Source organism: Nomascus leucogenys, chromosome 13 (assembly GCF_006542625.1).
Source record: "Nomascus leucogenys isolate Asia chromosome 13, Asia_NLE_v1, whole genome shotgun sequence".
Lineage (NCBI taxonomy): Eukaryota > Metazoa > Chordata > Mammalia > Primates > Hylobatidae > Nomascus > Nomascus leucogenys.
In genome coordinates, this window is record NC_044393.1 from 14,873,342 (window position 1) to 14,989,517 (window position 116,176).

Consider the following 116,176-nt stretch of genomic DNA (forward strand, 5'->3'; position numbering starts at 1 on the left):
AAAACAAAAAATTAATCCTTCAGTAAACTGAATAAGCTCTGCAATCTAGGAAACACTGTTGTATCAGTGCCAATTTCCTGGTTTTGATTTTGTCCTACAGTTATGTGGGATGTCACCATTGATGAAGGATTCGAGAGACCCTATGCACTATTTTTGCAACTTGCCACTCATCTACAAATACTTCAAAATAAAGTGGTTGCAAATTTAAAAGTCCTTTACTCTCTCAACTGCACCAGTATAACTTTTTTGTGTTACAAAAATTTTATGGCCAGGCACAGTGGCTCACGCCTGTAATCCCAGAACTTTGGGAGGCCAAGATGGGAAAATCGATTGCTTGAACCTGAACCTAGGAATTCAAGACCAGCCTGGACAACAAAGTGAGACCCCTATCTCTACAAAATAAAAAATAAAAACAAAATAGTTCAAAAAACCAAGAATACTTATTTAGCAAACCAGCCTTTTGGTAAGTCAACCTAGAGCCCAGCCCTGGCCGTAACACCCTTCTGCCCACCCTGGGTCCCTATCCTTTTCACCTGTCCCAGTGGCTGCACAGGCACAGATGTCCTTCCCCAACAGACCCACAGGTATGCACGCCTTCTGGATCGGGGTGGGCTGCTTGAAGCCCATGGCTGTAATGGCCTGAGGAAAAAAGAACTGGGTCAGACAGGGTTGAGTGGGGGAAGTCTCAGCACAACACAAACAGGGCAGCGGGGGGAGTGCTATTCACAGTAGGGCTGCCAGGGAAGGTCTCACTGAGCAAGGGATACTGAGTTGAACCCTGAAGGAAGCTAGAGAGCACCCCAAAAGATTTCTGGAAGAGTCTTCCAGGCAGAGGGAACAGCAAGTGCAAGGGCCCTGAGGAAGAGGAGGCCTAACCTATTTGAGGGCCAGCAAGGAGGCCAGTGTGGCCAGAGCAGAATGAGTGCCAGGAGGTGTCATAAGAGAGGGCCAGAAGGGGCAGAGCCTTGTAGGTCAATATAAGGACCCGGGCTTTTAAGATGAGTGAGACTGGGAAGTTCTGAAGGACTTAGAGAAGAAGACGAGGGACATGATGGAACTCATTGCTTAAGAGAGTTCTCGGCCAGGCGTGGTGGCTCACGCCTGTAATTCCAGCACTTTGGGAGGCTGAGGCGGGTGGATCACAAGGTCAGGAGATCGAGACCATCCTGGCTAACGCAGTGAAACCCCATCTCTACTAAAAATACAAAAAATTAGCAGGGCGTGGCAGCGTGTGCCTGTAGTCCCAGCTGCTGGGGAGGCTGAGGCAGGAGAATGGCGTAAACCCGGGAGGTGGAGCTTGCAGTGAGCCGAGATTGTGCCACTGCACTCCAGCCTGGGTGACAGAGCGAGACTCCGTCTCAAAAAAAAAAAGAGAGAGAGAGAGTTCTCTGGCAACTGTGTGGACAAGAGTTGAGGGAAGCAAAGAGAGAAGCAGAAAGTCCAGTTAGGGGTGGCTGCAATAATCCCATGGTTGCCAAAATTAGCCACTACTGGCCAGGCACAGCGGCTCAAATCCCAGCACTCTGGGAGGTTGAGGCAAGAGGATTGCTTGATGCCAGGAATTTGAGACCAGCCTGGACAACATAGCAAGACCATGCTTCTACAAAGAAAATTTTTGACAAGAAGCTGCTACCTTCAGAAGAGGGCGGGAAAGGTTCATGTCCTGAAACGAGAGGTTTTCATCGTACTGAGATGCATCTTCAAAAAATCCTCCTGCTTCCTACACCAGAAAACCAAAAGAGAGATGAGAATTCAACAAAAAGGGCCAAGAAACCCAAATGACCTTAAACTCCCTTCGGTTTGCCAACGAGCTGCATACTGTCTTGCAGCCCCAAGCTCACCTGTCCTTTCTTCTTCTTCTTCTTCTGATCCTTTACTTTGAGTGTATCTATGGAGAAAAACTTAGCTGATGACCATGGCTCAGACTTACAAAGCACTTACATCCTGCTGGACACTGTCCGAAGTGCCAGTGCCACACATTAGCTTCTGAGGGGTGACCATCATCAACCTCGTTTCACAGATGAGGACACTTTGTGGCAGCATGGTGAAGTAACTTGCCTAAGGTCAGAGAGAAAGCTAACCCAGTGACTCTGGTCCAGAGACCAGGCTCTCGACCACTACACTGTATTATGATGCTTTAGCACACATTTCTGTAAGAAATACTTATTGAGGGCGGAAGTGGCTCACGCCTAAAATCCCAGCACTTTAGGAGGCCAAGGCGGGTGGATCACCTGAGATCAGGAGTTTGGGACCAGCCTGACCAATATGGTGAAACCTCATCTCTACTAAAAATACAAAAATTAGCCAGGTGTGTTGGCGTGTGCCTGTAGTCCCAGCTCCTTGGGAGGCTCAGACAGGAGAGTTGCTTGCACCCAGGAGGCAGAGGTTGCAGTGAGCCAAAATTGTACCACTGCACTCCAGCCTGGGTGACAGTGAGACTCCATCTCCAAAAAAAGAAATACTTATTGAGCACCTACTATGTGGCTGGACCCATCTGAGTATGTCACCCCAAATGAGTTTGTATCACAGTGGCATCCGGCAGCCGCATGGGGCTAGATGGGAAAAGAGTAAACTACCTACGAAGTACAACAACCCAAACAAAATCCCAAGAGAAAAGAAAACCTAAAAGAAAGGATTCAGTGGGCACAGTGGCTCACGCCTGTAATCCCAGCACTTTTAGAGGTCGAGGCGGGAGGACTGCTTGAGCCTAGAAATTTGAGACTAGCATGAGCAACGAAGCAAGACCCCGTCCCTACAACAAAAAAAATTAGCCAGGCGCAGGGACATGCACCTGTAGGCCCAGCTACTTAGGAAGCTAAGGCAGGAGGATCACTTAAGCCAGTGAGTTCAAGCCTTCCAGTGAGGTATGATTGCACTACTGCATTCCAGCCTGTGGATGGAGTGAGACCACATCTCTTTTGTTTTGTTTTTTGAGACAGGGTCTCATTCTGTGGCCCAGGCTTAAGTACAGTGGGACAATCTCAGCTCACTGCAACCTCTGCCTCCCAGTTTCCAGTGATTCTCGTACCTCAGCCACCTGAGTGGCTGGAATTACAGGTGCATGCCACACCAAGCTAATTTTTGTATTTTCAGTAGAGATGGGGTTTTACCATGTTGCCCAGGCTGGTCTCAAACTCCTGGCTTCAAGCGATAGACCCACCTCAGCCTCCCAAAGTACTGGGATTACAGGCATGAGCCACCGTGCCCAGCCAACATCTCTTAAAAAAAAAAAGTTCAATGTAGTAGGCAGAATATCTTAAAGATAAACTGTGCAGAAAAGTGGAGGAAACCCTACAAAGTAAAGGAGGATGTCTTCTGATCTCCTGTCCCCGTTACTGACACCTCTGCTGTAACGTCTACCTGCTTTGGTGAGGATGTTCTCATCAGCTGATGAGTAGTCAGTCTCTGAGGCTTCATCTTCTGAGCCTTCCTCATCATGCTCTTGAAGGTCTTCCTGCTCCTTTGGTTCAGAGCCTTCCTTTGCTTCTTTCTCCTTCTCCAACTTCCCAGACTTGGCTTCTTTATCCTGGGAAAAAAATTAAAGCGAGGGTGATGAGAAACTTCTAGAAATCCAGAACCTAAGTAGAGTGATAGGAAGCTCTCTGGCCTTAACGGACGGCTGTGGGGATTCTCAGTACAGATTCACAGCAAACACACAGAAGAGCGTGCCTGCCCCAGCCATGCCCCCCTCTGTAAGGGCTTCCAGAGAGATGGTGGGGTTGCGGTGAGAATAAAGTGTGGGGCATAACAACGAGAAATAGCCACTTTTCTTCTCACCTCTGTTTTCCTTTTCTTTCGAACTTTCTCAATCTTCTCATCTAATGTAGTGGCTGCCCTCTGCAGATAAAAATAAAGAGGTGAAAAAGAAATTTTCATTGAAACATTGAATAAGAGAACAAACTCTTCATAATTAACTTGAAAAAGAAAAAATTTTGGCCCTCTCTGAAAATATATATACATATTATACACATAAAAATTTTAGGCCAGGCACGGTGGTTCACGCCTATAATCCCAGCACTTTGGGAGGCCGAGGCGGGCGCATCACCTGAAGTCAGGAGTTCGAGACCAGCCTCAACATGGAGAAACCCTGTCTCTACTAAAAAAATACAAAATTAGCCAGGTGTGGTGGTGCATGCCTGTAATCCCAGCTACTCGGGAGGCTGAGGCAGGAGAACTGCTTGAACCTGGGAGGCGGAGGTTGCAGTGGGCCGAGATCGTGCCATTGCACTCCAGCCTGGGCAACAAGAGCAAAACTCCGTCTCAAAAAATAAAAAAATTTTTAAATCCTCTCCAGACGATCTTGAAAAGGCAATGCTAGTAAGGCTAAGCGCAGTGGCTCACACCTGTAATCCCAGCACTTTGGGAGGCCGAGGCAGGCGGATCACCTGAAGTCAAGAGTTCGAGACCAGCCTGACCAACATGGAGAAACCCCATCTCTACTAAAAATACAAAATTGCCAGGCATGGTGGCACATGCCTATAATCCCAGCTACTCAGGAGGCTGAGGCAGGAGAATCACTTGAACCCAGGAGGCAGAGGTTGCAGTGAGCCGAGATCGTACCATTGCACTCCAGCCTGGGTGACAGAGTGAGACTCTGTCTCAAAAGCAAAAAAAAAAAAAAAAAAAAACTACAAAAAATTAGCTGGGCATGGTGGTGGGCAACTGTAATCCCAGCGACTTGGGAGGCTAAGGTATAAGAATCACTTAAACCCAGGAGGCAGAGGTTGCAGTGAGCCGAGATGGCGCCATTACACTCCAGCCTGAGCAACGGAGAGAGACTCTGTCTCAAAAAAAAAAGAAAAGGCGGCCAGGCGCGGTGGCTCACGCTTGTAATCCCAGCACTTTGGGAGGCCGAGGCGGGCGGATCACGAGGTCAGGAGATCGAGACCACGGTGAAACCCCGTCTCTACTAAAAATACAAAAAATTAGCCGGGCGTGGTGGCGGGCGCCTGTAGTCCCAGCTACTCGGAGAGGCTGAGGCAGGAGAATGGCGTGAACCCAGGAGGCGGAGCTTGCAGTGAGCCGAGATCGCGCCACTGCACTCCAGCCTGGGTGACAGAGCGAGACTCCGTCTCAAAAAAAAAAAAAAAAAAAAAAAAAAAAAAAAAAAAAAGAAAAGGCAATGCTGGTTTACTTCAATCAGGATAAGGACCAGTGAAGCCTGGATTAAACTGTTCTGGACAGGCAATATTTCTCTTTGAAGCACATGAAATGGAAAATAACTCTGATGCATCTTCTAGTTTAACCAGATTCACAGAAAGTCATGGGATCTTGGCAAACAAGCAGATGACAATGACATCTGTGGTAGCTTTGGCTGTGCTGTGTGGGAACCAGGGACACTGCACAGTGACACCACAGGAGACCACCTGGCAAGTGCTCATACTTTGTTTGGTATTAAAGACAAGTCTTCCCCAGCAAGCAGACTCAGAAAAAAAAAAAAAGACACTGAGTCATTTGTGATCCCTGTGCCCATCTCATCAAAAGTATACCAGATATTTTCTTTTGAGCCAGTTATTTTCAAAGGAGTTCTAGTATCTGCTGAATGTAAACAGTTGGTCAGGCAGGTCAGGGCTAGGCCCTGAAACTCACAGTCCAATCTTAACAGCTCGAAGTCTGGAGCTGTCCATCACTGTCAGTCTCACCTTCTTCTCATTTTTTTTTTTTTTTTTTGGAGACAGAGTCTCACTCTGTCGCCCAGGCTGGAGTGCATGCAGTGGCACGATCTCAGCTCACTGCAACCTCCACCTTCCGGGTTCAAGTGATTCTCCTGCTTCGGCCTCCCCAGTAGGTGGGACCACAGGTACGTGCCACCACAATCGGCTAAGTTTTTGTATTTTTAGTAGAGATGGGGTTTCATCTTGTTGGCCAGGCTGGTTTCGAACTCCTGACCTCAAGTGATCCGCCTGCCTCGGCCTCCCCAAGTGCTGGGATTACAGGCGTGAGCCACTGCGCCCAGCCCCCTCACCTTCTTCTTGAGTTGGCTCATGACATCAGCCAGGGCCCAGCTGCCATCATACGTCCCCTCCTTCTCAGTGAAAACGAAGTCAGGGTTGAAATCAGCACTGCGATTCTTCCGCAAGGCTTTTTGTCGTCTGCCCAGCACAATGGGCCCCTGGGAAGAGTAAGAGACAGAGTGACTTTGGGGGTGAGATAAAGAATGATAGAAAGCAAGAAGGGGCCAGGCAGAGTGGCTCACACCTGTAATCCCAGCACTTTAGGAGGCCAAGACATGCGGACGAGGTCAGGAGTTCAAGACCAGCCTGACCAACATGATGAAATGCAGTCTGTACTAAAAACACAAAAAAGACGGGCGTGGTGGCTCACACCTGTAATCCCAGCACTTTGGGAGGCCAAGGTGGGCGGATCACGAGGTCAGGAGTTCAAGACCAGCCTGGCCAATATAGTGAAACCCCATCTCTACTAAAAATACAAAAATTAGTCGGGTGTGGTGGCACGCGCCTATAGTCCCAGCTACTTGAGAGGCTGAGGCAGAAGAATTGCTTGAACATGGGAGGCGGAGGGTGCAGTGAACCAAGACCACATCATTGCACTCCTGCCTGGGCAACAGAGTGAAACTCCATCTCAAAAAAAAAAAAAGAAATACAAGGCCGGGCGTGGTGGCTCACGCTTGTAATCCCAGCACTTTGGGAGGCCGAGGCGGGCGGATCACGAGGTCAGGAGATCGAGACCACGGTCGGTGAAACCCCGTCTCTACTAAAAATACAAAAAAATTAGCCGGGCGTGGTGGCGGGCGCCTGTAGTCCCAGCTACTCGGAGAGGCTGAGGCAGGAGAATGGCGTGAACCCGGGAGGCGGAGCTTGCAGTGAGCCGAGATTGCGCCACTGCACTCCAGCCTGGGAGACAGAGTGAGACTCCGTCTCAAAAAAAAAAAAAAAAAAAGAAATACAAAATAATTAGCTGGGTGTGGTAGCGCATGCCTGTAATCCCAGCTACTCAGGAGGCTGAGGCAGGAGAATTGCTTGAACCCAGGAGGCAGAGGTTGTGGTGAGCCGAGATTGCGCCACTGCACCCCAGGCTGGGTGACAGGGCGAGACACGGACTCAAGAAAAAAAAATAGAAAAGAATAAGGAAATGAGGGTCACACCTCTCTCAGCAACTGATAGATCAAGCAGACCAAAAATGAGTAAGTCTGTAGAAAATTTGAACAGCACAATTAAAAAGCTTCATCCCAATGAATGTATACAGAACACTGCATTTCTCATTACAGAATGCATACGGAATCAAAAAAAGTGAAATCCATAGAAACAGAGAGTAGAATGGCGGTTGCCAACGGCTGGAGTGTGGTGGAAATGGAGAGATGTTGGTCACACGGTATACACTCTTCAGTTTTGCAATGTACAAGTTCTGGGGATCCAATGTACAGCATGGTGACTACAGTTAATAACAATGTATTGGGCTGGGCAGGGTGGCTCACGCCTGTTATCCCAGCACCTTAGGAGGCGGACACGGGTGGATCAGCTGAGGTCAGGAGTTTGAGGCCAGCTTAGCCAACATGGTGAAACCCCGTCTCTACTAAAAATACAAAAAATTAGCCGGAAGTGGTGGCGCATGCCTGTAGTCCCAGCTACTAGGGAGGCTGAGGCAGGAGGATTGCCTGAACCCGGGAGTTGGAGGCTGCAGTGAGCCGAGATCACGACACTGCACTCCACCCTGGGCGACCCAGCAAGACTCTGTCTCAAAAAAAAATGAAGTGAATGAGACTGGAGTGTTGGTCATGAAGGAGAGCTGTGAGATGAAAGTCAAGATGGGAAGGACAAGATCGTGAGGACCTTGAAAGCCAAGCGAAAGCAGGCTGGAGAGGTTTTTTTGTTTTGTTTTTAGCAATTTGAATCATTTCTTGAAAAACAAACACAGACAAACACTAAACACTGAGTTGGTGCCCGGAGCGGTCCGCAGGGTTGGAGGCCAGCCCCGCATCATGGGTGTGACCGGGCACTGTGTGCCTGTGCAGGGGCCTGGCTCCTCCGGGACTGGCCCATGACCTCCCACGGAGCGGGCTGAGCCAAGGCCTGTCAGAGATGGGGCCGCAGCCAGCAGGCCTGGGCGGCCGCCCGCGCCCACAGGGGACATCGGGGAAATGGGGGCAGTGTGCGGGACCCAGACGCTGCCTGAGGAGTCTTTGCAGGGTGGACAGGCCCGGGGGTCTCTACCAGCAGGCTGGAGAGTTTTAAGCAAGGGAGGTCTCTAACGTGACTGTATCACAAAGAGATCCCTCTGCTGCTAAGCGAAGAATACACTGGAAGTGCTTAAGATAAAGAGATGAAGATGAAGTATGTTTGGACTGCAGGTGTGCTGGTGCGCAGGCATGAGACAGCAGTAGCCGGAGCTAGGGTGGGTACTGTGTGAATGGAGAGAGGCGGGAGAAGCTTAAGAGAGATTCATGAGCTAGCTTGCAGAGCACTGGCGGCAGTGAGGAAGAAAAAACTGTTAAGAATAACTAAGGTTTCTGGCTTGAGAAGGGAACAGGATGAGAGTGAACACAAGTTCAGCTTTGGAGGAGTTGAATTTGTACAGGCCATGGGACATCTGAATAAACCTATCAAGCGGACGGATGAGAGTGCAGAGGGGACAACATCTGGGCTGAATGTTTGAAGGGCAAGCATCCTTTTCAGAACACCAATCCCTCTTTAATTGCCATACTGCTTAATGTCTGCAAGCCCCCACACCACCATGCGCTTCAGGAGAGTGGCACTCACCTTGTTCACTGCTACGTCCCCAACGCTTAACACTAAGTCTAGCACATGTAAGTATTCAATAAACACTGGCTCGGTGAACATATGAAAGTACAGCTAACCATGGCTCCTTGAGCAGGAACCAGGACTGACTTCACCTCTTACAAGGTGTAAGAGAGAGACCTGCTGTCTCTTACACAGGGCGTGGTTAAATATCAGTTCAGTGAATGGATACTGAGTTCAGCAAGGAGACAGGGAACGACACGGCCAAAGAAGCAGGCGGACGTAGAGAAAACCTAGTGGCGGGGAAACTGAGGAAGATCTTGGGGTCCCGGTGAGATCCTTTTCGGGAAACTTCCGGGGCTGGCAGGGGATGATGAGGATTCGGGGACAGGGACCTGAGGAATCGCAAGGAAAGGAAGCAGGCAAGGAAATGAAGCAGCCAAGGAAACCCAAAGACCAGAACCGTGCTAATACCTCCTCTTCTTCGTCCCCGGAGTCAGACTCAGGCTCCACTGGCACCTCGTCATCCTCGCCTATGGTCCCGATTAAGCCGAGGTCCGCTAGCATGTTGTCGCAGAAGCCACTTCCGGAAGCGAGCACAGCGTGCGGTCCGGCCCTTAACTTTTCGCAACCTCCTCGTCGTCTTTGCGCAAGTACCGTGCGTCACTTCCGTTCCAGAGCCCCTTCCTCTCTCCCTGTTCGACCTCTTAAGAGTGCGCATGCGGCAATGTGGGGCGGGGTTTCGTGTGACGACATCAAGGGGCGGGGCCTTTGGTAAGCAAATTCCATTGTCTCCGGCCTCAAAACGGTGGGAGTATTTGAGGAGGGTGCAAGGGTGAGAGAGTCTAAAGAGTTGCATTTATAAACTCTAGATGTGTATATTTATATACAAAAAAGCTGTGGGAGAAAATACAATAAGCAGTTAGCTGTGATTGTTTTGTTTCTGGGTGGTAAAATTCTAAGTAATTTTTTGTCTTTTGTTTTGTTTTGTTTTGTTTTTGAGGCAGGGTTTGGCTCTGTCGCCCAGGCTGGAGCGCAGTGGAGATCATGGCTCACTGCAACCCCGACTTACCGGGCTCAAGCGATCCTCCCGCCTCAGCCTTCTGAGTAACTGGAGGTACAGGCGCCACCACCACGCCCGGCGGAGTTTTACCATGTTGCCCAGGCTGGTGTCGAACTCCTGGGCTCAAGCAATCCCCCTGCCTCGGCCTCTCAAACTGCTGGGATTACAGGTGTGAGCCACTGCGCCCAGCCCCGAAACTTTTTAATTAAAATTAATGTTTATTGTAGGGGAAAAAAATCTCAGAAGAAAATAAAAATCAAGACCAGGCAAGGTGGCTCACACCTTTAGTCACAGCACTTTGGGAGGCCAAGTGGGTGCACCGCTTGTGCTCAGGAGTTCCAGACAACCCTGGGAAACATGGCAAGACCGTATCTCATATATATATATATGGTTTTTGTTTTTTGTTTTTTAATTTAAAACGTTTTGGCTGGGCGTGGTAGCTTACGCCTGTAATCCCAACACTTTGGGAGGCCCAGGCGGGCGGATCACGAGGTCAGGAGATCGAGACCATATTGGCCAATAGGGTGAAACCCCGTCTCTACTAAAAATACAAAAACTAGCTGGGCGTGGTGGCACGTAATCCCAGCTACTTGGGAGGCTGAGGCAGGAGAATCGCTTTAACCAGGGAGTTGGAAGTTGCCGTGAGCCAAGATCGTGCCACTGCACTCCAGCCTGGCAACACAGAGAGCATGGTTGGGCATGGTGGCACACGCCTGTAGTCCCAGCATCTCAGGAGGCTGAAGCAGGAGCATCCCCTGAGCCCAGGTCAAGGCTGCAGTGACCTATGATCGCGCCACTGCCCTCCAACCTGGGTGACAGAGCGAGACCCTTTATTTCAAAAAATAAAGAATGGCCTGGGCGCGGTGGCTCACGCCTGTAATCCCAGCACTTTGGGAGGCCGAGGCGAGTGGATCACAAGGTCAGGAGATCGAGACCATCCTGGCCAATATGGTGAAACCCCGTCTCTACTAAAAATACAAAAAATTAGCTGGGCGTGGTGGCGGGCGCCTGTAGTCCCAGCTGCTGGGGAGGCTGAGGCAGGAGAATGGCTGGAACCCGGGAGGCAGAGCTTGCAGTGAGCCGAGATTGCGCCACTGCACTCCAGCCTGGGCGACAGAGGGAGACTCCGTCTCAAAAAAAAAAAAAAATATTGCCAGCTGGGTGTGGTGACTCTCGCCTGTAATCCCAGCACTTTGGGAGGCCGAGGCAGGTGGATCACCTGAGGTCAGGAGTTTAAGACCAGCCTGACCAACATGGTGAAACTCCGTCTGAACTAAAAATATAAAAAATTAGCCGGGCATGGTGGTGTGTGCCTGTAATCCCAGCTACTCGGGAGGCTGAGGCAGGAGAATCGCTTGAACCCAGGAGGCGGAAGTTGCGGTGAGCTGAGATCACACCATTGCACTCCAACCTGGGCAACAAGAGCGAATGAAACTCCGTCTCAAAAATATATATATTTTATTTTATTTTATTTTTTTTATTTTTTTTGAGACAGAGTCTCACTCTGTCGCCCAGGTGAGAGTGCAGTGGCGCGATCTCGGCTCACTGCAGCCTCCACCTCCTGGGTTCAAGCGACTCTCCTGCCTCGGCCTCCCGAGTAGCTGGGATTACAGGCATGAGCCACTGTGCCTGGCCTAAAACAAACAAACAAAAAAAATACATATATATATTTTAAAAGGAAAAAAAAAAAGGATAGGCTTTGGAGGCACACAGCCTTGATTCAAATCCTGCTTCTGCTCCTTACTGTGTGGCCTTGGGTAACTTCCTAGTTATATATAAAGTAAGGACACTGTTAGGAAGGATATACAACAGCTAAAGAAAAACTCTGGATACAAAGGATGCAAAATGGTATTGGGGAACACAAGTTTTTGTTCTTGGTTCTTTGTGTAGTTTCATCTAATAGTTTTCAAATTAATCAGCTGTGCCCGTTATACGGTACTGTCAGCTTCAAACTAACCCTTCTATACCTGGCTCATGTACCTGGGATGGGACTCTGGGAACCATGTTTGTACTTTGCCATCAAGTTCCTTGTTAGGATCTGCCAGCAGGGGGCGCGTGTGAGAGAACAGAGCGCTGGAGGAGGAAGCGGGAACTTGGTCTTGTTCTATTTCGCATTCCTGTGTCACTCCAGCAGCACTTCTCCCTGGAAGCAGCAATTCATTCCATTTGGCAGCGCGGGGCGGGGGCGGGGGGGGTGGGGTTGTTTGTTTTTCTTTTTAACACTCACAGAACCAGCTTTTCTGTACCCAGCCAGAGAACCAGCAACAGCTGAGCAGCGCCTCATTCACCAAGGTTTGGGTCCCAGCCTCATGGGAACCTCTGGGCTCAGAGACGTCAGCACTATCTCTTTGGAGATCTGAGCTCCTTCCACATAGGGTCCTTTCTCTAAACTACTTAGTTTTATTTTATTTTAATTTTTTGAGACAGAGTCTCACTCTGTTGCCCAGGCTGGAGCACAGTGGTGCAATCCCCGCTGACTGCAACCTCTGCCTCCTGGGTTCAAGTGATTCTCCTGCTTCAGTCTCCCAAGTAGCTGAGACTACAGGCGCCCACCACTACGCCCGGCTAATTTTTGTATTTTTAGTGGAAATGTGGTTTTGCCATGTTGGCCAGGCTGGTCTTGAACTCCTGACCTCAGGTGATCCTCCTGTCTCAGCCTCTCAAACTGCTGGGATTACAGGTGTGAGCCACCGCACCTGGCCCTATTATGCAAGACATATTATATAAGACATATTATGCAAGACGTATTATAATATGTCTGCAGATTATTTTACATTCTCCCTTCAAGAGGTGGAACTTAAGCCCAGGCACGTTGCCTCATGCTTGTAATCTCAGCATTTTTGGAGACCAAGGAGGGAGAATCGCTTCAGCCCAGCAGTTCGAGACAAGCCTGGGAAACATGGTGAAATCCATCTCTACAAGAAATACAAAAAAATTAGCTGAGGCCGGGTGCGGTGGCTCACGCCTGTAATCCCAGCACTTTGGAAGGCCGAGGCGAATGGATCACCTGAGGTCAGGAGTTTGAGACCAGGCTGGCCAACATGGTGAAACCCCATCTCTACTAAAAATACAAAAATTAGCTGGATGTGGTGGTGCATGCCTGTAATCCCAGCTACTTGGGAGGCTGAGACAGGAGAATCTCTTGAACCTGGGAGGCGAGGCGGAGGTTGCAGTGAGCCGAGATCGCGCCACTGCACTCCAGCCTGGGTGACAGAGTGAGACTCCGTCTCAAAAAAAAAAAAAAAATTAGCTGAGCTTGGTGGCATGCACCTGTGGTCCCAGCTACTTAGGAGGCTGATGTGTAAAGATCACTTGAGCCCAGGAGGTCGAGGCTTCAGTGATCCATAACCATGTCCCTGCACTCCAGCCTGGGCAACTGAGCAAGACACTGTCTCAAAATAAAAAATAAAATAAAATAGGTAGAGATTAATTCTCTTCTTGAATGTATGCTGTACTTAGTGACTTGCTTCTAAAGAATATGGCGGAGTTTGAATTCTGCAGGTAGATCATAAAAAAACTGGCTTTTACCTTGCTCTCTTTCTTGAATCACCTGCTCTGGGAGAAGTTAACTGCCTTGTCTTTTTTTTTTTTTTTTTTTTGAGACGGAGTTTTACTCTGTCGCCCAGGCTGGAGTGCAGTGGCACAATCTCGTCTCACTGCAAGGTCCGCCTCCCGGGTTCACACCATTCTCCTGCCTCAGCCTCCCAAGTAGCTGGGACTACAGGCACCCACCACCGTGCCCGGCTAATTTTTTGTATTTTTAGTAGAGACGGGGTTTCACTGTGTAAGCCAGGATGGTCTCCATCTCCCGACCTCATGATCCGCCTGCCTTGGCCTCCCAAAGTGCTGGGATTACAGGCGTGAGCCACCACACCTGGCCCAGCTGCCTTGTCTTAAGGACACTCAAACAACATATGAGAGGCCTATGTAATGAGGAATTGGGGCCCCCTGCTGACAGCCAGTAGGAAACTGAGGCCTCTGCTAACAGCCTCGTGAGGAAGCCACCTTAAAAGGGAATCCCTCAGCCCCAGTCACACCTTCAGATGACTGCAGCCGCTGCTGCCATCTTAGCCACAACCTCATGAGAGACCCTGAATAGAATCCTTCATGCAGCTCCACTATTTCTGAATTCCTCACCCACAGAAACAGATAAGTATTTGTTTTATCTTAAAATGTTTATTTTACTGGGTGTGGTGGCTCATGCCTATAATCCCAACACTTTGGAAGGCCAAAGTGGGTGGATAGCTTGAGCCAAGGGGTGCTAGAACAGCCTAGGCAAGATGGGAAAACCCCATCTCTACACAAAATAAATAAATAAATTAGCCAGGTGTGGTGGTATCCGCCTATGGTCCCAGCTACTTCAGAGGCTGAAGTGTGAGGATCACTTGAGCCCAGGAGGTCAAGGCTGCAGTGAGCTATGGTAGCACCACTGCATTCCAACATGAGTGACAGAGTGAGACCCTGTCTCAAAATCATGATAATAGTAATAAAATGTTTATTTGAAGCCACTAAGCTTCACATAATTTGTTATGTAGAAATAAACAGGGCGAATTCACTTGATTAACAATTCTTCACACTTAAAAGGCATTGTTGACCTTGTGCAGTGGCTCACACCTGTCATCCCAGCACTGTGGGAGGCCAAGGCAGGAGGATCACTTGAGCCCACGAGTTTGAGACCAGCCTAGGCAACATAGTGAGATCCCATCTCCACAAAAAAATAAAAATAAAAAAAATTAGCAGGCCAGTAGCGGTGGCTCATGTCTGTAATCCTAGCACTTTGGGAGGTTGAGGCGGGTGGATCACGAGGTCAGATGTTCGAGATGAGCCTGACCAACGTGGTGAAACCCTGTCTCTACTAAAAATACAAAAATTAGCCGGCCGTGGTGGCATGCCCCTGTAATCCCAGCTACTCAGGAGGCTGAGGCAGGAGAATCACTTGAACCTGGGAGGTGGAGGTTGCAGTGAGCCGAGATCGTGCCACCGCACTCCTGGGGGACAGAGCAAGATTCCATCTCAAAAAAAAAAATAGTAGCCAGATGTGGTGGTGCATGCCTGTAGTCCCAGCTACTTGGGAGGCTAAGGCAGGAGGGCCACTTGAGCTTAAGCAGTCGAGGCTGCTGTGAGCCATGATTGCACCACTGTACTCCAGAATGGGCGAAAGAGTGAGACCCTGTCTCAAAAAATAATAAATAAATGAAGTAAAAATGAAAAGGCATTATCACTCCAATCTGAGGAGAGTAACACAATGTGAACAAAAGACATAATATTTCTTCTGGGTCTTTGTAGTCAGTTAAAAAAAAGACACAATAAAAAGATGTATTGGCCGGGTGCGGTGGCTCACACCTGTAATCTCAGCACTTTGGGAGGCCGAGGCAGGTGGATCACTTGAGGTCAGGAGTTCAAGACCAGCCTGGCCAAAATGGTGAAACCCTGTCTCTACTAAAAATACAAAAATTAGCCGGGCATGCTTGGCGCATGCCTGTAATCCCAGCTACTAGGGGGGCTGAGGCAGGAGGATCGCTTGAACCTGGGAGGCGGAGATTGCAGTGAGCTGAGATCACACCACTGAACTCCAGCCTGGGCAACACAGCAAGACTCCATCTTAAAAAAAAAAAAAGAGCTAAGACAATTTCTAAAGAAAGACATCTGCTCTCAAGAGGGTTTTGTGCAATGTTACCAAGAGAATAAAACTTCTCTGGAAGTGCCACTTCCTTAGCAATCCTATCATGGCTTTCTTCACCTATAGGTGAGATCTTGTCCCTCCCAAAATTGCCATGATGACCTGTTTGTATTTGTCATGGCATAAGACACGTTTTGCATTGACTGATGTGTACTTGACTCAATGCTGGTGCCACTGGCCTGTGTTCCAGAAACACTGTGCATCTCCCTGCACCACCCATGGTGCCCCGTGAGTTGCAACCTTATTACCTCTTTATTTGATTGGGCCAAATCCTGGCTGCCTTCACACCCTAATTCCCCAGAATGATTTGCAATGGATAAGATGTAGGCAGATGTGAAGATCTTGAAAGCCTTGCCCAAGAATGAGCAAGTCTTCTGAGATCTTTGGAGGTCAAAGATGTTGGGAGCTTCAGAGATCTGCTTCACCTTCCTATGAAATCCATCTCAACTTTCACCACCAGCCTACTTCCCTGCCACGTCCATGTCATTCTTTTTATCTCCCCCCCAAACCCAAGTCTAAAAGGAACAGACTGGGAAAAAGGAAAAAAAAAAAATTTCTTATTTTTCTCTTTGGGGGTTTCACATCAGTCCCAGAACATTAGCTATGCTCAGGAGAAAGAAGTTTTCTCCCCTCAATTCTTTTTTTTTTATTTTGAGAGTTTTATATTTTTTTTAATTAATTACTTATTTTTTGCGATAAGCCTCACTTTGTCACCCAGGCTGGAGTGCAGTGGCATGATCTCGGCTCACTGCAACCTCCACCTCCTGGGTCCAAGCGACTCTTGTGCCTCAGCCTCCTGAGTAGCTGGGATTACAGGCACCCACCACCATGCCCAGCTAATTTTTTTGTATTTTTAGTAGAGATGGGGTTACACCATGTTAGCCAGGTTGGTCTCGAGCTTCTGACCTCAAGGGATCCGCCTGCCTTGGCCTCCCAAAATGCTAGGATTACAGGCATGAGCCACCGCACCCAACCTTGAGGGATTTTTTTAAGAGATAAGGGTCTCGCCATGTTGCCCACACTGGACTGGAACTCCTGGGCTCAAGTGATCCTCCAGCGTCAGCCTCTTGCATAGCTGGAAATATAAGTGTGGGCCACTGCACCCAGCTATGCCCCCCAATTCAAAGCAAAGAGTTTTCTTCTTCTTCTTTTTCTTTTTTTTTTTTTTTTTTGAGACATAGTCTTGCTATATCACCCAGGCTGGAGTACAGTGGTGCGACCTTGGCTCACTGCAACCTCTGCCTCCCGGGTTCAAATGATTCTCCTGCCTCAGCCTCCCAAGTACCTGGGATTATAGGCATGTGCCACCACACCCAGCTAATTTTTGTAGTTTTAGAAGAAACTGGGGTCTCACCATTTTGGCCAGTCTGGTCTCGAACTCCTGGCCTCAATCAATCCACCCGCCTCAGCCTCCCAAAGTGCTGGAATTACAGGCATCAGCCACTGTGCCCAGCAAAGCAGGGAGTTTTCTACTGATTTTATTCTCAGAGAGTCAAGGTGGATGTTACTCAGTAATCAATGTTGAGCAATATTCTACTATTGAGTAGTGGCGCGCCAACTGAAGATGAGTTTATTAACATAATATTTTCCTTAATTCCACAAATATTATTGAGATCCTACTTTGTTCCAAGCTCTGTTATGGACACTGTAGATATCACCGTCTCATTTCTCCCCAACACTCAAGAGACAATCACTCTCATGAATGTAAAGTGTAAGTTTCCTGTGGGTGCTGTTATATCCCGATTTTACAGGTGAAGAAATTGAGGCTCTGGGAAATTAAGGAAATTGCCCAAGGTCAGAAGGTTGGTAGGTCTCAGAACCAGGTGATACATACAGGTGATAAGAATAAAAGACAGGTCAACAAGAGGGGCCTGAGGCATGCGGTCAGGGAAGCCCTCTCTGAGACGGTGACCACGTCCCAAAGCTGAGACTCAAAAGCAGAGAAAGAGGCACCGGATGAAGATTTCTAGGAAAAAAAACAGCAAGTGCAAAAGCCCCAAAGTGGGAACAGACTTAGATGGAGTGGCTGTCACTCTCATTTCCATCTTGGGCCAGGAGGATGAGGATGGTGGATCAGAGAGCTGGAAGGAGCCTGCGCTTTTAAGGTCTTTAGGGAGCACAGCCATGTAAGCCTTGGACTAGCAACCTCAGACTTCCTCAGCCTTCATTTATGTGAGATCAAATTGTCTGCTATGTTGTTGAAACCACTGTTGTTTTGTTTTGTTGTCACATGCAACTGAATCTAATCCTAATTGATCCCATGTTCCTTCTGTTATGGACTAAATGTTTGCGTCCCCCACAAATTCATGTGTTGAAATTCTAACCCCAACAGATGCATTAGGAGGTGGGAGCTTTGGGAAGTAATTAGGTCATGAGGCTGAACTTGATTAGCAATGTGGAGTCAGAGGAAAAGCAAGAGAGCTAAATTCATGCCTGATGCTTCACAAGCATGATCTCATTTAATCCTCATGACTCTATGAGCTATTCCCATTGGACAGATGAGGAACCCAAGCCCAGAAAATGAGTAGCTTACCTTCTATACAGTAAGGGGGGGTGGCAGGCATTTGACTCTAGGTCTGTTTGAGACCTAGACATTATCTCCTAGACATGGACCAAAATCTTCTTCTTGTTAGTGTTGGTTTTTTTTTTTTTTTTTTTTTTTTTTTTTTTTTTGAGACAGAATCTCATTCCGTCACCCAGGCTGGAGTGCAATGGCACAATCTCAGCTCGCTACAATTTCTGTCTCCCGGGTTCAAGCGGTTCTCCTGCCCCAGCCTCCCAAGTAGCTGGGACTACAGGCACACGCCACCATGCCTGGCTAATTTTTGTACATTTAGTAGTGATGGGTTTTCGCCCTGTTGGCTAGGCTGGTCTTGAACTCCTGACCTCAGGTGATCCACCCGCCTTGGCCTCCCAAAGTGCTGGGATTACAGGCATGAGCCACCATGCCCAGTCCTTCTTTTTGTTTTGTTTTGTTTTGTGATAGAGTCTAGCTCTGTCGCCCAGGCTGGAATGCAGTGGCACGATCTCAGCTCACTGCAACCTCTGCCTCCTGGGTTCAAGCTATTCCCCTGCCTCAGCCTCCCAAGAAACTGGGATTACAGGTGTGCATCACCATGCCCAGCTAATTTTTTGTACTTTTATTAGAAACAGCATTTCACCATGTTGGCGAGGCTGGTCTTGAACTCCTGACCTCAGGTGACCCACCCGCCTCGGCCTCCCAAAGTGCTGGGATTACAGGCATGAGCCACCCACCCGGCTATGACCCCAAATCTTCTGATTCAAGCATAGAGTGATTATCACTTGGACATTATCTGTGTTCCGGTGGGCAAGCCTTGATCTTTTCGTGGTTTTCAGTTTTCCATCTCCATTTTACTTGATTGCTTATACCTCACCTTTTGAAAACAGAGTTTGAAAGAGACAGTAGTGATAATTTTTATCTACTTTATATGGCTGTTGGGAGGACTAAATAGGGTGGCGTTGGTGAGGTTGGATTTATTTTCTCCAGCCCATTTGCCTGCTTCCTGAAACTGAATTGTGACTCATCTTAACCATCTTTAAAATTTTCCAATGGGAATTAATTAATTGGATAAGTAAGCATGTTTTAAAATGCAAGAGTGTTCTTTTCAGCATTGATTATAATCGCCCCATATTAAAAGCAAATAGGCCAGGCGCAGTGGCTCACGCCTGTAATCCCAGCACTTTGGGAGCCTGAGGCAGGTGGATCACGAGGTCAGGAGTTTGAGACTAGCCTGACCAACATGGTGAAACCCCATCTCTACTAAAAATACAAAAATTAGCCGGGTGTGGTGGTCCACACCTGTAATCCCAGCTACTCAGGAGGCTGAGACAGGAGAATTGTTTGAATCCAGGAGGCGGAGGTTGCAGTGAGCCAAGATTGTGCCACAGCACTCCAGCCTGGGTGACAGAGAGAGACTCTGTCTAAAAAAAAAAAAAAAAAAAAAATGAGAAATGAGCCTGGGCAACATAGTGAGACCCCCATCTCTACAAAAAATACAAAATTACAAAAATTAGCCAAACATGGTAGTGTGCGCCTGTAATCCCAGCTACTCAGGAGTCTGAGGCAGGAGGATTGCCTGAGCCCAGGAGGTGGAGGCTGCAGTGAACAAGGATCATGCCACTGCACTCTAGCCTGGATGACAGAGCGAGACCCTGTCTCAAAAATAAAGAAATAAATAAAATTAAATTAAAAAGTTTGAGAAATGGCTATTGTTAAGCAACAAATGGTCGCTCCCACATCGGGTAACACATATTACCTGATATTACAACAGTAAAAATTCCAGTAGGCCGGGCGCAGTGGCTCAAGCCTTTAATCCCAGCACTTTGGGAGGTCAAGGTGGGCGGATCACCTGAGGTCAGGAGTTCGAGACCAGCCTGACCAACATGGAGAAACCCCATCTCTACTAAAAATACAAAAAATTAGCTGGACATGGTGGCACATGCCTGTAATCCCAGCTACTCGGGAGGCTGAGGCAGGAGAATTGCTTGAACTTGGGAGGTGGAGGTTGTGGTGAGCTGAGATGACGCCATTGCACTCCAGCCTGGGCAACAATTGCAAAACTCTGCCTCAAAAAAAAAAAAAAAATTCCAATAGCTTCCGTTTTTAAGGGGAATATCCAGAAAATATAAACAACTTTAACAACTCAACAACTACAAACCAAACAACTCAATGAAAAAACAGAGAAAGGACTTGAATAAGCCTTTATCCAAAAGATGGTAACTATGTGTGGTGATGAGTATGTTAATTTGATTGTGGCAACCATTTCCCAATGAATACATATATTCAATCATGACATTGTATACCTTGAATTATGCAAAATTTGTTAATTATACCTCAATAAAGCTAGAAAAATAAACAAAATTTCTCCAAAGAAGATATACAAGTGGCCAAAAAGCACATGAAAAGGTGCTCACCTGGGCATGGTGGCTCACGCCTGTAATCCCAGAACTTTGCAAGGCCAAGGAAGGGGCATCACTTGAGCTCAGGAGTTGGAGACCAGCCTGGGCAACATGGCAAAACCCTGTCTCTACAAAAAATACAAAATTAGCCAGGCATGGTGGTTTGCACCTGTAGTCCCAGCTACTCAGGAGGCTGAGATGGGAGCATCACTTGAGTCTGGGGAGGTTGAAGCTACACTGAGCCATGACTGTGCCACTGCACTCCAGCCTGGATGACAGAGTAAGACCCTGTCTCAAAACAAAACAAAAAAACCAACTGTTCATGAAGATATGAACATTTGGAACCCTTTACATTGCCAGTGGGGATGTAAAATGGTTAGCTGGTGCGGAAAACAGTTTGGTAGTTCTTCAAAAAAGTGAACATAGAATTAGCATATGACAGCCAGGTACTGTGGCACATGCCATAGTCCCAGCTACTCAGGAGGCTGAGGCAGAGTGGGAGCAGTGGCACACACCTATAATCTCAGCACTTTGGGAGGCTGAGGCAGGCGGATCACTTGAGGCCAGGAGTTCAAGATCAGCCTGGCCAATATGGTGAAACCCCATCTCTACTAAAAATACAAAAATTAATGGGGCATGGTGTCATGTGCCTCTAATCCCAGCTACTCAGGAGGCTGAGACAGGAGAATCACTTGAACCCGAGAGGTGGAGGGTGCAGTGAGCCTAGATCGCACCATTGCACTCCAGCCTGGGCAACAGAACTAGACTACGTTTCCAAAAAAGAAAAGAAAAAAAGGAGGCTGAGGCAGGAGGATCACTTGAGGAGAGGAGCTCAAGACTGCATTGTGCTATGATTATGCCTATGAATAGCCACTACACTCCAGCCTGGGTAACACAGAGAGACCCTGTCTCTATTTAAAAAAAAAAAAAAAAAAAAAGAATTACTATGTGAACCAGCAATTCAACTCCTAAGTATATACCCAAAAGAAGTGAAAACAAGGACTCAAACAAATCCTTGTACATGAGTGTTCACAGCAGCACTATTCACAATAGACAAAAGGTAGAAACAACTCAAATGTCCATTAATACATGAATGGATAAACAATTTGTGGTATATCCATATAATGGCATATTATTCAGTTGTAAAAATGAATGAAATGAGATACATGCTACATTGTGGATGAACCTCAAAAACATTATGCTAAGTAGAAGAAGCCAGACACCAAAGGTTACATATTATTTTATTCCATTCATATTGATTATCTAGAATAGGTAAATCCTATTTAGGTAAACAGGAAGCAGATTGGTAGTTGCCAGAAATGTGGGGGATTAGGGAATTGGGGGATGGGGACTAACTGCTTAATGAATGCCAGGTTTCCTTTTGGAGTGATTAAAATGTTTTGGAACTACATAGAGATTATGGTTGCATAACATTGTGAATGTACTAAATGTCACTGAATTGTTCACTGTGAAATGGCTAATTTTATATTATGTGAATTCACTTCAATATATAATTTCTAAAAAGAAAAAATTAAGAGTTGCAGTATGGGGGATGATAGAAAAGTCATTTTTACCATTTATGAAGACACAAGCACAAGTTTTTCAACCAAGAAAAGCCAGACATGATTACATAAGCCTGCTCTCCCTGTTAACAGTAATTCAAACAATATGCAAAGTGTAAGTGCCAAGTCCTTTTTCTGCTATGTAAATAAAGTCTGTGTTAGGAAAACAGCTGTGTGCTTTTTGACAGCTCTAGAGTTTGAAAACCTAGTGATGTAGAATTTTCCCCTGCCACTACCAGAAACAAGGAGGAGGAGAAGGAAAAAAAGGAGAGAGAGAAGAGGAGGAAGAAAAAAGTTGGTTTCTCATCCACATGTAAAGTAGCTAAGAAACACTTTTGCCCCCTGGAATGAGAAAGAACTCCATTCCTGAAGGACAATGATTTCTAACCTAGCATTGTATACCCAGCTAAATTATCCATGAAGTGTGAGAATGGAAAGACATTTCCAGATATGTAGTGTCCACCCCTTTGACAGGAAGTGAGTGGAGCATGAGGCAGAAAACTATGCAAAAGGAACTTATGGAATTCAGGAAACAGGAGATCCAGCCCAGGAAAAAGGTTAAAGCAAGACACAGTGCCACAGCTGTCCAACTGGTCTGGAAAGGAACCCATGCCAATCAGAGATAAGTATACAGAAAACTAAGCATAGCCAATTTATTTATTTTTTTGATTATTATTATTATTATTATTTGAGACAGAGTATCACCCTATCACCCAGGCTGGAGTGCAATGGCGCTATCTTGGCTCACTGCAACCTCTGCCTCCCGGGTTCAAGGGATTCTCCTGCCTCAGCCTCCTGAGTAGCTAGGACTACAGGTGCCTGCCACCATGCCTGGCTAATTTTTTTGTATTTTTAGTAGAGACAGGGTTTCACCATGTTAGCCAGGATGGTCTCGATCTCCTGACCTGATCCGCCTGCCTCGGCCTCCCAAAGTGCTGGGATTACAGGCATGAGCCACTGCGCCCGGTCGATCCTGTCTTTTTTTTATTCATTTATTTAGAGAAAGTGTCTTACTCTGTCACCCATGCTGGAGTGCAGTGGCACAATCTCGGCTCACTGCAACCTCTGCCTCCCAGGTTCAAGTGATTCTCCTACCTCAGCCTGCCGAGAAGCTGGGATCACAGGCACATACTGCCACGCCCAGCTAATTTTTGTATTTTTAGAAGAGACGAGTTTCACCACGTTGGCCAGGCTGGTGTCGAACTCCTTGGCTCAGGTGATTTGCCTGCCTCGGCCTCCCAAAGTGCTGGGATTACAGGTGTGAGCCACCACGCCAGGCCCCTGTCTCTATCTAAAAAGAAAAAAAAAAAAAGCCATGGGACTTACCCTAGATTTCATTCAAGGTACGGGGAAGAACTGGCCTTGATCCGCCTGCCTCGGCCTCCCGAAGTGCTGGGATTACAGGCATGAGCCACCACACCTGGCCAATTATCATTATATATATATTTTTGGGACAGAGTTTTGCTCTTGTTGCCCAGGCTGTAGTGCAATGGTATGATCTCAGCTCACTGCAGCCTCCGCCTCTCGGGTTCAAGTGATTCTCCTGCCTCAGCCTTCAAGTAGCTGAGATTACAGGCATCCACCACCCTGCCCAGCTAAATTTTGTGCTTTTAGTAGTGACAGGGTTTCACCATGTTGGTCAGGCTGGTCTTGAACTCCTGACCTCATGTGATCCACCGGACTTGGCCTCACAAAGTGTGAGATTACAGGTGGGAGGCACCATGCCTGGCCTTCCTGTTTTTTTTAACTGTAGAGATGTGGTTTCACTATGTTGTCCAGCCAATTTATTGATCAGGTGGTGGGACTCATGCATAGGGTGTAGACAGAAAACAAGTTTTTTTTTTTTTTTTTTTTTTTTTTTTTTTTTTTGATAGAACAGTGTTCATTATGCCTTTGGCCATGTTCAGTTGTCGTGTCCGGGCGCAGTGGCTCATGCCTGTAATCCCAGCACTTTGGGAGGCCGAGGCAGGCGGATCAGGAGATCAGGAGATCGAGACCATCCTGACTAACACATTGAAACCCCATCTGTATTAAAAAACACAAAAAAATGGCCGGGCGCAGTGGCTCACGTCTGTAATCCCAGCACTTTGGGAGGCCGAGGAGGGCAGATCACAAGGTCAGGAGATCGAGACCATCCTGGCTAACACGGTGAAACCCCGTCTCTACTAAAAAAATACAAAAAAATTAGCTGGGCATGGTGGCGGGTGCCTGTAGTCCCAGCTACTCGGGAGGCTGAGGCAGCAGAATGGCGTGAACCCGGGAGGCGGAGCTTGCAGTGAGCCGAGATCACGCCACTGTACTCCAATCTGGGCGACAGAGTGAGACTCTGTCTCAAAAAAAAAAAGAGACAAGATCTCACTATGTTGCCCAGGTTGGTTTTGAACTCCTAGCCTCAAGCAATCCTCCTGCCTCGGCCTCCCAAAGCCATTGCTTTCTTAGTGACTCTCAGGCAATACAATTTTCCTGTGCCAGGCCTGGTGGCTCACACCTGTAATCCCAGCACTTTGAGAGGCCAAGGCAGGCAGATCACTTGAGGTCAGGAATTCAAGACCATCCTGGCCAACAGGGTGAAACCCCATCTCTACTAAAAATACAAGAAAAAAAAAAATAGGCCACGTGCAGTGGCTCACACCTGTAATCCTAGCACTTTGGGTCACCGAGGCAGGTAGATCACGAAGTCAAGAGATCGAGACCATCCTGGACAATATGGTGAAACCCCGTCTCTACTAAAAACACAAAAATTAGCTGGGCTTGGTGGCACATGCCTGTAGTCCCAGATACTTGGAAGGCTGAGGCAGGAGAATCGCTTGAACCCAGGAAGCGGAGGCTGCAGTGATCTGAGATGGTGCCACTGCACTCCAGCCTGGAGACAGAATGAGACTCCATCTCAAAACAAACAAACAAACAAACCAAAAATTAGCTGGGTGTGGTGGTGTGCACCTGTAATCCCAGCTACTCAGGAGGCTGAGGTGGGAGAATCACTTGAACCCGGGAGGCAGCAGTTACAGTGAGCCGAGATCATGCCATCGCACTCCAGCCTGGGTGACAGAGCGAGACTGTCTCGCTTATTTTATCTCAAAATAAATAAAATAAAATTATCTTGTTCACTTACAACCCCCAAACAGTCTTGGTTCAGTAATTTAAAAGCCCATTTGGAGCCGGGCGTGGTGGCTCATGCCTATAATCGCAGCACTTTGGGAGGCCGATACGGGTGGATCACGAGGTCAGGCGTTTGAGACCAGCCTGGCCAATATAGTGAAACCCTGTCTCTACTAAAAATACAAAAAATTACCCAGGTGTGGTGGTGGGCGCCTGTAATGCCAGCTACTCGGGTGGGTGAGGCAGGAGAATTGCTTGAATCTGGGAGGCAGAGGTTGCAGTGAGCTGAGATCACACCACTGCTCTCCAACTCAGGCAACGGTGCGAGACTCCATCTCAAAAACCAACCAAACAAAAAAATTCAAAATTCATTTAAATTTAATTAAATTCTTTTCTTCCACTTCAGCCTGCTTGGACTGGCCACATGAAGACAGAAAAAGAGGCCTGCCTGGAGGACTTTATTTCTTCCACCCAAGCCTTCCACTAACCCTGTTCCACTCACAAGTCGGCCCCTGGCTCCTCCAGGACAGAAGGGGCAGTGGAGGCGAGAGAAAAGTGGCATGGTGGACACTCTGACTTGGCAGGTGCTTATAAGGGACTATTCCAGGGAACTTTTGACTTCTTTTTTTTTTTTTTTTTTTTCCAGGGTCTCACTCGGTCGCCTAGGCTGGAATGCAGGGGTGTAATCATAGCACGCTGCAGCCTCAAATTCTTGGGCTCAAGTGGTCCTCCCACCTCAGCCTCCTAAGTAGCTGGGACTACAGGTACATGCACCACCGTGCCTAGCTAATTTTTAAAAAATTATTTTTTTGGCCAGGCACGGTGGCTCACACCTGTAATCCCAGCACTTTGGTAGGCCAAGGCGGGTGGATCACAAGGTCAGAAAATCAAGACTATCCTGGCCAACATGGTGAAACCCCATCTCTATTAAAAATACAAAATTAGCTGGGTGTGGTGGCACACACCTGTAATCCCAGCTACTCGGGAGGCTGAGGCAGGAGAATCGCTTGAACCCGGGAGGTGAAGATTTCAGTGAGCTGAGATCATGCCACTGCACTCCAGCCTGGCAACAGAGCCAGACTCTGTCTCAAAAAAAAAAAAAAAAAAAAAAAAAAAAAAAAAAAAATATATATATATATATATATATATATATATATTATTTCATTTAAAATATTTACTATTTTTTAAAAAATAGAGGCAGGGTCTTGCTATGTTGACCAGGCATGGTGGCTCATGCCTATCATCTCAGTACTTTGGGCAGATCACTTGAGCCCAGGAGGTCAAGGCTACAGTAAACCATGACCACGCCAGTGCACTCCACCTGGGTGACAGAGCGAGACCCTGTCTCAAAAAAAAAACGGAAGATGGCTGGGCGCTGTGGCCCAGGATCGCACCACTGCACTCCAGCCTGGGCGACAGAGCAAGACTCCGCCTGAAAAAAAAAAAAAAAAAACAGAAGGAAGATGCCAAGAGGAAGAGTTGAGTGGACATTGTTTTTCATGATAAGTTTCTTAAAATTATTTGATTCTCTAAACTATGGACACACATTACTTTGATTAAGAAAATTAATTTTGGCCAGGTGCGGTGGCTCACGCCTGTAATCCCAGCACTTTGGGAGGCCGAGGCGGGTGGGTCACTTGAGGTCAGGAGTTCCAGACCAGCCTAGCCAATATGGTGAAACCCCGTACTTACAAAAAATACAAAAAAAAAAAAAAAAAAAAAAATCAGCTCTGCATGGTGGCGAGCACCTGTAGTCCCAGCTACTTGGGAGGCTGAGGTACAGGAATCACTTGAACCCAGGAGGTGGAGATTACAGTGAGCCGAGATTGTGCCACTGCACTCCAGCCTGGGTGACAGAGTTAGACTCCGTCTCAAAAAAAAAAAAAAAAAAGAATAAAGAAAGGAAAATTAGCAGGGCACGGTAGCTCACGCCTGTAATCCCAGCACTTTGGGAGGCCGAGGTGGGCAGATCACCTGAGGTCAGGAGTTCGAGACCAGCCCGACCAACATGGAGAAACCACATCTCTACTAAAAATACAAAATTAGCTGGGTGTGGTGGTACATGCCTGTATTCCCAGCTACTCGGGAGGCTGACGCAGCAGAATCGCTTGAACCCGTGAAGCGGAGCTTGTGATGAGCCAAGATTGTGCGCCATTGCACTCCAGCCTGGGCAACAAGAGCAAAACTCCGTCTCAAAAAAAAAAAAAGAAAATTAATTTTGGCTGGGCACGGTGGCTCACGCCTGTAATCCCAGCACTTTGGGAGGCCGAGGTGGGTGGATCACGAGGTCAGGACATCCAGACCATCTTGGCCAACAGGGTGAAACCCCATCTCTACTAAAAATACAAAAATTAGCTGGGCCTGGTGGCACGTGCCTGTAATCCTTGCTACTCAGAAGCCTGAGGCAGGAGAATCACTTGAACCCGGAAGGCGGAGGTTGCAGTTCATTGAGTCAAGTTGGCGTCACTGCACTCCAGTCTGGCGACAGAGCTAGACTCCATCTCAAAAAAAAGAAAATTAATTTTTAAAACTGTCATAAAGCAGGCTGGGCATGGTGGCTCATGCCTGTAATCCCAGCACTTTGGGAGGCTGAGGCAGGCAGATCACGAGGTCAGAAGTTTGAGACCAGCCTGACCAACATGGTGAAACCCCGTCTCTACTAAAAATGCAAAAATAAGCTGAGCATGGAGGCGCGTGCCTGTAATCCCAGCTACTCGGGAGGATGGGGCAGGAGAATCTCTTGAACCCGGGAGGCGGAGGTTGCAGTGAGCCGAGATTGTGCCACTGCCTCCAGCCTGGGCCACAGGGCAAGACTCCGTCTCAAAAAAAAAAAAAAAAACTGTCATAAAGCATAGAAATTATCTAGAGACCAGGCAATATGTGGATATAACAGGAGCACTTGTGTGCTTAATGAGAAGTAACTTGCACAAGGCCACCAAAAGCTATTTTGCGTGACCAAAACGCTCTCCATCATTATGAGGAGAATGACTCCCTTTAGCCTTCTGCCTCCAGTATAATATGAAAATACGTTTTAAATTTATACAGCAAGGGATTTGCTTTTCTCATTGGGTTACTTGGTATTAAATTTGAGAAATAACCAGGTCAGCTAAGCCAACAGGGGCTATCTTGTTGACCTAAAATGAACTCATGATCACTGCTTCTCTCCTCAATTACCCTTGAGCCCATAATATTTCTGTACAAAATCTTGTGAATTTCTTTTATGACAGTGGGTGGAGAAAAAGACCAGGAGTGGGCCAGGCACAGTGGCTCACGCCTGTAAACCCAACACTTTGGGAGGCTGAGGCAGGTGGATCACCTGAGGTCAGGAGTTCGAGACCAGCCAGGCCAAAATGGCGAAACCCTGTCTCTACTAAAAATATAAAAAATTAGCCAGGCATGGTGGCGGGCGCCTGTAATCCCAGCTACTTGGGAGGCTGAGGCAGGAGAATGGCTTAAACCTGGGAGGCAGAGGTTGCAGTGAGCTGAAATTGCACCACTGCACTCCAGCCTGGGCGACAGAGTGAGACTCCATCTCAAAAAAAAAAATATATATATATATATATATATATATATAAAATGTAAAATCCACCAATTGCATGAGGAGATATACAAGAATGTTGACAGTAGCATTGTTTACTATAGCAACAAAGGACACCAACCTAAGTGACACTCAGAACAAGCCTGGGTAAATATAAAATAATATATCCATTTGTTGGAATACTGTACAGCACTGAAAATGAAAAAGTAGAACTATGCATGTAAATATAGGTGAACCATTCAAAATGTAATGTTGAAGGGAAAAACGCAAGTCATAGAAGAATTCAAATAACATGATGCCATTTACATAAAATTTTAAAGTACACAGTAAAAAATACAAAAAACAGGGTGTGGTGGTGCGGGCCTGTGGCCCCAGCTACTCGGGAGGCTGAGGTGGGAGGATCGCTTGAGCCTGGGATTGGGAGGTTTCAGTGAGCAGAGATCATGCCACCGCACTCCAGCTTGGGTGACAGAGTGACAGAGTGAGACTCTAAAAAAAAAAAAAAAAAGTAAATACACAAAACAATATTGTTTTAGAAAACCTTCATTTGCAGTACTGTGTAAGTATAAAAAAAGTGTAAATATTATAGAAATAATAAACACCAATTATTAAATGAATGGGTAAATATACCTTTTAAAACTACTACCCCCTGGCCAGGCGAGGTGGCCCTTGCCTGTTATCCCAGCACTTGGGAGGCCAAGGCGGCGGATCAGGAGGTCAGGATTTCGAGACCAGTCTGGCCAACATGGTGAAACCCCGTCTCTACGAAAAATGCAAAAATTAGCCAGGCGTGGTGGTGCATGCCTGTAATCCCAGCTACTCAGGAAGCTGAAGCAGGGGATTTGCTTGAACCAGGGAGGTGGAGGTTGCAGTGAGCCGAGATTGTGCCACTGCATTCCATCCTGGGCAACAGAGCGAGACTCCACAAATAAAAATATAAAGCATTTTATTTGTGAATAATTATTGCATATGTAATTATATATGCATATTTAAAAGAATACTAAAAGGTATTTCAATGAAAGGGCTCTTTCTTCTCTTATCCCCAAGCTTTCCTCTCAAATCGTCACCTTAAAATCCAGAGAAGATATGTTCATTACAAAGCATATATGTATATTCTGGACCTGTCACAAATATTCTGGCTTTTTTAATTGATCATCCTGGTTAGAAACTTATCAATTTTATTGATTTTCCCTCCTCAAAGAGATCGCTTTTGGTTTCACAGATTTTCTCTATTATTCTTGGTTCGCTGCAACCTCTGCCTTCCAGGGTCAAGCGATCTTCCTGCCTCAGCCTCCCTAGTAGCTGGGACTAAAGGCATGCACCACCATGCCTGGGTAAGTTTTGTATTTTTGGTAGAGATGGGTTTTCACCGTGTTGGCCAGGTTGGTCTCCAACTTCTGACCTCAGGTGATCTGCCTGCCTCGGGCTCCTAAAGTATTGGGATTACAGGTGTGAGCCACCATGCCCACCCCTCATTGATATGTACTCTTGTCTTTTATTATTTATTTTCTTACACTTACTTTGGGTTTAATCTGATCTTATTCTAATTTCTTTTTCCTTTTTTCTTTTTTTGAGACAGAGCATCCTTCTGTCATCCAGGCTGGAGTGCAGTGGCATGATCTCAGCTCACTGCAATCTCCACCTCCTGGGTTCAAGCGATTCTCATGCCTCAGCCTCCCAAGTAGCTGGGGCTACAGGCACGTGTACCACCTTGCTGGCTAATTTTTGTATTTTTAGTAGAGACAGGGTTTCACCATGTTGGCCAGGCTGGTCTCAAACTCCTGGCCTCAAGCGATCCACCCACCTCAGCCTCCCAAAAGTGCTGGGACTACAGGCGTTGAGCCACAGAGTCTGGCCTCCTTTTTCTCCTTCTTCTTCTTTTTTTTTTTTTTGTTGAGGCGGGGTTTCCCTATGTTGTTGAGGCTGGTCTTGAACTACTGAGCTGAGCTAAAGCGATCCTCCTGCCTCAGCCTCCCAAAGTGCTAGAAATACAGGCGTAAGCCACTACTTTCAGCCTATTTTATTTATTTATTTATTTATTTACTTTTTATTTTTTGAGATGGAATCTTGCTCTGTCACCTAGGCTGGAGTGCTGTGGTGCGATCTTGGCTTACTGCAACCTCCACCTCCCTGGTTCAAGCAAGTCTCCTGCCTCAGCCTCCCCAGTAGCTGGGATTACAGGTGTGCACCACCAAGCCCGGCTAATTTTTATGTTTTTTTTTAGTAGAGACCGAGTTTTACCATGTTGGCCAGGCTGGTCTCGAACTCCTGACCTCAAGAGATCCGCCTGCCTTGCCCTCCCAAAGTGCTGGGATTACAGGCATGAGCCACTGCGCCCAGCCCCATTATATTTTTATGTCTTCTAATTGTTGCTCTTAGATTCTGATATATCCCTAGTAGTGCAGGCTACCTCAAATAAGCTTGGGAATTACTTATTTAGGCCAGCAAGTAGTTCTCAACCTTGTTCTCCTGTGCTACACATACCACAGGTGACCCTGACATACACCAATCAACCCTACAGGTGTTCCCTGTTTCTTAGGGACTTTCGCAGAAATAAGCAAGGGTGTAATTTTTCAGCAGTCTATGGAAATTTATCATGTACCTATTGTGTCCCTGGCACTGTGTTAGGGGCCAGGGACCATCATGACTACTAAGACAGGCTGAGTCTCTGCTGTCATGGAAGTTGATCACTTAGTTCTAGCCTAATAGATATACTCAACAGATAATTGAAAAATCATAAGGGTGCAAAGTTCTACTAAGAGGCTATGAGAGTGGAACAGAGATAATTCATCAAAGGTTAACATTCACATTTTGTAATCTCAGCACCTTGGGAGGCCGAGGCGGGTGGATCACCTGAGGTCAGGAGTTCAAGACCAGCCTGGCCAACATCGTAAAACCCCGTCTGTACTAAAAACACAAAAATTACAGGGCATGGTGGCACGCACCTGTAGTCTCAGCTACTCAGGAGGCTGAGGCAGGAGAATTGCTTGAGCCCGGGAGGTGGAGGTTGCAGTGAGCCGAGATCACGCCACTGCACTCTAGCCTGGGTGACTGAGCGAGACTCTGTCTCAAAAAAAAAAAATTGAAAATAAAAATCAATGTCTCACAGGGCTTTTATGAGCTTTGCACCAGAGAGCCGAGATCACACCATTGCACTTCAGCTTGGGCAACAGAGTGAGACTCTGTCTCAAAAAAAAAAAAAAAACCAAAGTCAACGTCTCACAGGGCTTTTATGAGTTTTGCATGTTCCCATTCCTTAGTACAAATGCATATAATTTATCTTGTGAGAAGGAACACACAGAATTTATCGTAACATACTTAATGCTCACAGTTTCTTGTGAACCAAGAACACACAGCTTCCATCTTTTTCTCAAGATAAAGAAAAATAATTCCTTAATTACTTAGCAAGAGTCAAGAGGTCTTCAGGACCTTGGAAGAGAACTTGACTGATAGTTTCTAGGTACAAACAGAAGAAAACAAATCTAGGTGACCTACTCCTGGTCAGGTACGGTGGCCCACACCTGGAATAATCCCCCCAGTACTTTGGAAGATTGAGGCAAGAGGATTGCCTGAGCCTATAAGTTTGAGACCAGCCTGGTCAACTTAGTAACTTAGTAAGACCCTGGGCAACTTAGTAAAATCCTGTCTCTGTAAAAAATTAAAAAATTAACTGGGAGTGGTGGCGCATGCCTGTGGTCCCAGCTACTCAGGAGGCTGAGGTAGGAGGATTTCTTGAGCTCAGGAGGTTGAGGCTGCAGTTAGCTGTGCTCATGCCACTGCACTCTAGGTGACAGAGCGAGACTCTGTCTCAAGAAAAAAAAAAAGATGTGGAAGGAGGGAAGAGGGAAGAAAATTGAGACTGGAAGTCATAGACCCACCACTTTTGTCCCTATGGGGGCAAAATCACCTTTGACGAGATTGTCTGATTGTGCGCAGCTTTGGGTTTAGGGAGACCTCTCTGCATCTGCTCCTTTACCCAAGGAGGTATGGGATCCACACTGCTTGGAAGTTAGAAAGAAAAGAAAGATCACTTTTAGCAGAGGGCTGGACAATATCTGAATGTTGCTTACTACTGTCTTGGATGGGCACTAAAGGAACGGTGAAAGTCCTTTGACTATTTTTGGTGTTCTGAAATTCAGTGTCATTGCACTTCACAAGAAGCAATGTAAGGAGGCCTTGTCTAGAGAAAAGTGTCCTCCCAGGCTTGGCTAAGGCTCTAAAGCCTCGTTTGGAGGGGCCCCTTCAGACACAGCAGCTCATATTTTGAATTTATATTCCCTTGGCAAGAGAGATTGAGCAATTGTTAAATTGAGAGATATTTAAGAGAGAGAATTATTTTTAAATAGTGGGGAGGCAGTCCCAGAGTGAGCAGGAGAGAGAAGCTCTGTGCACCTGCAGTTCCTTCGCTCATTCTCAGTTTCCTGGACTTCTCACAACGCGAGCATAATTTTCGCTGAGTGTGATCTCAGAAGTTCAAGATTCTTTTTTTTTTTTTTTCTGTTGCCCAGGTTGGAGTGCAATGGCGTGATCTCGGCTCACTGCAACCTCCGTCTCCCGGGTCAAGAGATTCTCCTGCCTCAGCCTCCCAAGTAGTTGTGATTACAGGCGCCCACCACTGCACGCGGCTAGTAGAGACGGGGTTTCACCATGTTAGTCAGGCTGGTCTCCAACTCCTGACCTCAGGTGATCCGCCCACCTCGGCCTCCCAAAGTGCTGGGATTACAAGCGTGAGCCACCACGCCTGGCCAAGATTCTTTACTGGCCACCCTCCCTCCAACCTCTCATACCATACGACTGCTAAAAACCACTTAGTTTATCTAGATCTGGGTGAAAGAAATAGTAATCTGGCACTTCTCTTTTTTTTTTTTTTTGAGACCAGTATCGCTCTGTCGCCAAAGCTGGAGGACAGTGGCGCGATCTCGGCTCACTGCAATCTCCGCCTCCCGGGTTCAAGAGATTCTCCTGCCTCAGCCTCCCGAGTAGCTGTTTAACTACAGGCGCCCGCCACCACGCCCGGCTAATTTTTTGTATTTTCAGTAGAGACGGGGTTTCACCGTGGTAGCCAGGATGGTCTCGATCTCTTGACCTAGTGATCTCCCCCGCCTTGGCCTCCCAAAGTGCTGGGATTACAGGCGTGAGCCACCGCGCCCGGGCCATTGTCTTTTATCTCACTATAAAATTTTCTAATTTTATTTACTGTGTATTTTATTCACACAAGAATGTAAGCTCCACGAGGGCAGTGATTTTTGTCTGTTCTCCACAACATTCTTAGCTCTTGGAGCAATGCCTTGCATACGGCAAGCATTTAATGAACATTTACAGATGGAGGAAGAAACAACTGCAGGAAGGAGAGAAAGGAGGGCCAGAGGCAGGACAAGAGGAAGGAGCGAGAGAAGGAAGGAAAAAAGGAAGTGGAGGAGGAAAGAAGGTAGGCTGGGTTCTCCCAGACCCGCTTCGAGTCCAGCAGGCAGCGCGAAACTCCCACCAGAACTACAACTCCCGGCAGGCCCCGGGGCCCAGGGCGGGCCGCGGCGGCCCAGGCGGGACAGGGCGCCCCCCCCGGCTGGGCTCCCGGCGTGCCTTGCGAGCGCAGGCTCCACCGCAGCGCCAGCCGGAACTTGTGGTTCGGAGCGTGGGTGGGGGTGGGGCCGGGGCCGGGGCCGGGCCTGGAGGCGGGCGGGGGCCGGGGGCGGGCGCCTGCCCCTCCCCCGTCACTTCCTGCCGGGCTGCGGGCGCCGGAGCGGCTCTTCAGCGTTTGCGCCGGCGGCCGCCGCGTCTCTCTCGGCTCACGCTTCCTTTGACCGCCCCCACCCCCCCCCCCGGCCCGGCGGCGCCCGCCTCCTCCACTGCCACTCCGCCTCTTCCCTCCCTTCGTCCCTTCTTCCTCTCCCTTTTTCCTTCCTCCTTCCCCTCCTCGCCGCCACCGCCCAGGACCGCCGGCCGGGGGACGAGCTCAGGGCAGCAGCCAGGTGAGGCGGCCTGGCCGGGCCGGGCCTGGCGGGGCCCTCGCGGGCGCCGCCGCGATGGGGAGGTGGGCGGCGGGTGGGGCCTAGGCCTCGGCAGGCCCGCGCGCCCCTCCGCCTTCCCCCGGGCCTCTCTCTAGCCCGCGGGGCCTTCCCGGAGGAGGCGGGTCCTCTTGCGTCCCCCCGCCTCGGGGCGCCCTGAGGCCTGGCCCCGGGCGCCCCCATCCCCCTCTCCAGCCCTCGCCGGTGCCACAAACAGGTGCCGCGGCCGCCTTTCCTCGTCCCGCATGGCGCGCGCGGGGATGCCGAAGTTATTCCCGTGGCTGGGGCGCGGGGTGGGGAGTCCCCGCTTCAGGTCCCCGAGGGCTGGAGCCTCTCAGTGTCGCCGGCCCAGGTCTGTAGTTTAGTGGTTAAGAGCACGGCCCAGGTGTCCAAAACGGGTGCCAAAACCGGCTCTGCCCCATTAGGCAAGACACTTAAAAACTCTTTGTGTCTTGGTTGGAAAAGGGGCTGCTGATACCATCCCTGCCTCTTAAGGCTGTTAGGGTTCAATGAAATGGGGCGTGTAAAGCGCTTATCAGAGTGCCAGACCCACAGCGTGTCCCAATAAGCCGTCTGCATAATTTATTAGCGTGATATGAAGGTATAATTTAATGGGCAGAGTGGATAGAAGTTGACCTACCTATCCGTTTGTGTTTCTTAGAGGCTGCAGTGTTCCGCGTGCCCCTGTCCAGAGCCAGGGCATTGTTTTGAGTTGTTAACATCTGAAAGGGGCGTACGCTTAATTGGGACACTGTAGTTGACAGTCTGTAAACGATGGATGCTGTTTCTTTCCATCTCCGCTTAGGTAACTGTAGGATATTCACCATCTCCCGCAGGATGAGCAACCTGTCCATTTCCCCCCGCCCCGCCATCATCCAGCTTCTTCTTGTCATTCCATTTCTGGGAAAGTTACTGGCAGAAGCTTCCCTTGAGTTGAGCAAACCTATCTGGAGCACTTGCTGTGTGTCAGGCTCTGAAGGGGGGTGTACGGAGGTGGAAAAAATTGTCTGTTTTGTCTTGCTCTACACCTCGATAAGTTTTTTTTTTCACGGAAGCTTTGCTTATATTCCTCACTCCCTGTTGGCTGACTTTTCTTTTAAGTCCTTGCCCCGCCTCCGTGTTGCAGTATTGCTTGTGTGGAAGTTTTCTTCTGTTCCGCGAAGATACGTGCTTCAGTCTGTTCTGCCACTGTTCTTCGGCTGTGTGGAAGTTTTTAAGGTCACACTTCTCTTCTGCTTGTAGCTTTCATTGTTAAGAGCGTGGTGGAGTTAAATCAGGTTCCCGGTTGATTTTGGCCTTTCAGGAATCCGTGCTTACCAAATGTAAATTACATTGCTACTTGTTGAGGTAAAAACTAAAAATACAGTTGGAGTGTAGAGGGAGCAGTTTCGGTTATCCTGGTGACAGGTGGGATTTTTAGAACAGCAACTTTATTAAAACATACTGGGTTTTTAAAAATTCTGTTCTTAGTTTTATAGGTGTACTCTAAGGAAATGCAACTTATGGGTGTTAAATTTTATATGAGTAAGGAGTGTGTATTTACTTGAGTGATCCTCCTGTATCTTAGGATTGTTTTGGGCATTAAATTTCCTTAGTGAACTGAAACTATTTTGATTTATACCCATCTCTTAACACACATGCGGCAAAGTGGTCTCCTTGTTTTTGACATTTTCCTAGAATTTTCTGACAGTCTTAACCATTGTTTCTAATTTAAAATGTTTCTCTGAGTTTTTTTTTTTTGAGACAGTCTCACGCTGTCGCCCAGGCTGGAGTGCAGTGGCGCGATTTCGGCTCGTTTCAACCTCTGCCACCCAGGTTCAAGCGATTCTCCTGTCTCAGCCTCCCGAGTAGCTGGGATTACAGACGCCCGCCACCGCGCCGTGTTAATTTTTGTAGTTTTCATACAGACGGGGTTTTGCCATGTTGGCCAGACTGATCTCGAACTCCTAACCTCGTGATCCACCCGTCTAGGCCTCCATAAGCAGGTTAGGCGTGGTGGCTCATGCCTGTAATCCCAGCACTTTTGAGAGGCCGAGGTGGGTGGATCACGAGGTCAGGAGGTGGAGACTATCTCTTGAGCCGGGTGTGGTGGCGGGCGCCTGCAGTCCCAGCTACTCCTGAGGCTGAGGCAGGAGAATCGCTTGAACCCGGGAGGTGGAGGTTCCCTGGGCGACAGAGAGAGACTGTCTCCAAAAAAAAAAAACAAAAACAAAACACATAAGCAAACAACTATCCGAGCGGTATAAAGCATGTCTAATACTGCCATATCACAATGGCATATTGCAATAGGGAAATGGTATTTTAAATACCATTTAAAAAAACTTTTTATTCTGGAAAACATGCAAAACTCGAATAGTATGGAGAACCCCATGTGTTAGTCACTCACTTAGCTTTGACAATTATTAACTCATAGCCAAGGTCGGTTTTGTTTCATGTTGTATCCCCCCACACAAACTAGATTATTTTGAAACAAATCTTAAACATTGTGTCACAACATTAGCGATTTTGACTTTTACCAGATTGCCCCAGATTAATGTCACAAAATTTACTTTTAGTAGAATAATAGTTCTCATTTTTGTTTGTTGGGCTTCCCTTCTCTGTTTATACGTGATTTCTGTACAGCAGAAAAGAAGAAGAAAATTAACTCTTGATCCAATGCCTTCAGCTCCTCAAAATCAAAATACAACCTTGCTGCTTTGTTGTGTACAAAAGCAAAAATTCTTGAGCTGTTAATGACTGTAATTGAAAAGCAAACAAATACAGATATCCCTAATCCTGTTTTGGCAGAGACCTGCCTTTTAACCCACTTTAATAGAGATAACTTTGTGTCACAGTTAAACTACAGTTAATAATTCATAATTAAAACTTAAGTTTCTTTACAGTAGTTGTGTAAAGATACTGCTGTTACCTTAGGTTAAGAATTAAGCAAAAGATAGTCTTCTATCATAGAATTGTTTTCCAAAAAGCCCCCATCTGCTCTATTTCCAAATAACAAATTTAGCAAATATGAATGAAACCTTAATTTTTGTGAATAGTATGAAATCACAGCATAAGTGTTCACGTTTTTCGTTCTTGTGTCTAAAAGATCTCTCTTACAATGGAAGTTGACAGGAATATTATAAATATTATAAATGTTTGTCATTGTTGCATAACTTTCAAATTTCTAGTCGTGAATAGTTTTCAGCTTTTGGGTCTGTTATTTGAGTTTTGTAGGTTTACTTTTGAGCTTGATCAGGTACAGTGGAAATGTTACATGTTATGACATGTTATGTTTTAGTTATGACTACCTGGAAGATGGGGAAAGATACACCTCTTAAAATTGATTTAGGAAAGAAACACCCATTTAGTATCTGGGAAAGGACACAACACATTTTTAAAAATGTGTAGTGCTTCCCATTAAGCTTAACGTAAAACTTTTAAGCACTCAGAATTGTTACTGTAAATATAGTTTCTTCAGAATAAGTTGCTCTCTTTTATGTTTCAGCCAGAAAGCCCATGTATATACAGATTACAGCAGTTGTTTCAAGATAATGTTGATGAGAAAAAAAACTGTCTGTGGAGTTTGCACCTTCTCCCTATCCCTGCATGGGTTTTCTCTGGGTACTCTTGATTTCCTCCCACATCCCAAAGCTGTGCACGTGAGGTCCACTGGCATGTGGAGCAGTGTGTGTATGTGTGAGTGCTTTCTGCAGTGGATGTCCTATCCAGGGCTGGTTCCGGCCTTGCACCCTGAGCTGCTGAGATAGGCTCCAGCCACCCCAACCCTGAACTGGAATAAGTGGTAAAATTTTTTTTTTTTTTTTGAGTTGGAGTTTCGCTCTTGTTGCCCAGGCTGCAGTGTAATGGTGCAATCTCGGTTTACTGCAACCCCACGCCTGTAATCCCAGCACTTTTGGAGGCCGAGGCGGGCTGATCATGTGAGGTCAGGAGTTGGAGACCAGCCTGGCCAGCATGGCGAAACCCCATCTCTACTAAAAATAAAAAAAATTAGCCAGGCTTGGTGGCAGGCACCTATAATCCCAGCTACTCGGGAGGCTGAGGCAGGAGAGTCACTTGAACCCGGGAAGCGGAGGTTGCAGTGAGCGGTTATCGTGCCATTGCACTCCAGCCTGGGCAGCAAGAGCGAAAGTACTTCTCAAAAAAAAAAAAAAAAAAAAAAGGCATGTATACTTCACATTTAATTTCAGTGTTTAATATTAGAAGTGTTTGGTCTTTATTTAGAAGTTTGGTGATATTTTTCTGATGAGAAATAAGCCCTAGAACCTAACTCTTGTTTGTATCAATTAGCGTGTGTTAGTCGAAGTCTCAGTTTCCGAGAACCTATCCCTTACATTAAGAGAGGATTTACTGTGTTTTAAGTTTAGAAATGGCCATGACTCATGGAACTCTCCTCCACACCCATTCTAAAGTCCAGATCATTAATATCATTCTGGGTGTTATCAAAATGGATGCTGCTTCATCCATTCTCTCTCCCCAATACCACAAGGTAGTCTCAGTTTGTGGGGCAACTTTCTTTTTTTTTTTTTTTTTTTTTTGAGACAGTCTCGCTGTCGCCCAGGCTGGAGTGCAGTGGCGCGATCTTGGCTCGCTGCAGGCTCCACCCCCCGGGGTTCAAGCCATTCTCCTGCCTCAACCTCCTGAGTAGCTGGGACTACAGGCGCCCGCCACCTTGCCCGGCCAATTTTTTTTATTTTTAGTAGAGACGGTATTTCACCGTGTTAGCCAGGACGGTCTCGATCTCCTGACCTCATGATCCGCCTGCCTCGGCCTCCCAAAGTGCTGGGATTACAGGCGTGAGCCACCGCGCCCGGCCCTGTGGGGCAACTTTCTTTGAGCCTTTTTACTGGATTGAGTAAGAGTGTAATTCAGTATAAAGATGAAATTTTCATGAAAAAGGTATCTCTTTGTGGGATTCCACAAGCCAATTCAGAGTTTATTGCCCAGGATGGTCTTGAACTCCTGAGCTCAAGTGATCCTCCCACCTCAGCCTCCTTAGTAGCTGGGATTATAGGCAGAGGCCTTGTTTTCATGAGCCTCTAAATTGGATCATCTTATTTGATGTCATACCTAGTGACGCAGAATTGTTCAATTTGAGGAAACATAAATTCCTCCCCTCTCAAATAAGAGCTTTGGAGTTGCTTTTCTCTCAGAATGGGATTTTAGAGCTTTCAAAAATGTTTAGAGAATTTTATGACCGATTTGTTTCACACTAGACCTATAACAGGTTATTTTACATTGACTTTTGGTGATGGAGACATTTGTAGTTGAAATGCTTCTCGTGTAATTTTCTACATGAGCTTTTCTTTAAATAAAACTTCACCAGAGTCAAGGCTGTATATCATTTGTGCTGTTCCAAAAAATATAAATTGCCAGTTATCGGTTGAACTATGAGAGGACATGTTAGTTGCTATGGTTATTTACCCCCATCATTTTATTATGAAAAATTTCAAACATATAACAAAGTTTATGAAGTTTTATTGTACATCTCTTTAGATACCGTCTACTTTCTATTTTTGCCGCCCTGTTTCATGGTGCTGAATACCATCTGCTTTTTTTTTGTTTGAGACGGAGTCTGGTTCTGTTGCCCAGGCTGGAGTGCAGTGGTGCGATCTCGGCTCACTGCAAGCTCCACCTCCTGGGTTCATGCCATTCTCCTGCCTCAGCCTCCTGAGTAGCTGGGACTACAGGTGCCCGCCACCACGCCCGGCTAATTTTTTTGTGTTTTTAGTAGAGATGGGGTTTCACCGTGTTAGCTAGGATGGTCTCGATCTCCTGACCTTGTGATCCACCCGCCTTGGCCTCCCGAAGTGCTGGGATTACAGGCGTGAGCCACTGCACCCGGCATACCGTCTGCTCTTTATCATGAACATTTTACCATACAGTATTATGAAGCTTGAATAATGTTGGCCAAATCCATTGTTCTCACCTGCTAAGGAGATAATAGGATTATAAATATATAGCTATGTTGATCTTATCAAATGCCACTGGATGGATGGGCTTGGATATCTGTCTTGTTGACAGCTTAATGCTCTGAACTAGAAAACCTTACTGCAGAGAAAAGTAATATTTTTAAAGTGGTAAAATGGGAATTACTGCAAATAGCTTAATTTATTTTTTAAGTGTTTACATTCCCATACTAGTGAATAAGGTTAATGTAACAGTGATTTATGTCACCAGATAAATGGAAGTAGAGAAAAATCTCTGCAGGCTGTTAATTGCTGTATATTTTCTGGGATTACATGTGTTTATTTGTTAAAGAAGTAGATTCAGGGAGCTCCCTCAAAGCATAGTTACTGGAAGCAAAAGTGGAAAAATCTATTTGAGAAAGTGTTTGCTTTCGATTAAAAATTAGTCTTCTAAATATCAAATCTGTAACCCATCTGGCATCTGTTTAATCTGGAATCTAATTTGGAAAAGAAGTGTGATGACAATGTGGGTTTATAACAGTAATGGAAGCAAAACTGGCCATTTTATTATGATAGAAATTGTGTGTCATGTCTCCCAGACAATAAAGGCTAAGAAAATCTATTTAAGTACATTGGGGTCTTTTCCCCTGAATGAAAATGATTGCTGAGGGTTAAACCTTCATTAGATTGCCTCCGCTTTTTTTTTTTTTTGGAGACAGTCTTGCTCTGTTGCTCAGGCTGGAGTGCAGTGGTGTGATCTCGGCTCACTGCAACCTCCACCTCCTGGGTTCAAGCAGTTCTCCTGCCTTAGCCTCCTGAGGAGCTGAGACTGCAAGTGAGCACCACCACGCCCAGCTAATTTTTTGTATTTTTAGTAGAGATGGGATTTTGCCATGTTGCCTAGGCTGGTCCCGAACTCCTGAGCTCAGGCAATCCGCCCGCCTCAGCTTCGCAAAGTGCCAGGATTACAGGCTTGAGCCACTGTGCCCGGCCTTGCCCCTGTGCTTGATGTAGCTACAGAACTGGTTGCTCAGTGAGTGGGTTGGTTTTAGTCAGCATATTCTCTGATCCCATTTAACATTTTTTACAAGTGGAGTGTCGCTGTAAGTTTTATAGTTGTTTATGTGTAAGGACAGGTTTAGTGAATTTGCTGGATAATAATATTTGCTGCTATTGAGCTCTTACCATGTGCCAGGTTAGAATTACAGGGTGAAAGTTATTTTATGCAGAAAAGGAATTAAAAGGTCAGGTTGAATTTACCTAATAATATAAAAGTTGCAGTTCATTTAGCTCTTTCCTTGAACCAAAGAAAAGGGTTTCTTAGACCCTTTATGTTGTATTTCTAATACTCACAAACATCTTTGCAGTGTAAAGGTCATAATAATTGCTGAGGATACTGACGCGCTTCTGAGAGGCCAGATAACTGGCTCAGAGTCCTGAGGCACCAAGTATTCTAGAGCATAGGCTGGTCTGGCTCCAAAGTCAGTGCTCTTTCCACTGAACCATGCTTTGTCTCTAAATTATGCTTAGGTGCTTTTTGTTTAGGATAATTGATTCTGCTTGTTACTGGGGGCCCTCCCCTGACTCTCCCCACCACAGCAGCTAGGATGAATTTTACTCATTAGAACCTTAGATCAATTTGAAAGAAAGTCTGGTTAAGTAATAGTCTTTTAAATGGACCCTTGAAATAGCTTTTCAGTTTACTTTTATTTGTTATGTCAAATTAAGCTAAAACTTAAAGCAGATCCACAGGTTTGTGTGTGAGGAGGGGCTGTCTTATTAACCCTTGTGTTAAAGGAGGCCAGCTACTAAATTACTACTATAATGTGTCATCAAGTTTATTAAAAATTGCCGGCACGGTGGCCCACGCCTGTAATTCCATCACTTTGGGAGGCCAAGGCAGGCGCATCACCTGAGGTTAGGAGTTCGAGACCAGCCTGGCCAACGTGGTGAAAAGCTGTCTCTACTAAAAATACAAAAATTAGCTGGGTGTAGTGGTGCGTGCCTGTAATCCCAGCTACTCGGGAGGCTGAGGCAGGAGAATGGCTTGAACCCAGGAGGCGGAGGTTGCAGTGTCCTGACATCGTGCCACTGCACTCCCGCCTGGGCAACAGAGCAAGACTCTGTATCCAGAAAAAAAAAAAAAAGAACTATAGTCCAGGTTGTTGCTAAAAAAAATTCATTTCTTCTGAATTCTAACATTCTGCTTTAGTGGAAATGAGTTAACTAAGCTTCCAATTAACTTTATAAGATAGGTGCTGGTTGTCCTCTTTGCTTCCTAGCCCTTTCTAACATCCCTTTTGTGGCTGATACTGTTGGGAGTATTTAATGCAGCTTCCTGTTTGGAATTGAACTGCTTCCTGAGCAATTTTGTTTTACTTTTCTTTGAAATGGTGATCTGAATCAGAAGCTTCTTTGGTATTCCACCTGAGCAGTAGTCTTCTCTTATGGCTAGTCTTGAAAGGCTGGATCAATGAAATTAAATCTGCCTTTGGATTTGAGCTTTTAGTGAGATGGTGTCTGAAGTTCCATTTTGTGTTTAACCTCAACTGAGGCTACCCTGTAGTCTGTAATGACATAGCATGTCTCACTAATCACTAATAGATGTTGGAAATATCCCTTGGGATGAAGTGAGCAGGTAATGCTGCTTACGTTGTTACTGTATTAGCTCCCTTCAGAGATGAGCTTTAGGATCTAACTCGATCTTGTCTGATTCTCTCCTATCTTTGCTGTTTTGAAGTCCATGCCTTCTATAGATTACAATTAACTGAGGCATGAATTTTCTACCCTTGCAGATTCCACCCCGGCACAAATAGGGCCATTGTCTGCTGAAGCCATTGTGATTTTATGCAGAATGCTGGGCAGTCCTTTCCTGTGTCAGAAAGAACAATTTATATGTAATGATAAGTCTTAATTATGCTTGGAAGCTTATTTTCCTTGTTGCACAATTGAACCAACCTGCTCATGAAAGCTCCATGACCCTTTACCTAGATGACAGTCAAATATAGTTAGGCAAATAAGTTTCCTTTTGGTTTGTCATTGAGTAAACCTTTGCAACCTGTAATGTTTAGCAAGTGACTACTTCTATATAGTAATTTTCCTTTTAGTTGAGAATTTATTCAAGCACCAAACATAAAAAAGAATAAAAGTGAAATAAGCTTTCTTTTGCATGAGGGACTTTCTATAATTTGCTACTTTTTATCTTCTTTTTTTTTTTTTTTTGAGACGGAGTCTCGCTCTGTCGCCCAGGCTGGAGTGCAGTGGCGCAATCTCGGCTCACTGCAAGCTCCGCCTCCCGGGTTCACGCCATTCTCCTGCCTCAGCCTCTCCGAGTAGCTGGGACTACAGGCGCCCGCCACCACGCCCGGCTAATTTTTTGTATTTTTAGTAGAGACGGGGTTTCACCGTGGTCTCGATCTCCTGACCTCGTGATCCGCCTGCCTCGGCCTCCCAAAGTTCTGGGATTACAAGCGTGAGCCACCGTGCCTGGCTATCTTCTTTTTTTTTTTGAGATGGAGTTTCGCTCTTGTCGCTCAGGCTGGAGTGCAGTGGCGTGATCTCAGCTCACTGCCACCTCTGCCTCCCAGGTTCAGGTGATTCTCCTGCCTCAACCTCCTGAGTAGCTGGGATTATAGGTGCGCACCACCACGCCCGGCTAATTTTTGTATTTTTAGTAGAGATAGGGTTTCACCATGTTGGCCAGGCTGATTTTGAACTCCTGACCTTGTGATCCACCCGCCTCAGCCTCTAAAAGTGCTGGGATTACAGGCATGAGTCACCACACCCGGCCGGCATGTCATAGTTTACAAGCATTTCGCCTACATTACTAGTTAATCCACTCAATCATATGATTACTGTTTTATTAATCATATGAAATTGTGGTAGGCTGAGTGCGGTGGCTCATGCCTGTAGTCCCAGCACTTTGGGAGGCCAACAGGTGGATCACTTGAGGTCAGGAGTTCAAGACTAGCTTGGCCAACATGGCGAAACTGTCTCTACTAAAAATACAAAAATCAGCCAGGTGTGGTGGTGGGTGCCTGTAATCCCAGCTTTGTAGGAGGCTGGGGCAGGAGAATTGCTTGAATCCAGGAGGTGGAGGTTGCAGTGAGTGGAGATTGTGCCACTGCACTTCAGCCTGGGTGACAGAGCGAGACTCTGTCTAAAAAAAAAAAAAAAAAAAAAAACTGTGGTGGTATACCATTTTTTTTTTCATCACCCCAGACTAGAGTGCTGTGGTACGATCATAGCTCACTGTAGCCTCAGTCTCATGGGCTCAAGCAATTCTCCCACATCAGCCTCCCAAGTAGTTGAGACTACAAGCACATGCCACCACACCTGGCTAATTTTTAAATTGTTGTAGAGATGGGGGTCTCTCTGTGTTGCCCAGGCTGGTCTGGAAATTCTGGCCTCAAGTGATCCTTCTGCCTCAGCTTCCCAAAGTGCTGGGATTACAGGCATAACCCCATTTTACATATTAAAAGAGTGCGGCCTACAGAGGTAACTTGCTTAGGGTTGTTCTGCTGTATGGCAGAGTTGCAACCCAAACTCAGATCCCCACTTGAGAGTTTTTTTTACATCATACCCAACAGCTGGTTTGCCCTAATCCTAAATCAGTGTACAATAAAAGGGTCTTTTACATATTTTGTTGTTGTTGTTTGTTTGATTTTGAGACAGGGTCTCACTCTGTCATCTAGGCTGGAGTGCACTGGCACAATCACCCTTCATTGCAGCCTCCACCTCCTGGGTTCAAGCAGTCCTCCCACCTCAGCCTCCCAGGTAGCTGGGACCAAGGTGCGTGTGCCACCACATCTGGCTACTTTTTTTTTTCTTTTTTTTGAGACAGAGTCTCGCTCTGTTGCCAGGCTGGAGTGCAGTGGCGTGGTCTCGGCTCACAGCAACCTGCGCCTCCTGGGTTCAAGCGATTCTCCTGCCTCAGCCTCCCAAGTAGCTGGGATTACAGGCACGCACCACCACACCCGGCTAATTTTTGTATTTTTAGTAGAGATGGGGTTTCACCATGTTGGCCAGGCTTGTCTTGAATTCCTGACCTCCTGATCCACCCGTCTTGGCCTGCCAAAGTGCTGGGATTATAGGCGTGAGCCCCCGCGCCCAGCCACATGTGGCTACTTTTTTTTTTTTTGAGACAGAGTCTTGCTCTGTCCCCCAGGCTGGAGTGCAGTGGCGGGATCTCGGCTCACTGCAAGCTCCGCCTCCCGGGTTCACGCCATTCTCCTGCCTCAGCCTCCCGAGTAGCTGGGACTACAGGCGCCCGCCAACATGCCCGGCTAATTTTTTGTATTTTTAGTAGAGACGGGGTTTCACCATGTTAGCCAGGATGGTCTCGATCTCCTGACCTCGTGATCCGCCCGCCTTGGCCTCCCAAAGTGCTGGGATTGCAGGCTTGAGCCACTGTGCCCGGCTACATGTGGCCACCTTTTAAAAATTTTTTGTAGGGACAGAGTCTCAGTATGTTGCCCAGCCTGGTCTCAAACTCCTGGGCTCTGTCCTCCCACCTTAGCCTACCAAAGTGTTGGGATTATAGGCATGGGCTGCCATACCCAGCCATCTTTTACATTTTTATGTGTCTTTTTCAGTTATGAGGTGCTGTGTATTTTTTTTTTTTTTTCTTTGAGACAGTCTTACTCTGTCGCCTGGGCTGGAGTGCAGTGGCGTAATCTCGGCTCACTGCAAGCTCTGCCTCCCAGATTCAGGCAATTCTCCTGCCTCAGCCTCCCGAGTAGCTGGGACTACAGGCGCCCACCACCACGCCTGGCTAATTTTTTGTATTTTTTTTTTTTTTTTTTTTGAGACGGAGTCTCTCTGTGTCGCCCAGGCTGGAGTGCAGTGGCTCAATCTCGGCTCACTGCAAGCTCCGCCTCCCAGGTTCACACCATTCTCCTGCCTCAGCCTCTCCGAGTAGCTGGGACTACAGGCACCCACCACCACGCCCGGCTAATTTTTTTTGTATTTTTAGTACAGACGGGGTTTCACAAACGTGGTCTCGATCTCCTGACCTCGTGATCCGCCCGCCTCGGCCTCCCAAAGTGCTGGGATTACAAGCGTGAGCCACCGTGCCCTGCCAATTTTTTGTATTTTTTAGTAGAGACGTGGTTTCACTGTGTTAGCCAGGATGGTCTCAATCTGACCTCGTGATCTGCCTGCCTCGGCCTCCCAAAGTGCTAGGATTACAGGTGTAAGCCACCACGCCCGGCCTGTGCTGTGTGTTGTAAATAAGTTGTTACTACTAAAGGGCTACTGTGAGTTATTTATTTAAAAATTTGTATTGGGTTTACAAATGTGAATTCCATGACAACAGTGACTGTATCTTATTGTGCATACCTTTTCCCAGTGCCTAGAATAGTGCCTGCAAATAGGTGTTGAATAATTATTTGTTGAATGAATAAAGTAGTGAATTTAATTCACGCTCTTGCATTCTAGTTTGCTTTTTTTTCCCTTTGAGACGGAGTCTTGCTCTGTCGCCCAGGCTGGAGTGCAGTGGCGTGATCTCGGCTCACTGCAACCTCCACCTCCCAGGTTCAAGCGATTTTCCCACCCCAGCCTCCCGAGAAGCTGAGATTACAGGCGCGTACCACCATGCCTAATTTTTTTTTTTTTGAGATGGAGTCTTGCTCTGTCACCCAGGCTGGAGTGCAGTGGCGTGATCTCGACTCATTGCAAGCTCTGCCTCCCGGGTTCACGCCATTCTCCTGCCTCGGCCTCTGGAGTAGCTGGGACTACAGGTGCCCGCCACCATGCCCGGCTATTTTTTTTTAAATTTTTTTATTTTTAGTAGAGACGGTGTTTCACCGTGTTAGCCAGGAATGGCTTTGATCTCCTGACCTTGTGATCCACTCGCCTCGGCCTCCCAAAGTTCTGGGGTTACAGGCGTGAGCCACCATGCCCGGCCATGCCTGGCTAATTTTTTTATTTTTATTTTATTTTATTTTTGAGGCAGAGTCTTGCTCTGTTACCCAGGCTGGAGTGCAGTGACCCAATCTCAATTCACTGCAACCTCTGCCTCCCGGGTTCAAATGATTGTTCAGCCTCAGCCTCCCAAGTGGCTGGAATTACAGGCATGCGCCACCATGCCAGACTAATTTTTTTTATTTTTAGTAGAGACTGTTTCACCATGCTAGCCAGGCTGGTCTTGAACTCCTGACCTCAGGTGATCCACCTGCCTTGGCCTCCCAAAGTGTTGGGATTACAGGCGTGAGTCACCGCTCTGGCCTAATTTTTGTATTTTTAGTAGAGATGGGATTTCACCATGTTGGCCAGCCTAGCCTCGAACTCCTGACTTCAGGTGATTGGCCCTTCTTGGCCTCCCAAAGTGCTGGGATTACAGGCGTGAGCACCGTGCCTGGCTTAGTATGCATTCTTGACTGGGGAAAATTGCAGTGGTAAGTGTGCACTGTATAGATATATTGATAATGATCATGATGGCTTTGGATTATCTTTTGAAATTGGAGGATTTCAAAAAATAGATTTGCATATGGAAATGTGAATTTTTGTTGGTTTTTTGAGATGGAGTCTCGCTTCATTGCTTAGGCTGGAGTGCAGTGGTGCGCTCAGGGCTCACTGCAGCCTCAACCTTCTGGTCTCAAGCAGTCCTCCCATCTCAGCCTTCCAAGTAGCTGAGACTACAGGTGCATGTCATCATGCCTAGCTAATTTTAAAATTTTTTGTAGAGATGGAGTCTCCCTCTGTTTCCTAGGCTGGCCTTGAACTCCTAGGCTCAAGCAGTTCTGTCTTGGCCTCCCAAAGTGTTGGGATTACAGGCATGAGCCACCGCACCTGGCCAAAATGTGAATGTTTGTATGAATCTCAGCTATCACTGTGTAAAAGTATTTGAGATCCAAATGACTGCTGTATTTCTCCTCTCTCTCTCTCCTTTGCTAAGTTGATGATGGTTATTTTTTAGCATCGTCTTTATGTCTGACTCTAACAGCTCCTTTTTCCGTTCTTATATTTAGCTTTTTGTGTGTGTGTTTTAATTTTTTTTGTTTTTGTTTTTGAGACAGAGTCTCACTGTCGTCCAGGCTGGAGTGCAGTGGCATGATCTCGGCTCACTGCAAGCTCCGCCTCCTGGATTCATGCCAGTCTCCTGCCTCAGCCTCCCAAGTAGCTGAGACTACAGGCGCCCGCCACCATGCCCTGCTAATTATTTTGTATTTGTAGTAGAGACGGGGTTTCACCGTGTTAGCCAAGATGGTCTCGATCTCCTGACTTCGTGATTTGCCAGCCTCGGCCTCCCGAAGTGCTGGGATTATAGGCATGAGTCACTGCGCCTGGCCCTTACATTTTTAATTTTATTTTAATAGAGACAGGGTCTTGCCATGTTGCCCAGGCTAGTCTCAAACACCTGAGCTCAAGCGATCCACCTACCTCGGCCTCCCAAAGTGCTGGGGTTACAAGCATGAGCCATCACACCAGGCCTTTATTTTTTACTTCTGCTTTGGGCTAGAAAACTAGACACCTTGGGCCGGGCGTGGTGGCTCACGCCTGTAATCCCAGTACTCTGGGAGGCTGAGGTGGGCAGATCACGAGGTCAGGAGATCGAGACCAGCCTGGCTAACACAGTGAGACCCCGTCTCTACTAAAAATACAAAAAATTAGCCAGGCATGGTGGCACGCACCTGTAATCCCAGCTACTTGGGAGGCTGAGGCGGGAGAATCGCTTGAACCCGGGAGGCGGAGGTTGCAGTGAGCGGAGATCACGCCATTGCACTCCAGTCTGGGAACAGAGCGAGACCCCCTCTCAAAAAAAAAAAAATAGACACCCTGCTTCTCAGAATAGGGGATAGGGGATTTGGAAACAAAACAAAAACTAGGCACCCAAACTTACAATAATTGTTCAACATAGAAAAGCTTGGCTTGGGTGAGGCCCCTATTGGTAAAAGGCATGGGCTATGTTAGAAGGTCTTAGGTATTTGGGCTGCTCAGAGGCCTTTTTCAGTTCCCATTCATGCCAGTCTTTGAATAGCTGAGATATTAGAACAACTGGGCTCTAGACTGGAAAGTTGTTAGTATAATATACTATCTACGAAAAGAACCTGAGCTGTTAAAATACCAGAAAATAAACCAGAGCTCATGATTTATTTCTGGAATCAGTTAGACAGTGAACGGCAATTTTTTATTGCCTGTTAAGCCATAGTAGCAGTGAGAAACTGAAACAAGCAAAAACACTTAGTGTTGTAAGAATGTATAAAAGCATCTCAAGGTAAGAAATTCTGTGTTACTACTGACGACTACCATTTAAGTTGAGGGATCTCTAGATAAATCAGACCGCAGAATTTGAGAATTAAACTCAAATTCTGTCATGTAAAGTTAACTTCTAAAAATGATTATGATTTGGACTTATTAGAGATAATGTCCTTTTTTCATATTCTGCAATTTAATATGCTACTATTTATGTACCCAGTGCCTTTTGGTAAAATTTTCCATGAAATTGTATTTGGGTCACCAAGCATATGCCAACGACATTTATGAATAAAGTGGTAGGTATAAAGGGAAAGAAAACACAGGTTTGAAAAGCAGTCTTACGTGATTGGACAATATGTAATGTACATTTCCTTTTAAAAAGCATTATGAGGCTGGGTGTGGTGGCTCATGCCTGTAATCCTAGCACTTTGGGAGGCTGAGGTGGGTGGATCACCAGAGGTCAGGTGTTTGAGACCAGCCTGGCCAACTTGGCAAAACCCCGCTGTTTCTACCAAAAAAATAAAAATAAAAAAAATTAACCAGGCGTGGTAGCAGGCACTTGTAACCCCAGCTACTCAGGAGTCTGAGGCAGGAGAATTGCTTGAACCCAGGAGGCGGAGGTTGCAGGGAGCCAATGTCACGCTGCTGCACTCCATCCTGGGGGACAGAGTGAGACTCTATCTCAAAAAAAAAAATGGACTAAACAAAGCCTAAACATTATGAGATATTCACATTACTCTTATCAGGAAATAATTGGGACTGGAAAAGGAAAGTTCTGCTGTCTCTTATAAATGTGTCTCTGCAAAATATTCTTCACCCAGCTTCCAGGCAATCATGTCTTTTTTTTTTTTTTTTTTTTTCAAAAGAGTCTCACTCTGTGGCCCAGGCTGGAGTGCAGTGGTGCGATCTTGGCTCGCTGCAACCTCTGCCTCCCGCATTCAAGCCATTTTTGTGCCGCAGCCTCCCAAGTAGCTGGGATTACAGGCCTGCGCCACCATGCCTGGCTAATTTTTGTATTATTTATTTATTTTCTTTGAGACGGAGTCTCGCTCTTTTGCCAGGCTGGAGTGCAGTGCCGCGATCCTGTGTCACTGCAACCTTCGCCTCCCAGGTTCAAGCGATTCTCCTGCTCCAGCCTGCCAAGTAGCTGGGACCACAGGTATGCCATCACGCCCAGCTAATTTTTGTATTTGTAGTAGAGATGGGTTTTCCCCATGTTGGCCAGGATGGTCTCAATCTCTTGACCTCGTAATCTCCCACCTCGGCCTCCCAAAGTGCTGGGATTACAGGCATGAGCCACCATGCCCAGCCTAGTTTTTGTATTTTTAGTAGAGACGGGGTTTCATCATGTTGGCCAGGCTGGTCTCGAACTCCTGGTCTCAGGTGATCCACCCGCCTCGGCTTCCCAAAGTGTTGGGATTACAGGCCATGAGCCACCACGTCTGGCCGCTTGTGTCTTTTGAAGACTGTACTGCATGCTGCCTCAAACCATGACATCATGCCTTCAGTCTTCCCTACTTGTAAATTATAGGTTTCCCCAAAACTTGAGCAGTATGTCTTCAGTTTCAGAAAAAAGGCCTACCCTACTAAATTATTATTTTTTATTTTCCAGAGTTTATTAACCACTTAACCTCTCAGAACTGAACAAAAACAACATTGTTCCTGGAACGCCCTCTTTTTAAAAAAGGTACATATAATTTGGCTTTATAATTTCTGGCCTGTTGATAATCAGTGGTACTTTTGAATTCTTTAATGAGTTGTGTGGAGAATGATTTTTACTTCTGGCTGTAATATTAGAGAAACAAAATAAATTTTATGCAGTTTGAATTTCATCTTTACTCTTGATTTAATTAGAAAGTAAGTACAGGAAAAGTTATTGGCAAGAATGCAAAGCCTGTGTTCTTTAAATATAGAGACATGAGAATTGATGACTGAAGCTGTCATTAAGCATGACTGGCTCAATAAGCTTCTTGGTCATAGTATCTTTTGTAGTTTGCTTTTTTTTAAAAAACCCTTTGATTTCTCAGATTGTTTATGTTAAACATGATTTTCAAACTCGTAGAACGAATTTAGCATTGTTTTCTATTGTAAGATAGGGTTATGAATCAAGCTTCGTTGACCACTAGCAGCTTGTGAACATTCAGATAAAAAAGGAGTTTTCTAAGAGTGTTCAAGATTTTCTGGTCTTTTGTCAGGGCAATGCAAAATACGCTATGTGGGTTAACACTGCTTCCTGCTTTTAACACTTTCCCTCTAAAAGCTGAAAGCACATTGCTGTACCATATCTCTGAGGTAGTAATTAGTAGACAAGTTAACCTACTTTCTTTGAGAATGAGGAAATGGAAGCATAAGGAAATTATCGAAGTTGTACAAAGCTCAGTGAATGGTTTTAAACTCACCACACTGGATTTGTATAATGCTTTTCTTTTCTTTCTTTCTTTCTTTTTCTGAAACGGAGTTTCGCTCTTGTTGCCCAGGCTGGAGTGCAGTGGCGCCATGTTGGCTTACCTCGGCCTCCCGGGTTCAAGCAGTTCTCCTGCCTCAGCCTCCCAAGTAGCTGGGATTACAGGCATGTGCCACCACACCTGGCTAATTTTGTATTTTTAGTAGAGACGGGGTTTCACCGTGTTGGTCAGGCTGGTCTCAAACTCCTGACGTGAGGTGATCCACCCACCTTGGCCTCCCAAAGTGTTGGGATTACAGGCGTGAGCCACTGTGCGTCGCCGTCTCAAGATTCCTTCAGTGTTTTGGCTCTGTGATTGCTACAAGTGAGGCTTTGTCAAATATCCTATTATAAAGTGTTTTGGGGAAATTGAGGCACAGGGGAGTGGGTTGCCAAGAGCTGGAAGTGGAATTGAAAGCTACAACTCAGAAGTTTGATCTGATTTAACATTATTGGTTGCTACTTAGCAGCAAGGGTGGTTTCTTAGAAACTGAGTCTTGGCACTGGTCTGTTTTGCATGAAGATGGTGGTAAATGCAGTCGTGTTTCTATGTAGATGGCACATGGTTACAGATTACAGTTTCCCTTTTCTGAAAGGAAAAGCCCGTTAACCATTATGTTGAACCAAGCCCCTTCATAGTCAAGAAAATGTCACACAGTACTACTTTTAAAAGTCTCCAGCAGATCATGAACAAGTATTCATTTTTATTGCGTTAAAAGTTTTCTATGTTTGTATAAGTTTAGATTAAAAACTGTTTACAAATATATGTGCTTGAATTTTATTTTTGAGAATGTCTCCTAGAGAAGGAGAGATGGAAGCTTGATAAAGTTTTAAAACTAGAAAAGAAAATAAGGCTTATAGTTTTTTAGGCTATAGAGGTAAATTGTTTTTCACTTTAGCATGGTGTGATCGGTTTTCTAGGATGAAAATTAATAATGAAAATCTCTTTTAGGAAGTGTTTCTTTAAGCAGACCATCTGACCTCCCAGCTGTTATATTTGTGTGGAAAGAAAGTCCTCCATTGCCCATGGCATTGGGCCAAGTGTGAGACAGGGACCACATTCAGTCTCACTTGTATTGCAAGTGCAAAGATCCTAAACAGCCTGGGTTGTTTCCAGGCATTATTTTTGGTTAATTTTATTGTCTTCCAAGTGAGTGTGCCTCCTCAGGGCTAATCTCCTCTGTCTTTGTCTTGAGCATCAGGTACATAGTGATTTGTTTCTTTTTTTTTTTTTTTTAAGTAGTTTGGTCATATTTCTTTTAAAAAACCTTTTATTATTGGGTGATTTAGTATAGGCCTGCTATTGAACATTATTTGCTTGACATTGACTTTAAAGAGGTCATTTTGGAAATGATCGTATAGGACGATAGTGATTGACATGCTTCTGTACTAGTGTCTGCCCTGCCTGCAGGTATTTGGATAATGTTTGGAGTCAATGAATTACTATTTTTGGGGGCTGGGAGGGAGAAGTAATGGTGGAGAGTGAGTTTACTTTCAGAAAACATTCAACCATACTGCAACAAGAAAGATGTGTCAGAAAAGAATCTTAGAAATAACTGGTATAAGGAATGATGTGGATATTTTAGGTGTATTTAAAGGCTGTTGAAAAGGACTTTATATTGTAGAAAAAGTGGTTTATTCCTTGATGTTTTTTAATTGACCAAGTTTCTGTGAGAGTGGAGCCTCTCAACAAACTAAAGAGAACAGAAGAATAGATTTACACGTGATTGCTTAAAGATGTTGTCTTGTGTCTTTGAGGAAGAGTTTAACACACAGATCCTTTCCAGCATTTAAGAATGTGCAATCTGCCATTTATGGGTTCACATGTAATAGATGCTTAATAAGTTTTTGTAGACTATTGAGTGAATATATTTTAGAATTGCTGTTGCTTTATAACAGCAAGACACTGGAGTGCTCCTTTGTATCTGTATATCCATGTTACATCAGATTTACCAAAGGACTTGCAAGGGGAGACGTTTAGTGAAATGTTTGTGATGATCTGAAAAGGAGGCTTCTCCAGAATTGGGATGACTTCTTTCCTTCTGTTTTTATTTTTCAGACACATCTTGTTTGGAAATATCACTTATTATGAAGGAGAATGATATGTTGATTAAACAAAAGTATAGCTACTGCATTATAAGTTGTGTTAATCCAGTTTAAAAATTGATTACTAAAAATGTTTTTCTGGCTGGGCACGGTGGCTCACGTCTATAATCCCAGCACTTTGTTGAGGCCAAGGCAGGCGGATCACTTGAGGCCAAGAGTTAAAGACCAGTCTGACCAACATGGTGAAACCCTGTTTCTACTAAAAACACAAAATAATTAGCCAGGTGTGGTGGTGCACACCTGTAGTTGCTGCTACTCGGGAGGGTGACACAGGAGAATCACTTGAACCTGGGAGGCAGAGGTTATGGTGAGCCAAGATCGTGCCACTGCACTCCAGCCTGGGCGACAGAGTGAGACTGTCTCCAGAAAAAAATGTTTTTCCATAATTGCTTAAGTATTTCATAGTGCAAAGATTTAACAATCTGTAAGTTGAAAGTGGATAAGACTAACCGTGTATTAGCAGTAGCACAAGATAATTAAAAAAAGTCTAAGCACGATTGCAGATAGTTCTGTAAACTATTTCTAGAAGGGTCTGCCTTCTTGTATATTAAATCACTCGGACTGTGCTCAGTATGATCTAGGTAGGTTCACTGCTGAGTGCCGAATACACATTTTGTCACCACTTTTTAGTACATCATATATAATTAAAAAAAAACTTTCGTAGCGCTCATGTGCCCAGATTCTCCTTCACCACAACCCATAAAAACTATTTGGCACTTGTAAAATGGTAACTGCCAGCCAAGGCAAGATTCTGTTTTTATGAGAAGATTTTTGTGTTACCAAGCCAATCTTAAGAACCAGGCGGACATGGAATTAAGGAATCTTTTAAAAGAAACCCCTATAACTCTATCATTTTGCACCTTTTATTATGGTGCTTGTGTATGCTATGTAAAATTAGGGCTTGAGACTAAGATGAGTATGTTTTGTTGATCTGGTGTCTAAAGCCCTTCAAATAGGGAAAGAACCAGGAGATGAGAGGTCCTCATCTGTGTGGGAGGCAGAAAGGCAGGAAAATGGCAGCATGACACAATTCACAGTAAGAGGTGTTTTCCAGCACCAGCGAGATCCGAAGAATCTTTGCGTTTCAAACTTATCAACCTAATTTTACTGTATATAAAATAGTATTTGTCTCTAAGAAGACTCTTAACAAAGCATTTTGATCTCTCGAGTCCTTAATTTACCTGGTAGAAAACAATCCTTAAAGACAGGTTTAAAGGAAAAGACTTACTTGCATTTAAAGACTTAGTCTTCAGGACAGTACTGTCGAGCAACAGGTTCAGAATTTACACAGAAGTTGTATTTCCAAAGTTCCACAGTTCCTTGAAGGCTGCTATGAACTATATCTATATCAGTAATGAAAAACTTAATTTGTTCTTTGAGTTATGTGGGCAAATGATATATTTTCCCCCATTCATCACTGTGATGTCTGTCCTGGCCTCTCTTTGGGAGAGGAGCATCTGTTTGGGTATAAAATATTAGCATCAGGCAGGGGCGGTGGCTCATGCCTGTAATCCTAGCACTTTGGGAGGCCGAGGTGGGAGGATCACTTGAGGTCAGGAGTTCAAGATCAGCCCGGCCAACATGGCGAAACACTGTCTCTACTAAAAATACAAAATTAGCTTAGTGTGGTGGTACATGCCTGTAATCCTAACTACTCGGGAGACTGAGGCAGGAAAATTGCTTGAACCCAGAAGGCAGAGTTTGCAGTGAGCGGAGATCATACCCCTGCACTCCACCCTTGAGACTCTGTCTCAAAAAAAAAAAAAAAAAAAAAAAAAAATCAGCATCTATTTTTTAGGGCCTTTTGAGATAGAAAGGGGATTTTCTTTTCCTAAGAATATAAGCTACTCGTTACATTAGTAAAATTGTATTTTGTGGGTTAGTGTATGTGTGCTTGGGACAGTATCCCTGGCTCCTCTATCCACTAAATATCAGTAGGTTCCCCATTCTGCACACTGGTTGTGACAACCAAAAAATGTCTCCAGACATTGGCAGATGTCTCCTGGGGGAACAAAATTGCCCCCTCTTGAGAATCACTGCCTTAGATGCTGTGTTCAGCCTTAAATAAGACACATAAAATTTTAAATTAGCAGGTGACTAATAATTTGTGAGTATTGTTTGTTGCATTTTCATATTTATCATATAGGAAATTTAAATTTACCTAGTCTTATTTGGAGAGTTTAACTTTTTTTTTTTTTTGGTTTGTTTTGAACTACATGTTGCAACCAACTGTTTAGACATAACTCGTTTAGGTGAATTTAAGGGTAACATTTTTGAGGCAGTCTTAATTTAAAAAGCCTGTTCCTTTCTCAGCTTCTAGAAAATTTACATATTTATGACTGACTTGAGCCAAGTGCGGTGCCTCACACTTGTAATCCCAGGACTTTGGGAGGCCAAGGTGGGCAGATCACCTGAGGTCAGGAGTTTGAGACCAGCCTGGCCAACCTGGCGAAACGCTGTCTCTACTAAAAATACAAAAACTAGCCAGGCATGGTGGCTTATGCCTGTAATCCTAGCTACTTGGGAGACTGAGGCAGGAGAATTGCTTGAACCCAGGAGGCAGAGGTTACAGTGAGCTAAGTTTGTACCACTGCACTCCAGCCTGGGCGACAGAGCTCTGTCTTGGGGTAAAAAAAAAATTAAAAATTTATGACTGACTTGAAATCCTGGCAGTCAGCCTGCTTTAGAGAACATTAACCAGAAATCCCTTGGTCCACACCCTTTCTAAATTTAGGCATTCATTCAGAGTCTCAAACTCTAAGAGCCACTTAGGACACAGTTGGGTTGCTCTTCCTGGGATGGGAGTAGATTCTGGAGCAGATACTTTACTCCTAGCTCATTTTTTGACCTTGAGACCTGTGGTTGGTGTTGTGAAATCGTACATACACTACAAGTGACTTTTTTGTTGTAAAAAGTGCTCTCAAGATAGTTTACAAAAAGCAGGAAAAGGAGAAGGAGTGAGTGAGTAAATGAAGAGAGGGGAAGAGAGGAGGAAAAAAGTGTTTCTGTTTTAGCAGCTGACGGAAAAAAAACCCAATGAAACGAGGTCATAGCTGACTTCTGAATGGTTCTGGACTTGTTTCTTGACACTGGTGACTTGTCTTCTAAGACCATTATGTAGATCTTCAATGGAACTCCTCTGTTATTTTGTTCTGATTCTGAAAGTAAAAAGGAACAACTGCACTCTTGGGGAATTTTGTTGAATAAGGTAATACTTATGCCTCTGCTATCCAGAGTCACATTTCGGCTGAGTTTCTTTTGAGTTTTGCAGTCCTTTTTGCTCTCAGTAAGAGAGAATGTGTTAGGACTCGTCAAGTAGCTTAATTGCTCTGGTCATTCATCTCTTTCTTGAGGACCAGCTTTAAAAATCATTTTAATACTTAAAAAAAATTTAACTGTTTGTTTATAATAGAACTTCTAATTAGTTGGTTTGCTGGTTTTTGCATTGGTTGGCTATTTCCTGAGAGACCTGTCATTTCTGTTCTTTGTTGCCACTGGTTATTTTTAAGTACTTTGACTTATTACATTTTCAGCTTTTAAAGGATGGCCATGAAAATGAGCACAACTGTCCATATTTTTGTCTCACAAAGAAATTTAATGTATTTAGAAGTAATGCCTTCATTATTCTCTTAATTTACAATATGAAGTAAACAAGCTCCAGTGCTCCCCACTCCACCATCACACCAGTAAAATTGCCAGTCTAAAATCCGTTCCTGTCTTCTTCATCTCCACTTTTGCTTTTAATAGTATAAATTCTCTGGTATGGTCTTTGTTACTCACATCACTTCTCAGGATCTGTGAGCCTGGGTAGGGGTGTGATAGTTTTCTTGTTTGGGGTCTGTAATTCAATGAGACCTTAAACAAGCCTTTTAGGAAAACAATACATCTCTCATCACCATAGGGAAAAAGAAATAGCAGAAGTATCCTACCTTCCTTCCTTCCGTCAACTTAAAGCCCTAAGGTTGTCAGTCTGAGCCTTGGTCCTTAAGAGGAAGCAGTCTTCACGTTCACCTGTTCCTGGTATTATAAACCTAGTTTGCTTTGTTTCTTGTAATTTTGAGACCAGTAAGAAACCTTACTATGCCCCAATTACTATAGAAACCTCTCCATACTTTTAAATTTGCATTTTTGAATGTAAGCTATAGTTTGCAATTCTTAATATTCACCAATAAATATTATACCCTACTTATTCTCTTTGTATAGTAAATATGCAGAGCACACGGGTATTGTAAATCATTTAAAAAACACTGTGGGAAAGTCACAAGGCCAAGAAACTTACTGTATACCAAGGAGAAACATATTTTGAATAAATCAACATAGCTACATGCTAAATGGGGCTATTTTCATAACTCAGTAGGTGACACCATTTTGACTGAATATTGGCAATTACATATCTCCTCTATAATTTACCTTTTTATTTTCTTTCCCTTACAACTTTTAGGTAGAACTTTAGACTTCATAGCACTGAATTAACCTGCACTGAAAGCTGTTTACCTGCATTTGTTCACTTTTGTTGAAAGTGACCATGTCTCAAGTTCAAGTGCAAGTTCAGAACCCATCTGCTGCTCTCTCAGGGAGCCAAATACTGAACAAGAACCAGTCTCTTCTCTCACAGCCTTTGATGAGTATTCCTTCTACTACTAGCTCTCTGCCCTCTGAAAATGCAGGTAGACCCATTCAAAACTCTGCTTTACCCTCTGCATCTATTACATCCACCAGTGCAGCTGCAGGTAAGCATATGAATCCAAGTGTCTTCTATTTCAAATGTTTTCTTACCCTGTTTTCTGATCTGATAGGTTGCAGATTTAGGGAGCTCTCACATTTACCTTCAAAAAGCAAAAGAAAGTATCACCACCCACACTTCTTTATCCCAGATATAGAACACTAGTTGTGTAGGGGGTTGACAGGGGCCTCAGTTGACAGACCATTGTAAGTTGTGAGAAAGAGAATTGAAAGCTGAAAACTACTCGCACTATAAAGCCTCATCTGTTAAAGAGTGGTGGCTGGCAGAAAGAATTGAGCAGTAAATACCACCTTGGATATTCATCGTTGTATGGGATAATTCTGCATTTAAAATTATTTCCCAGAACAAGCCAAGTGCCTTGGCTCACGCCTGTAATCCCAGCACTTCGGGAGGTTGAGGCAGGTGGATCGGCAGAGGTCAGGAGTTCGAGACCAGCCTGGCCAACATGGTGAAACCCTGCCTCTACAAAAAATACACAAACTAGCTGGGCTTGGTGATGCACGCCCATAACAGCTACTCAGGAGACTGAGGCAGGAGAATTGCTTGAACCTGGGAGGTGGAGGTTGCAGTGAGCTGAGACTGTGCCGCTTCACTCCAGCCTGGGCAACAGAGGGAGACTCTGTCTCAAAAAAAGAAAAAATAGGCTGGGCGCAGTGGCTCACGCCTGTAATCCCAGCACTTTGGGAGGCCAAGACAGGCAGATCACGAGGTCATGAGTTCGAGACCAGCCTGGCCAATATGGTGAGACTCTGTCTCTACTAAAAATACAAAAAATAGCCGAGCATGGTGGTGCACGCCTGTAGTCCCAGCTATTCGGGAGGCTGATGCAGAAGAATCGCTTGAACCCAGGAGGCAGAGGTTGTAGTGAGCCGAGATCATGGCATTGCACTCCAGCCTGGGCAACAGGGCAAGACTCCGTCTCAAAAATAAATAAAAAATAAATAAATTTCCCACAACTGACGAAGAGCTCTTATATCTGCATAAGCCTTCTTTTTGAATGTCCGTAAGATTTTATCCCAAGCAAGGGGGCAGCCAGATTTACTAGAAAGCAAAAAAGTACATTGACATTTATTTTTATTTTTGTTTTGAACAAGTAAGTTTAAGTCTGGAAGGTTCCAGAAGTAGTTTAGAAATCATGAGGATCAATTAGAAATGGAATAAAGAAGCAGAGTTTTTTTCTCTTCTTTCTTTTCTCTCATTTGTTTCACAGGGTCTCTACTCTATTGCCTAGGCTGGAGTACAGTAGTGTGATTATGGTTCACTGCAGCATCAGCCTCCTGGGCTCAAGTGGATCCTCCTGCCTCAGCCTCCTGAATAGCTGGATTATAGGTGTGAGCTACAATGCCCAAATTTATTTTCTTGTTCAAATTTTCTGTGTCATGGCCAGGCATGGTGGTTCACACCTGTAATCCCAGTACTTTGGGAGGCCGAGTAGGGAGATTGCTTGAGCCCAGGAGTTGGAGACCAGCCTGGGCAACATGGTAAATCCCATCTATACAAAAAAAATACAAAAATTGGCTGAGCTGTGGTTCCAGCTACTCCAGAGGCTGAGGCAGGAGGGTAACTTGAGTCCAGGAGGTCGAGGCTGCCATGAGCTGTAATTATACCACTGTATTCCATCCAGCCTAGGAGACAGAGCGAGACCCCGTTTCAAAAAAAAAAAAAAAAAGTTTCCTTCTTGGCTGGCCAGGGTGGTTCATACCTGTAATTTCAGTGTTTTGGGATGCCTATTTATTTATTTATGAGACAGAGTCTCACTTTGTTGCTTAGGCTTGAGTGCAATGGCGTGATCTCGGCTCACTGCAACCTCTGGCTCCTGGGTTCAAGCGATTCTCCTGCCTCAGCCTCCCGAGTAGCTGGGATTACAGGTGCCTGCCACTACACTCGGCTGTTATGTATTTTTAGTAGAGATGGGGTTTCACTGTGTTGCCTAGGCTCGTCTCCAATTCCTGACCTCAAGTGATCAGCTTGCCTTGGCCTCCCAAATTGCTGGAATTACAGGTGTGAGTCATTGTGCCAGGCTGGGAGGCCAATTTAAAAATTAGCTGGGCTTGATGGTGTGCACCTGTAGTCCCAGCTACTTGGGAGACTGAGGCAGGAGGATTGCTTGAGCCCAGAAGTTTGAGGCTGCAGTGAACTGTGATCGTGCTATCTTACTGCAGCCTGGGCAACAGACTGAGACTGACTCAAAACAAAAAGTATAGAAGCGTTCAAATCTGATTATTAGGAAAATGAACTAAAGGTACTTTGCCAGACACAGTGGCTCATGCCCATAATCCCAGCACTTGGGAGGCCAGGGCAGGTGGATCACCTGAGGTCTGGAGTTTGAGACCAGCCTGGCCAACATGGTGAAACCCTGTCTCTATTAAAAATACAAAAATTAGCCAGGTGTAGCAGTGTGTGCCTATATTCCCAGCTACTTGGGAGGGTGAGGCAGGAAAATCGCTTCAACCTGGGAGGCAGAGGCTGCAGCGAGCCGAGATCATGTCACTGCACTCCAGTCTGGGCAACAGAGCGAGATTCCATCTCAAAAAAAAAAAAAAAAAAAAAAGATTTAAAACACTTGAAAAATAGCTAAAAATATTATAGACAAGAAACTAAGGCTAAAGAAAGAAAACCTAAAACCAGTATTCTTATGAATAGGAGACAGGGTCTGACTAAAAAAAAAAAAAGGGAGTGGGAATAATAAATAAAAACAGTATTCTGCTTCCCAACACCCTCCCTGCAACATGGCAAGACCAGTGAAATAAATGTGTCAGTGTCGATATATATATATATATTTTTTGAGATGGAGTCTCGCCATGTTGGCAGGCTAGAGTGTGGTGGCACGATCTTGGCTCACTGCAACTTCCTCCTCCCGGGTTCAAGCGATTCTCCTGCCTCAGCCTCCCGAGTAGCTGGGACTATAGGCACACGCCACCATGCCCGGCTAATTTTTGTATTTTTAGTAGAGACGGGGTTTCACCATGTTGGCCAGGATGGTCTCGATCTCTTGACCTCGTGATCTGCCTGCCTTGGCCTCCCAAAGTGCTGGGATTACAGGCGTGAGCCACCACACCCAGCCTAGTGTGGGTATTTCTATACCAAAGTCACCTTGTAACAAAGTCTTTTCATCCCCTTCCTTGTGCCTGTTTCCTTTCAATTTCCTCCTTTGTCTTCTCATTTCCTTTAGTTTATAAATCTGTTCTTTTTTTTTTTTTTGAGATGGAGTCTCACTCCGTCGCCCAGGCTGGAGTGCAGTGGCACAATCTCGGCTCACTGTAAGCTCCGCCTCCCGGGTTCATGCCATTCTCCTGCCTCAGTCTCCCGAGTAGCTGGGACTACAGGCGCCCACCACCACACCCGGCTAATTTTTTTGGTATTTTTAGTAGAGATGGGGTTTCACCTTGTTAGTCAGGATGGTTTCGATCTTCTGACCTCGTGATCCTCCTGCCTCGGCCTCCCAAAGTGCTGGGATTACAGGCGTGAGCCACTATGGCCTATAAATCTGTTCTTAGAGTGTTTGCTTCTCCCACTCAGCTGCGTGGCATCTTCCATGCCACCCCCACAATTCCTTGGACTGGTTCATCAGATAGCATTCTTGATTTTTCATAGTGCTAGAGGGATGTTGTTTTCCCCATATTTGCCATGTGAGACTCTCTTAAAAGGAAAAGGCACAGACTGTTTCCGTCCTCTGGGATTTATTGCTTTTTCTTCTAATGAATTCTGGTGTCTAAATCCCATTGACTTTGTAAAACTCCTGCCCACCAACATCATTTTATTTTACTTATATAATTATTAGAAATAGATAAGGTCTGAGGATGGCAGCCTTTGGAGAAAAGACTAGAGGATGCCCAGGAATGAGACTGTATGGAAGATGACAACTGTTGTTTGAGAGATGGTAGTGGCATGTTGAGTTTAGCGAAATAATGGGCAGGGTACAGCTGGCAGCTGTTTCAGTAACTAGTGTCTCTGCTCAGAAGACCTTGTATTCCAGTTGGTTTTAATAGTAGTGCTTCATCTGATTTTAAATCTTGCCCGCCTGCCATGGGTTAGTTACTCCCCTGACTTCACGCTCTTTTGAAGACACACCCTCTCCTAGATTACCTGGCTTCAACTGGTTCAGAAAAGACCCCAGTTGCGTCTTCTCTGGGAGTGTACTCCTGGAATGATTTGCAGTTTTGTATCATGGCTGCCTACATTTGTAGGCCTTCCATTTGTTTTTCCTCTATTTTCATATCCCTAGGAGAATAGTAGTCTTATATACTGCTAGTTGACTTCAGTGGTCTTAATGTTATTTTTCACTTCTTCTCATGTGGCGAACCCCATAGAGAAAAATCCCAGTTGTGTCTTGTGAATGAGTTAGTTTGTTTCAGCAAGATCCAGCTTGAGTATAAGCTTTTGTGTGAGCAAGGTCCAGCTCACTGTAAGGTAAATATTGTCCATACTACCTGTGCATTTATAACCTACCTGGAATGTTTTCTATTTTTTTCTACTCTTGAAAGTGGTGCTGTGATTCAAAATACATATTTTCAAACTGATGAGGTTGTCTTAAACAAAAACTATACTTAGACAAGATTATAGATTTTTGAAGTTGCTTCTTTTTTCATCCTTGCCAATGGGTCAAAGAAAATATATGCTGCTTTTTGGAATATTTGGGTTTTAGTTTTTTTAGAGTCTTTCTTTGCCGCCTAGGCTGGAGTGAGTGCTGCTATCATGTCTCACTGCAGCCTCGACCTCCCAGGCTTAAACAATCCTCCCACCTTGGCCTCCTGAGTAGCTGGGACCTCAGATGCATGCCACCACGCCCAGCTAGTTTTTTTTTTAATTCTTTGTGGAGATGAAGTCTCACTATGTTGCCCAGGCTTGTTTTGAGTTGCTGGGCTCAAACAATCTGCCTGCCTTGGCCTCCCAAAATGCTGGGATTACAGGTGTTAGCCACCCCGCCTGGCCATATTTTGCTTTTAAAACTCCAAATAGTGTATGGTTGTTTGGGATTCTGAACAGAGACAATTCTCAAGCACCTGTGATTGATTGCCCGTAAGTTTTCCAGCTCTGGGCTGCCTCTTGTCTATAGCTTACTTCTGGCTCCTCTCCAGCTTGTTTGCACAAGGACCTTAGGGGCAGGGAGAAGAGGTGATGGGAAAACAGTCTTTTCACTTGTTAGCAATCCGGGCAAAAGGTTTGAAGATGCAATTGCCTGCCTAATTTTGCATTTTAGTAGAGACGGGGTTTCACCATGTAGCCTCAAAGTGAATATTTTATATTGTCTCTGGTTTCAGTTATCCTTGTCATTCCCCTTATCTTAGAGAATGAAAGTCTGACTATAATTTTAAAATTTGCTAATCATTATTCAAGAATTCAGTCTTTTTAGAACGTGGAAGAAAGGAAAAAAATAATTCAGTCTTTGAAACTTGTTTGTTATCTGTATTAACAGCACATTCTGGAACTTAATTCTTGCATATCTGGAGTTACCTCTTTTCCCAACCATCTAAGGACATGGAGATATGGAGTTGTCTTTTGCAGCTGTAGTGTAAGATGATACAGTATGAGAGATAAGGAATCGACGCTGTCTGTTTCTGATCCTAACCTTGCAGCAAAGATAATATAATTAAGGATGAGTTATTTATCTCATTATGCCTCATTTTCCTTTGCATGCAAACCTCAAGCCTTGAATAAATCGAGTGTTTCTTTTCATTTGACTGAAAGTAACATCAGGCACAAACATGAATAGTCACCGTAGCATAACACGGTTCAGTTGCCTTTGAAGTCACACACATCCTGGGTTTGAATCTCAGCATGTTACTAGCTGTGTGATCTTGTGCAAGTTACTACTTTTTTGTTGTTGTTTCCTCATCTGTAAAACAGGGATAATACCCACCAAATAGGTTTATTGTGAGAATTAAATGAGAGCATATATGTTAACGTGTGGAGCACAATGCCTGGTACCTAGTAAATGCTTGAGAAATGGCAGCTGTAATTCTGGCTACTTGGGTAGCTGAGGCAGGATTAAGCATTTAATTAAGCATTTAAGAAAAACAATATTTCCCACTCACACAAAACTAGCTTAAAAATGTTGTTTTAAAGCATAATTCTATTTGAAATGTGTCTTTATAGACACATTTAGGCAATTAGGGCCTGGGAGCTGTGGCTCATGCCTGTATTCACAGCACTTTGGAAGGCCAAGGCCGACAGATCACCTGAGGTCAGGAGTTTTAGACCAGACTGGCCAACATGGTGAAACCCCGTATCAACCAAGAAATACAAAAATTAGCTGGATGTGGTGATGCACACCTGTAGTCCCAGCTACTCAGGAGGCTGAGGCAGGAGAATCACCTGAACCTGGGAGGCGGGGGCTGTAATGAGCTGAGATGGCACCACTGCATTCCAGCCTGGGTGACAGAGTGAGACCCTTTATCAAAAAATAATTAATTAAAATAAAAATAGAAGTCAGTCATTTTTCTATAACTGTTGTATTTCCTCTACAGGATTTTTTTTGCAGACCTTAACTTTGGGATTCCCTTTATTAACTTTTTATTATATTTTGGCTAATGCACTTTCTCACTTGAACTTTTAATAATTTAGGTAGTTTGGCTGTGTGTTCGTCTCTAACCGTGTATTTTCTTTTTACCCGCAAGTTGTTCAAAGAGGAGAAGTTGTTCTCTCTTGGGTGATTTAGATTATTTGAAAAATCAAGAGATGTGGTGTACTTTTAGTTCTATCAAAACCAAGATTCTAACCTTGCTACCAACAGAATGCAGCAGAGTGGCAGGTAGCGCCGGATGGGGAAAGTCCTAGAGAAAGGCAAGACAGTTATGAGAATAACTTTGTGTGTCTTTTTTTTTTTTTAGCATTTTCCCCTTCAGCATTTATCCATGAGACAATCACCAAGATGACCCAGGGATTGTACTGCATTGCAGGCTTCTGCCATTTGACTTTCCTGCCTGCCAGGGTTTTGAGTTCATACTGTTGTTTGTACTTAAATGAGTAGCCCGGTGGACTGCAGAACATATAATAAAGGAGACCCCTGATATCCTGATGTGTGAAGTGTCAAGGGGGGTAAAGGATTCTTTTATTTATTTATTTATTTATTTTTGAGATGGAGTCTCGTTCTGTGGCCCAGGCTGGAGTGCAGTGGCGCGATCTGCTGGGATTACAGGCATGAGCCACTGTGCTCGGCTTTTTTAAATTTTGAGATGGGGTCTCTGTTGCCCATACTGGAGTGCAGTGGTGCAATCTTGGCTCACTGCAACCTCTGCCTCCTGGGTTCAAGTGATTCTCCTGCCTCAGCTACCCAAGTAGCCAGAATTACAGGCACATGCCACCACGCCTGGCTAATTTTTGCATTTTTAGTAGAGATGGGGTTTCACCATGTAGGCCAGGCTGGTCTCGAACTCATGACCTCAAGTGATCTGCCTGCCTTGGCCTCCCAAAGTGCTAGGATTACAGGCATGAGCCACTGCACCTGGCCAATAAAGGATTCTTTGTTTTTTTCCTTTAGTGGAAGCTGTGCACTGAGGGAATCCTAAGAGTAAGACCTACAAGAAAAATCAGCTATGAAGGCAAGTTGCCTCACCCCCTACGGCACCAAATTTAAATGACCCTAGACATACTGAAATCCAGGTTTCTCTTGTAAGTTATTTGTAAGTGAGATAAAGTGATATTCAGTGATAACATCAGAAAAGTAAAAGCTTCAGTTAATTTTTTTTTGAGATGGAGTCTCTGTCATCACCCAGGCTGGAGTGCCGTAGCGTGTTCTTGGCTCACTGCAACCTCCACCTCCCAGGTTCAAGTGATTCTCTTGCCTCAGCCTCCTGAGTAGCTGGGATTACAGACACGTGCTACCACGCCTGGCTAATTTTTGTATTTTTAGTAGAGGCAGGGTCTTGAACTCCTGACCTCAGGTGATCTGCCCGCCTCGGCCTCCCAAAGTGCTGGGATTACAGTTGTGAGCCACCACACCCGGCTGCTTCAATTGATCTGTTAAATTCTGAAGTAGTGAATCTCAAATCTTTGGGGTGCATCAGAATAACTTTGGGAACTTAATAAAAATACAAACGCTCATGCCTTAAATCCTATCAGTTTGGAAGGCTGAGGTGAGAGGATCACTGGAGCCCAGGAGTTTAAGACCAGCCTAGGCAACATAGTGAGACCCTGCCTCTGCAAAAATTAAAAAATTAGCCAGGTATGGGCCGGGCGCGGTGGCTCACGCTTGTAATCCCAGCACTTTGAGAGTCTGAGAGGGGCAGATCACAAGGTCAAGAGACCGAGACCATCCTGGCCAACATGGTGAAGCCCCATCCCTACTAAAAGTTCAAAAATTAGCTGGGCGTGGTGGCGCATGCCTGTAGTCCCAGCTACTCAGGAGGCTGAGGCAGGAGAATCGCTTGAACCTGGGAGGCCTCAGAGGTTGCAGTGAGCTGAGATCATGCCACTACACTCCAGCCTGGCAACAGAGCAAGACTGTCTCAAAAAAAAAAAAAAAAAAATTAGCCAAGTATGGTGGTGTGTGCCTGTAGTCCCAGCTACTCAGGAGGTTGAGGTGGGAGGATTGTTTCAACCCAGGAGGCTGCAGTGAGCTATGATTGTGCCACTTGAGCTCCAGCCTGGACAGCAGAGCAAGACCCCATCTCAAAAACTGAGAAAAAGGGTGGTTATGTGGTTATGTTTTCAAACAAGAGCCCACAAATACATTGCAGCATCAAACCAAACATTGTCTTAATTTGTGTGAAGTACTACTGTGTGTTTAAATCAAGTTTGAAAAATATCTTTCGTGAGAAGTAATTGGAAGAGAATTTTGAGGCTGGACATGGTGGGTCATGCCTGTAATCCCAGCACTTTGGGAGACTGAGGCAGGTGGATCACTTGAGGTCAGGAGTTTGAGACCAGCCTGGCCAACATGGTGAAACCCTGTTTCTACTAAAAGTACAAAAATTAGCCAGGCATGGTGGCAGGTGCCTGTAATCCCAGCTACTCGGGAGACTGAGGCAGGAGAATTTCTTGAACCCAGGAGGTGAGGTTGCATTGAGCCAAGTTCACACTACTGCACTCTAACCTGGGGAGAGAGTGAGACTGTGTCTCTAAAAAAAAAAAAAAAAAAAAAAGGAATTTCAGTGCATACACACAATCTCTTTTTTTTTTGTTGTTTATAAAAAACAAAAAAGGATAAGAAGGGGATTACAGGATGAATTATCAAGATAAGACCAGGCTTCTTAAACCATGATCATAGAAAGTGTTCAAAGTTCAAGTGACATATTACAGTCAATGTCAGGTTTCATGAATTTGAGAGCTCACACTTTCCATTTCTAGGAATTTACAGTACTGCTGACTTGGAGATCAGCACTGGGGAGCTGAGTGAACTGGTATTAAAAAGGTCAAACACACAGCTGCTGCTAAAGCTTTGGAGGGTACAAAATTTCCTAAGCCCATAGTCTGCCCTTTTGGTAGCAAAGGAAGGAATCCAGGTCTTATGCATGGGCCAAACAGGTACCTTTCAAAAGTGTGTCTGGAGGTACCATTTAGTATGTATATGAATGGTTTCTTAACAAACTTGTTGATTTTGAAAGCACAGATTCTACACTACCAGTGACAAATGCTTATTTTTTGGGACTCCTTAACCTCATTGTAAAGCAGTGGTTTCCAATCTATGATGCTTCAACACCTGACAATCTGGAAAGGCGGTCATAGGAAGGATGGCGGGTGACCAGATAATTTCAAAGATTTCCGAAAAGTTTAATGAAAATATATTTTTGATAAGAGTGTATAGATTAGCAAGAATATAAGTTTTATTTAGAGTCACATCAAGTCATTGTGGTAATATTGATTGTAATTTTGTTGGTCAGAAGTGCTTATTGTCAGTTGTATGTCTCTTAGTTATTAAAAAGAATGAGAAAAATGTAAATATTACTTAAATACAAGCCAGCAGGTAGTATCTCCTCAGACAAGGAACCCATTCAGGGAGCATACTAATCAAGAAGGCGTGGCTGGTGAAGGGTTGGGGATCCGTGACCTGGAGGCTGTGTCATTAATGGCTGTTTTAGCAGAGACCCCCTCACATTCATGAAGTCATCCCAGGTCCTCGTATGTAGGAAGCAATCTGGAAAGTTACCAGTCACATCTTTCTTGTTACTTTTGATTTCTTTGCAGTGTACTTTCTTCATGTTTATTCTCTACTGCAGACAAATTCTGTGGATCAGAGCTGCTCTTAAAATGATTCAGACTGTACTTAAAATGCAATTATATGAATTTTGTAAAAAATATAATTCTAATGCAAGGAAGAGAGAGATCTGTAATTCATGTGGCCCTCTGTGCAAACCCCAAAGATATTCTTATAGATTTGATTTATACATTAAATTTAGTTGAACCAATTATAGTACAGAATCAGGTCTTTTTTATTTCTTCCTATATACATCCTAAAGAGGCATTTTAAAGTGGATTTTTATGTGCATTTAGATTTTGCCATTTCTAGTGTTCTGTTTTTGATATGAAAGTGTTGTTTTTAAATATGATTGTGCACTGACACTAATCTTTCCAGGCTGGTTTTCTTTTTTTTATGGTTTTTAAAGGTTTATGGATTGGATGAACTGAAAGGAAAAAAAATTGGAAAATGAGTAGCATGTATTTTCTGAAGTTGATAATTTTGAGATAACTTGCTGTGTATGAAAATGGAACTCATTTTCGTAGCAAGTATTACCACAGGTCAAATTCATTAGAAACGTCAAGAATGGAAATATCTGAATATTTTGTGGGCCTTGTGTGACTTCTGCAAAGACAATTGGGTTGCTGCCTCCTCACTGATTTTTCACCTTTAAGTTGCACATCATGTTGTGTTGTAGCTCTTTGAGTGTGCTTTGTGTTGTTTGAACTCCTCTGGGGCAGGAATTGTGTTTCTTCTTTTTATTTAGACAGAGTTTTGCTCTTGTTGCCTCATCTGGAGTGCAGTGACGCAATCTCGACTCACTGCAACCTCCGCTTCCTGGGTTCAGGCAATTCTCCTGCCTCAGCCTCCTGGGTAGCTGGGATTACAGGCATGCGCCACCATGCCTGGCTAATTTTTTGTATTTTTAGTAGAAACGGGGTTTCACCATGTTAGCCAGGCTGGTCTCGAACTCCTGACCTCAGGTGATCCACCCGCCTCGGCCTTCCAAAGTGCTGGGATTACAGGCGTGAGCCACCCTCACTGCAAGGTCTGCCTCCCGGGTTCACGCCATTCTTCTGCCTCAGCCTCCTGAGTAGCAGTAGCTAGGACTACAGGCACCCGCCACCACGCCTGGCTAATTTTTTGTATTTTTTAGTAGAGATAGGGTTTCACCATATTAGCCAGGATGGTCTTGATACCCTGACCTCGTGATCCGCCTGCCTCGGCCTCCCAAAGTGCTGGGATTACAGGCGTGAGCCACCACACCCGGCCAGGAATTGTGTTTCTTAAGTTTAGCACAGTGCTTTGCATCCAGTTAGTAATGTAATAAATGCATTGTTCAATACTGTGTACAGACATACTTCTGAGTGCAAGCCAATAATCCTGTAAATCAGTACAACCAAGGTTATATTAAGTATTCTCAAACAGTAAAACAATTTGGACATTTACATGGGATTTTTTAATCGTGAAATTTGATGTGTTTTGGAACTTATTTCTGACAGCTGTACCATATAGCTTTCACTGATAATATCTTGGGTTAAATTGTGGCTCCTCTGGTAGCCTTCAGAGTAGATTTTGTGCTGTCGACTGTGTATAAATATCAAGAAATCACAGCATATTCTTGGATTTCCTTGTCTGATGCCTAGCAGTGGGCCACCCAGGTCCTTTTATGTGAAGTATGATGAATCCAATTAGCAGAAAGCATGCTATTACATTTTATTTTAGTGAATATCATTCTCATATCAGAAAAAAACAGTTCTTTGTCGATTCTTTCTTGCAGAAAGCATAACCCCTACTGTAGAACTAAATGCACTGTGCATGAAACTTGGAAAAAAACCAATGTATAAGCCTGTTGACCCTTACTCTCGGATGCAGTCCACCTATAACTACAACATGAGAGGAGGTGCTTATCCCCCGAGGTATGTGTGAGGTTTTTTTTTTTTTTTTTTGTAAAATACAGGAGAAAATGTGTCTGATCTTTTACATAAACTAGTACCTCTAGATTGTGGAGGGAGTAATGATTTGGTTTGGGCCTGCCAAGTGTTGAAGTTTGTCTTAATTGCTCTTGTGCCTTTGTGCCCCTCCCCTGCCTTTTCTTTTTTTCTTTTTTCTCTTCTTTTTTTGAGACAGAGTCTTGCTCTGTCACCCAGGCTGGAGTGCAGTGGCGCAATCTCGGCTCACTGTATCCTCTGCCTCCTGGGTTCAAGTGATTCTCCCTGTCTCAGCCTCCTGAGTAGCTGGGATTACAGGCGCCTGCCACCACGCCTGGCTGATTTTTTTTTGTATTTTTTAGTAGAGGCAGGGTTTTGCCGTGTTGGCCGGGGTGGTCTTGAACTCCAGACCTCAGATGATCTGCCCACCTTGGCCTCCCAAAGTGCTGGGATTATAGGCGTGAGCCACCGCACCTGGCCGCCCCTCTTTTTTTTTTTTTAATTCATTGAGACGGGCTCAATATGTTGCCCAGACTGGTCTTGAACTCCTGGACTCAAGGAGTCCTCCTGCCTCGGCCTCCCACAGTGGTAGGATTAAAGGCGTGAGCCACCACCCGGCCCTTTGTGCTTTTTTTTTTTTTTTTGAGATGGAGTCTTGCTCTGTCGCCCAGGCTGGAGTGCAGTGGCACGATCTCTGCTCACTGCAAGCTCCGCCTCCCGGGTTCATGCTATTCTCCTGCCTCAGTGACCCAAGTAGCTGGGACTACAGGCGTCTGCCACCACGCCCGGCTAATTTTTTGTATTTTTGGTAGAGACGGGGTTTCACCGTGTTAGCCAGGATGGTCTCGATTTCCTGATCTCATGATCTGCCCGCCTCTGCCTCCCAAAGTGCAGGGATTACGGGCGTGAGCCACCGCGCCCCGCCCTTTTGTGCTGCTTTAACTACTGCTCTTGGGTAGGGCCTGAGCGTATTTCTTGCTGGCAGTGTGGCTTGTGCCCTCAAGCCGCCTGGCTAAAGATAACCCTTGTAACTGCTTTGTGTAACTGAATCATATTTAAACGTGATTCCCATAGCATCATGATTCCTGTAAGATAAAGATTCCCAGCATTTGTAGATTACCTGAATATTGGGTACTTTTTGACTTTTGAACTTGTGCGCTTTGTAAATAGCTTTGGTGCAGTAAAGTATTAATTGAAACCTGAAAATGCCGTGGATTAAAAATCTTCTGCTGGCGGTAATAAGACATTAGTGGAGGCCAGGTGCGGTGGCTCATGCCTGTAATCCCAGCTCTTTGGGAGGCCGAGGTGGGTGGATCACGAGGTCAGGAGTTTGAGACCAGCCTGGCCAACATGGTGAAACCCTGTCTCTACTGAAAATATGAAAATTAGCTGGGCATGGTGGCAGGGGCCTGTAATCCCAGCTACTTGGGAGGCTGAGGCAGGAGAATCGCTTGAACCCAGGAGGCGGAGGTTGCAGTGAGCCGAGATCATGCCACTGCACTCCAGCCTGGGCAATGAGAGAAACTCCGTCTCAAAAAAAAAAGACATTAGTGGATAGATGATGAGCAAAATGGAATTCTTCATTTCCCTGCTCTCTGTTGGGGGATAAAGTCATTTTAAAAATATAAGCTATGAAATGGTTAAGAAACTGGGTTCTGCTAGGGAAATGGATAAGAAACTCGGTTCTGCTAGGTAGGCTACAGCTTGTTGGGATTTCTTGAAATGAGGGCCCTTTCTAAAAGACTTGTGCATTAAAATTCCCAGCCTCCTATTGGAGACATGCAAATTTAAAGCTAAGGTTTGGGAAGGCAGAGCAAGCCAAGTTTTTGTCTCAGCCAAAGCCTAATTCATTTTAGATTTTGTCAGTGCAGGTTAGCATGGTAAACTCATAATTTATAAGCCATTGTATTTTGCGAGATGTAAGTTTGGATTGCTAAACACTCTTTGCTTATACTGTGTAGCAATTCTAATCCAGTTTAAGCTTTTATGAAATCCCTGGATATATTGATGAAGAGTGATTAGCATCAAACACTAATGTGAGTAGGATCGTGATGAAGGAAATACTTGCATTTGCCGGAGAGTGTATAGGTGACTTATCAACTTGAGACTGTAATTTGCCTAACCTCCTTTTATTTCTAGGTACTTTTACCCATTTCCAGTTCCACCTTTACTTTATCAAGTGGAACTTTCTGTGGGAGGACAGCAATTTAATGGGAAAGGAAAGACAAGACAGGCTGCGAAACACGATGCTGCTGCCAAAGCGTTGAGGATCCTGCAGAATGAGCCCCCACCGGAGAGGCTGGAGGTGAGGAGTGGAGCCCAGGCTCCCTGACGCTTCGACAGGGTAGGAGGGTAGTGGGGAGATGTCACTGCACGTTATCTTTTCGAAGAAGGCACATTGACAGCTGTCCATAATTTTTATTTGAATGCCTCCAAGATTTTATGCTCTGTAGATTTCTTGCTTTTTACTCCTTTTTTCCTTTTAAAATTTCTTAACAAGAAAGTCAGTTGCCTTCTTTTTCAGTCTGTGGCATAGTTTTGAGTGACATGATATGGTGTGAACACGTTAGAAAGTTTGTGATTCAATTGAGTTGTGAAGAACATGTATGGATGAAATCTTCAGTGCTCAAGATTATGCTTGCCAGAATCTACTGTGATATATGGGTACCAGGTTAGAGAATTTTCTGAAGCTGTTTTTGACCAGCCACTCTTGATTATATAGAAGCGCCTGTTACCTCTTGCCTCATAACAAACCATCATAGAATTTAGTGATGGTTTAAACATCTCCAGGCATTTATTTTGCTCATGAGTCTGCGATTGAGGCTGGGCTTGGCAAGGGTGTAGCTTGTCTTCGTTCCACACAGCTTTGGTTGAGGTGGATCTGCAGGGGGCTGGAGGATCTGCTTTTAAGATGGCTCACTCATGTGGCTGGTAAGTTGGTGCTTGCTGTCAGCTAGGAGCTCAGCTGGGGTTCTGGCCCTAGGACCTCAGTTCATCCCTGGATGACCTATGGAAGGATTGCTTATACTTCCTCATGTTATGGTGGCTGGTTGCCAAGAGCGTAAGCATCCTAGAAGATGGGAAATGGAAGCAGCTGCCAGTTTCTTAAGGCTTAGGCTCAGAAATCACAGCATCGTGTCTGCCATATTCTACAGGTCAAGCAGGCATGGAGCCCAGATTCAAAGGAAGGAGATAGAGAATGTCACTTAGAAAAAAAAATTGAGGTGGCTGGGCACAGTAGCTCACGCCTGTAATCTCAGCACTTTGGGAGGCCAAGGCAGGCGGATCATGAGGTCAGGAGATCGAGACCATCCTGGCTAAGATGGTGAAACCCCGTCTCTACTAAAAATACAAAAAATTTGCCAGGCGTGGTGGTGGGCGCCTGTAGTCCCAGCTATTCGAGAGGCCGAGGCAGGAGAATGGCATGAACCCAGAGGCGGAGCTTGCAGTGAGCCGAGATTGTGCCACTGCCCTCCAGCCTCGGACAGAGCAAGACTGTCTCAAAAAAAAAAAAAAAAGGTAAAAATTATATAACCTAAATTGACTAGTGTAAGTGTACAGTTCAGTGGATTTTAGTACATTCACAATATGGAGAATCTCATTTCCAGATGATGAAAGGATTGTCAAAGAATTAGGGGCCATGTTTTAAAACCACCATGATAGGAAAAGGATTTTAACGTTTTTGTGACTAAATAGCAATATAATTCTTAGGGAATCAGTAACTCCATGCCATTGAGGAGTGAAAACATTAGTGAATATCTTTGACCAGAATCTTATCACAGGTAGAGTCACAAAGTCCAGAAGAAGCCCAGTGAATTGAAAACATTGAGATTTCATAATTCTGTTTAATCACAGCAGGAAATGCCACCTGAAAATATCTCTGGGTAGCATTTGACTTTTCCTCACCAGGAAACATGTTCACAGAGAACAAGAGGATCCTGCACGGAATAGTGGGCTAAGTATGTGATGAGAGGTGCAGACCCGAGCGGACCTTGGGCAGGGTGCCTGCTGAGTCTGTTGTATCCAGCTGCCACCCAGGGTGACCCAACTCGGGCTTCGTGGCTGGCCGCACAGGAGCGATTTGTTTTTCTTTTGTTACACTGCGTTTCCATTTTCCGCTATAATCACCTATTCTAACAGATGATCTGTTTCCAGGGCTCACTAAGGACCAAATCAAAGAAAATGAGGCTGTAGCTAAAAGAGGAGGATTTAATGAAGTTAAAGGGATGAGCTTTTCAGTGGTGAGATTTGTTAAAACACCAAAAAGGTAGTGTAATTTGAGTTATTTTGGAGGCTTTTCAGCTTTTTACTTGACTGGTGCTAATCTAACTGGAGTCAGATGGAATAGGTATTTCTGGTCCTTCCAGCCAATAGTTGATAAACAATTGCTGGACACTGCTATATGGCTTTTCTGCATCACAATCACTTGAGAAGTTAAACAAAAAAAAGAAATTCTAGGCCCAGCCCTGGGATTCTAATGCAGTAGGTCTAGGGTAAGACCCAGGAAACTGGGTTTTGCTTTTGTTGTTCTTGCTGGTGTGTGTGTGTGTGTGTGTGTGTGTGTGTGTGTGTGTGTGTGTGTGTGTTTTGAGACAGTCTCTCCCTGTCACCCAGGCTGGAGTGTAGTGGCAGGATCTTGGCTCGCTGCAACCTCCACCTCCTGGGTTCAAGCAATTCTTGTGCTTCAGCTTCCTGAGTAGCTGGGACTACAGGTGCTCACCACCACGCCCAGCTAATTTTTGTATTTTTAGTAGAGCTGGGGTTTCACTGTACTGCCCAGGCTGGTCTCAAACTCCTGAGCTCAGGTGAGCTCAGGTGATCTGACCACGTTGGCCTTCCAAAGTGCTGGGATTACGGGCATGAGCCACCATACCTGGCCATGTTGTTGTTAGTGAGCTCTTGGAGTGATTCTGAGGTATGGTCAAGGTTGGGGAACCACAGATCTAAGTGCTGTCAGCACTTCCCCAGCAGTTCCTCCCCTTGAGTACTCCATGAGAGTGATCACAGTATTGCTACAAAGGACTAAGTGCCTGTTGGTGTTTCTGAGTCTCCCACCTTCACTCACTAGAGCAGCATTGGTTGGCACAGTCCTGAGGGCAGCGGCTGTTGTAGACATGTTCTCCTGGGCTGAATTTTCACTGGGTCCTGTGAAATCTCTGAGGAGCTTTGCTGAGAGTGGTGTTTAAATCTACTTGTGCCCTTTGGCATTTCTCGTCTGTGCCCCTTTTCTAGCTCTGTAGAGTTTGAAGTAGAGACTGTGCCTTTCAGAAATGGCTTAAAGACTGGCCTTAGCCAGTGAAGTGAAGAGTCATTAATTCAGAAAAGACTTATTTGAAGTACTGGATGAATATCCCTTACCCTAAATGCTTGCAACTAGAAGTGTTTTGGATTTCAGAGCTTTTTTTGATTTTGGAATATTTCCATTATACGTAATGAGATATCTTGGGAATGAGACCCAAGTCTAAACATGAAATTTATTTGCGTTTCATATACATGTTATACACAAAGCCTGAATGTAATTTTATTTTTTTCTTGGGGGTATTGAATAAACTGTTTTGAGTGTGACACGTTGCATGAGGTCATGTATGGAATTTCCACTTGTGGCATTGTGTTGGTGTTCAAAAAGTTTGATTTTTGGAGCATTTTAGATTTTGGATTTTTTAATTAGGAATGCTCAGCCTGCAATAAGTGAAACACTTGTCCTCTTTCGTAAATGTGCTGCCGTTGATTTTACCAGGCCCTCTTATAGCAGGCAGTAGGGGAATAAAGAGAGACAATTTTAAAAGATAACTTTTTTTTTTCTTAAAAATAGTGCATATGGACTATAAAAAATTTTAAATTCAAAAACAAGGAACAATGAATGATTTATAAATTTACCACTTGATAATCACTGTAACCATTTGGTGTATATTCACTGACAAGCACATATACAAGTAAATACAGGTGCCTATCTATTTCATAAAAATGGCATGATAGTGTACAGTAACCACCTTTTTTCACTGATGTGTATATCTTGAATATGTTATGTCATTTACTTAAAATTCCTTGGAGGACCCAAATTCAGCACACACCTAAGCACTTTTTAATGTTGCTTTAATGTTCCACTATGTGAATGCACTGCTTTATTTTCCAAGAGGGACTTGATTATTTAGGTTGTTTGCAGTTTTCCTTCTTATAAAATGGGTTGGGAAGAACATCGTTGCAGTAAAGTCTTTGTCCACAGTCCTAGAAGTGGAATTGCTGGACCAGCGGGTATGTACCGTGGTACATATGGCCAAGTTCTCCACAGAAAGAGGGTGCCATTTTACAACCTGCTGACTGGCCGTAAGCAGCCCGTCTGTCCACAGCCTGCCAGCATTGGAAATGATCATTTTAAACAAATTGTCAGTTTACCTGTGGCAAATTTGTGGAGCATGTGATTGTGTGGTAGATCAATGCATCTTCTCTAGAAGATACGCAGTAAAGCCAGCACTTGCTGTCTACAGGGCAGGTATAGTCTGGGCCCTCCATGCCAAGTGCTGTGCTAGAACCTGAGTTGAAAACAGTCAGCGCCATCCCTTTTCCTGTGAACTTAGTCAAATGGAGCTGCCAGACATTAACATTAATATCAGCAAAAAGTGCAGTTAGTGCAAGGATGGAAAAATGACAAGAATTAGAAGAACGTAAAGTATCTCATTTAGGTTGGAATAATGGTGGTGAGTTCAGAGCAGTCTTTTCAGAGGAAGAGACATTTCGGCTGATACTAAAGATCAGCAAAGAGCAGGGACAGTGTATGCCCAGAGAGGGAGTGGCAGTTGCAAAGGCCCCAAGTTAAGAAAGTGCATGGGTTATTTGTTTATTTAATCTAAGGTTTGTGCTAATGAAGTATGAGTTTTACTCAGTGTCTGAGCTATTAGGAGCAGTATGGTCATAGCTGCAGTATCTGTAATAGAGAAAAATGGGGTCTAGCTTAAATGTCCGTTACTAGGGAAGTGGTTAAAAACATGGCTACGTTTATCCCGAGTACCAGAGTGAGGTATGTCGTATACACAGGCATGAAAAGGGATGAAGATGCAGAGCTGTTACTGTGCATACAGTGTGATCCTGTTGGTGTTTTGGTGTATATGTGTTTTTGTTTGTTTCTTTCCTTTTTTTTTTTTTTTTGGAGATAGGGTCTCACTCTGTTGTCCAGGCTGCAGTGTGGAGGCCCTCCATGCAGGCTCACTGCAGCCTTGACCTCCCTGGGCTTAGGTGATCCTCCCATCTCAGCCTCCTGAGTAGCTGGAACTATAGATTCATGCCACTACACCCTGTTAATTTTTGTATTTTTTGTAGAGATGGGGTTTCACCATGTTGCCCTGGCTGGTCTTAAACTCCTAGGCTTAAATGATCTGCCCATCTTGGCCTCCCAAAATACTGGGATTACAGGCATGAGCCACCGTAAACAGCCTGAAGTTTTTAAAATACTTTTTTATACTTTTGTAAAAATGAATAAATGCAGCTCTTTCTGGTTTTGAGTCTTTATCTTCACTTGGGATAGGTACATACTTAATTAGGAGTAAAGTTAAAATTAGAGACCCATTTGTTTATTTATTTATTTTCTTGAGATGGGGTCTCACTCTGTCACTTGGGCTGGAGTGCAGTGGTGTGATTTTGGCTCACTGCAACCTCCGCCTCCTGGATTCAAGCAATCTTTCCACCTCAGCCTCCCAAGTAGCTAGGACCACAGGTGCATGCCACCACACCTGTCTAATTTTTGTATTTTTGGTAGAGACGAGGTTTCACCATGTTTCCCAGGCTGGTGTCGAACTCCTGAGCTCAAGTGACCACCCACCTGCCTCGGCCTCCCAAAATGCTGGGATTACTGGCATGAGCCATAGCGCCTGGCCTAAAATTGGAGACTTTAACCCTTCTTGTTTCCTCAGTGTTCATTGGACCTAGTTTTCTTTTTATTCTTTTTTTTTTTTTTTTTTTTTTCTAGCAGAGACAGGTCTCACTATTGTTGCCCAGGCTGGAGTGCAGTGGCTATACACAGACGTGATCATAGTACCCTGTGGCCTTGAAGTCCTGGCTTCACGTGATCCTTTTGCTTCTTGATTATCTGGGACTGCAGGCATGCTTGTGCCTGGCTCAGGTTTTCTTTCCTTTTCTTTCTTTTTTTTTTTTTTTAAGACGGAGTCTCGCTCTGTTGCCAGGCTGGAGTGCAGTGGTGCGATCTCGGCTCACTGCAACCTCTGACTCCCTGATTCAAGCTATTCTCCTGCCATAGCCTCCCAAGTAGCTGGGATTACAGGCATGTGCCACCACGCCCAGCTAATTTTGTGTTTTTAGTAGAGACGGGGTTTTGCCATGTTGGCCAGGATGGTCTCGATCTCCTGACCTTGTGATTCACCTGCCTCGGCCTCCTGAAGTGCTGGGATTACAGACGTGAGCTACCACGCTTGGCCTCTTTTTTTTTTTTTTGAGACAGAGTCTCGCTCTGTTGCTCAGGCTGGAGTGCAGTGGTGTAATCTTGGCTCACTGCAACCTCCGCCTCCCAGCTTCAAGCAATTCTGCCTCAGCCTCCCAAGTAGCTGGTACTACAGGTGTGCGCCACTACCCCCGGCTAATTTTTGTATTTTTAGTAGAGACAGGGTTTCACCATGTTGGCCAGGCTGGTCTTGAACTCCTGACCTCGTGATCCGCCCGCCTCAGCCTCCCAAAGTGCTGGGATTACAGGCGTAAGCCACCGCTCCCAGCCAGGTTTTCATTTTTTAAGCTGCTTTTACAAGCTCTTTAAGGAATGATATTGCATGAGTTGTATTCTTTTTTAGAGGTATTACAAAGAATTGAAAGTATACTTATTTTTTAAAATAGTGCAAAACTCATTCTGTCTTACAGTTATCATAGGGGCCTTTTGGATCTTTTTATAAATCTTTACATGATGGGATCTTAGGGATCTTAATTTTCCCGTGTTTTGAACGTTTTGCTATTTGTTATTCCACATAATTATTTCAATACTATTCATCATCTACTCCCAAATATGCCAGATGAGATGAAAATCATAAGAATTATAAAGCCTCTGGGGTGGATATACAATAGTGAAATAATTGTCATGATGACACCATCTTTTATTGTTCCTATGGCCTTGCCTAGGCTATTGCATTGTCTTCCAAGAGGTTAAAAAAAGAAGACTAGAGACACTATCTTTTGAGTCTCCTTTTTGCTTTCATTGAACCCAGGTGAGAATCCAGAATTTTTCTATTTTTCATCTGTAATGTCAAGGAGAAGAGAATTGACAGAGGAAGACATTTCTGATGATTAACAAATCAGAAGATGAACACAAAAAGACAGATAGATGGCAGCACTCCAGACTGTAATGATGATGGTGAGATTATCTAAGCAAAATCGCAGACTGTGAGTCTTCAGATGCTAGCATAGATGAATTTCCCCAAACTCAAGAATCAGCTAGTGATTATTTATCTGATGTATGGAAAGGAAATGTGGTATATTCTTATCTAGTCATTCAACAGAAAGGACTTCATCATGCAACATTTTTCGACAAGAACCTGCCCCATCCTGTTTGCATTTAAAAAAAAAAAGTACGTGTGACAACATTATTTTATCTTTTATGTTTGGCCACCAACATTTATTTCTTACCACTTATTGTCAACAAAATAACTGGACAAATGCGCAAGGAGGTGTGTGTCCAAAGGTGATTGGAAGAAAATAGATATAAAAATGACAAAAATCACTGGATTGATCCTTCTGTTGGTGTTTATAAATCCAAAAATGAAAGCATTTTGCACTTAATGGAGCAAAGAAATGGCCGCTTTCTCTTCAACAGAATTACGAGTCTTTCAAAAGTAGTGTGTTTGACAGTGCCCGTACATGAAGAATCTGAAGTCCTGATAAGTTAGAACCTGTTGCAGATGGACTTGGAATCTGACATCGCTACAGGTGGGCTGTGCCCCAGCTGCAGGTGCATCAGGTGATGAGCAGTTAGTTGCATATAGAGGACCTTGCATTTTTTCAGGTATATATGCCTTCCAAATTAGAAACATTGGGATAAGAAGCTGGGCTTGCTGTGTTTAAGTTCTTATTAAAATGTCTAATAAAATGACTTTTGTCATCCTTTTATTTGGTAAATTATTTGTAAAATGACTTTAGATATAGAAAAATAAAAGAGTCTGTTGGAGCCAGATAATAAATGGTGATGGCTAATTTTCCTAGCACACTGTGAGGGTTAAGTGTGGTTCAGAGCATTTCTTTCTTTTCTGTTGTTTTGTTTTGTTTTGAAATAGGATCTTCCTCTCTCACCCTAGCTGGAGTGCAGTGGCTCACTGCAGCCTTGACCTCTTGGCCTCAAGTGATCTTCCCATCTCAGCCTCCCTTGTAGCTGGGACTACAGGCATGCGCCACCACACCTGGCGAGTTTTTGTATTTTTTGTAGAGATGCGGGTTTTGCCATGTTGCCCAGGCTGGTTTTGAACTGGGCTCAAGTGATCCGCCCACTGTGGCCTCTCAAAGTGCAGAGATTATAGGGATGAGCTATCACACCTGGCCTCTTTCTTAATGTTGCCTAGATTTTACTGCTAAACTATACACTATGGAATCAGTGTTAACAGTAATTCCTACGTTGTGAAGATAAGACTAAGTGCCCACTAAAGCGTCGTCATTTTACTGGGAATGGTTTTTGTGGATTAGTTTTGAACCATTTGCTGCCTCCCTACTTGGAACATTTTGTCAGTCTGGATAATAGGAAATTTTTAATGAGCCAGGCATGGTGGCTCACTCCTATAATTCCAGCACTTTGGGAGGCTGAGGTGGGAGGATCACTTGAGCCCAGGAGTTTGAGACCATCCTGGACAAGATGGAGAGACCGCATCTCTACCAAAAATATTTGAAAAAAAAAAAACAAAAAAACAAACAAAAAAAAACAATGGTGGCATGTACCTGTAGTCTCAGCTAATGAGGAGGCTGAGGCAGGAGAATTGCTTGAGCCTGGGAGATCAAGGCCGCAGTGAGCTCTGATTATGCCATTGCACTGCAGCTGGAGGGGCAGAGCTGAGGCCCTGTCTCAAAAAAAAAAAAAAATTATGTAAAAGAGCAATATAATTTCATTTTCAAAATTTTTTTTGCATTTTTATTTTACTAGTTGCTTTGTTCCTAATGATACTCCTCTGGAAGCAATGGCTTAGAACAGTGAATCGCAACTCCAGTCACCTGGGGACTTATTTAAAAAATAAACAAATACTATAAATAAAACTGCTATCCAGGCCATGCCCTCAAAAATTTGAGTTCAATTGTCTGGAGCGGGCTCCAGAATCTGAACTTGTGAAGCTCCCGAGTGATTGTAGTGCTGCTTTGGTTGAGAACCACTGGCTTAGGGTGTAGAACAGAGCAGTAGACCCATTGTTTTCTATCAGTCTTATGTGGAACCTTGATACATGTGTATAAAATAGAAAAGGAGCATTTTGTTAGTATAAATTGTTGTTAAAAAAATTTTTTTTTTGGCTGGGCATGGTGGCTCATGCGTGTAATTCCAGCACTTTGGGAGGCCTAGGTGGGTGGATCACCTGAGGTCAGGAGTTCGAGACCAGCCTGGCCAACATGATGAAACCCCATCTCTACTAAAAATACAAAAAATTAGCCAAGCATGGTGGCTTGTGCCTGTAGTCCCAGCTGCTTGGGAGGCTGAGATGGGAGAATCACTGGAACCCAGGAGGTGGAGGTTGCAGTGAGCCGAGATTGCACCACTGCACTCCCGTCTGGGCAACAGAGCGAGACTTCGTCTCAAAAACAAAATAAAAAATAAATATTTGTTGTTGTTGTTGTTGTTGAGATGAGGTCTTATTATGTTGCCCAGGCTGGTCTCAGACTCCTGGGCTCAAGTGACCCTCCCACCTTGGCCTCCCAAAGCGCTGGGATTATAGTTATTAGTATAAATGTGTAAGTTTGGATTTATAATAATGATAAAGGCAATTTCTGCGAATGAGGTATATGAGTTTTCAAAACACAAAATTATATTCATTTAAAAACATGGCTGGTAAAGATACGGTCCCCTTTAGGATAGTGATTAACTGCCCTGGGAATGATAGTGAGATGGACTTCATTGCCCCTTTTTTTTGAGACAGAGTCTCACCTGGCTACTTTCTGTATTTTTAGTAGAGACGGGGTTTTGTCATATTGGCCAGGCTGGTCTCAAACTCCTGACCTCAAGTGATCCACCTGCCTTGGCCTTCTGGAGTGCTGGGATTACAGGCATGAGCCACCTTGCCCGGCCCGTTGCCTTGTTTTTTAAGAGGTGGAGTCTTGCTCTGCCACCCAGGCTGGAGTGCAGTGGCAGGATCATAGCTCACTGCAGCCTTAAACTCCTGGGCAATCAATCAAGTGATCTTTTTGCCTCAGCCACCCCAGTAGCTGGGACTATAGGCACACTCCACTGCACCTGGGTAAGTTTTAAATTTTTCTGTAGAGATTAAGGTCTCACTTTGTTGCCTAGGCTGATCTTGAACTCCTGGCTTCAAACCATCCATCGCAGCCTCCAGAAGTGTTGGGACTACAGGCGTGAGCCACTGTGTGTGGCTCATTGTTTTTCTTAAAACAGAAAAAAACAGTCCGATGTCAGTAGTACTTAACTGTTGACGTTGGATAAATCCAGGAAATTGCCTGTTATGTTATTATCTGTACTTTTCTGTATGTTTGAAATAGGTTGTAAATAAAAAGGTAAACCTAATTGGGCTGATAGAATGAACAAAACATTGAAAATTGGGGCATGTACGTGGCATTCAAAGTCTTATGACAGTCTGAGCACCTAGTTTATTTCCAAATTGTGTTCTGGCTGCACATAAAGAGAGCATTCTCATTGGCACAGTTCTTAGCATGTGGACCTTTTTTTTTTTTTTTTTTTTTTTTTTAAACAGATCATCTATTAAAAACTCTGGATGCTCTTCAGGGAAACAGCTGTCAAGATTTATTCTGTTGTGCACAGAAATGAGTTAATCTGGGGTTAGCAAAAGTTACTGTGTTGATGATTTCTAGTATCTTAATCTTTGGTGTGAAACATTTTTGTTGCTGCTTTTTAAAAAATTCAGGCAAAATATACATCTAAAATTATTAAACATTTTTAAGTGCACCGGTGGCATTAAAATACATTCTTGGTTTTGCACAACTATTACTACCACTCATTTTCAGAACCTTTCCATCATTCCAAATAGAAATTCTGGACTCATTCAAGAGTTACTCCTCACTCCCTTGCTTGCAGCCCCGGGTAACCTCTACTTTACTTTCTGTTTCTATGCATTTGCCTAGTCTAGGCACTTCATAAAAATGGATATTTGTTTTTTTATGTCTCACTTATGTTACTTACTGTAATGTTTTCAAGGTTCATCTCTGTTATAGCATGTTTCAGAATTTCATTTCTTTTTTAATGGTGAATGTTTTATGGTATGAATAGTGAATATTTGTTTTTCCAGTCATTTGTTGGTGGACATTTGGGTTGTTTTTACCTTTTGGCTATTGTGAATGCTGCTATGAACCCTGGTGTATAAAAATGTGTTCAAGTTGCTACTTTCAGGTCTTTTGAATGTATATCTAGAAGAAGTGGAATTCCTGGATCATATAATAATTATATGTTTAATTTTTTGAGGAACTACCAAACTGTTTTCCGTAGCAACTGTACCATTTTACATTTTCTATTAAATTAACTTACTTTTTTTTTTTTTTTTGAGACGGAGTCTCACTGGACTGGAATGCAGTGGTGTGATCTTGGCTCACTGCAACCTCCGCCTCCGGGGTTCAAGCGATTCTCCTGCCTCAGCCTACTGTAGCTGGGACTACAGGTGCACGTCACCACGCTCAGTTAATTTTTGTATTTTTAGTAGAGATGGGGTTTCACCGTGTTGGCCAGGCTGGTCTCGAACTCCTGACCTCAGGTGATCTGCCTGTCTCGGCCTCCCAAAGTGCTGGGATTATAGGTGTGAGCCACCGCACGCCCTGCCCATTTTCTATTTTATTTTTAATAAAATCCAAATCTGGTACAAACATTTTACATTTTCATAAGTGACTGGAAGCTTCTCATTTCTCCATATCCAAAAACTTGTTATTTCCATTTCTTTTGATAGCAGCCATCCTTATGGGTGTGAGTGGTATCTTACTGTGGTTTTTTTTTTTTTTTTTTTTTTTTTTTTTTTTTTTTTTTTTTTTGAAACAGAGTTTCACTCTTGTTGCCCAAGCTGGAGTGCAATGGCATAATCTCAGCTCACTGCAATCTCTGCCTCCTGGGTTCAAGCGATTCTCCTGCCTTAGCCTCCCAAGTAGCTGGGATTACAGGCGTCTGCTACCACACCCGGCTAGTTTTTTGTATTTTTAGTAGAGATGGTGTTTCACATGTTGGCCAGGCTGGTCTCGAACCTCTGACCTCAGGTGATCCACCTGCTTCAGCCTCCCAAAGTGCTGCAATTACGGGCATGAGCCACTGTGCCCAGCCAGCTATTTATATTTCTTTAGAGAAATGCCTATGTAAGTCCTTTGCCCATTTTCTAATTGGGTTGTTTTATTGTTGAGTTGTAGTTCTTTATATATTCTGGATATTAATCCCTTATGAGATAAATGATTTGCAAATCCCATTCTGTGGGTTTTCTTCACTCTCTTGATAGTGTCCTTTGATGCATGAATATTTTAAATTTTGATGAAGTCTAATATTAATTAGTGGTTTTCATGTCATATGTAAGAAATCATCACCAAATAGTGTCATGACACTTTTCCCCTATGTTTTCATCTAGGAGCTTTACTGTTTTAGTTCTTATGTTTAAGTATTTGATCCATTTTGAGTTTTTAGTGGTGTGGGGTAAAGGTCCTGCCTTATTATGTTGCATGTGGATATCTAGTTTTCCTAGCACCATTTGTTGAACAAGCTTACAGTATTATTATTTTTTTAAGTTTAATATCTATTTAACTATTAGATTGGTAATTACTTTTGCACCAACCTGTAAATTTCAAGCCAAATCTCTGTAGAACCCCAGCCTTTAAAGCACTTGCTTGCAAATTGCCAGTTTTAAGGATTCACTCATGAAAAAGTAGACCCTTTTTCTGCTTAGGATTTAAACAAAAATACAAGTGTGGACTGGGTATGGTGGCTCACACCTATAAATACCAACACTTTGGGAGGTTGAGGTGGGAGGGTTGCTTGAGCCCAGTTCAAGAGCCCAGTTCAAGACTAGCCTGGACAACATAGCAAGACCCCATCTTTACAAAACATTAAAAAAAAAGAGCTGGGAGTGGTGCCTATGCCAGTAGTCCCAGCTACTCAGGAGGGTGAGATGGGAATATTGCTTGAGGTCAGGAGTTTGAAGCTGCAGTGAGCTATGTTTGTACCACCATACTTCAGACTGGGCAACAGAGTGAGACCCTGTCTCAAAAAAAAAAAAAAAAAGTATGTGTAGGTTAACAAACCACCACAAGTGCTATGAAAATAGTTTTGACTAAGGTGAGATACACTGAAACCAGATTGGAAAGAAAAGATTATGGAAGGATAGAAGGAATTACAAAAAGCGTCTGGAATAAATTTGTTTGTCCAGGATTATACCCTTGGTTATGTATATATTTTTTTAATCTAGAGTTTGTTTTATTTTAATTATAGCTTTTTTTTGGTGGGTGTGACACAGTCTCACACTGTCATTGAGGCTAGAATGCAGTGGCGTGATCATAGCTCACCTCAGCCTCAACACCCTAGGCTCAGGTGATCCTCCCTCCTCAGCCTCCCGAGTAGCTGGGACCACAGGTGTGCGACACCACACCTGCTAATATTTGTATTTTTTTATAAAGATGGGGGTTTGCCATGTTGCCCAGGCTGGTCTCGAACTGGGCATAAGCAATCCGCCCACCTTGTCCTTAAAAAGTTTTGGGATCACAGGCACTAGCCACCATGCCCAGCCCATTACAGCTTTTAATATTCAGTGGCCAGACGCGGTGGCTCATGTCTGTAATCCCAGCACTTCAGGAGGCCAAGGTGGGCGGATCACCTGAAGTCAGGAGTTCGAGAATAGCCTGGCCAAGATGGTGAAACCCCATCTCTGCTAAAAATACAAAAAAAAAAAAAATTAGCCAGGTGTGGTGGTGGGTGCCTGTAATCCCACCTACTTGGGAGGCTGAGGCAGGAGAATCGCTTGAACCCAGGAGGCGGAGGTTGCAGTGATCCAAGATCACGCCATTGCACTCCAGCCTGGGCGACACAAGAGCAAAACTCCATCTCAAAAAAAAAAAAAAAAAAAAAGTTGAGTGTAGGCGGAATATACCTGATAAACATAAGGAAATGCACAACAGATAAAATCTTGGATAGTCCTATACGTTGCCTATTTAGCAGTTTCAGCCATGGGTTCCTGTTCAGATAGTTCTAATCTTAGAAGCAGGACTTTATAAATTCTTTGACAAAATAAGCAATAATGTGAAAAAAAAAACAGCTGTTTTGCCATGTTTTGGGGGACTAAAGAGGAACTAGATAAGCTTTGAGCTTATCTAGTTCCTCTTATTATCACTACAGCACAGTATAAAATCCATGTTATCAGCATGCAGAAGATCCTTGCTCCTCTTTAATCTCATCCCTGATTGGAAGACTCTTAAGTGAACCTTGTTCCAAAGATGGAATCTCTGCCTTTGTTGAGGAGACTTTATTAGTTTGCGCCTTGTGTTTTTTTGCCAACAGCAGTTGAGTATGAGATACATGGCAGTTTTGTAACGTGTTTCATCGCATCCTTATTTATTTCTTTATTTTTAATTATAGAGATAGAGACTCTTTGTTGCCCATGCTGGAGTTCAGTGGCTGTTTACAGGCATGATCACAGCTCACTGTAGCCTTGAACTACTGGGCTCAACTGATCCTCAACTGTCACCTTGCTGAGTACTGGGGCAATTAGTCATGTACTGCCATGCTTGGCTGCATTCTCTTAAAAGTGGTTTCCCGCCAGGCGCAGCGGCTCACGCCTTAATCCCAGCACTTTGGGAGGCCAAGGTGGGTGGATCATGAGGTCAGGAGTTTGAGACCAGCCTGACCAACGTGGTGAAACCCTGTATCTACTAAAAATACAAAAATTAACTGGGCGTGGTGGCGCATGCCTGCAATCCCAGCTACTCAGGAGGCTGAGACAGGAGAATCGCTTGAACCCGGGAGGTGGAGGTGGCAGTGAGCCGAAATCGCGCCACCGCACTCCAGCCTGGGCAACAGAGCGAGACTCCGTTTCAAAAAAAAAAAAAAGTGGTTTCCAGGGAATTTATGTTCAGATAAGCCTGCATACTCATGTGGACAGACTTAATCTGAATTTGCCACGTCCCACATATATCCGTCTGTATTTTGACTTTTCCAAAATGTGGCTTCCCACTAGTTGAGAAGGACTTTTGGAAGTCACTGTTCCAAGCAGCAGTGACATCTTGCTGAACCACAGTCAGGCTGACTCATATCCAAAGGTCTGTTATGTGCGGATTGTTTTTGGTGAACTTACGAGGTACAATTTGACTCAAACTTGACAGGACATATATCTTTTTAACCTCTTAAATTCAGTGACACTTGGTATGTGCATGGCCTTGGTTAAATTCATAAAGCCAAGGCTCAGTGCTTTTAAGGTTTACCATTGCAGCTAGGATGTCGATGGATGTTTTTTTGGGAGGGACAGGGTCTCGCTCTGTCACCCAGGCTGGAGTGCAGTGGTGCGCAATCATGGCTTACTGCAGCCTCTACCTCCTGGGCTCAAGCAATGCTCCTGCCTCAGCCCTCCAAGTAGTTGGAACTACAGGCATGTACCACCACCACATCCACCTAAGTTTTGTTTTTTTGTTTTTGTTTTTATTTTAGAGACGAGGTTGCTCAGGCTGGTCTCAAACTGCCATGTTGCTCAGGCTGGTCTCAAACTCCTGGGCTCAAGCTATCCTCCTGCCTTAGCCTTCCAAAGTGCTGGGATTACAAGCATGAACCACCTCACCCGGCCATTGACGATTTTAATAAGAGCTAACTACTAAACAATTATTCTTACAGGTGAATGGAAGAGAATCCGAAGAAGAAAATCTCAATAAATCTGAAATAAGTCAAGTGTTTGAGATTGCACTTAAACGGAACTTGCCTGTGAATTTTGAGGTAAGCTAACTTTACATGTAGGACTTTGTATTATAAAATCCTGTTAGTATTCATCATAAGAGTGATTTTTTCCCCTAAATATCATTGGAATAATCTTCACATAACGTGGACCTCCAAATTTAAGATTCATACTATATATTTAGTGAAGCAGTGTTTATTCTCTTCTTCTGGGATTCCCTAACTAAGGGGCATTCATGGATGTGTAGAGAGTTCATGATGGCTTCAGTTGGTGTGTGGACCTCCTGAAGTGGTCTGAAGATGGTTGTGTTAGTGTTCCTATGTGTATTCTTCTGGATAGGGAAGGATGGAGGGGCTAGTTCATCGCTTAGATCAGTCTCAAAAACATTTGTGGTCCCTAAAGGTCTCTTCAGAGTAATTTTGAAAAGGACTCAGTTTTTGTTGTTGTCTAGCGTCTGCCCTCAATTCCTGTTTAATAACTTCATTTGTTGTTGAGACCTTGTGTTCTAAAAACAGTAATCAATGAATTGTCTGCTCAAAGTGGGAAATAAGGTACATTTTAATATATGTTGCCTTAAAAGACAATATAGTCCATCCAAATGGACGAGGGAGGTAAGGGAGAATTTTTTTTTTATTACTTATTTTTATTAAGCGCCAGCTTAATGCTGCAGAAAATTTCAAATCACCCTTGATAACCCCTGCTTTTCTCCCACCCAAATTCTTGATCAAGTTTTTTTCAAGTAAAGACATGCTCTTCTCTCTTCTGTATAAAACTTTACGAATAAAGGCAAAAGATTATGTACATCTTGCTGGAAAATGCTGCCCAGGGTTCTGGGGACGGTGGCTGCCCAGGCTCCCTTCACTGTCCAGTTCCTGAAAGACTCTTGTTCACGAACTGTCTCTTCACAAAGCAAGTCCACCACTTGCTGGGTTTATCATTCTGAGGGTCGAAAACTTCCTCACAAAGTCTCAGTCCAGTCTCTTGCCTTAGCTGTTGTAAATAGGCTCTCATCACTTCATCTTCCTATTTTTTGCAGGTTTGGTATAAATTGCGTTAAGTGGAAAACCAGGGTCTCCAGGAATGGGAAAACTAGTGATTCCCAGTGTATACATTTCTTTCTCACCTTGGCTTTTGGAATTGCACTTTTGGAGTTTTTTCAGACATTCAGAAATGTAGAGAGATATATATATCAAGGTCCTATCAGCTTCATTCTTAATTTCATAGTTTTTGAAGAAGACATGGGCCTTGAAGTAATAGATGCTTCATCCACAATATCTGTATCTTTTGTCTCTCTGGGGGCAGGTCCTTTGAATTGACTTCTGATAGGTAAAGTGCTATGTTTCCGATGAGTTTGGTGTCAGGATCCATGAGAGAAGAGTGGTAAGCCGGCATCTTGGCGGCGCCCGGATTTCAACCCAGAGCTTTTTTTTTTTTTTTTTCCCTGAGATGAGTTTCACTCTTGTTGCCCAGGCTGGAGTGCAATGGCGTGTTCTCGGTTCACTGCAACCCCCACCTCCCAGGTTCAAGCGATTCTCCTGCCTCAGCCTTCTGAGTAGCTGGGATTACAGACATGCGCCACCATGCTGAGCTAATTTTGTATTTTTAGTAGAAACGGGGTTTCTCCATATTGGTCAGGCTGGTCTTGAACTCCTAACCTCAGGTGATCCACCCATCTCGGCCTCCCAAAGTGCTGGGATTACAGGCGTGAGCCACCATGCCCGGCCCAGTAAGGGAGAATTTTTAATATTTACCTTAGAAATAAGGTCTGACCCACAGCGGATTCTTTGCAGATTCTTTTGATTTATGTGCTTGATTATGGCTTATTTCTTTAAAAGCCTATTTGAAGCTTACATTCCTGTAAAATATCTTTGAGGTATTCTTTACAGTTACAGGTGATGTATACCTTCTCCTCCTATGTGCTAGCACCCTAAACTTACCCAGCTTCAGTGCTCCATCCTTCGGCCACGTGATGATGATTTCTCACTTCACCCTGCTGATGCCTCTCTGCCTGCCATGGGCCAGAGGTGGGATGGTAGTTGCCAGGGCTCCCTACTGTGGCCCACCTGGGTATGAGGGCTTGTTTGTTCCTCTCCATTCCTCTGACACTCATTCCTGCCCCTCCACCCTCAGCAGGCAAGAGCAGGTTTACACTGTTCTCTTGGAGTCCAGAGCCCCCACATGGATCTAGGGCTGGAATCTTCTCACCTGGCCCTACATTCCCTCCCTGGCCTTTCTCTGTCCATCAGTGGAGGCTGGGATGCACTTGGGGAGGGAATGAGACAGGGGACATTCAGAATGGCTGTTTGGGCTCACTCTTGAGTGGGAAAAAGATGGGAGCTGCATCCCAAGGAGTCATGAGGTCTCCTCCGGCACCTGTTTCAGGAAAGGGGAGAAGTGTTGCTTCTCTCCCCTGCTGACAGATTAGTCTGTCATGAGAGTGGATTTTTGCAGGTTGTGGGGGAGGGGTACCAAGACCGTGGGGAGTGGGAGATGCCTGACTGGCTTCCTGGGTCACCTCATGTTCAGAGTTGATGGCTTGGGCCAGAGCCCTGGATTCCTAAGAAGCTTGCTACCTGGTCACTCTTGCTGCTACCCAGAGTCACTGAGATTTCTGGAAACTTAGAGATTGCTATTTTATGTTTTTGTTCTGTGGGAGTTGGGGTCAGATTGCTTCCTTTCCACCTTCACTTTTGTTAAGGTTTCAGATTTGGCTCTCAACTCTGTGTTCAGGAATCTTAACAGTAGTCACATAAAAGAATTGTGGGAGTGCCCTCTGGTGGTGATCTTTTAAAGTAGTTTATCACAGCTTGCATGTAGTTGGTGGCATGAGTACTTATATTCATTAACTCACATATCAGGAATTTTTTACTAGCTTGCATTATTATGTTGAGCAAGGTCTTTCCTTTCTTTTGCCTCTGGAAAATTGCCTGGCATGTATTAGATGTTTAGGAAATAGTTAATCAAAAATTATTCTATTCATTTATTCAATAAGTTTTTGGTAATTAAATCTGTCACATAGGAAGCTGTTAGGTGTTTTAATAGGAGAAGACAGGAGCAGTTTTTTGGAAAAATATATACAGCTTGACATTATTATTTTTTTTATTTTTTATTTTTTTGGAGATGGAGTTTTGCTCTTGTTGCCCAGGCTGGAGTACAATGGCACGATCTCGGCTTACGGCAACCTCCACCTCCTGGTAGTAGAGACAGGGTTTCACCATGTTAGCCAGGCTGGTCTTGAACTCCTGACCTCAGGTGATCCACTCACCTTCACCTCCTGAAGTGCTGGGATTACAGGCATGAGCCACCGTGCCCAGCCAGTTTGACTTCTGATAAAATATACAGTTTTAGTTAGAAAATGTGATGGTGCTGTTGGATACGGTCATCGGGAGGCAGTTGTGACATGCCCCCACCACATGTAATCCAGGTGATCCTCCAGATTTAGATTGGAGGGATCTTGATGTGGGCAGACAATGCAAGCCGTTGGAGAGGGCCAGGGTGGGCTGTGAATTTGAAGTGAGCCATCAGGGTGGCTGACCTGTCCCTCCAAAGTCTAACCTGAGGACAGGGAAAGAACTGTTACGGGAGGAAGTGTTTCATAATCTGCCCTTGGGTGTGGGCAGCACCTATGGGAGTTCTTTAACATCAGTCCGCAGGTGCCTAAGCAGGCCAGGTCCTTCCCACACCTCTGCTCCTGGCCACTGTGCTGAATTCCTACCCCCATTCCCCGCTACCTCCTTCCCCCACACCAAAAAAAAAACATCCATTTCAGAGGCTCACTTATCTTACCTAGACAGTTTTTCAATTTTTTACTTTAAAAATTTCAAATCTATCTAAAAGTTACAAGAATAGGACAATGAATATAACTTTCACTTAGATTAACCAGTGGTTAACATTTTACCATATTTGCTCGCTCCTTCCTTCCTTTTCTCTTTTTTTTTTGAGACGGAGCCTCACTCTGTTGCCCAGGCTAGAGAACAGTGGCATGATCTCGGCTCACTGCAACCTCCGCCTCCCGGATTCAAACAGTTCTCCTGCCTCAGCCTCCTGAGTAGCTGGGATTACAGATGCACGCCACCACACTCAGCTAATTTTTGTATTTTTAGTAGAGATGGGATTTCACCATGTTGGCCAGGCTGGTCTTGAACTCCTGACCTCAAGTGATCTGCCTGCCTTGGCCTCCCAAAGTGCTGGGATTACAGGCGTGAGCCACTGCACCCAGCCTGCTTTTTCTTTTTCCATAAATATACGTATTATTTTATTTTCTGTTTTTTACTTTGCTGGATTATTTGACAGAAAGTGGCAGATATCATACCCTTTAACTCCTAATATTTCAGCATGTATCTCTTAAGAGCAAGGACATTCTCTTAAAGAACCACAATCTATTAGTAGAGGAAATTTAGCATTGCTATAGTACTGTTACCTAATACACATCCTACATTCACATTTCACCAGTTGTCTCGATGTCGTTTATAGAAATGCTTCTTCCGCTCTAGTGTCTGATGCCGACTCACACCTTGCATTTAGCTGACCTTTCTCTTTAGTCTCTGCAGTATCTCTAGTATCTGCAGTACATTCTCAGCCTTTCTCTGTTTCATGACATTGACGTGTTTAAAGGTCAGTTATTTTTGTACAGTGGCCCTCAATTTGGGTATTTCTGATGGATTGCTTATGATTAGGTCTGGTTATGTGTTTTTTGGCAGGATCACCATGGGAGTGATATTGATCCTTCTCAGAGCATCACTTCATGTCACTTTGTAATTAACTCCTAACCTCTGAGGAGATGTTTGAAGGCTGGGCCCTCACAGGTCTCCCCGGTGGTTCCAGCAATCTTTTTTTTTTTTTTTTGAAACGGAGTCTCGCTCTGTTGCCCAGGCTGCGGTGCAGTGATGTGATCTCAGCTCACTGCAACTTCTGCCTCCCGGGTTCAAACGATTCTCCTGCCTCAGCCTCCCAAGTAGCTAGGATTAGGCGTGCACTTTGGCCTCCCAGAGTGCTGGGATTACAGGTGTGAGCCACCACACCCGGCCCCAGGGATCTTGATGATTCTTGCTGGCATTGATTATCACGGTGGTAGATGTCAAAATGATCATTGTTTGCATTTCCAAGCTGGCATTCTACAGTAAAGAAAAAGTTTCCTTCCTCCCCTCTTATAGTAATTATATCAGTATAGATGCATTGCTGCTTTTTTTTTTTACCCAAAGTATTACTCCATTGTTATCGTCACCCATTTTGATGTCCAAATTGTCCTTTAAATTGGCCCTTGTGCCCTTTAACATGCCCCCATCAGTTATTTTTTGGATGAAGGGGTGGTCAGGCTTCTTGAGGTATAATTTACAGTGAAAGTCACCCTGTGTAAGTGCACAGTTCGATGTGTTTTGATAAGTGTATATGGTTCTGTAACCAGCACCATAGTCAAAACAGAACATCTCCCACCCAGTAAAGTTCCCTGTGTCACTTTGCAGTCAGTCTCTCCCCTCTATCCTTAGGCTTTGGCAAGCATTGATCTCATTCTGTCCCTAGAGTGTTGCCTTTTTAAGAATATTACATAAATGGAAAATAGAGTACATTGCCTTTTGTCTGACTTCTTTAACTTAGCATGGAGTCATTATTCATGCTCTTGTGTGTTTCAGTAGTTTGTTCCTTTTTATCACCAAGAGTGTTACATAGTGTGTACACACTACAGTGTATTTATCTATTTACCAGTTGAAGATTTGTGTTGTTTTGAGTTTTTGGTGATTATTAATAAATCTACTGTAAACATTTATATACATCTGTGGAGACATGTTTTCATTTTTCTTGAATAAATACTTGAGTGGATTTGCTGAGTTGCATGATAAATAAATAACTTTATAAGAAGTTGGCTGGGCTCATGGGCTCACGCCTGTAATCCCAACACTTTGGGAAGCCAAGGTGGGCGGATCACTTGAGGTCAGGAGTTCGAGACCAGCCTGGCCAACATGGTGAAACCTCGTCTCTACTAAAAATACAAAAAATTAGCCAAGCATGGTGGCATGTGCCTGTAATCCCAGCTACTCAGTAGACTGAGGCATGAGAATCGCTTGAACCTGGGAGTCAGAGGTTGCGGTGAGCCGAGATCATGCTACTGCACTCCAGCCCGGGCGACAGAGTGAGACTTTGTCTCAAAAAAAAACAAACAAAAAAAAACCAAAGTTGCCAAACTTTTCTAAACCAGATGTATCATTGTGCATTTCACCTGCAATATATGAGAGAGTCTTAGTTGCTCTACATCCTTGCCAACACTTGGGTATTGTCAGCTTTTAAAATTTTCGTTATTCCAGCCTGGCCAACATGGCGTAACCCCTTCTCTACTAAAAATACAAAAATTAGGTGGGCATGGTTGTGTGCACCTGTAGTCCCAGGTACTCGGGGGGCTGAGGGCGGAGAATCGCTTGAACCCAGGAGGCAGAGGTTGCATTGAGCCAAGATCGTACCACTGCGTTACCCTGGGTGACAGAGTGAGACTCCGTCTCAAAAAAAAAAAAAAAAAAAAAAAAAATTTTTTTTTTTTTTTAGTCATTCTAGCAGGTAGTCAGTAGTATCTTGTTGTGGTTTTAATTTATATATCTCCATGAAGACTAGCAATACTGAGCTTCTTTTCATGTTTTTATTTTACTATTTTCTTTGATGAAATATAGGTTTATATCTTGTCAGTTTTTTTGAGTGTCTTTTTATTATTGAGTTTTGGAGGTTCTGTATATATTCTGAATTCAAGTTTTTTCTCAGGTAAGTATTTTGCAGATGTTTTCTCTTAAGTCTGTGGCTTGTCGTTTGATTTTAAGTGACTTTCAAAAAGAGCAGAAGTATTGAATTTTGGTGAGGTGTAGTTTGTCAAATTTTTTATAGTTAGTAATGTTTGTGTGTGCTGAGATACATTTGGCTAACCTAAAGTCATTTTCCTTAGAAATTTTAGTTTTAGCTCTTACATTTAGGTTTATAATTCATTTCGAGTTAGTTTTCATATATACTGTGACATAACGGATGTTTTTGTCTTTTTTTTTTTTTTGTATTTGGATGTCTAATTGTGCCTGCACTCTTTGTTGAAGAGACAGTCCTTTCTTGTTTTATTTTTTGAGACAGAGTTTTGCTCTTGTCGCCCAGGCTGGGATTACAGTCTTCAGCCACCACGCCTGGCCGAGACAGTCCTTTATTAAATAACCTTTGTACCTCCCCTCTTCACATTTTGAGAACTTCCATGCTTTCTGATACAACAAAATGTTTTAGCCTCACTTTGAACTTCCCCTGCTCTAGCTTTAGCCCCAATGGAAACATAAATTTCTAATAGAAATGGTCTTGGCCATTCCTCCAAGAAGTTCTGGTTCCTTCTAATTGGGAGTGGTGTGTAGAGTCGGGACAGGGTGCTAGCATGCTTGTTCCTGCTGGAAAGCCATGGCTCCTAGGCCCTGTTAGGAGATAGAGCTAGGAAATATGTATATTTTGAAATCACAAGTTTATTTTATTTGATTTTAGAGAAAAGAACTCACTTTGTACCCGGGCTGTAGTGCAGTGGCACGATCTCACCTCACTGCAACCTCGACCTCCTGAGCTCAATTGATCCTGCTGTCTCAGCCTCCCAAGTAGCTGGGGCTACAGGCACACGCCACCATGCTGGGCTAATTTTTCTATTTTTTTTTTTTTTTCCTCTGAGACAGTTTCGCTCTTGTTGCCCAGGCTGGAGTGCAATAGTGTGATCTCAGCTCACCGCAACCTCTGCCTCCTGGGTTCAAGCGATTCTCTTGCCTCAGTCTCCCAAGTAGCTGGGATTACGGGCATGCACTACCACGCCCAGGTAATTTTGTTATTTTTAGTAGAGATGGGGTTTCTCCATGTTGGTCAGGCTGGTCTCAAACTCCTGGCCTCAGGTGATTCGCCCGCCTCGGCCTCTCAAAGTGCTGGGATTACAGGCGTGAGCCACCGAGCCTGGCCAATTTTTGTATTTTTTTTTTTTTTTTTTGTAGAGACGGGGTTTTGCCATGTTGCCCAGGCTGGTCTCAAACTCCTGGACTCAAGCCATCTGCCCACCTTGGCCTTCTCAAAGTGCTGGGATTACAGGAGTGAGCCAATGTGCCTGGCCCCTTTTTTACTTTTTTTTTTTTTTTTAGACAAAGTCTTGCTCTGTCACCCGGGCTGGAATGCAATGGCGTGATCACAGCTCACTGCAACCTCCACCTCCGGGGTTCAAGCAATTCTCCTGTGTTAGCCTCTTAAGTAGCTGGGATTACAGTCACGTGCCACCACACTGAGCTAATTTTTGTATTTTTAGTAGAGACGGGGTTTCACCATGTTGGCCAGGCTGGTCTCAAACTCCTGACCTCAGGTGATCCACCTGCCTCGGCCTCCCAAAGTGTTGGTATTACAGGCGTGAGCCACCGTGCCCGGCCTCCTTTTTTACTTTTTAAATGTCTTTTGATGGGCAGTTTATTTTATTTTTTATTTTATTTATTTATTTTATTTTATTTTATTTAATTTATTTATTTTTTGAGATGGAGTCTCACTCTGTTGCCCAGGCTGGAGTGCAGTGGCGCAATCTCGGCTCACTGCAAGCTCCGCCTCCCGGGTTCACGCCATTCTCCTGCCTCAGCCTCTCCGAGTAGCTGGGACTACAGGCGCCTGCCACCACGCCCGGCTAATTTTTTTGTATTTTTAGTAGAGACGGGGTTTCACCGTGGTCTCGATCTCCTGACCTCGTGATCCGCCCGCCTCGGCCTCCCAAAGTGCTGGGATTACAAGCGTGAGCCACTGCTCCCGGCCTTATTTATTTATTTATTTTTGAGATGGGCGTTTCACTCTTGTTGCCCAGGCTGGAGTGCAGTGGTGCCATCTCGGCTCACTGCAACCTCCGTCTCCCGGGTTCAAGCAATTCTCATGTCTCAGCCTCCTAAGTAGCTGGGATTACAGGTGCCTGCCACCATGCCCAGCTAATTTTTTTGTATTTTTAGTAGAGACGGGGTTTCACTATGTTGGCCAGGCTGATCTTGAACTCCTGACCTCGTGATCTGCGCACCTTGGCCTCCCAAAGTGTTGGGATTACAGGCGTGAGCCACCGCGCCCGGCCAGTGGTTTTTAATTTTGAGGAATTTCTTTTTTCTTTATGGTGGATATCTTTTGCGTTCAACTCTTTGCCAACCTTACAGTCTTGAGGCTTTCTCCTGTTATAAAATCTTTGTAGTTTTAGTTTAGACCACATTTAAGTGATCCTCGGTCCAATTAATTTTTGTTTGTGGTATGAGTTAGAGATCATGGTTTGACTTTTTTTCTTTTTCCCCCTGCTCCGTGCAGATACCTAGTTAGTTGCTCTGGTACTATTTTTTTAAGAGAGATTTTTAATTTGTTTTGGTGTGTTTGCCAAAAATCGAGTGACCTTATATGTGCGGGTCTTTTTCGTGCTGTTCTGTTGATCTGTTTATCCTGACACAAAACCATATCCTAGTTGTTGTGACTTTATAGGAAGTTTTAAAATCTGGTAGTGTAAGTCTTCTAACTTGATTTTTCTTTTTGAGTGTCTTGGCTAATGTTGGTTAGATTTTTAAGTTTCTTTTCTTTTTTTTTCTTTTTTTTTTTTTTAAACTTTTTGAGACAAGGTTTTGCTCTGTTGCCCAGGCTGGGGTGCAGTTGTGTGATCATAGCTCCCTGTAGCCTTGATCTCCTGGGCTCAGGTGATCCTCCTGCTTTAGCCTCCCACGTAGCTAGGACTACATACAGGGGCACACTACCACACCTGGCTAATTTTGTTTTTATTTTTGTAGAGTCAAGGTCTTGCTATATTGGCCAGGCTGGTCTTGAACTTCTGAGCTCAAGTGATCCTCCCACCCTGGCCTCCCAGAGCGTTGGGATTACAGGCATGAGCCACCCTGCCCAGCCTGATTTTCTATCTCTGTTACTGTAATCACTTTCTCGATAATGTCCATGATACACAAAAGTTTTAAAGTTTGATTAAGCATGACTTTTTTTTTTTCCCCTCTTGTTGATTGTGCTTTTAGTTTCATACCTTAAAAACCAATTGCCAAACCCAAAGTCATGTAGATTCGCCCATTTTTGCTTCTGAGAGTTGTGCGTGTTAGCGCCTCTGTGTAGGTCTTTGGTCCATTTGGAGATTGTAATCACTTTAATACGCAGCTAAGTTTCTGTTCATGTTTAATTTTAGATTCTTTTCCCATCTTTGTTGACTTAGTTTTATTTCTTTAATATGTAAAACAGTAAATGCTTCCAGAAGTCAAAACTATCATTCCCATCTCATCCCGTCTCCCTACCCTAATCCCTCACACCTGTTGTAGGTAACTAATTTCATTGCTTGCTTTTTGAGATGGAGTCCCGCTCTGTCACCCATGCTGGAGTGCAGTGGTGCAATCTCAGCTCACTGCAAGCTCCGCCTCCCAGGTTCACGCCATTCTCCTGCCTCAGCCTCCCGAGTAGCTGGGACTACAGGCGCCTGCCACCACGCCCGGCTAATTTTTTTTGTATTTTTAGTAGAGACGGGGTTTCACCATGTTAGCCAGGATGGTCTCGATCTCCTGACCTCGTGATCCACCCACCTCGGCCTCCCAAAGTGCTGGGATTACAGGCGTGAGCCACCGTGCCCGGCCCATTGCTTGCTTTTTTTTCCTTTGAGACAGGGTCTTACTCTATCGCTTAGGCTGGAGTGCAGTGTTGTGATCTTGAATCACTGCAATCTCCGCCTCTTAGATTCAAGGGATTTTTGCGTCTCAGCCTCCCAAGTAGCTGGGATTACAGGTGTGCACCACCACCCCTAGCTAATTTTTGTATTTTTAGTAGAGATGGAGTTTCACCATGTTGGCCAGGCTGGTCTTGAACTCCTGACCTCAAGTGATCCACCCGCTTCGGTCTCCCAAAGTGCTGGGATTACAGCTGTGAGCCACCACGTCCAGCCCATTGATTTCTTTATCCTTCCTCTGTTTTTTTTTTTTTTTTTTTTTTTTTCCAAAAAGGAGCTTATAAATGTGCGTCTGTTTATATATGTGTAGATATTTGTATAAAATCCCTTTTTTTCTTAAACTAAAGCTACCATACCATATGCACTCTTTTGTAGTTTGATTTTTTTTTTTTTTTTTTTACTTAATGTGTGCAGGGAATCCCTCTTTATCAGTGCTTAGAGATTTGTCTTGTTCTCTTTTGTGGCCACATAGCAGCCAGTATTTAGTAGGCCTAGTCCTGGCTGGAAGCTCAGAGCAGATACTAAACTTGAGCATTTGTGCTGCATTTATTTCTGTACTTTGCTGGGCTAGCTTCCTTTTTGCCAGTTGCAGTGGGCCACACTAAACTCAGGACAGCCTGTGAGCTGGGGGCATGGGAGTAAAAAGGTCTCCCTATTTCATGCCTGACTGTTTGGGACTCACCAGACTCAAGAGCATAAACCAATTTGAGAAGTAAGAAGAAAGGCGAGAAAGCATTTGAAATGATCCCAGCTTCCTTTCATTTAGTAGGCCTTGTCCTTGATTCCCCTTCCCTGTGTCTGTGTGAAGTGTGCCAGCCAGTGTGCCTTGCACCTTTTAATAAGTGTCTGTCCGCTTTCACTCAGTCTTTCCCTCTGAAACAGGTGGCCCGGGAGAGTGGCCCACCCCACATGAAGAACTTTGTGACCAAGGTTTCGGTTGGGGAGTTTGTGGGGGAAGGTGAAGGGAAAAGCAAGAAGATTTCAAAGAAAAATGCCGCCATAGCTGTTCTTGAGGAGCTGAAGAAGTTACCGCCCCTGCCTGCAGTTGAACGAGTAAAGCCTAGAATCAAAAAGAAAACAAAACCTGTAGTCAAGGTGAGAACTTTTCTCAACACAGAAGGTGTTTTCATTACCTGTAGATGGGTGGGGGGTTTAGAAGGCTGGTTGCTGTCCCCGAGGTGAACAGGGATGAGACCAACGTGCCACACCCCAGGCCTGCCAGACCCCTTAGAGGTGCTGCAAGAGCCACCTGTTAGGTAAGATAAGGACATTGTGTCAGTTCAGTAGAGGCACCCACAGACGGGCACACACATCTGTGCAGGAGGGCGCTCATCACAGCCCTGGCGATCACAGTGGGGTATTGGGCAGGAACGCCATGCCGGTCTGTGGGGTGCGTGGTGAAATAACAGTGCCTGTGTCTCAGTGAGCATGTTGCTGTTCTGAAGGTGGAGGAGATTCGTATCAGGCAGGAGGCCCATAGTGGGAGGGTGGGAGTGAGACATTTTGCTGTGTGCCTTTTCTTTTGGATTTTTGAGCCACACTAATGGATCTATCAAAGCATTATATTGACCCCATTCCCAACCCCAGAAAGGGGACATAATTCCATGGGGGACTTCGTGATTTTCAGTATATGTAGTTTCATGCTGTATCAAGATCCAAATTTTTCTTACATAAAAGCATACTATGTATACCTTTTGTTTCCCTTTTTTGCCTAATATAGCCTGGAAGTCACTTCTGATCAGCAGAGTGAGTGAGGGTTCCTTGGCACAAAAGGTGGCCACAAGGAAGTAACTGGGATTCTGAGGTTCTTCTTGCCATGTGGCATCAGCTTGAGCTTTTTTTAAAAAGTGGTTTCTGGATTTTGAGTTCTTTTCAAGAAAATTGGGAACCCATCATAGCTTAGACTTCTGGGGAGTTGTAGGAATAGTGTTTTATGTTTTTTCTGCCCATTTACTGTCATATGTTGAAATACATTAAAAAGCAGCCGTCACAGTCATAGTGATGCTTCGTTACAGTGAAATGTTGATGTTGGTTTGCTAAGACCTTAAAATCACCTAGAACAATCGTATAAAATCAAAGCATCTTTTCATTTTTAAAATGTTAAATTTAAAAAAATCGAATTCTGAGCCATTAGGTCAACCCAAAATCTCTTATCTCCTCTCATATCCTGATCTCTGAGTTGACCCAGTTCATGCAGTGAATAACATTACAGAGTTTCTGCCTTGTTTGTTCCTCAGCCACAGACAAGCCCAGAATATGGCCAGGGGATCAATCCGATTAGCAGACTGGCCCAGATCCAGCAGGCAAAAAAGGAGAAGGAGCCAGAGTACACGCTCCTCACAGAGCGAGGCCTCCCGCGCCGCAGGGAGTTTGTGATGCAGGTGGGTCAGCGTGGATGATGGGCGCCCCTTCCTCTGACCACATCCAGCCTTGGGGGCTGATGGCGGTTCAAGGCCTGGACACCTTCCTGAGGAGGCCAGATCCTGTGGGCTGTGTTCTGCCAGCAACTGTGATCCTTATTTATTTATTTATTTTTGAGATGGAGTCTCACTTTGTCGCCCAGGCTGGAGTGCAGTGGTGCTGTCTCAGCTCACTGCAACCTCCGACTCCCTGATTCAAGCGATTCTCCTGCCTCAGCCTCCCGAGTAGCTGGGATTACAGGCGCGTGCCACCATGCCCAGCTAATTTTTTGTATTTTTAGCAGAGATGGAGTTTCGCCATGTTGGCCAGGGTGGTCTTGATCTCCTGACCTTGTGATCCTCCCACCTCAGCCTTCCAAAGTGCTGGGATTGCAGGCGTGAGCCACCGCACCCAGCCAACTGTGATGCTTATTAAGACCTTGTGGCTTGCAATAATTTGACAGCTTAAACATAACCACAGAAATCTGTAAAGGCTACATATCAAAGATTAAGTTGTTTATCTTAATGCTTAAAAAAATGAATGTAATGTGTGCACACCAGCACTACTGCTGGGTGCACTGGTGGGAATGTGGGTGTGTCGCACCGAAATTTGGAAGAAAGAGTCCTGGGGTGGTGGGTGCTGGGCGAAGTTTTTCTTCATTACATCTCCTTGAAGGTTTATGACATTGCTCTTTACCAAAGGTAAATTTTGTAAGTAGTATCAAGAGATCTGTTCCTCTTCCTCCTAATTCTTATGGAGTCTGGAATCTAGGGTTGCCTCTTCCTTAGATTGGGTGACACTTCAGATTAGTATGGAACATTTCTCTGTACTTAGCTGATTAAGTTCAAAGCTAAGTGGTCATTTCACATAGGCAGCTTAACTTAATTGTGATTTGAATTTAAGTGCTTTCTGATGTAAGACAGAATCCTTATCTCTTGTATAGCAATTTATAACTTAGAAAGTTGACCTTGTATGTTTTACCTATGCAGTCAGAAGGTAGGAAAAGAATGATCCTTTCGTTCCACAAAAGAAAACTGCAGTTTGCTGAGAGGATCAGTAATTTGCCCAAGATGAAATGGCTGGTAGATGGCCAGGTTGGAATTTAGTCCCAGGCCAGGGAATGGTTTCTTTGACTCTCTGAGTCTTGTGACCTGGACTTTTGGTTTTAGCAGCCAGGTGCCTGTTACTACAATCAACTTGGGAAGGGGGTTGTAAGTAGTGATGTGCTGGAACATGTTTAACAACCAGCTCTTCTTCGGGGAGGGTGGTTTGGTGGAATGAGCTGAATATGTATGTTATATATATATATACCTGGGTGTTATATACATGTGTGTTATAAATTTTCTGACACAAAGGATGTGTGTTATAAATTATACTGACATATATATCTGTGTTATAAATTATACTGACATGTGTTTTATAAATTTTACTGACAGGATGTATAGTACAATTTATAAATAATATACACTTTATTGTAAATTTCATACATATTTCAGTGTGACAGTCACCGATAGTGTTATAAAATCAGACAACACATAATGGTTTATTACTATCCAGTTCAGCAAAGGTGTTGCTCATGTCATTGACAAATCCATACTGTAGATTTGAGATTTTGGTTCTAGCATGAATACTGGTTGAGATACATTTTTTTTTGGGTAGAGGGGAATGGAGTCAACTTGCTCTGTTGTCCAGGCTGGAGGGCAGTGGCGTGATCTCTGCTCACTGCAACCTCTGCCTCCCAGGTTCAAGTGATTCTCCTGCCTCAGCCTCCCGAGTAGCTGGGATTCACGGGCACCCGCCATCACGCCTGGCTGATTTTTGTATTTTTAGTAGAGATGGGGTTTCACCATGTTGGCCAGGCTGGTCTCGAACTCCTGACCTCAGGTGATCCACCTACCTCAGCCTCCCAATGTGCTGGGATTACAGGCGTGAGCCACCACGCCCAGCTGGTTGATATTTTTTATTTATGTTAATAGGTAAGATGAAAGTAAAACAGGCCGGGCTTGATGGCTTATGCCTGTAATCCCAGCATGGTGGATCACTTGAGGTCAGGGGTTCGAGACCAGCCTGATCAACATGGTGAAACCTCGTTTCTGCTAAAAATACAAAAGTTAGCCAGGCATGGTGGCACACGCCTGTAATCCCAGCTACTCGGGTGGCTGAGGCAGGAGAGTCGCTTGAGTCGCTTGAACCTGGGAAGTAGAGGTTGCAGTGAGCTGAGATCATGCCACTGCACTCCATCCTGGGTGACGAAGTGAGACCCTGTCTCCCCCAAAAAAGAAAAAGTGAAGCAATGAAGACATGTAACCTCACTCATTTGTAAATGATATGAGTGGCTTCTCTGCTAAATTGTATAATTTTCAAAGACGGGAAGATATTTCAGTTTTTTGTGCTATTTACAATGTAATGGCTGCAGACTTCTCATGCTTTTAAGATTAACCTGCTTTATTAACATTTTCATCATTGTAGGCTTAGAGTTAGACAATAAACAACTTATGATCTTTGATACGTAGCGTTTGTATATTTCTGTAGTATAAATAGTCCCACCATGGCTGATTTCAAGCTCTCAAAGTGATACTTCCAATGGCAATGCTGGGAAGAGATGTGCAGTAGTTTACCATCACAGACTGTTTCCATTGTACAAATGCAGTAGCTGGACGGACCTTCAGAACACACATGATTATAAAATGCAGTCAAAAATTACCTCTGTTAAAATAATTATCAGCTTACATAATTAAACGTTTAATACTGGCTGTGTTTAACAGCCAGCTTCCCAAACTCCTGACTATTTAATAATTAGCTCTCACAGACGAGGAGGCCAGGTTCGGGGCACCGCTGTTATCTTGCTTCTGACCATAGTTGGGTTATTTTGCTGACACACCAATTCTTGCTGGTTGTTATTCTGAAAGTTTAAGCACTGGTCTATGTTTTGACTTCTTTGTGCAGGTGAAGGTTGGAAACCACACTGCAGAAGGAACGGGCACCAACAAGAAGGTGGCCAAGCGCAATGCAGCCGAGAACATGCTGGAGATCCTTGGTTTCAAAGTCCCACAGGCGCAGCCCACCAAACCCGCACTCAAGTCAGAGGAGAAGGTGAGTGCTGTGGACTCTCTGATTGCAAGATGGTCTCTCGCCTCACCCTAGGGAACTGGGGCACCTCCAGGGGCAGGCTTTAAGGCAAGGCTGTATCCTCCTGACAGTTCAAGGAGTCCTGCTGAGCAGTGTCTCATCCATTTGGACCATAATGTGCTCAGAGGGGCCTCGCATGTCCACTGGCCCCAGGAGGCTCTGGGTTAGATCGTGATTGTGTCAGTATCTTTGTGGTCTGGGGACGCTTTGTGGAGGGCAGCTTGCTCTTCTCCATTTGTAGGATGAGAGGATGAAGGGTAATTAGGATTGAAATTACTAAGTGTGATTTGCACTCTAGAAATGAAGCCTGTGTTAAAGGTTTATAACTGTTAGGCTTTCGTTAATTGTGGAACAGGCTTTGATTTTTCTGGCAAAATAAGACAATGTGACAGTAGAGACAGGCCAAATCCAAAGTTTAGGTTTGGAATTTCTTTTTTCCTATGTGAGTTAAACATCAGATGAAAATAATCCCCTACTGAAAAATTCATGGCCAGGTGTGGTGGCTCACACTTGTAATCCCAGCACTTTGGGAGGCTAAGGCCTTGAATCCAGGAGTTAAGACCAGTCTGAGCAACATGATGAAACCCTGTCTCTACAAAAAATTAAAAAATCAGCCAGGTATGGTGGCTTGTACCTGTAGTCCGAGCTACAAGGCTGTGATGGGAGGATTGAGCCTTGGAAGGTCAAGGCTGCAGTGAGCTGTGATCACGCCACTGCCCTCAGCCTGGGTGACAGACCCTGTCTCAACAACAACAAAAAAGGAAAGTAAAAAGAAAAATTCGTGTCTGCCAGAAGTGGTAAGCAGGACCTCAGCAAAAGCCATGGCTGATCATCTTCTTTCCCATCACTGAATGGTCCTGGTGAGACAAACTTGAAATCAGGCCTGATTCATTCATGTCTGCCAGTCATATTGACAGAAACAGCATCAGTCGTGGCCAGTTAATAACTGACTGGGACCCCAGATACCACCAGTATAGATCTTAGACTTGGCTTTAGGGTTTTTCATTTCAGAATTTTGTAGGACATTCAGAGTGTCCTTTGTTACTTCTTAGAAAGGTGATGTGTTTGACAAAATTCTTAGGTAATAACATTTTCCCCATAACGGTGTTAATTTTGGAATGTCACCCTATTTTTTAATTGGATATCAGCTCCAGGAAATATTCTTGATTTATTTGTTTAGCTTCAGTCTGAAAGCTTCTTTCCCCACCTTGGTGGGCTCTACCGTCTAGCATCTCTGCTCTTTCTGATTAAATGCTTCCCGTCTTCCTGTGGGTGCAGAGTGCAGCTCAGCATTCACAGGTTAGTGCACTTTGTTAGATGCTCTTTGTGGGCAGGGGTGTGGGCAGGAGGGTGCATTAGGAGGCAGGCAGGCTCTGCCCAGGTGTCTGTCAGGGTGCCAGTGGTCAGGTGGGGCAGGGTTTTTCTGCCGATTGCCACAGTTATTGCTGACTGGACTTTGTGTAGATTTAGACAGCAGGAGCTAATTTTTCAGTGATCTGATTTATGCTCATGGCCTTTTTTTTCTTCTTTTTTAAGACACCCATAAAGAAACCAGGGGATGGAAGAAAAGTAACCTTTTTTGAACCTGGCTCTGGGGATGAAAATGGGACTAGTAAGTGTGATCTTAATATCGTCTTCCTCTGAACGTGATTCTGGGATTTGCATGGGTCCTGAATAACAGCAGGCCAGCCAGTGAGGTCCCGCATGCAAATTGTCTTTATCATTCCCTGATTCCCTGCGCTGCCATGTGTGCCAAGGGGAGGGCCAGCGTGGGGTTTGATAGTGTTACCACGTTTTTCCAGGCTGTGGATGTGGATTCGTGTTTACCGTGTGTGTCCCTCCCAGGTAATAAAGAGGACGAGTTCAGGATGCCCTATCTAAGTCATCAGCAGCTGCCTGCTGGAATTCTTCCCATGGTGCCCGAGGTCGCCCAGGCTGTAGGAGTTAGTCAAGGACATCACACCAAAGATTTTACCAGGGCAGCTCCAAATCCTGCCAAGGCCACGGTAACTGCCATGATAGCCCGAGAGTTGTTGTATGGGGGCACCTCGCCCACAGCCGAGACCATTTTAAAGAATAACATCTCTTCAGGCCACGTACCCCATGGACCTCTCACGAGACCCTCTGAGCAACTGGACTATCTTTCCAGAGTCCAGGGATTCCAGGTAACTGTCTGGCCTGAGCTGCGATGGCTGTGCCTCAGGACAGTCATCTTTTGGCTTCTCTGAAAAAATGAACTTTGTACTTTTTTCTTAAATTCTGTCCAGGGATGGGCTGGGGAGCAGTGGTGGAAGGGTAGGAGGTATAGAAGTATTGTAAGCATATGTGGTAAGAGAAATATCTTTATCCTTTAGTAATAAGATTTCAAAATGCAAGCCAACCCTAAAAGCTGCTAACCACTAGCAGTGGTTGTAAATTTGGATTTCAAAGAAATCCAAAGTGCTGACACTTTGTCTGGTAGGAAAGGATATGGCTTCTCCCAGTCTTGGGCTTCTGAGCAGACACCTAGGTTCCTGGAAGGTGCTGGGCTGACAGGGCAGGTGTTAGTATGGCCACAGTCGGGCTGAGTTGGAGAGAAGAGCTGGTGATCTTGCTTGTGGGGCCCGGAGCTGCAGCCCTCCAGCCCATTCATACTTGCTGTTCCCTACCCTTGCCTCAGCTCTCTTTTCCCCCTTAGGTTGAATACAAAGACTTCCCCAAAAACAACAAGAACGAATTTGTATCTCTTATCAATTGCTCCTCTCAGCCACCTCTGATCAGCCATGGTATCGGCAAGGATGTGGAGTCCTGCCATGATATGGTACGTCACACCTTGGGTGAGGGATTGGGGTGTTGTGTGTTTATGTGGAGCCTGCCTTGGTTCAGCTTGTTACTAGCCTGAGGAAGATGGGAGAAAGATTGTCCCATAGACCTTGAGAGCAATGAATCGTTTGATAGTGTTCATATTTTTGAAGACTTTTTGTCGTAGCTGATTGGATCGATTTCTCACTCTTGATCAGAACTCATCAGTTTTAGCCCGCCTTTCCCTTCCTTTTCCCTGCTGGCCTGGAGGGGCAACTCGGATCCTGCAGCTCACCCAGAGACTGCACTCACTTCATCTCTCACCAGAACAAGGAACTGCAGGTCCACGTTCTGGCAGCTGTAGAAACCACTTGCTTTGGTCTTCTGTTCAGATGAAATTATTGTTATAAGAAAACTGAGAAAAGGAATTGATCAGATCAACAAATCTAAACTGTGGTGTATTCGCTTGATGGGACATCATGCATGCATGAAATTAATGTCTCTGGGTGGGGTGTGGTGGCTCATGCTGTAATCCCAGCACTGCGGGAGGCTAAGGCGCGGGCGGATCACCTGAGCTCAGTTGTTCAAGACCAGCCTGGCCAACGTTGTGAAACCCTGTCTCTACTAAAAATACAAAAAATTAGCCAGGTATGGTGGTGGGTGCCTGTAATCCCAGCTACTTGGGAGGCCAAGGCAGGAGAATTGCTTGAACCCGGGAGGTGGAGGTTGCAGTGAGCCAAGATTGCACTACTGCACTCCAGCCTGGGCAGCTGGGTGAGACTCCATTTCAAAACAAAACAAAGTCTCCGAAGATAACGTAATAAGAAGAAAAATACATGATAGGCTGGGTGTGGAGGCTCACACCTGTAATCCCAGCACTTTGGGAGGCCAAGGTGGGAGGATCGCTTGAGCCTAGAGTTTGAGACCAGCCTGGCAACTTAGTGAGACCCTGTCTCTATAGAAAGAAAAATACATGATAGATTTTTGTTAGAAAGCAGGATATAGGGGCCGGGCGTGGTGGCTCACGCCTGTAATCCCAGCACTTTGGGAGGCAGAGGCGGGCGGATCACGAGGTCAGGAGATCGAGACCGTCCTGGCTAACACAGTGAAACCCCGTCTCTACTAAAAATACAAAAAATTAGCCAGGCGTGCTGGTGGGCGCCTGTAGTCCCAGCTACTTGGGATGCTGAGGCAGGAGAATGGCGTGAACCCGGGAAGCAGAGCGTGCATTGAGCCAAGATCGCGCCACTGCACTCCAGCCTGGGCAACAGAGTGAGACTCCGTCTCAAAAAAAAAAAAAAAAAAAAAAAAGGCAGGATATAACATTTATACAGTCTGGTTACCACAAGGTTAAAAATACTAGAAGGAAAAATATAACATTTTCAGAGGTTATGATTCAATGAGGTAACTGAATATTTTTAAATTTGTATTTTAAATTAAAAATTCAAAGTTTTATTTAGTAGTACCAGAGTTGAAGAAATTGCTACCTGTTTGCTGGGCAGCAGGAACTCTCTTGCCTGCCTGACCAGTGTATTATGCTGTGGTCCCAAGCGGTGGCTGTGGCTTTACCTTTCTTTCCATCCCCACTAGGCTGCATTGAACATCTTAAAGTTGCTGTCTGAGTTGGACCAACAAAGTACAGAGATGCCAAGAACAGGAAACGGACCAATGTCTGTGTGAGTGCACTGATGAAGGGGAAGGCACTGATGATGGGGAGGCTGCCCCTCGTTTGTGTTGAGTTCACACTATCTGCTGACTCAGCGGGGAAATATTTGCCTGAGTTACTTTCTGGCCCTTTTGCCTGAAAGTTTTCCAAATTCTCTGGGCAGAGAGCTCTACTTTTAAAAGACATTTTGAGGCTGGGCACAGTGGCTCACACCTGTAATCCCAGCACTTTGGGAGGCCGAGGCGGGTGGATCATGAGGTGTCAGGAGTTCAAGACCAGCCTGGCCAAGATGGTGAAACCCTGTCTCTACTAAAAATACAAAAATTAGCCAGGTGTGGTGGCAGGCACCTGTAATCCCAGCTACTTGGGAGGCCGAGGCAGAGAACTGCTTAAAACCTGAGAGGCGGAGGTTGCAGTGAGCCAACATAGCGCCACTGCACTCCAGCCTGGGCGACAGAGCGAGACTCTGTCCCAACAAAAAAACCTTTTTGAGTTGGTCATACCTTCACATGGTCAGAACTCTGCATTATTTTACAAGGTACAATCTTCCCCTCGGACAGCCCCCATCCCATCCCTCCTATTCTCCCCACCACCTCCCCCATAGATCACATTTTTACTACTTTCTCCTGTATCTTTCCTGTATGTTTCTTTATACAAATATAGACATATATTTCTTCCCTCATTTTCTTCCTTTCCCCCCGCAGAGATAAGTACACACACCCTCCTTGCTTATTTTATTTACTGGCACATCCTGGGAAAACTTTTGTTATCATAAACTGGGGTTTTAGTATTGTACTTCCTGATGTTTGCCAATTTCTTTTCATTTTTAACAGTACTTTAATTCTCTTACATTTCAAAACTAGTGTCATTTTCATTTTTCTTCCTTAAAGGTGTGGGAGGTGCTGAACCTTTTCTGGCCATGAACCATTATAAAATCCCAACATATATACTGAAAATACTGAAACTGCTTTGAAAATTTGGAATTTCTGATACCTCCAGTGGGCCGAGAGACACGGTGGGTAAAGGATGTGGGCAGCAGCAGGGAAGACAACAGAAACACGAGGAGGCGGCTGTGGCCGGGCTGGACTGTGCTGGGGTTTGTTGTGATGGCCATTCGGTGACCTGGCGGTCCCTACACAATAGCAGCTGCCTGTGGGGAAGAAGGGCTGCCCAGCCAGCTGGTTCTCCCGGGACACCAGCAGATCCACACCCTGGGCACCTCCGCGTTTGGTCTTTTTTATCCCCTGTGTGAAAGAAGAAACGGCACGACCCCTTCTCAAGCTGGCTCACTCAGACACATTGGGACAAACCCTGGACAGCCATGCCAGAGAGAGGCCTTTGACCGGCCCCAGAGCTAAAAGCACCAGAGAAAATCAGATGCTTCCTACTCAGCGTGACCCAACTTTTCTAGCGTGCTATGGCCCCACCACCTCCTGCAGTACCCACACCATCACCACTTTCTCTTCCAACAGTGATATGTATTCTTAGTTTCATTATTTTCTTTTGATTGATATGACACTATATAAAATTTTCATTTGAGAATTTCTCAATTGTATCTAGTTATATAGCACAGTTTGGAAACTTGTCTGAGACTGACTTTATCAATAATCTAACCGACAAAGATCATATCCATGTGTATGTGGTTAGACATTTTTATTTCATTGACTAACCCAGGACAGTTTCAGTGATGCAAATTGATGCAAATTGTGTGCCCTCTGGTTCAGCTGAAACAGTCCTGGACTTTCAAAAACCTTGAGTAAGTCTCCCACAGTTGTATAAATTGGACAATTTAGGAATTTTAACTAGATGATCATTTGGTTCCATTTGTATTTCATTTTTATTTTTGTTAATGCAAACAGGACAAATGAACTTTGATCTCTGTTTTAAAGATTATTAAAAAACATTGTGTATCTATACATATGGCTCTTGAGGACTTAGCTTTCACTACACTACAGGATATGATCTCCATGTAGTCCATATAAACCTGCAGACTGATTTTCCAGAGTGCTCGATACTGTTAATTACATCTCCATTAGGGCTGAAAAGAATGACCTACGTTTCTCTATACAGCTGTGTTGCTTTTGATGTTGTGTTACTGTACACAGAAGTGTGTGCACGGAGGCTCTGCGTGTGGTCCGTATGGAAAGCCTGGTAGCCCTGCGAGTTAAGTACCGCTTCCATTCATTGTTTACGCTGGAATTTTTCTCCCCATGGAATGTAAGTAAAACTTAGTGTTTGTCATCAATAAATGGTAATACTAAATTTTTTTTGTTAATTTATTCTCAGATGCCACTACTGCTAGGTTGGTCCCCTCCCAACTTGCCCCTATCCTTTTTTTTTATTTTTAAGAAAAAACTTTGTAATGCTTGTGATTCCATCTGGGCAAAAATCTGAAGATCTGAAATAACTTTATATCAAAACCATTGATCAATAAACAGCTACTAATGAAGTGTTTGGTCCTGTTGAGCAGTAACTAAAATAAGGGAAGATGTGAGTAAGGGGATGGAAGCTCGTCGCGGGGGAACCAGGGCCAGCCCCTCTGGGAAGCACTGCTGCCTCTGAGAGGCATGTTGGGTACCTGGATATAGGGACTTGTGCCCCGTCCAGACCTGACATTGCTACCCAAAGAAATGACCCCAAGGAGCTGAGAGGAGACAGCCGGACACTTCCCAGGGCATCCTCATCTCTCACCATAACTGAGCACTGAGGAGGACATGCGTTCCAGCCTGGTTGAGGGTTGGGCTAGTTGGTTTTTTTTTTTAATTTTAGAAGTGGAAGATGAAGATTATAAAGGTTTGACTATAAAGCCAGCCTATGATTGATTGTACTGCCGGAATAACTTCTGTGATCAGAAGGTTATGGAAAACGCTAAGGGTGGAAGGAAATGCAACATTCTGAGGAGAAAAGCAGTGAAAGAAAAAGTGTCTTTACGTCTTTAAAAACAACAAAAAAAAGAATTCATGGACCTGTGACTCACATCACAACCCTCCCCCAGACTGAAGGTTCTTAGAGAAGCTGAGCCTGCGGCCCTGACTTGATGTGCTTTCGCAAGGAGTGTACTTGGTGGCGGCGACACTGGAAGCCGACCAGTGTGATCTTTTGTGTCTGTCTATTTATAGAAACTCATTCTGGGCTGGGTGCGGTGGCTCACGCCTGTAATCCCAGCACTTTGGGGGGCCAAGGCGGGCGGATCATGAGGTCAGGAGATGATTGAGACCATCCTGGCTAACACGGTGAAACCCCACCTCTACTAAAAATACAAAAAAAAATTAGCCGGGCATGGTGGCAGGCGCCTGTAGTCACAGCTACTCGGGAGGCTGAGGCAGGAGAATGGCGTGAATCCGGGAGGCGGAGCTTGCAGTGAGCCGAGATTGCGCCACTGCACTCCAGCCTGGGCGACAGAGCAAGACTCTGTCTCAAAAAAAAAACAAAAAACAAAAAAACCAAACAAAAACAACTCATTCTGGGTACTCCATTGAAGAAGGGGTGGCCTGGGGTAACTTTGGTAATACACTCAAGTAAGCATTAAGTGTTAAAAATATTACAGTAAAAAATTATAGTTCAAAAACAGAGTAGTAAGTTTTTCTTATTTTTTGAGATGGAGTCTGGCTCTGTCGCCCAGGCTGGAGTGCAGTGGTGCAATCTCGAATCACTGCAACCTCCTCCTCCCGGGTTCAGGCAATTCTCCTGTCTCAGCCTCCCTCTTGAGTAGCTGGGATCACAGGCACGTGCCACTGCACTTGGCCAATTTTTATATTTTTAGTACAGATGGGATTTCACCATGTTGGCCAGGCTGGTCTCGAACTGACCTCAAGTGATCTGGCCACCTCGGCCTCCCAAAGTGCTGGGATTGCAGGTGTGAGTCACTGCACCTAGTCCTTTTAACATTTAAAATTTTATTTTAAAATAATTTCACGGAGAAAAGGTACATTTTACTGAAATTATGTGTACGTTGTCTCCCCCAGTCTCCCTCTCTTCAAAATTTAGATATTCCCCCAAGTCAGGGAGTGAACACTGCATCCAGTCCATGGACCCCATGCAGATCTCGCCAGGGTAGGAGAGTGAGACTCCGTCTCAAAAAAATAAATAAATAAAAGAAAGTAAATTGGAAAGCAGCTATGCTCGCCACCATACCACCAACGTGGCCAACATGGTGAAACTCTGTCTCTACTAAAAATACAAAAATTAGCCAAGCATGGTGGAAGGTGCCTGTAATCCCAGCTACTCAGGAGGCTGAGGCAGGAGAATTGCTTGAAACCAGGAGGCAGAGGTTGCAGTGAGCTGAGATCGCACCACTGTACTCCAGCCTGGGCAGCAGAGCAAGACTCCCTCTCAACAACAACAAAAAAGTTAAATTTAAAAAAATGAATTTTACCACATATATGTAATAGTTTGATTAAATGCCAATCTGATTATGCCTCAGAAGTAAGGAAAAGTACCATTTTTGCTTATCAAAATGGCAACCAAAGAAATAATGCCCAGTGTAGGTAAAGGTGTGTTAAAGAAATTGATATGAACTTTGCACAGGAAAATTGGCTCAGTAATTCCACCTTCAGGAACTAAAAATTGATGCATAAAGATATTCATCTCAAGAGTTGTCTACAAAATCAGAAAACCTCCAAGACATCCAACAATGGCTACAACTACATAATCTGGTAATGATAGATCCTAATGATAAATCACATATATCCACTGAATGTTTACCAAGTAAATATTGTTAAAAAAATTACAAAACTATATACAGAATGATCTCAAATGAACCAAAATGCTTAATGTAGGTAGGAATATGAATTAGTTTTAATTTTTAAATATTTTTTCTGTATTTTCCAAGTTTCCCACAAAGAAAATACATTTAAAATAAAAACTCAGTGGCCAGATGCTGTGGCTCACACCTGTACTCCCAGCACTTTGGGAGGCCAAGGCAGGCGGATCACTTGAGGTCAGGAGTTTGAGACCAGCTTGACAAACATGGTGAAACCCTGTCTCTAATAAAAATACAAAAGTTAACTGGGCGTGGTGGCGCGTGCCTGTAATTCCAGCTACTCGGGAGGCTGAGGCTGGGGAATCACTTGAAACCAGGAGGCGGAGGTTGCAGTGAGCCGAGATCACGCCTCTGCACTCCAGCCTGGGCTGAGCAGGGCTCTGTCTCAAAAAAATAAATACATAAAAATAATTTAAAAACTCAATTATTTAAAAATCAGCTTGTTAAAAGACATGACTGAATACCATGGAGAATGAATGGACCTAGCAGGAAGCTCTGATGAGAAACTTGGCAATACTTCTCTTCTGTAAAAACACCCTGGGATGCAGGTGGGGCCGCCCATGCCAGGACTCTTCTCCATAAAGCCTTCCCGCCTCCCAGGGATGCAGCACATTGGTAAGTGTGCTCAGTAACAAACCCTTCCTCCCACCCAAGCCCTCTGCTCCCCCAGCAGCTTTTCCTGATGCGTGCTTACTCTGCACAGGTTCTCTGCTTGAGTACGCTACATGCATCATCTCATTTTATTCTTACAAGCACCTTGAAGGTAAATAATATGCTCATTTTTCAGAAGAGGAAGAAAAAGGCATAGAGGTCAACTCATTTGCTCAAGGTCACAGTCAGTAGCAGTGCTGTAACTCAAACCCTGATCTTCATACCCACAGTGTGCATCACCACTGAGCTACAGTCACTAAGGCTTGTGAAGAAAAAAGAAAAAAACCACTCCAGCAGTTTCTGTCCACCATGTCCTAAAATCTTTAAAGCCAGATATAAAAACTGTCTTGGATGATTGAATAAACAACTTCAACAGAAGGCATTTAAAAAAATTATCTGATAATTAATGAACTGTGCTAAAGTAAGTAAATGTACTAGTCTTGCTGTTCAGTAACTATTTTAAAAGGCACACCATCTACTACTCAGCCTTTTGAACTGAAGAAGGAAAACGTTTCTAACTCGATCTGAGTTTAAGATGTTGAATCAAGCAGCCTCCAGAAAGGTACCTGCTGGGCACTAACTGTTCACAAGCAGCTTCAGCAAGAGCAAAGCCAAACAAATACTTAAGGAGCTCATGTGAGTGGAAAACATACAGAAGCCATCACCAGCAATTCCCTGTTGTCCAGCCCAGACTTTCCACATAAATCGTTTGTGGCTTAAAAATGGATTCAGTAATATTTCAGTATCTTTCCACCAACGACCACTTAAGCCAAATAATGTAAAATGTAGTATTCCCATTACTGTGTCAAAACCAACAACAACAACAAAAACAAGAAAAAGCCCTTAAATTACTAGATGGTACAAACAGACTTAAGATAGCTTGAAATTTCTCACGCAACGTTACAGAAACAGGTGGCTGGGCACAGTGGCTCAAGCCTCTAATCCCAGCACTTTCGGAGGCCGAGGCAGGCGGATCACGAGGTCAGGAGTTTGAAACCAGCCTGGCCAACATGGTGAAACCCTGTCTCTACTAAAAATACAAAAA

At 44.6% G+C, this 116,176-nt stretch overlaps 2 protein-coding genes and 1 pseudogene across 12 annotated transcripts in view; 1 reads left to right on the plus strand and 2 right to left on the minus strand.

Annotated features, from left to right (window-relative positions):
* Positions 1–9,417, minus strand: part of DDX27 (DEAD-box helicase 27) — a 26,394-nt gene extending 16,977 nt beyond the window's left edge. Inside the window, exons 1-7 of the mRNA XM_030826704.1 lie at positions 9,171–9,417; positions 5,966–6,112; positions 3,778–3,837; positions 3,361–3,526; positions 1,842–1,888; positions 1,634–1,720; positions 534–639 (exon numbers count right to left, since the gene is read on the minus strand). Of these exons, the coding sequence (XP_030682564.1) occupies positions 534–639; positions 1,634–1,720; positions 1,842–1,888; positions 3,361–3,526; positions 3,778–3,837; positions 5,966–6,112; positions 9,171–9,263 (706 nt within the window). The 5' untranslated portion in view covers positions 9,264–9,417. The remainder of the gene's footprint in view (positions 1–533; positions 640–1,633; positions 1,721–1,841; positions 1,889–3,360; positions 3,527–3,777; positions 3,838–5,965; positions 6,113–9,170) is intronic.
* A 24,738-nt stretch (positions 9,418–34,155) lies between these two features.
* Positions 34,156–112,688, plus strand: STAU1 (staufen double-stranded RNA binding protein 1). 10 transcript variants are annotated; one of them, XM_030826401.1, is made up of 14 exons: positions 34,269–34,527; positions 51,280–51,354; positions 58,658–58,946; positions 70,858–70,996; positions 73,148–73,313; positions 88,995–89,093; positions 100,607–100,837; positions 101,980–102,123; positions 105,089–105,235; positions 106,808–106,883; positions 107,117–107,436; positions 107,949–108,071; positions 109,643–109,728; positions 110,609–112,688. In XM_030826401.1, exons 3-14 carry the CDS (start codon positions 58,742–58,744, stop codon positions 110,622–110,624), a joined length of 1,752 nt encoding a protein of 583 aa, XP_030682261.1. In that variant the 5' UTR covers positions 34,269–34,527; positions 51,280–51,354; positions 58,658–58,741; the 3' UTR covers positions 110,625–112,688. The 10 variants fall into 10 exon arrangements, with proteins under 10 accessions (XP_030682266.1, XP_030682265.1, XP_004090133.2 ...); XM_003252913.3 differs by having other exon boundaries at positions 100,625–100,837; positions 110,609–112,167; XM_004090085.2 differs by lacking the exon at positions 58,658–58,946 and having other exon boundaries at positions 34,159–34,527; positions 110,609–112,167.
* Positions 89,268–90,444, minus strand: LOC100591226 (annotated as a pseudogene). The gene has a single exon (XR_179203.3). The product of XR_179203.3 is annotated as an actin-related protein 2/3 complex subunit 3 pseudogene (transcript).
* Positions 112,689–116,176: the final 3,488 nt, after the last annotated feature.

Coding starts and splice junctions, on each gene's coding strand:
- STAU1 (XM_030826401.1), top strand. CDS start 58,742: ATGTCTCAAGTTCAAGTGCAAGTTCAGAACCCATCTGCTGCTCTCTCA. Junction 58,947..70,857: donor ATCCACCAGTGCAGCTGCAG/GTAAGCATATGA, acceptor TCTTTCTTGCAG/AAAGCATAACCCCTACTGTA. Junction 70,997..73,147: donor GGAGGTGCTTATCCCCCGAG/GTATGTGTGAGG, acceptor TTTTATTTCTAG/GTACTTTTACCCATTTCCAG.